Raw genomic sequence first — 144,179 nt, forward strand, 5'->3', positions numbered from 1 at the left:
GTATCCCTATATCTTTCCATTAATGGAGAGCTGGCACAGGGCAATGTGCTAGGAATCCCTGGAGAGGTTGGTTTAGTGATAAACTGTAATTAGTGGTAGAAGGGTAACATGGTGCTGGAGAGAAAAAGCAGTGATGGGTGCTAATAGCTCAGGTTTCCAGGTTAATATGCTTAATACAATTCAGTCACTACATACCCTATAGAAGTGAAATGAAGGTTAGAGATCCCGAGGATGACGAGACATACTGTGAATTGGAGTTTCACAGTATCACTAAGATTTAACATCAGTTCTTTAGGAGATTGTATGCAGTCTACCTATCTAATGTCTATCTATCTATCTATCTATCTATCTAAAAATGCAAACGGGCTGCACCCTCAGAATATTGAAAAAATGAAAAAAGTTTTTTTTACCTATGTGGACGCTTCCGCTCAACATTATAGTCTTTCTCAAGCCAGGCTCTAACGTTGAGCCGAAGCGCCCACATGGGTGAATAAACTTTTTTCATTTTTCAGTTATCAGAGAGTGCTGCCTTTTTGCATTTTTACCTTTTGGGCAATAGTCTAGTCGCTTTAGGCTGGCACCTCAATTGCTTCTTTTTGAACTTTGATTCTGGTGCTGTAATTTTTTACCTTTTTTTTGTCTATCTATCTATCTATCTATCTATCTATCTATCTATCTAATGTCTTATCTAATGCGGAAGCAACATTTCAAGACATCAGCTAGGAAGTCAAAGCTTGGGCGGAAATGGGTCTTCCAAATGGACAATGACCCGAAGCATACTGCCAAACTGGTTACAAAGTGGCTTAAGGATAACAAAGTCAATGTTTTGCAGTGGCCATCACAAAGCCTTGATCCTAATCCTATGAAACTTTATGGGCAAAGCTGAAAAGGCAGGTGCGAGCAAGGCGACCAACAAACATGGCTCAGTTACACCAGTTTTGTCAGGAGGAATGGGCCTTAATTCCGACCAAATATTGTGAGAAGCTTGTGGAAGAATATCCAAAACGTTTGACCCAAGTCATACAGTTTAAGGGCAATGGTACAAAATATTAATGAAATGAATGTAAACTTTTGCCTTTGCAGAAAGTAATAAAAATGCCTTAAAACATTCTCTCTTTCTCTCATTATTCTGGCATTTGGCAAATAATTAGGATGGTAATCCTAATTCACCAAAAACAGGAAAGGTTTATTCTAATTTCATGTCAGATATTGAGAAAAACATGCATATGTGTCTTTTTATATAGTGTATGTAAACTTCTGGTTTCAACTGTATCTACCAATTTAATGTCTATCTATCTAATATATCTATCTATCTAATGTCAATCTATTTATTTATCTATCCATCCATCCATGTATCTATCGTCTATCTTTGTATCTATCTAAAATATTTATTGGAAAACATCTTACCACAAAAGAAAGGAAAATACTTCTAATATGACATTCATGGAACCTTGTGGGTGCTAAATTGCAAACTTACATTCGTTTATTGCATAGAGCATTTTACCTACAAGTAGAGAACATTCAGGATTACAGCTCAAAATACACAATGTCTCTTCATCCAGATGTCCCATCAAGATAACATCTATGTTCAAAATGAAGAGCTGCTAGAATTGATGGTTCTTGCTGTAGAGGACTTGGTTTGTCCAAGTTTACATGGTTGCTCATTCACTATGCTCCAGGGAAGATTTGTTTGGTTTTGCAGCTTCCTCCATGTTATCGTCTTATCATATCTCTGCTCAGTGTTCTGATTCACGTCTTCTTTACCAAAAATAAGTGTCAGAAAATCTGGATTAATGAATGTTAGATTAAAGGGAGTCTGTCAGAAGTTTTGACTATTCTAAACTGCTAACAGCACTAGCTAGGGGATGAGTAGAACAGAATAAAGGTATATTTTGTGGCGCTTTTATCATCAGGAGTAGTGTGAATATGAACTTGTATTTTGCAAGCCCAGGAGGCAGAGTTTACTGTGAAGTGCTCTCTGTACTGAGCTGCTGCACAGCCTCTCCCATCTGCTCTGAGTGACAGCTGTAGCATCCAACCAGGCTGTCACTCAGAGCAGAGGGAAGGAGCTATGAAAAAGCTCAATGCAGAGAGCACTTCATAGTGAAGCTCCACCTCCAGAATAAAAGTTAATATTCACACTACTCCTGTTAACAAAAGATCCTCAAAAATTATATTTGCCTTTTTAACCCCCGCCCCTACCTATATCTGTCAGTAGTTTAGCATCAACACTGCTAAGACTCCCTTTAAAATAAGAACCAATATCAATGGTTTCATTGTGATGTATGATGATATTTGTTTCCTCCCATCTTGGTATCATTTGCTACCAAAGTCCAACAATACATTGAAACTATTATATGCCTATGAAAATATATAAAAAGTACATTTAATAAGTTTGTAAGGTTTAGACTACTCAAACCTACCAAGAAAAGGAAAGTTATCATTTATGTAAATAATCCTTTGGTATGTGATGTAAAAACCCAATGAAACTTATTACAGCAGCTACTCCTCACTTCAAAGTAATTAGCAGCTCCAAAAAGCAATAAGGAAAGTGGTATTGAGATATACTAATTAAATTACATTAATGCAAGAATATAACAAAACAAGCAGTATCCTTGTGAGGTGCCACAAACTCAACCGCGCAATCTCTGGCTTAGCTGATAGTTTAGGTCCTCCTGTAGGAGAGATAATTAGCATATTTCATTTTCCCAGGGCGCATTGCCTGTAAGTAGAGAAGAGCGAATTGAATCCCACGTAGTGGAATTCGATCCGAATTTCAGGATAAATCCGATTCCCCTAGAAGCTGAATTTCCTCATGCTTCGTGTCAGTGAATCGATTTAACCTGAAATAGTGTAAGAAAACAAAATTTGCTTGCGACGGACGGCCAGCCTTCATCTTGCTTGAAGATCTCGGCTGAAATCCCCTGTGGCGCGAGATTACATCATCATGCCGGCCGGCGTGATTATGTCATACGTTACCACGCAAGTCGGCGTGACAACGTAATCTCGCGTCGCACAGAATTTTAGCCGAGATCTTCAAGCAAGATGGCGCCGGCCGGCCTGTTGCGAGCAAATGGAGGTGGTAAGTTTGATTTAATTCTTTTTAATTCTTAATATTACACTCAGATGCCGTGATCATGTATGAACGCAACATCTGAGGGGTACAATGACTGGGGTGGCGCTATCGCAGCTCCCTGTCATTGCACCCACTACCTACAAAAATATGCACTTCGTGACAAAGTAATTAATCAGGAAGCAAATTTTTGTGTGAAATTTGGCGAATCAGCCGAATCGAACGTTTAAGAAATTCGCTCATCTTCACCTATAAGTCTCCACACAGCAACTGCATCTCTTCAATGAGAACTAGCTCCTCCTAGAGCAAGGGAAAGGGGGACTTTATAATATTTATGATAATAGTAATGATAAATAAACAAATACAAATAAATATATATAAATATAATTAATAATTCCTATTGATGCCTATAGATGACAGCATTTTTCTTTTTAACAATGGGGGAGATTTATGAAACTGCCCAAATGAAAGACTATTTTTGCAACCAATCACAGAGCAGCTTTCATTTTTCAAGAGCACTATAAGAAGTGAAAGCTATTGTGTGATTTATTATTATAGGAAACTATAGGGGGGAGGGGATTTATCAAACTGGCTTACAGTAGCTGCCTATAGCAACCAATCAGATTCCACTTTTCAATTTTCAGAGCTCCTTTGGAAACTGATAGGTGGAATCTGATTGGTTGCTATGGGCAACTAAGCCAGTTCTACTTTACACCAGTTTTGATAAATCTCCCCCAAAGAGTGTTATTTTTCTAGACATAATATTATTATTTTCCAGTAATAGTGCCACTCTTGCCCATGGGCTGTGTCTGGTATTACAGCTCAGTTACATTCACTTGAACTGCAATACCAGGGACAGCCAGAAGTGATGCTGTTTCTGGAAAAAGAGACCTTTTTTCCCCCCTAATCCTAGACAACCTCATTAACGATAATTGCAAGACTACATTAGGAGCAAAAGTTGTGTAGAGTTTGGGCACAATATTCCATATGGTTTTATCACATTTTTTTTATTGGTGAATTATGATTTAAATATCTGGAATAGTGTGAAATGGTGTAACGGTGATTATATCCTTTGTTTTATTATCTCCTATAGCAAACCCTATTAATCCAGCAGATGGCGCATGGCCTCCTTATGAAAATGCAGCGTCACATGTGACCTTTGGACCACGACTAATAGTCTTTAAAAAAACAACAGCTCAGCCAAACGCGCGTGTCGCCCTAAAGCAAACACGGGTTCTGTCCTTTAGTCATGGTGAGTTTAACTGTTGTCCGTCTCCTCTAGGTGGAATTAATCTGATAATTTGGAAGAAAAAAAGTTTTGTTTGATATGATCTGAACGATTAACGAATCACAGCGACAATTCGATGAATATCTCTCCCCCTTTTTAGCATTTTTTTTGGTATTATCTCATTGACGAAAGCTACGCTGCAAACTGAGCAACACATTTCCAAAAATGTGCAAAAAAAAAAAGACTATAAAGCGAGGCTAGCATTTCATTTCTCCCAAAGTCCTCTACAAATGTAGCAGAGCTGAGATTGTGTGTTTGCTATAACTCCTCGTGAAAGTGTGATACGTTTCTTGTAAGATATTTTAACTTAGAGCACTAGGAGTCTTCATAGAGGATTTCAACCCAAAGAGGTAAATGACAAACCCAGCCCGGCTACATCTATATTATGACCTCTTGGTTATACTTTAGGAATAAAGACAAATAATGTTCTGGAGGTCAGCTACTTTTATATATTCACCAATTCATGAACACGTTATCCCTGTGACTGGATATAATCTGGATGGGCTGCATTTACAAATCTATCCGCAGCTCGGTAAGATATTCAGTTCTGAAGTGACCAACTGCTCCAATATTTCTGGCCAATGTGTGTAAGAGATTATAGGTGATTGCAGTGGAGATGCAGAATACATTAGTACTCATCCGTCATTCCTGCCCACGCTTAATTTTATTGAAATTATTGGTATCATTTTTATGTTTCTTTGCCCTTTTTGTAAGATATATTTATAAATAGGAAATCAAAGATTAATTTTGGAATACTTTATTTATTTTTATTGATGGCCAATCTGAAATGCATTATGCTTTATAACCACTTCTGGACTGCTCCTTGACTATATACTGTACATCCAGTTGGTCCGTGTTTACCTCTGCAAGGACATTCCTGAACGACCTTGCAAAGATGGCAGCGGGACACTAACTGTGCAGCCGCAGAAGTCGGGAGCCTGTTGTCAGTGAGAGCCGGGCAGAGACAGCCTTCTCCATTGCTGTATACATGGTGCTTGAAGGGGTTGTTCAGGGGGTTTATATTGATGACCTATTCTCAGGACAGGTCATCAATATCAGGTTCCGACTCCCGATATCCCTGCCTATCAGTTGTTGGAGGAGGAGGTGGTTCTCGTGCAAGCGCTTATTCCTCTTCAAGATTACACGGCACGCCATCCAGTTTGCAGGGTGGTGCAGTGTAGTTACATGTGTTGATCCCAATTGTGCAGGGTAATCTTGAAGAGGAAGCAATGCTTGCAACAAGAGCAGTCTTCTCCTTAAGCAGCTGATCGGCGGGGGTGGCAGGAGTTGGATCCCTGTCGATCTGATATTGATGACATATTGAGGATAGGTCATCAATATAAATCCCCTCTACAACCCCTTTAATGAGTGCTGTGTGCACAGATCAGCAATTATGTCATCACAGGGGGCTGGATAACTGCACGAGCTGCCAGGTTTTGGCAGACCCAGATCAGCGCTTTAGTGAGGCTTGAGAAACCTTCGGGGTCTGTATTTCCCTCTGTAACTGGGACTAATATGTCACCACAGGAGAAATCAGCAATAAAAAATGTAATATTAAAATGTCCCCAAAAGTCTTGTATGACCTTATGGAGGAGGAGGGGAGGAAGGGGGACATGTAAGATAAAAAAAATGATCATAATAAAGACAAAACTGAACAAAAAATGAACAATAAATAACATTCTTCACTTTAATTACTGTACTGCTCTTTTTTTCTTATCTATCTATCTATCTATCTATCTATCTATCTATCGTATATCTATCTACCTATGTTTCGCATATCTATCTCCTATCTATCTATTATCTATCAATCATATATCTATTATCTATCTATCAATTATCTATCTATCTATCTATCTATCTATCTCTATCTATCAATTATCTATCTATTATCTATCTATCTATTATCGCTATCTATCGCATATCTAACTATTATCTATCTATCAATTATCTATCTATCTATCTATCTATTTATCTATCCATCTTAAGTCTATCTATTGCATATCTGTCTAGCTTTAGAAAGCTTCCACTGTCAGCTTAGTGATAGTAATGGCACAGAATTCTACACCCTCAGGTGAGTGAGTTTGAATTGTTTTTCTTTTGTCCTGACAGAATCCAGTACTTTACCTTTGGTTTTTACTACTTGCTTCAGACACATTTGCCTACAATCAGGTAAGTTTGGAATTATTGTTTTAATTTTAAAGGGGTTTTCTGGGATTTTACTACTGATGATCTATCCTCAGGACAGGTCATCAGTATCTGATCAGTGGGGGTTTGACACCCTGGACCCCCGCTGATCAGCTGCCCGGCCTTCTCCGTGCTTATTAAGCACAGTACCGTACATTGTATAGCTGCTGTGTTTGGTATCGTGCTGAGCCCCATTCACTTCTATGGTTCTGAGCTGCTCCTAGGCCACATGACCAATGAATGTGTCGTCACTGGCCTAGAAAAAGCTGATAAGATACTGAGGATAGGTCATCAGTAGTAAAATCCTGGAAAACCCCTCTAATGAAACGCTTAATTGATTTTTAGTAGAGACTTTACATGACTGTTCTCAGTGGTCTACACCTGAGGACATGCAGTGGTCGTATGCCATATGCAAGCATATAACCACCGCTGGTTGTAAACAGTGGCAGGAGTACCGGAGCAGCGCTGCAGAGAAAGTGCTGGAGAAACGCGTGAGCATATCATGTTTTTTTATTTTATGCAATTGTAGGGGTTTTCCGAGATTTCTAATTATCTTGGACAACCCAATTAACAGTTTTGCTATTTTCATATCTGCAGTCAGAGCCTCCATTGGCAAATATGTTAGTTTGACTGACACCTTGACAGTCAGTGGACCCTATAGGGTGACATTTGGATCCACTATCAATAGACGATACTGTAAGTCTGCCATACTTTCTGCTATTTTTTAAAATCGAACTTTTGAGAAGCTGCCATTCTCTAAAGCTGGCAGATCTTCCTGGCCATCAGCTACAGTCTGTGTAGATTTTCTCATAGTACATCATCTCCCTGTTTTCCATTTTCACTGGCAGTGTTTCACTTAACGACAGCAATAATTAGTGATTAGCAAAAAGTACCCCTAGTGAATACAGAATCTAAAGGGGCAAGATCTGTACACATTACAGCCACCTTATAGGCTAGAAAAAATGAATACTGTTTCCTGTTTACATGCTGTTACAAAATTATTGTGTGAAGAGTCATAACAGTTACACAGTATGGCACCACCTGGTGTTCAAAGTGTATAGCAGTGTGCACATCCACCTACTGAACTGAGTGCTGGTGGACATGCATGCTCAGTCACTCTTCCCACAGACCAGTCTCTGCACAGAGATCCTCTATGCACCATACAGCAGCTAGTAGAGATAGCTTTCCTCCCTACCAGTCAGGGAATAAGCAGAGTCTCCACAGTAGCATGACAGTATAACTGAGAATATTCCTACTATATTATCAGCTCCTAGAGGGGGAAGGAGACTGATTTAGACCCTGTGACCTACAATAACATGAATTAACAGCAGTAACTAGGGGGTCACATGGAATAACAAAAAATTAAGGATGTGTTATAATACTGTAAACACTCTATATTACCGTAAAACAGTTGTTAATGAGGTTGTCCAAATTGAAATGCTATTCTACTGCTGTGGGGTTTCTAAAATAATAATAAATAATAAAATAACTTACCTCACCTTCACGGGACCCTCCGACACAGCTCTCCTGCTCCCGGTTGCAGCTAGTGATGGATTGTTATGGCTGCAGCAGTGATTTCCTGTATACTGCTGCAGTCAATCACTGGTCTCAGCGGGCTGTATACCACTGAGGACAGTGATTGGCTGAAGCGATATGGGACAACAGTAAACATGCCATATTTTTCAGGGATATTACATGTATTGAATTACAGTATTAGACAAAAAAAAAGCAGGCTAATTAAAATATCTTTGGTGGTCTATAGGATTTACACGGCCTGATATTCGGGCAGATTATCAGGAACAAATGTTTCTGCAAATGCTCGTTCCTGACAATCTGCCTGTCTAAATGTGCACGTCAATCACCTGATGAATGGGCAAAACGCTAGTTCATTGGGTGATCCTCCTGTTCATGCAGGCACCACCAATCATCGTTTCTGGGCAGCAAATTATGTGGTCTAAACAGCGATCTTCTGCCCCAAAACAATGATTTTGTATGGGCACGAGGGTTCGCAGTAGCCATCCCTCATTTTCATACTGTGAAGGAGATCACTGCTTGTAAATGTACCGGTCTATTCAACTGAGTGAGCAGCCAACTTTCTGCTGCTCAGAGGTAGGGCCGTAGGGGAGATGTTAATGTTGTTATCTCTGGTGGTCAAGGATAGTGGCCTGTTCCATGGTAATTTAGATAGAAGAAGAGGTAAATACCTGTTGGCCTAGAGTTAATATTTTATTCTCTAGTGGGTAAAAGTGAGTTTCAATACTTGGTACTTGGTCCATGGTATATTAGGGGGTTAATACATTTTCCCTGTTTGTCTAGTACCACTACTACAGTTTTTTTTTCAGTTCCTCAGCCTCCAACAATGTGCCTCGCAGACTCGGAGGTGTAACCTGAAGTTATTAGGTTCAGTGTAAATTCAGGCTCCAGCTACCATGTATTTTATCTAATTCTGATGTCTTCTTCAGTTTCACATGAGTGTATTCAGTCTGGGAAACACTCTTGACGTGGGAACAGTAACTCCCAGACTGAACATTGCTCCTCTGAAGTGAACTTGCAGCATCATAATGATTTATGATGCTGTGAATTCTCATGTCACCATTGATCTACTGAACTGTAGTCACTGCATTATGTAACTACAGTTCAGTAGACCAGCGGTGAGATGGGGATTTGCAGCGTCATAAATAATTTGAATGCTGCGAGTTCACTTCAGAAGAGTCCACACAGGAGTGTGTTTTCCGGACTGAATACGCTCATGTGAAACTAGACTTATGTGTCTGAGGGGTCTTTGGACCCACGTGGCCTAACATATTGAACATCAAGTATGCCAGAAAACTGGATCACATTTAGGGCTTGTTCACACGACCGTTGCCCCTCCTTGCCTGTGCTGTGGACCGCAACTTGTGGTCCACAACGCACAGGCACAGACCGTGGGGCTGCCCCATGCAGATTGCGACCCCACTCAATTTAATGAGGTCCGCAATCCGTCCGTTCCGCAAAAAGATAGAGCAAGTTCTATCTTTTTGCGGTGTGGAGACTCCGTAGTGCTTCCGTGGGGTTCCGTTCCGTGCATTCGTTCCGCATCTCTGGATTTGCATACCCATTCAAGTGAATGGGTCCGCATCCGTGATGTGGAATGCACACGGCTGGTGCCCCGTGTATTGCGGGCCGGTCGTGTGAACAAGCCCTTAGACCAAGAATCCCACGAAGCTCTCTTGCTGGCATATGTTTCTTTTCTGGCGTACTGAAGTCCTGACAATATGGCATAATCCACTCTTAAGCTAGCCATACACCTTAGTCTTTCCTCGGCCAAAACTGCCGAGAACGGAGGGCTCGGCCAACTCTTCCCATCAGATGACATTGGGGAGACAAGGATTGGGCGAAATTAATATTTTTATTTTATTTATTTTTATTTATTTACTCTTAATAATTCTGGTGGATCATCCACCAGCAAGATTTGCTATTAAGACGGCAGTCTTAATACTGGAGTTTGTGCCTTAAAGAGAAAAGATATTATGATTTCATCTTCCGGCCACCTACTGATTTTAATGTTATCAGTACTTTCAACTCGTGGAAATGCGATACGTATCCATCAACATTTTGCACTAAGCACAATCTTCTTACGTCTGTACACAAACTTCACACGTTACTGAGTGGAGATCAATTATAGACATGGAAGCATTTTCATGCCACAAAATGATTTATTTTGCATGCATATTTTTTTTGAAGAACTTATAATTATTTTTGCATTCATGGGGAGAATTGGAAAGTTGAATTGAACAAAGATTAACTGCCTAAAGGAACTTCAAGGCAAGAAAAATGGAAGAAGGAAAATCAATTTTCCCAGCCAGAGAGATTTATATTGCGTTCTTTGTTATTTGAATCAATAGTTCTGTTCCTGTGAATAGCTGAATAATCACTTTTTTGTATAGTGTTGGTATACATGTGGACTGAGTCACTGAACCTTTGGATGCAGCACTTTTGATCATTAACAGATTTTTGCTGTTATCCTGATTTCTCTACATCTGTGAATTTAAGTTACAGCTTTGAGCAGAGCAATTATTACACACTGTGTGTCCAGCATGCCTAGCTATAATAAATTGATTCTTCAAATACGCATTTCCATTAGAAAAAAAATCACATGAAATGTAACGCACAATAGATCTTATAAAATGAGCATGAAGCCCCTAGTAGGATGTCTTGGAGTAAAATGCGTTTAGTGACGTGATTATATTCACAGGGGATCCCACTGATGTTGGCTTTTATGGATTCTGCTATCCTTACAATGTGACATTGAGCTGACATTTCAAACTTTAAATAGGAAGCAATAAAAAAAGTTTTTATTTAATCTAATATATAAAGTTGAGTGTATATATGTGTGTGTGTATGTATGTTCATTAAAGGAATCCACACCATCGCATTTACAATCACGAAATTTGGCACACAGGTACACCAGGTGCCCGGGGAGGTTTTAGACTGGGTTTCAGCTCTCTAGCATGTACCGTTCCTGAGATATTAAAAAAAAAATGCAAATATGGTATATCACCTGACCTACATTAGCCAATAGAAGCCTGCAAGGTCTTTCTTTTCATATCCCTAATGCCATACACACGGTCACATGCCCCTTATCAGATAATAGAAGCTCGCAGGTCCTTAATCTCCACATACACACAGTTTTACACCAGGTTTCCATAACAACCCAGCCATTTTTCTTCACTGCTGCAGGTCAGCTTTAAAGGGGCAGGGCACTGTGGAAGACACTGTTAAGGGAGTGCTGTGGAGGTCACAGTTCAGGGGGCAGGTAGGGTGGCCATTCAGGCCATTTTCAAAAGACAGACTTAAAAAACCCGCCCCCCGGGTCCCGCAAAGCCACACCCCTGATCTGGTTAGGCCACGTCCCCTCCCACTTCGTAGCTGACGGGGATTGAAAAAAATGAAGGTAAAAATCAACTTCTGTCAGCTGCAGGTGTGGGAGGGACGGTGACTTTCTCCCTGCAGCTCACACTCAGACAGCACAGTGCTGTTGTCTGAGAGTGAGCTGTTCAAAAGGACATCCCTGTATCCGTCCAGGCCCTGCACTGGAAGGAGGACAGGGAGTCTGAAAGCCGGATTGTCCGTCCTAAAACCGGACCTCTGGCTACCCTAGGGTCAGGCTGCTGTGGAGGTCACAGTTAAGGGCACGGTCTGCTATGGAGGTCAGTGTTAAGGGGCAGATTACTGTAGAGGCCACTGTTAAGGGGACAGGGTGTTGTGGAAATCACTGTTAAAGAGATGAGTACTGTGGAGGTCACTAATAAAGGGGTGGCCGCTGTGGAGGTCACTGTTAAGGGGGTGGGATGCTGTGGAGTCACTGTTAAAGGGACGGGCACTGTGGAGGTCTCTGTTACGGGGACAGCGAATGGTGGTGGTCACAGTTAATGGGACTGTCTGCTATAGAGGTAATTAAGGGGTGCTATTAAGGGGCAGGGTTCTGTAGAGGTCACTTTTAAGGGGGTGGGGGTGTTGTGGAAGTCACATTTTAAGGGAACGGAGCTCTGTGGAGGTCACTGTTCAAGGGGCGGGGTACAGTGGAGGTCACTGTTAAGGGAGCAGGGTACTGTGGCAATCACTGTTAAAGGAGCAGTCGCTGTGGAGGTCTTTGTTAATAGGGCCAGGAATGGTGGAGGTCAGTTAAGGGGACTGTAACCTATGGTCAGTGTTAAGGGGCGGGTGTTGTAGAGGTCACTGTTAAGGGGATGGGCCCCTGTGGAGATCACTGTCAAGGGGGTGGGATGCTGTGGAACTTACTGTTAAAGGGGCAGGTGCTGTAAAGGTCAAAGTTAAAGGGGTGGGCTGCTGTGGAGTTCCCATTTTAAGTAGAAGGGGCACTGTGGGGGGGCACTGTTAAACGGTGGGGGCCCTGGATGTCACTGTTATAGTGGATACTGTCAATATCTTTTAACAACACACACATTAAACATTAAATAAAATAGATTTAATATACCCGTGCAAAGCCGGGTCCTTCAGCTAGTTCTACATAGTTTCAAGTTTTGTTTTATTTCATATGGTATGACCCACTCTAAGCTGGCCATACAAGCTGGTCTTTTGTTGGCTAAACCTGCCGAAAGCAGAGGGCTAGGCCAACTCTTCCAGTCTGATGATGTTGGTGGAGGCAAGGATCGGGTGAAATTAATATTTTTGCCCAATCCTTCTGTTCTCCTGAGGGATCAGCCACTGGCAGAAGTGCCTGGCAGCGGTTTTCTCTTCTCTTCCCGTAGAACACACAGATATGTTTGTCAAGCTGGGAGGCAGTCAGGAGAGATAGATGTACATGGGCTCTGTCTGTTATGGCAGCTCGGACTCATATTTTAACCTCAAACAATTGATGATAGATTACAGATTTTCCAGATTATTATACTGATGCTTAATCAAACTAACTTTGAGGGTAGGGCAACACATGAAGACTAGTGGGCGGTTGAGATGAAGCAAAAAACTACAAATTGCAGTGGTTTTCTAATAGATCGTAGAAAAAAAATATTTTTTATTGTTAGTGAGTCTGAGATTTTGTTGGTCGCCTGTCAAACAGCACAGTCATCAATGCGTAATCAACTGACAATTCATTTTTAATGACCTAATAAAAAACTACTGCTCTGCCTGGCAGCCACCATGTTGGTCCTACTCTAGTGCAGGTAACCAAGTATCCAAGTAACCTATGTAATTTGTCAGCGCCTTTACCCACTATTAATACAGCTTGTATTTTTGTCTCTGAGATTGGAAATAAAAATCTTTTTTTTTCCTGCTACACTTGTCTATTGCAGCTCAGCCACATTCACTTGAATAGGGTTGATCTACAATACCAGATACAGCCCATAGACAAGGAGGGAAAATATACAATCTTTTCAAATGTTCACCTGTTTTAGAATCATAGATTATTGGGCAGTTATGGTTTAAAATGATTTTTAGGGCTATTTTGAAATGTGCCAAAACACTAGTATTTCTAGATGATCCATTTCCTAAAGGAGCATTCTCATCTCTCCTGAGTTACAGGGGAGCCTCCATCACTCACCAGAGCTCCGGTCAGTGCAGCAGCTCTTTGAAAGAGCTGATCGGCTGAGTTGTCGGGACTCGGGCCCAGCCAATGTGATAATGATGACTTATCTTGAGGATCGGTGAACATTAACAATTCCTGAATAACCCCTTTATTGCTAGATCCACTTCTGGCTTTGGCTTAAACATCAAAAACTTCCACAAATAGCTGTGTGTGACGCCAGCCTTATGAGTATTGTTTGTGATTCATAATAATAGATATTTCCCATGATAGTAATGATTTTCCCAAATATCACTGCAGACAGATAATGCCAATCCCAGGTTAATTAAATGCTATCACAGTAAGCATTAACTTTTACGAAATCAAATATAAAATAATCAACATAAACCCTCAATAATTTGAATGGATGTATATTTAGATAAAAAATTGTCTATATAACATACATTTTCTTTGCATCTCAATATTTCCTTGGATCATTCATAGCATTTAGAGGCAGATTATGTAAAACTTGTACCAGAAAAAAAGAAGATTGCTGGAGAGAAGTTCATCAGTTTATGAAAAGATGTATGTCCCTTAATAAATTACTATAAGCAGGGGTAGATTAGTGCCAATATTTGAGCCTTTTTCTAGCTTTAGTAGTAGTGACTAGTGTTGATCACAAATATTCTAATCGCAAATTTTTTTTTGTTGCAAATTGCTATTTTTTGGAGCTACTTTATACAAAAAAACTGTTGTAAACTGATTCATAAATGTGAGGCTTAGTATTTTCCACTAACAGCTGAGAACAAGTGTACTCACCGGCGGAGGAGATTTCCATTGATCAGACATACAATAGACATAATTATTATTACCCTTGGATCATAGACCACAATCATTATATCTATAGCCTCCATTTATGCGCCTATTCTTCCTAATGTTGAACTGATAATAATAGGACTGGCTGAATATTCACAATAATACGCCGCTGTGAAATGGAAAGCAGCCCTGTTTGCTCTTTCCGGCTTAGAAAAATTAAGGACATCTCCGTTTTCTTTTATTTACCTGCAACAATCTAGGTCGCCACTTGTAACCATACTTTAATGGTGGCTATTGATGCATTATGTGGTGTTATATGATGATGTACTCTACAACATACGTGTACTGCTGTGGATCTTAAGGGGCATAGATGCACATGACGAGAACATAGTCCTACCACTTTACTAATCACTAGTCAGACCACACATGGAGTGTTGTGTAGTTTTAGGTGCCAGTGCACAAGGAAGACAGCAGAGCTCGAGAAGGTTCAGAGGAGGGCAACTAAAGTAATATATGGAATAGGTGGACTACAGTACCCAGAAAGATTATCAAAATTAGGGTTTTGGCTGTGGGGAGATCTAATAACTATCTATAAATATATCAGGGTTCAGTACAGAGATCTATCCCATCATCTATTTATACCCAATACTTTGACTATGACAAGGGAACATTTGTTACGTCTAGATAAAAGGTTTCTACACCAACATAGAAGGGCGTTCTTTACTGTAAGAGAAGTGAGACTATAGAACTCTCTACCAGAGGAGATGGTGATGGTGAATTCACTAAAAGAGTTCAAGAGGAGCCTGGATGTATCTCTAGGGGTTATAGCTACTAGAGTTTAGGAGAAGGGTTGTTGATCCAGGAAGTTATTCTGATTGCCTGATTGGTGTCAGGAAGGAGATTTGTTTTCCACTAAGATGAAGAAAATTGGCTTCTACCTCATTTTTTTCATTTTCTGGATCAACTTCGACAGCTGAAAGAATGAGGTTTAAATATACATTTTATTTCAGAATATTCCCGGAAGCACTATATATATTTCACTTGGCATAGAAATTATTGTCATTGCTGACCATGAAGACAACCGAAGACTTGACATGAACAACTTTCCTTTGTGATCTATTAACAAATGAGGAATTCAGTGCGTGACCCTAACCCCCAGGCAGCTGCCTGTCCAGCCTGCCCCTTGTCCCAGTTCAGCAGTTACAGATAATTTGGTAATAATCCCCTGTGATAATGGCTTGGTGTGATTACACATGTCTGTGACCATCTATATTAAATTCAGTAGTCACTGGTCACATTCTGGCTTTCAAGTGTTAATCACTTTTGTTCTATTGTGCCCTTTGACCTGGTGAGGCGACCTAGCAACCCAATTAATGGCATAATTATGCAGAATATTGTTGTGTGCGTGTGTTCATTATTAGCATACACAAGGAAGGGAGGATATGCAGCAATTAGAGGGAGAGGAAGGTGTGTGATTTCCATATTGACTGGAGAAGCATCCTATGTATTAAGTGTGTGTCTTGTCAATCAACGATTCCTAGGGAAAACATTTGGCTGTTACACTTTCCTTTGGGACAATGTGTTACTGATAGGGCATCCAATTACATCTGTGCCAAACAAATGCTACACGAACCAATAATTGTTCCTATTAGCGACTATTTAATGCAGTGGTAAAACATTATTCATAATGGCCATAACCGTACCTGATTCTCTATATAGCAGTAAAATATTTTCCATTGACATTTAGTCCCTGGACTATGACAGATTATAATTTAATTATTCTTGTTGAATGAGCAATTTGCTACCAGTTCTGGTCCCATTTATATATAGCAATCGTCGGTGGGCTAGTTAGGATATTTCTGCAGACTGCTATGGCACACAGTGTCTGACTGGGGTACATAGGGCCCACCAGTAAAATTTATTTTGGGGGCCCACCCTATGGATACATTCAAATATAATAAATAATCTAATAAGTTTTTTATATGAACATAGGCAGGTTGAGGGTTCTGTACATTGTATATATGTATGTATGAAGTGCAGTAAGTCTACTGTGTTACAGTATGTGCCACTTGTGCAGGGGGTGGGAGACTAGGGGCCCACTTTTCCCAGGGGCCCACCGGGGAATTCCCCTGTACCCCTGTGGGCCAGTCCGAGCCTTATGGCACATAATAAAAAAACTTCACATGACATCTTACCTAAATTAAAACCTAAAAGCTCTGTCCAACGTCACAGTAATTTGGCTTCATTGTCCCAATGAATATGAAATAAAGGAATGAGCCGCCTTTCAAAATAGTCTTGATTAAAAAGGGGTCTACAGCTTCTATGCAGCCTTAGGCCCAGGTCACACATCAGTTGTTTGATCAGTTATTTCCATCAGTTATTGTGAGGCAAAACCAGTAGTGAAGCCTACTCAGAGATAAGGTATAAAGGAAAGATTTGCTAATTCCCAAAAAGTTGGCACAAGGCCACCATTGTGTAGCATCCCTTCTTCTTTCAGCAGTCTTCGGAAAGTGAGGAGACCAATTGCTGGAGATTTGAGAGTGGAATGTTGACCAAAATTTGTCTGATGTAGGATTCTAGCTGCTTAAGGACTCATTTAGACTACATCAGTCCAGTATAGCATTCTTTATGGTACTGTTCGTCTGGATCTTCATGACGAGAACACCAGAACTACTATCTCACTTAATGTGGCAACATATATTAGTCCAGGAATGCCCAACCTGCAGCCCTCCAGCGGTTGCAAAACTACAACTCCTAGCATGCCTGGAAAGCCTACAGCTATCAGCCTACAGCCGAGCATGATGGGAGTTGTAGTTTTACAACAGTTGGAGGGCCGCAGGTTGAGCATCCCTATATTAGTCTATAGTTGAATAAAAAATGTGGAAAATGGTTAGTAATCACTACGGGTTTGAATTTGGGGCAAAATACAATTTAACAAATGCTATTCTGCCATTCTTTAGGGCCCATGCACATAGTGGTATTATGGTTCCATATAACCACTAAGTTCTATGAAGCTGAAAGGTGGCCTCTATAGTCTTGTATGAGGTCCTACAGTACCTCTGTACACCTTTAATTTCATACAGAGGCAAATGAGGAGATTTCATGTCTCTAATTATACTGTTTATAAATAATCTGTCTATATTTTATTGCTAATGTGGGTTGATAAGACATTCTACTGGCAAAAAAAGTGAAAAACTTCTGACGGCAGAAACGATTTTTTTTTTTTTTAATTAATTCCTCTGACTGTAGTCTCAGTAACCATTACTTTAAAAAAAAAAATTTCATTGGTTTAATAACCACAAGGCAGAGTCTGGACACAATGACGGATTTTGCTCGATTTAATTGTAATAATATTGTGTTACTTCGTGTGTCAAGGATGCAATTTTCTTATCATGGAAATTGTAGGGTAAATCATCTGCTTAAAAAAAAAGTCAGTTAGCCAGTGTACAAATGCTTTCAGACTAACACAAATTAAATGGCAATTTTGTTGGTGTAATGTGAGTTAAATTCACTGCAGGATCATAACTTTATCTTTACTACATATTTAATTCATCACCAGTGACCTTCAGCTGATAGTGTACTATTATGTAAAATTGTATAATGGAAGACATCTATGTTGCTCAGAATAAAGAACACATACAGATACCTTATATTATGTACAGCCAGTATTTCCATTGGAAAAATTGTAATGGAATAAAATACACTGAATAATTCTGAGTAGCTCAATTACTGTGATACAGAACTATAACATTTCTGATCCTTCCTTCCCTACGGGCTCCATGGTGGCCCAGTGGTTAGCATGGTTGCCTTGCAGTGCTGAAGTCCTGGGACTGAAGCCAACTGGGGGCAACATTTTCATTGAATTTGGGACAATCTCTTTACAGCACTGCGGAATATGTTGGCTCTATGTATATAGACATACCTCCCAGTAGTTATGCCCACATTTTCACTGCCTGGCCTTGTCAATCAAAAATGGAGAGAACATTGAAGTTGCAGAGAGAGCAGTGCCCCGTTGCTCCTAGGGGCTCATTTGCATATATGTTAAAACATAATTTTCACCAGAAATTCAGGCACATAAGAACATGGGACCAACACAGATGCCTTCAGCTGTAACAGGTCAGCCAGTCTCATAGGTACAAATCTGCTGACAGATGCCCTTTAAAAATACATTCTAATCTAATTATGAAAGTGCTTTCTAATACACATGTAGAGTTGAAACACATTCTAAGACTTCGTAATGGCAGCATAAGACATCCACATCATTAGCTTTTATTAGGCGCAATTTTTCAGCCCCATAAAATGTAAAGTACAAAGCAGATATCCCCTGAGTGTGACCATAAAAAGGTGAAAGTAAAAATAAAAATGTATAGGCTTGAATTCACTATATATAGATTTTACACTTATTTTTTTATTATAGATCCAAACATTTCAAAGAATGTTTAAACAGTGGGTGCATTGACAGATAATTACTCACAATTTCATAGAGCATATTTTTTCTGTTTTGTATCGTGAAATGAACCGTGTATTTTCTTTCAGGTTGACTAATGGATATTGATTTAGGACAGAGAAAATAAACATGGTGGTGTCAAGGCCATTTTCAAAACACGGATCCTGGCTGAGTGCATGCCACCATTTTTTTTTTTTACTTCTGTAGAAAGGTCCTATCCGTATCTGCAAAATGGGCAAGAGTAGGACATGTTCTATTTTTTTTGTGGGGCAGTGGAAAGGAATCCATTGAAATTAATTTCTATTGGCTGTGGAAATGAGTGAGACTGCATCTGTTCCGCAAAAAATGCAGACGGTCAGATGAGAAGGTTGGGGTGAGAATGACCGAGGTCCCTCATTATAGCAATCAGTGTCAGTTTCATTGGTTGGACTTCTTCCAGTTTAATGTTTATAAATGTTTTTGGTTGGGATAACTCTTTAATTGTATGTATTCATTTTAGTAATTTAGTGGGCCATTTATTAGGCATATTTCTGGAGCAGATTGCGGCACAAAGATCCTTTGCACTGCAATCTGCGACTTCTCCATGCTCATGCCAGGTCTAAAAACTGGGCATGGTATGGGTGGGAAGGAAGGGGACTGGCTGGCAGGCCCGTCTCCTTTAGCATTTTCTATGCCTGGTTTAGGCGTAGAGAATGGCCTAAATGTAAGACAGCAAGGCTGTCTTACTTTTAGAAGCGGCAGTTTAGAAGCTTCCGATCAGACCTCCATGGGATTGTTCTTACAGTGAAATGCCATAGTAAACTGGATGACCAGGGAATATGTTTTTAAAAAAAGGACTCCCTGTCCCTTGAGCACAATGGTAATTGATTGCCTGAATTTGGCTCATCCTGCCATAAATATGCACTTTTATCCAAAACTGATGACATTTTTCAGTGTGGCCCATTACATTTTTGGCAGAAAAGCCATGGGTCATTGTGAGAGGTAGTTCACACTGCCAACTTTTGTCTCATGTGTATGGCCAGCTTCTGTATGTCGCAATATGAGTACAGTTCTCTTTTCAGGAAATCTACTTTTATAAAAACTAGAAAAGAAAAAAGCCTTTCACTCACAGAACTCATCTTAGTATAAAGTTTGCAGAAAATTTAGTCAGTGGTATTTTTGCTTTTTTTCCACTTAGTCTATTTTCAAAACTGTAACTGAGAAGCTACTTAGGCTACTTTCACACTAGCGTTCGACCGGATCCGTTCTGAACGGATCCGATCATATTAATGCAGACGGAGGCTCCGTTCAGTACGGATCCGTCTGCATTAATAACTTAGAAAAAATTCTAAGTGTGAAAGTAGCCTGAGAGGATCCGTTCAGACTTTCAATGTAAAGTCAATGGGGGATGGATCCGCTTGAAGATTGAGCCATATGGTGACATCTTCAAGCGGATCCGTTCCCATTGACTTACATTGTAAGTCTGAACGGATCCGCTCGCCTCTGCACGGCCAGGCGGACAGCTGAACGCTGCAAGCAGCGTTCAGCTGTCCGCCTGTCCGTGCAGAGGCGAGCGGAGCGGAGGCTGAACGCCGCCAGACTGATGCAGTCTGAGTGGATCCGCTCCATTCAGACTGCATCAGGGCTGGACGGAAGTGTTTGGGTCCGCTCGTGAGCTCCTTCAAACGGAGCTCACGAACGGACCTGTGAACGCTAGTGTGAAAGTAGCCTTAGAAGAGTCTGTCTTCTGTCTTTAGCGTTAACTAAGCACTGAAGACGCCTGGTTGTAACAAGTCAGATAGGCAGGGTGATAGGCGGTGATAGTGATAGGCCACATGTCCATAGTCAGGGACTGACTGGCTGGAAGCCTCTGCATGTTACATCCAGGCGTCTTCTGCTGACTGAATATTCAAGACAGTGGGGAAGATTTATCAAACTGGTGTAAAGTAGAACTGGCTTAGGGTACTTTCACACTTGCGTTAAACTTTTCCGGCGCTGAGTTCCGTCCTAGGGGCTCAATACCAGAAAAAACTGATCAGTTTTATCCTAATGCATTGAAATACCCCAAGTGTTTTCCGGAAAAAATGGATTTGGTTTTGCTGTCTGTGCATGCACAGAACTTTAAAAATGTGAAAAAGATAAATACCGGATCCGTTTTTCTGGATGAAAACCGGAGAAATGGATCCGATATTTCAATGCATTTGTGAGACGGATCTGCATCCGTATCCATCTACAAATGGTATCCGTTTGCATACAGATTTCCGGATCCGGCATGCAGTTCCGGCGACGGAACTTCCTGCCGGAATCCAACAACACAAGTATGAAAGTACCCTAAGTTGTCCATAGCAGCCAATCAGATTCCACCTTTCATTTTTTACAGCCAGTTCTACTTTACACCAGTTTGATAAATCTCCCCCAGTCTCCTTAACCACGCTGTTAGAGCTTTGCTAAGAAGACACTTCAAACTCTGTTTTCTAGTAGAAAGAAACATCTTTCCCTAATAAAGTATATTACAGAAATGTTTAACATCTCCGTCCCTACACAATAGGAAAAATAAACCGAATCAACAGTTACACTTTATATATTATGTTTTTACTGCAGGATGCAAAAATCCTCACCCAAGCCGTAACGGTAGCAGCAAGCTTCCAAGCAGTGCCAGGACGTGCCGAATTCTGTTAATCATCCAAAACAAAATGATGGGAGTTATAGATACAGGCAGAATGTTCTGTCTGCACATGGCAGACCCCACATAATTAATTACCGGCGTTGAGGCGTTGAGTCTATGCCAATCTTGTACAAACTATGATGAAGCGCCAAGTGAAAAAAAAGGCAATTTCATGCTTCATTTTGTCATTAATTCTCTCTTGTACTCTTCGAGGCACTAGATGCCTTTGTTTAAGTTTGGGATAATGGAAGATTTAAGTTTTGATTCCTGTCAAATAAGTCACGGGGGTGAAGAAGAGAGACCCCATTTATTGTTTGTTTTTGTGCAGATGACTGCAAGGATAAGTAAGTGAGTGTTACAGGTGAATCCTTTCTTGGCAATAAGGTATAGGGCTTCCATTAGGCCCTATCAAATGCATTAAGCTGGAAGTCAAAGCCCTGCGCTTTCGGCTTGCTGCTTGTCTATGCCAGAAGACAATCAACCCATAAGGGTCATTTTCTGCATGAACTAACCTTTTCCTCTCTTAAGGTTTGAAGCCTTTGTTGGCAATGAGATGCTCAGTGGGAACATTAAATTAACACTTCATATTCGTGGCTGTAAATTTACTGGCGGGCTGAAGGAAAGTCAAGGAAAACAAACACTCCATCATTTCTGCTTCATTTAGCTCGTGAATGGGGACACTCTCACCTGCAGAGAAAGGAGGTCAGGGCAGACAGGGATAATTTTAATCAGACTCTCAGACTGGTCTTTAGTTGTAGTGGATTGAGTTGCATTGTGTGTTGAACGGAAAGGTGAGATCGAGGTGAGAGCAAGCAAATAGATAATAAGTACTCTGTGGAATATTTAAAAGGGCTCATTGCGGTAACCAAGGCAAGGAGTCACACTCTAATCGGTTGCCAAGGAAACCCGACCGTCTTAAAGATTGTTAATTTTAATCACCGGTGGAAGGAAATGTGTTGTCATCTTAATAAGAGTGTCTGATTTGTATAAACTGACGAGAAAAGAGAAGGGAAGTTTCTCTTCTTGGAAGGTAAATAACGATGACAGATGTCTCAGCTTTTCATTAAATGCGTCCTCTCTTCTTCACAGCTGAAGGTTTTGTATCTGAGAGGCGATGAGCAATTAGGCATATTGACTAGTTCACTCTTTTAAAACTATTACAAGGAAAGTTCTATAGACTTTGAAGCTTTCTATTTTAAACTCTGGATAAACTTAAAGTGACGCTCCGGTTCAAGGAAAAAAACAACGCATTTACCTGGCGCTCGCCTTTTCATCTTTTCAGCTGCAGATCCATTGATTCCTGGGCTTCTCTACTGTATCCAAGATGGCCGCACTGCTCCTCAGACTACCTGATGAATACTGTGCATGTGGTAGCCCAAGACACTTCCTGCGGTTCTCCGATTTGCCAGTTCTGCTCACATGAGCAGTCCTGGCCAATCCAAGGGTCGAGCTAAGCAAGCGGGATGTATATTGGACTACTAAATGCAGTTTCAGCTATAACGGATAACATTTTTCAGTGTGGTCCATTACATTTTTGGCAGACAGGAGTCATTGTGAATGATAGTTTGCACTAGTTTTTTTTTAAAGGACAGTTGCCTAAAATCGGCCATTCAGGTCGATCAGATAGTCTAAGAAGCAGGCCGGCCATCTTGGATGACAGGAGTCCAGGAATCAGTGGAACTGCTGCAGAAAAGATGAGAATGCGGTCACCATGCAAGTATTCTCTTCGTTCTCCATTTAATAACAAGATATGTTTATAAATGACTATGTTTGCGCCACAAGCATACTATGAATCTTTAGAGCTATACACACACATAATATATACAAACTAGAATTGTTAATAGTTTATTTTACTAAATTAACAAAATGCACAGTGAATGAAAATCTAGAGAGATATCTAAATCCAATCAATATTTGGTTTGCCTGGACTTTTCCTTCTCAAGAGCATCAGTTCTTCTAGGTACACTTGCACACAGTTCTTGAGGGAGCTTGGCAGTGAGATTGTTCCAAACATCTTGGAGAACTAATCAAAGATCTTCTATGGATGTAGGCTTGCTCAAATCCTTCTATCTGTTTATATAATCCAAGACAGACTTGATGATGTGGAGATCAGGGCTCTGTGGGGACCATATCATCACTTCCTTTACATTTAAGATAGTTCTTAAAGGACATGTGTCTCTGAATTATTTTTGCCATTTAAAACCAGATAGCAACACATATCCCGTTTTCCAATGTTGTATTGTCTGATTGTAATTTTTTTAATTCTGTTTCCTGAACTGTTCTTAACAGCATTTAGAGAGATGCTTTACAGCAAACACATAGGCCATAGACACAATGGTCAGGAGGGGACCTCACTGACTTATATGGGAGAGTTTTTTAGGCATGCTCTTTGACCTCTGTCTGAATTGGAAAATTAAATTTATGGCATCATGGATATGATGAAAAGCATATATTCACCTGTGACCACTATTTTACAGTTTATATACTGCATATACATATAATGTAAATCATGGTTTAACATTTTGAATATAAGATTTTAGTTATCTTGTACTGGACTATAATACAGGCTGGACGGGTGATACATGCTAATACAAGTTACCAAATTTTTAATGTAGATTTATTCTATATGCAATATGTAAAGTTGTATTACTAAGGGGTGTTTGCTGTTCATGGGCCCTATGTTGGTCAGAGCAGAGATCGGCTACAGACAACCACCATGTTATGCTTCTTTTATCCTGTGGTGGCACTGCAGGGAAATTGTACTTTTGCTGACAGTTTCCCCAGTCGGTTGGAGCTAGGTGAGTGGTATCAGCATCCTCGGTATTGCCTATGTTCTTTGACTTATTACTGTATATTATAATATATATTATGTATTTGAAAGTATATATATATATATATGTAGGCATGTATGGTGCAGTTTTATGTTGGAATCCCATCTGTAACACTTCTCTGCTTGCCTCTGTGAATAATAACATAAGCTTATTACAGCTGAATAGCAAACTATTATATTGCCTCAATAAGAAGATAGACTTGTTAAGCTAATCCATTCTTTAAGATGTTCCTGTATTTCTCAGACAAATATCGTGAAACAAGCAAGCTTTAGCAAGCCTAGCTCTAGTTACGTGTTGCGCTTCAATGATGACCTTCTGCACCTTCAACTTTAAGTGTACCTTCCATTACAAAGAAAATGATCACACTTACCCCATAAAAGTACAGTTTTTTAGATATAGGATAGACATACATTTTGGTTGGCCTCTTGAGTGAGCCTACAAATCCCATAGCACTCTAAGGCCGGCTTCCCATCCATCCGTTGCATTCCAGACCTGATCCCATAATTTTCAATGGGATTGTTCCTTGCATTTAGTGCATCAGTTTTGACACCATATTTCTCCTTGCACCAAATTGAAGGGCCCTCACTGTTTATCTTGGCACTGTGGCTCATCCATAAGCATCAGCCCGCATCATGGACCCATTCACTTCAATGGGTCCAGGATCCGGGATATGAGTGCTACAGAGTGCTTCCGTGGTGCTTCTGGCTGTGCCTCCGCAACGCAAAAAAGTAGTGCATGCGCTGTTCAGCTTCTGTGGATGATGCACTGTTATGTATCTGTGGATGACGCACTGTTATGTGTCTGTGGATGATGCACTGTTAAGCATCTGTGGATGACGCACTGTTATGTGTCTGTGGATGACGCACTGTTATGTATCTGTGGATGACGCACTGTTAGGTATCTGTGGATGACGCACTGTTATGTATCTGTGGATGACGCACTGTTATGTATCTGTGGATGACGCACTGTTATGTATCTGTGGATGACGCACTGTTATGTATCTGTGGATGACCCACTGCTAAGTATCTGTGGATGACCCACTGTTATGTATCTGTGGGTGACGCACTGTTATGTATCTGTGGATGACGCACTGTTATGTACCTGTGGATGACGCACTGTTATGTGTCTGTGGATGACGCACTGTTATGTGTCTGTGGATGACGCACTGTTATGTGTCTGTGGATGACGCACTGTTATGTGTCTGTGGATGACGCACTGTTATGTGTCTGTGGATGACGCACTGTTATGTGTCTGTGGATGACCCACTGTTATGTATCTGTGGATGACGCACTGTTATGTATCTGTGGATGACGCACTGTTATGTATCTGTGGGTGACGCACTGTTATGTATCTGTGGGTGACCCACTGTTATGTATCTGTGGGTGACGCACTGTTAGGTATCTGTGGATGACGCACTGTTATGTATCTGTGGATGACGCACTGTTATGTATCTGTGGATGACGCACTGTTATGTATCTGTGGATGACGCACTGTTATGTGTCTGTGGATGACGCACTGTTATGTGTCTGTGGATGACGCACTGTTATGTGTCTGTGGATGACGCACTGTTATGTGTCTGTGGATGACGCACTGTTATGTATCTGTGGATGACGCACTGTTAGGTATCTGTGGATGACGCACTGTTAGGTATCTGTGGATGACGCACTGTTATGTATCTGTGGAAGACCCACTGTTATGTATCTGTGGATGACGCACTGTTATGTATCTGTGGATGACGCACTGTTATGTATCTGTGGATGACGCACTGTTAGGTATCTGTGGATGACGCACTGTTAGGTATCTGTGGGTGACCCACTGTTATGTATCTGTGGAAGACCCACTGTTATGTATCTGTGGATGACGCACTGTTATGTATCTGTGGATGACGCACTGTTAGGTATCTGTGGATGACGCACTGTTAGGTATCTGTGGGTGACCCACTGTTATGTATCTGTGGAAGACCCACTGTTATGTATCTGTGGATGACGCACTGTTATGTATTTGTGGATGACGCACTGTTATGTGTCTGTGGATGACGCACTGTTATGTATCTGTGGATGACGCACTGTTATGTATCTGTGGATGACGCACTGTTATGTGTCTGTGGATGACGCACTGTTATGTGTCTGTGGATGACGCACTGTTATGTGTCTGTGGATGACGCACTGTTATGTGTCTGTGGATGACGCAATGTTATGTATCTGTGGATGACGCACTGTTATGTATCTGTGGATGACGCACTGTTAGGTATCTGTGGATGACGCACTGTTATGTGTCTGTGGATGACGCACTGTTATGTATCTGTGGATGACGCACTGTTATGTGTCTGTGGATGACGCACTGTTATGTGTCTGTGGATGACGCACTGTTATGTGTCTGTGGATGACGCAATGTTATGTATCTGTGGATGACGCAATGTTATGTATCTGTGGATGACGCACTGTTATGTATCTGTGGATGACGCACTGTTATGTATCTGTGGATGACGCACTGTTATGTATCTGTGGATGACGCACTGTTATGTGTCTGTGGATGACGCACTGTTATGTGTCTGTGGATGACGCACTGTTATGTGTCTGTGGATGACGCACTGTTATGTGTCTGTGGATGACGCACTGTTATGTATCTGTGGATGACGCACTGTTATGTATCTGTGGATGACGCACTGTTATGTATCTGTGGATGACGCACTGTTATGTATCTGTGGATGACGCACTGTTATGTATCTGTGAATGACCCACTGTTATGTATCTGTGAATGACCCACTGTTATGTATCTGTGGATGACCCACTGTTATGTATCTGTGGATGACGCACTGTTATGTATCTGTGGATGACGCACTGTTATGTATCTGTGGATGACGCACTGTTATGTATCTGTGGATGACGCACTGTTAGGTATCTGTGGATGACGCACTGTTATGTATCTGTGGATGACGCACTGTTAGGTATCTGTGGATGACGCACTGTTATGTATCTGTGGATGACGCACTGTTATGTATCTGTGGATGACGCACTGTTATGTGTCTGTGGATGACGCACTGTTATGTGTCTGTGGATGACGCACTGTTATGTGTCTGTGGATGACGCAATGTTATGTATCTGTGGATGACGCAATGTTATGTATCTGTGGATGACGCACTGTTATGTATCTGTGGATGACGCACTGTTATGTATCTGTGGATGACGCACTGTTATGTATCTGTGGATGACGCACTGTTATGTGTCTGTGGATGACGCACTGTTATGTGTCTGTGGATGACGCACTGTTATGTGTCTGTGGATGACGCACTGTTATGTGTCTGTGGATGACCCACTGTTATGTATCTGTGGATGACGCACTGTTATGTATCTGTGGATGACGCACTGTTATGTATCTGTGGATGACGCACTGTTATGTATCTGTGGATGACGCACTGTTATGTATCTGTGGATGACGCACTGTTATGTATCTGTGGATGACGCACTGTTATGTATCTGTGGATGACGCACTGTTATGTATCTGTGGATGACGCACTGTTATGTGTCTGTGGATGACGCACTGTTATGTATCTGTGGATGACGCACTGTTAGGTATCTGTGGATGACGCACTGTTAGGTATCTGTGGATGACGCACTGTTATGTATCTGTGGATGACGCACTGTTATGTATCTGTGGATGACGCACTGTTCAGCTTCTGTGGATGATGCACTGTTATGGGGATCTGTGGATGACGCTGTTATGTGAAGGATCTGTGGATGACGCTGTTATGTAAAGGATCTGTGGATGACGCTGTTATGTGAAGGATCTGTGGATGACGCTGTTATGTGGAGGACGCTGTTATGTGGGGGATCTGTGGAGGACACTGTTATGGGGGATCTGTGGATGACGCTGTTATGTGGGGGATCTGTGGATGATGCTGTTATGTGAAGGATCTGTGGAGGACGCTGTTATGTGAAGGATCTGTGGAGGACGCTGTTATGTGAAGGATCTGTGGAGGACGCTGTTATGTGGGGGATCTGTGGAGGATGCTGTTATGTGGGGGATCTGTGGAGGACACTGTTATGGGGGATCTGTAGAGGACACTGTTATGGGGTAGATCTGTGGATGGCACTGTTATGGGGTAGATCTGTGGATGGCACTGTTATAGGCAGGGGATGTGTGTTATGACACACAGGGCCATGAGGGGGGCCAGCATAAGACACACATATAGCATCTTATGCTGGCCCCCCTCATGGCCCTATGTGTCCCCTCATGTGTCCTAAACTGCGCACATAACTGGCTTTGTGTGTAAAGTATTTTACTACTGTCTGAAACAATCTCTCTCCTATTGATAAAATGGCCAGCCTCTGTACTCACTTTCATTATGAATGCACTGCAGCGAGCAGGCCGGTGTTCTGCCACTTTTCTATACCCGGACAAAAGTCTATACCCGGAAGTGATGTAGCTGCATTGGAAGCCGCTCGCTGCAGTGCATTCATAGTGACAGTGAGTACAGAGGCTGGCCATATTATCAATAGGAGAGAGCTTGTTTCAGAGTTTAGACAGTAGTAAAAAAAACTTCACACACAAAGCCAGTTATGTGCCCCTTCATATATAATTTTCGGGTCCGCAAAATCGCATTTATCGATTATTCGTGATTCGATTATTCGCGATTCGATTATTGCGCACCAAAGAGCCGCATAGAAGTGTCTAAAGAGCCGCTTGTGGCTCGCGAGCCGCACTTTGCCGACCACTGGTCTATCCTAAGAATGGGCCATCAATGTTACTGTCCCAAAGAACCTCTTTAACTCTTTACTATCAATCTGGGAGCGAATGAGAAGGTTTCTATATATCTACAGAGAGCCAGCCAACATGGAACGGCACTACAGGCTGCTAGGTGGTGAGGAATCGGTCACTTTCCTATATTATTACATATTATTAGAGAATATATAGTATATTCACATGTAGTACTGATTCTGGAAAGAAACATAATAGATTTGCTTTAGTAAATTGACCTGTATGGGATCTTTTCTCTACCTTTCATTCATATTCAGATAAAATAGCAATATTGCAACAGCTATCCCACACTTTTTTTTTACTCATATATATTGATGTTTGGCAATAGGGGAGCATCAACTCCCTGTCAATGGGGTAGACAGTATAAAAAGGTGGAAACACCAATAGATTCTTTACCTGTACTACACTGCATGTAAACTGCAACTAGTGATTGTGGTTGGTAACTACTAGAATAGTAGAATACTCATAAACAAAGTTAAAACTGAAATAAAAAGGCAAGAATAAGTTAAACACAAGCAGAGGAGCTCCATATAGTATCACAAATGCATCTGAAAATCCAGGTCCGAAAATCCTAAAAAAAACAAATATATACTTAATAATTGACTTAGGTTATATAAGCAAGCATCCCGACAGTCCAGTGAACATAATATATTTAAAAAAAGGAATATGTACAAATATGTAATAGAAAAAATTCTAAAGATGTAAACATGCAATGAGGTTAAGATAGCCAAAAAGGGGAGCTTTAATTAAAAGCACCGGCCTCCCCAAAATGTATTTGCAAAGGCACATTTCGACGTATGGTGCTGGAATAATAATTATAATAATTATAATAATATGAAAAGTCAGTTATAGTTATATAAAATTGCCTCCAATTTTATTTTTATTGGCTCCGAATTCTGCCAAGGCTAAAACTCCATTTCTACTCTACTGTGAGAAGGATGAAAAGTGACAACCACGTGGTATGCATCATGTTTATTAAGGGCTCATGCACATGACTGTAGAGTGGAGATGAGAAAAAAGCTCAGGTTCAATTTTGCTGAATTGGTAAACCGATTTAGTTTGGGTCTAAATCGATTCTGCTTGAATAAAAAGTGCTCCAAAATTTGCTGTGCTCTGAAAATTTGCGGATGACACTTTGAGGTCTCCTAGGACTTATGCTATTTCTTTCTGGTATCCCACTTTTTAATTTATTATTTCTTTAATTTTCTATTTCTCTCTCTTTCTCCAAAATTGCTAATCAAATAACCAAAAATTCGGGTTTGGATGCACCTTATGTAGTTATTCTCTTCGCCACATTCTCTACTATACAGGAGCACCATAAAGCTGTGCATGGGGTGCTTATGACTCCATGATATGGAATTGTGGAAACTTTTGACTTAACGGTCCTTCTACATATTAGCCTGAATGTTCTTAACAATTGCCAGTGAAATCAGTTCGTTGAACCATAGGAAAACAAGCAAATGATCTTTCATGCATCTTTCGTGTTACATTAAAATGATTGGTTCTTGGTAGCACAATTCAATATGTTAATGAGAATGTGCTAGCAACAATAATGAAGGCTTATATGCTGAACAATGTATATACATGTAACTGGAGCTAAAGAGCACTAACTGACTTGCTATATTGTCAACCGGTGCTCATTTTGGGCAGTAAATCTAACTGTGTAGAACCCTAAGGAGATCTAACCAACATTTTGTTTTATACTGTAATGGTACAGTCTAAACACAGATTTTGGGGACACCTTCAAATATATTTTTACTTTGGTTTTCTTGCATGAGGATTGTTGCTACTTTACAAATCTAATAGAGTCCCTTGAATATGCTTTTTTTTTTTCTTGTTTTGACATATACACCAATCAGTCATAACATTAAAATTACCTTCCTAATATTGTGTAGCCATCTTCCTCTCCCCTTGTGCCCCAACAACAGCTCTGACTAGTTGAGCCATGGACCCAAGTGCTCTGAAGCTGTCCTGTGGTGTCTGGGAAAGTTGGAGGCTAAGTCAACACATTGAAAATTTTGTCATCTTCCCAAAACCATTTTTGAACAATTTTTGCAGTGTGGCATGTCAAATTATCCTGCTGTAACGGGCCGCTGGCTTTAGGGTATACTCTTGCCATGAGTAGGTGTACTTGACTTATAACAATACTTAGGTAGGTGATATGTTTCAAAATAATAGCCATGTTAATGCCAGGACCCATGGTGTCTCAGCGGATATATTTTGCAGAGCCTCATAGTCTGTGCTAATTTGCCTTCTTATGATATTTTATCTTGGTGCCATCTCTTCTCCAGGAAAGCAATGCACACACACCCATGATGTCCACGTGATGTAGAAGAAAATGTGATTTATCAGATCTCTTCTATTGCTCCAAAGTCTAGTTCTGATGCATTTTAGGCCATTTCGATAGTGGACAGGCTCAACATAGGGATATTTTCAACATTTTTGGCTACATTAGCGCTGTGTATTTGTTACCATGTGTATCAGAGAGCCTTAAACACCCATGATGACTGATTCACTGGTTGTCCATCCATTAATCACTAATGGTAGGTACTAACCACTGCATACTGGGGACAACACAGAAAACCTACTGTTTTGGAGATGCTCCGACCTAATCATTTAGCCATAGCAAGTTGAGCCTTGCCAAAGTCACTCTGGTCCATACGCTTGCCCATTTTTCCTACTTCCAGAAGATCAGCTTCAAGAACTGATTTCCTAATGTACCTTAAAGCTGCCTTTAGAAGCAGTAAGAAGAAGCCGATTGTCGGAAAGGAAGCGGTCCTTCCTCACAGTCGGCTGCTCATTCAGTGGAGGTGAAGCGCTGCATTTACATGTAGCGATCACCTCCACAGTATGACGAGAGATCACTGCTATCGGTCGTCCCCATACATAATCATTGCTCCTGGACAGCAGATAGCTGTTTAGACCGCATGATCTGCTGCCCGGGAATGATGTGTCCACACCTCTGATCATTTCACCTGATGAAGGAGCGTTTTGCATGATATGCGGCACCTTTAGACAGGCTGATTATCGGTAACAAACATTCATAGGAACATTCGGTCCAGATAATCGGCCCAATATTTGGGCTGTGTAAATCCAACTTAGCCCCTTAACTAGTGCCATTGTAATGAGATAATTATGGTTATTCACTTTACCAGTGGTTTTAACAGACATCAGTGTTTTCAGTGTTATGGCTGAACAGTGTATACTTCAGTGTTCTTTTTAATTTCTAATGTAATTGGTTTTGGGCAGGGTTAGGATTTTTTTTGTATTAGAAATAGTAAAATATATTTTTCTTTGACAAAATAATGGACAGTTAAAAAGTCCAAAGCTTTTTTTTCTTTTGGATCATTTATTTTTTATTTCTTTTCTTTTTTCTTTTTTTCTTTATTATTTTTTAGGTATGTAATTTGCTCACAATTTATTGTATTGTGTATATATATATATATATATATATATATATATATATAGCGTTACCCAAAGTTCTTTGTTATGCTTTCATAGTTTCAAATGTGTTGGGAAAAGTGTATATTCTTGTATTTTCTGTAAATTTTGGTTATTGACTACATTACATTTAAAGGGGTTATTCGAGACCTAAAACTTTAGTTAGATAGCCTTAAGGTGTCCCCCCCCCAAACAACTTTTCATTTTACTAACATTTGGAATTCTGTTCCATTCGTGCTCTGTAAATTGCGGTCATGTGACCCTCCAGCCGGCTTCACTTAGCAACATCCGCTGCAAAGAGTCATCAGGTCCCAAGATGCACAGTGCTGAAGTCAACTGAATGTCATCAGCGCTGCTTCAACACCCCCCTTGCTGGCCATCCCCATCAACCTCCCTTGGATATGCCCACTTTTCCCCGCTCCTCCCCATCAACCTTCATTCTCTTATGTGCTGTATCAGCATGGAGTAGCAAGGTTTACCACAGCCTCCCCTCTTCCTGCCCATAGAGGAGCACACACAGGGCCGGTGCAAAGATTTTTGCCAACACAAGTGAAACTACATAAAAAAAACTCTCCTGCTCCTGGACGCCGCCGCTCCTCACCACCAGCTCTCTCTCTCTCTTCTTCCTGGTTCTCGGCTGTCAGCTGTGAAGGCTACGCACATTGAGGTCACATGGTGCGCAGCCCTTTACAGCAGACAGCCGAGCGGAGGACCAGGAAGCGGTGAGTACAGATCCTTCACTGCTTCCCGGTCCTCCAGTACTAATGAAGCGCTTCCAAAATGGAAGTGCTTCATTAATATTCGCCCCATAAGACCCAGGGGCGAAAAATACGGGGTATTAAAAAAAAAGTTTCATTTTTCTGCCCCCCAGTCTCTGCGCCCTAAGGCAGCAACTTGGTCTGCCTTATTATAGCACCGGCCCTGTGCACACAGGCAGCTGAGAGGAATGGTGAAGTGGAGAGAGGACGCCTCTTCCATATTGCATGTAGTGTATATGGGGATTCTTGCACACAGTGTTGTAGCGGTATTACAGAGACATGGGAATGCTGTGGCGCGCAGAGCCAAATGGGTAGGGAGAGGGGAGGCTGTGGTAAATTTTGCTAATCCCCTCTGATACAGCACATAAGAGAATGAAGGTGGATGGGGAACAGTAGTCATATCCAAGGGAGGTTGACGGGGATGGCCAGCAAGCGGGGCATTGAAGCAGCGCTGATTACGTTCCCTTGACTCCAGCGCTGTGCATCTTGGTACCCAACGACTCTTTGCAGCGGAAGTGAAGCCGGCTGGAGGGTCACGTGACTGCAATTCACAGAGTGCGAATGGAGCAGAATTCAAAATGTAAATAAATTGCAAATGCAAAGTTGTTAGTGGGCGATATTAAGGCTAACTAATGTTTTATGTCTGGGATAACCCCTTTAAGAAACATTTAATATTTTCTGTGAGTTACAAGCAAATACATAATTTTTTAATTCTAATTATTTTAATACATTGTATGACTGTGAGTGACTTATTGTCTGCATAATGTACATTACACTTCTTAACTGACCGATCATCAACGATATGGAGCATTTAGACTATTTAGGAATTACTATTTATAAGATTATACATTATACCCAAATGATGACCACACCATGATTACAAATAATAATTATTATTTAATGTTGCTTTTCTCTATTATGCCTCCTAAACATCTTATTAATCTTAGATAAGAGATCAGTGAATCTGTCTGGGTACCAAACCCTTTAACCAATTGGTCAGTGTATTCCATACAAACGTTCACTCACGATGCCTCAGATCTGCATATGAACAATCCTATTAGGCTAAAATATAGGCAATTGCATATGCAAATCTGTCTCTTCTAAATCTCTATTCATGTTCGGCTTTAAAATTTATCCCTCTAATTTGCTTTACAAAATGTTCTTTAACTACATTGTACTTCTGTGGAGATTGGTGAATTGTTTACATCTGTCAGAAATATAGCTGCCAAAATGTATTTAATCACAAAACTATTTCATGTCAAATATTTTTATATTATTTTATGACTGGGATGAAAATGCAATGCTTAATATTTATTTGGTAAAAAAAAGTCTGAATTTTCTATAGCAAAATACCATTATAACCTTTTGGTTTCTATGTTATATCCTAAGACACTAACATCCAGTTTACCAGTTTATTTTTTTTTACCTTTTGACCTATATCTTACTTGGGATGCATACCCCCCAAAATATAAAAAATTCTAAACAATATCTAAGTATAAACATTGATAAAAAAAAACTTTTGTAAAATGATTAACACTATAATTAAAAGATCATCAATACATTGAATATAGGTTTTTAGCCTTATATAACCTTAGATTTTACTTGACGTAATAGAATGTCTGTAAAAAAAAAAAAAGTTTGTGCCCAGTTGTAATAAATGGATGACCATCATAGTATCAAACAATAATTTGTTTCAGTATTGGAAGTTTTGAAATTTTTCATATTTCAGTTTGTATCCAAAGCTGCCATAAAAGAGCAACTTTTATTTGTAAGTAAATTAGTTTTTTCTATAGTTATTTATTTATTTGTTTCTATATATAAATAAATATATATATTTTATTTATTTATTTATTTTTTTGTCTGTGGGAGAGTTCAGTTGATACTATATTAAAATGAGCCTACCAGGTGGTCCCTGAAAGTAGACACACTGTGTCAAGTAAACTGAAAGGCTGGAGCTCTTTGCAGTTCACTGGCTGCTGTAGAGCCTGGCAAATGTTGCATGCTGTGGGGGTTGCACTGATGTAGCTATTGAGGTCCCAGGGAATTCTGTGTCAGGCTTGGTTTACTACAATCAGAGTAGTGATTAGATTTCTTTTGATCGCAGGGTTAGTGTTCATCCTATCAAGGGACTAGAAGAGATGGGATACATATTAATGTCTTGCAGTGGGCCCACATAATTTCCCAGAGGGTCACAAGGTCAGGTTTGTATTTAGTTAGCTGTAATGATCTCGTTAGGGATCTGAATGGACCACCGTCCAAGCCCTTTCAGGGGTATGAACGTGCCTCCCCTTCCCCCTTCTTTCCCTACCTTGTGTGGGCTTACACAGGACTTGAACTGTGATTAATGGACTTCCAGTGCTTAATAATTTGCAAAACAGTATTAAACAGGGAAAGTTGAGGACAATTGGAACTGGACACAGGAGGGGCAGGAGGTTGTTGTAAACAGAACCAGTACAATCCCACTGCATGGAATTAACTAAGATGGATGCATACAATGGCACAGCTGGCCACTGGCAGGGAGCCAGTTCTGGGATAAAGCCCCATTGCTGTGTCCAGGTGGTCAGACTGAGCTGGGCCTTTTAACTTTGCACGTCTTAAAACAAAAATGGCAAGGGGGAAAAAGACTACACTTGCAGTGGGAAAAAAACACAATGGGAAGCCATTGAGCACAAGAAAGAAAGAGATTACGAAGCAAAGAAAGTGACAAGCTGATAATAGAAAACACGTTCAATAGTAGTAATCCTTGACATACAGGCAGAAATATGAATGCTTTCTTCTAGAATTTAGATGAACTTTCACTTCAATAGTGAAATAAGAGTAGATGTTTAAGTCGGTGCCCACTGAACGAAGGATGACTGAGATAAAAAGAAAAAAAAAGTCTCAAGTTCATGGTATTGACCTGGCCAAGTCGCCCACACAGACGAGCCAACACAAATAAACAAGTAAACAAGAGGCGGGCGAGTGGCCCGGTCTTGTGTGTGCCCCTTGTTAGATGTGTCTGGCTGCCAACATGATTTATGGACGGAGTTGTGCTTTGTTTTAAAGAAATCGACATGTCTTCTCTTTTGAATGAGAGTGCTGTCTAGGAGCAGGAGGGCACATCCCGAGACAGGAAAGCTTCTATACTTACTGCATTCTAGGAAATGGATTCTGAAACACAAGGAAATTAAAGGGAAGGTTCAGAAAAAGTTCAGCCCAGCTACGCTTTTACTAAAATTGTCTATACCGCAACTTCCTAAAATTATTTTACTTGCTGCAGCTTATATAGCACCAAGATATTCTACTACACTGTACAGGGCTCACAATCTAACGCCTCTGTGTCAGGGCCCATTGTATAGGAAGGCAAGGGCCTTGTTTATTGAAACCAAAAGTAAAACTGCCCGTGTTCCTTCGCAACCAATCAGGGTTCAGCTCTCAGTTTTTCAGAGCAGTTTAAGAAATGAATCCTCCGCAGTGATTGGTGCTATGGGCAACATCTTACTTTGATAAATGAGGTCCGATATGTAGTACCCAGAAGAAACCACAGGGAGATAATAGGGGAGATTTATCAAGGCTGATGCAAATGAAAACCCATAGCAACCAATCAGACTCCACTTTTCAGAGCTCCTTTGGAAAATGAAAGGATCAATCTGGTTGCTATGGGCAACAACTTACTTTGATAAATAAGGTCCAATATGTAGTACCCAGAGGAAACCACAGGGAGATAATAGGGGAGGTTTATCAAGACTGGAAAACCGGCTTAGTTGCCCATAGCAACCAATGAGCTTCCACTTACATTTTTCACAGCTCCTTTGGAAAATGAAAAGATAAATCTAATTGGTTGCTGTGGGCAACTAAGCCAGTTTTCCTTTGCACCAGTTTTGATAAATCTCATTGCCTTTACAATTTCAGGTTTTAAATAAGTAATCATAATTTTTAATTTGATTTCGTATGAATATTGGTTCATGACATCTTCTAAATCTATGAGAATCCAGCTTTATCTGAACTGGAAAGAACAGTGGGGGAGATTTATCCAACAGGTGTAAAGCAGAACTGGCTTAGTTGCCTATAGCAACCAATGAGATTGCTCCTTTTGTTTTTCACAGCTCCTTTGTAAAATGAAAGGTAGAATTTGATTGGTTGCTATGGGCAACTAAGCCAGTTCTACTTTACACCAGTTTGATAAATCTCCCCCAGTGTGGCTGCAATCTTGTGGATCATACGGATCAATGCAGTCTCCATCTCAGTCTGTTTATCACTTTTGCACACGAACCAGCATGGGGGGACATTTCAGTCTTCTGAACTCAGTTTCCAATTCTTTGATATCAGGAGCAATATTTCACTATGTATGGACTCCTCCAGAAATGGATAATTGGATGGAGTAGTAGGGTATGACTGTCTGTGATACATGTAATGTTGGTAGATGGGCCCTGCTATGTCTTGTACACCGGCTGCAGGCTTCTCATTATTCTTGCTGAAAAGTTGGAGAAGAGCAATGAAATGTGAAGAATGCAATAAGCTCCTTGGCAGGACTGTGAAAAGCTGCAGAAGTTTTTTATGCAGTGCAGCACTGTGATTTTGTCTTTGGCTTTTACTGACTAGTTAAAGGGACCTTCCAAGTTTCATAAAAAAATGCAGCAGCAACAGTGAGTGGTCCAAAGTAACAAAAGAAGTCGTACTCACCACTTTTCTCCCCTGCCGCTTCCAGAGCTGCGCTCTGGTACTCCTTGTTGGTGTTTGTTTTCCCGGGTTCAGCCGTGATGTCCCATGCACACCATGTCACCGCTGCGGCTGCTCACTGGTTCCTGTATACTGCTGAGGTCAGTGACTGGCTGCACAGGTTAGATGGTGTATATGGGACATCACCACTGCAGCCAGGAAGATAACATCAGTCATTAGACCCCAGAGCAAAACTTAGTGCCCTGCCCCACCCAGTTTCCCAGTATGTGCACAACAATCATTCCAGGAAATGCAAAGCACAGTGCCCCAGATTTCTTAATTTTTTTTTTTTTAAATAAGTATAAGACATTTTAATTTAAAAAAAAGCCTCACTCCACCTCACCCACATTATCTGAATTGTTGGAATAGATTTTTCATAAATAGGGCGCTCATTCTGAACGCCATGTTTCTCAATGTATTCACAACAGATAACTGCCATGAATACAGTGATAAATCTGCATACTTTCTATTGCAAAGTTGGCTGCCTTAAGCCACCACTAGGGGGAGCTAGTGCATAGGAATTTATACAGTTACCACTTATTGAAATGGAAACTGAAATTATCTTTTTGCATTGACCTTACCCAGTGTTTTCTTGTCATGGAAAAGAAGAAAGAGTTCAATGCCATGCCCCCCTTCCTCCCAGGTCCCTTAGCAGTTGCATGGTCTGCCTTCATGGAAGATATGCCACTGCCCTTGTAGGGCTACCTCTGCTGAATGTAATGAAACCTGTCAGGGGCCTACACAGAAATCACTGGGCCCCATAGCAAGAATCTCAATTGAGCCCCCATGCCCCATTCTTAGACCCTCTCAGTATCTATTCCTTGCCAGTATATACAGCAGTGTACTGACATCAGGTATGGGGTAGAATAGATGCAGTGTGTTAAGATGAATAGTATATACAGCAGTGTACTGATATGTGAGGTTTGAGGTATAAATTATTTATATACTATATATCTTAACACACTGCATCTATTATACCCTGTACCTGATGTCAGTACACTGCTGTATATACTATATATATCTTAACACACTGCATTTATTATACCTCATACCTGATGTCCGAACACTGCTTTATTATATATATATATATATATATATATATATATACATACAGTGGATCTAAAAAGTTAAAATGTCAGGTTTCTGTGAGACAAAGATAAATCATTTCAGAACTTTTTCCACCTTTAATGTGGCCTATAAACTGTACAACTCAATTGGAAAACAAACTGAAATCTTTTAGGTAGAGGGTACAAAAAATATAAAAATAAAATAATATGGTTGCATAAGTGTGCACACCCTTAAACTAATACTTTGTGGAAGCACCTTTTGATTTTATTACAGCACTCAGTCTTTTTGGGTATGAGTCTATCAGAATGGCACATTTTGACTTGGCAAGATTTGCCCACTCTTCTTTTCAAAAACACTCCAAATCTGTCAGATTGTGAGGGCATCTCCTGTGCACAGCCCTCTTCAGATCACCCTGCAGAATTTTAATTGGATTCAGGTCTGGGCTCTGGCTTGGCCATTCCAAAACTTGAATCTTCTTCTGGTGAAGCCATTCCTTTGTTGATTTGGATGTATGCTTTGGGTCGTTGTCATGCTGAAAGATGAAGTTCCTCTTCATGTTCAGCTTTCTAGCAGAAGCCTGAAGGTTTTGTGCCAATATTGACTGGTATTTGGAACTGTTCATAATTCCCTCTAGCTTAATTTAACTAAGGCCCCAGTTCCAGCTGAAGAAAAACAGCCTCAAAGCATGATGCTGCCACCACTATGCTTCACTGTGGGTATGGTGTTCTTTTGGTGTTGTGCAGTGTTGGTTTTGGGCCAAACATATCTTTTGGAATTATGGCCAAAAGGTTCAACTTAAGTTTCATCAGACCATAACACCTTTTCCCACACGCTTTTGGGAGACTTGAGATGTGTTTTTGCAAAATGTAGCCTGGCTTGGATGTTTTTCTTCGTAGGAAAAGGCTTTCATCTTGCCACTCTACCCCATAGCCCAGACATATGAAGAATACGGGAGATTTTTGTCACATGTACCACACAGCCAGTACTTGCCAGATATTCCTGCAGCTCCTTTAATGTTGCTGTAGGCCCCTTGGTCGCCTCCCAGACCAGTTTTCTTCGTGTCTTTCATCAATTTTGGAGGGACGTCGCAGTTCTTGGTAATGTCACTGTTGTGCCATATTTTCTCCACTTGATGATGCCTGTCTTCACTGTGTTCCATGGTATATCTAATGCCTTGGAAATTCTTTTGTACCCTTCTCCTGACTGATACCTTTTAACAATGAGATCCCTCTGATGCTTTGGAAGCTCTCTGTGGACCATGGCTTTGGCTGTGGGAAGCGACTAAGAAACTTTCAGGAAAGACCAACTAGAACAGCTGAACTTTATTTGTGGTTAATTAGAGGCACTTTAACAGGGGTGTGTAGACTTTTTATATCCACTGTATATATTTATATATACAGTATATTAGATGCAGTGTGTACAGAAGGTGCAAAAGAAGAGAAAGAAGGTGGACATCTTACCACTCCATTCTAGTCTCAGCGGAGAGCTCATAGTGCAGTTCTCCATGCTGTTGGGGATTGAATGACCTGTGATGATGCACTGTGTAGTTCCTTTACTAGAGGTACAGGACCTGTGATGATGATGTTATCATAGACCCTGGCAGATGCTCCTATCTAATCTGGGAACTAGACCATGCTCTGTGCAGTTCCTTTACTAGATGTACAGGACCTCTGAGGAATTCATCACAGGTCCTTTAGCATTCTCTACCGATGATAGAGATAATATATTGGAGCTGGACAATAATTAGTGAAATTAGGGGTTCACTGCGGGCCCTATTTCCCCCACGGGGCCCATAGCAGCTGCGTGGTCTTTCTATATTGGAGGTATGCAACTGAAAACTTTCACTTAGCAATCCATTACTTCATTCTGAAGGAAAAAATCTTTTCCTCCATATGCAAATGAGCAGTTAGGTGCACCGAAGCTGTGCCCATGCTACTCTGTGCACCCTTGCTCCTGCTGGTTCCCCTGTCAGCCCCTCCCTCTCCTTCTTGATTGACAGGGCCAGAAGTGATCAATATGACCTGTCCAAAGTAGTTTTTCTCCAGGTCAAAGCAATGGGTCACTAAGTGTAAGGTATCATTACATTCAGTTGAGCTCGTCCTACAAGACATTGTGTCTGTTTGAACAATTAATTTCCCAGTGACAGATTCCTGTTAAATAACTTGTGTTGACATGGATTTATTTTATATAGCTAGAATACATGTGTTTTTGTAGTTAAGGTAACGGTACATTTATTAGGCCCGACAGAGAGAGGCTGGGTATTGATTTATTATTTTTACAGATGGATCCCTTTACAATAGAGTCTGTCAGGGGGCCACTATGGTGTCTATTGTTTTAATGGCAAGTATCTGACACAACCAATGGCAGTGTGAATGCCAGTTTAGCAAAAGTGTAAAAATAACTAATGGGTGCCGGCATAAAAGTCCTAATAATATTTAACAGCCACAAGTGGCTTGAAATATTATACCCTAAGCTGTCCATACACCATCTCGTGTGTATAGGGGCCAGGGGTGGATTTAGCATTTCTGGGGCCCCTAGCTAAGTTAAGTCTGGTGACCCTATTGACAAATGAGTAAAAAATAAAAAAATAACAAATGAATAAAACCAGTTCCTGATTGTTTTCCTACTATGAGCGCTGCTGGTTCCAAGTGACATGGGCTCAATTCACATATGCCTTTAAAACATAATCAGAACCGTGCTGCTCCCATTCAAGAAGATAAGTTCAAATCAGTTCAAAGTTCATGGACAGCTTTTTCACAGACGTAATCAATCACTGGTATAGAACAGATGCAGAATCCACTGCAATCGACGGCGGAAGATGGATATTTGATTTTAATTTGATGCTCATATACTTATGACATTTTGTAAGTATAATAAAGTTCTGGATGAATGAAAAAGTGTTCTGGCTAAATACAGGAGACATAGCAGGGATTGCAGTGGATTCCACATCTGTTCTATACCAGTGATTGATTACATCTGTGAAAAAAACCTGATTTGAACTTATCTTCTTCAATGGGAGCAGCGCAGTTCTGATTATGTTTTACTGGTGACCCCATTGCACTGCCAAGCTCTGCCCCGCTGCACCACTTAGCTTTTCTCCATCACCTTGCTATGCTCCACCCCTATTGGCCAGCTAAGCTCCACCCTGTCTGTCTGCTAAGCCCCATTCTCAGCAGTGCAACCTAAGTCACCGAAGGTCCTTTTCCAGCCAGGTCCTGCAAGAAGAAGAAGACGAGACCGTCTGCGCGATCAAGTGGATAAGGTGAGTTAAATTTTATTTTATTTTTTTAACCCCACAATGGACCTTTTACTTAGCATTCTGAATTAAAGAATGCTATTATTTTCCATTATAACCATGTTATAATGGAAAATAATAAAATATACAGAACACTGATCCCAAACCAGAACTTCAGTGAAGAAGTCCGGTTTCGGGTCTGGATACCACAGTCAGTTTTTTATCACGCGCGTGCAAAACGCGTTGCACCCGCGCGATAAAAACTGAACATTGGAACGCAAACTGAACAATTGGTCTTCAATTATCTCATTTTGCTGCTGACTCATTGACTAGAACTGCTATGTCTTTGATAGGTGCCATAAAAAAAATCAATGTGGAAGACTGAAAAGGTTAAACATCTTTGATTATTCACTTTATTGCCATGAAATATACATTTCTCTAATTATTTGCTATCATTGATATAATAAAGTGCTATAGCAGCAAAATATTATGCATTCCTGTATTGAGATCTGATCCTGTCCCCAGTGGGGCTCATAATCTGATTTTCTTTGGGAAACTAACTAGATAATAATGTCAATGTCATTAAAAGCAATTTAGCCAGTAGATTTATGGACTGTGGGAGAACATATAAGCTCAACGCAGAGACTGCTCCTAGTCAGATTGAAACCGTGGACCCTGCAAGACTACACAGCATAGTGTACTGCCCATATTTACATCAAATACCATAACTACCTCAACAACCACAACTACTGTAATTGATGGAATTTTACATTGTTATTTACCAATGTTCACAAGAAGGTGAAGCACAAAACGTAGAACGTGCAGTACAAATTGTAATAGGCGGAGGCGAAGAGCCATACATTGTCCTTTGGTCTAAAGTCTTGGACGAGATACAGACTTGATGTACAGAGTAGGTCGCGGGGTTGCTCTGAGATTAATTGCTTGTCACAGGTTTGATGCCTGAACACTGGAAAGAAAATAGGTTGAAGGCTGCTGCCATTGAGTACTTGATGATATTAGACTTCCCTCTGTCATATCTATATCTTTCTTGAACAGTGTGTGTTTGAGGATAATAGGTAGAGAGATTTGAGTGAAATATACTGGTTAAGTAGAAGAAAAAATGATATCTAATTTTCCAAACAATGTAGCACATCAAAGGGACAGTCTGAGTGACAGGGCACACACTAAAATAACTTTTCCAATAGGTTTCTATAGGATGATTGCATAACTAAGTACAAAAGTTTTTTGACAGATACTTTCATTGCTGAACTTTTTACATCCAAATCCAATTGTTCATTTCTGTCCTACGTGATGCCATCTGGTTCCTCTACAAGAGCAGGGCCATTCAGGGCCAAGAGTATAAACTGGTAGTTTAAATAATCACATTTTCTTCATCCTTTAATTTGTTGAAGATTTTAGTTTCTACTTTTTCAGTGTTTCTTTTTTTTGCAGTTCTAGCTTCTTTAACCCCTGGTGATTATCTTTTATTGGCCAGAACCTCGCGGCCATTCAGTTGAAATGTAATGAATGTAATGCATGGAAGTGCCAGGTCTACCACATGGGAACTGTTCTTACAGAGTTGCTCTATGGCAGGGATAGCCAACCTGTGGCCAACTCCCACCATGCCCTGCTGTAGGCTGATACCTGTAGGCCGTGTGGGCATGCTGGGAGTTGTAATTTTGCACCAGAGCCTCAAGTTGGCCATCCCTGCTCTATGTTCTATCCCTGCTCTATCATAGATGGTCTTCCAGAGATCAGGACTTCCTGCTCTCCCCCTCCATAAGGAGATCTATATTTTGTTTTTAGCAGGCCTTACATATTTTTGTACTAAGTCAACCCATTTCAGAATTTTGCCTCCCAATGCCTACATCTTCTGAAAAAGAAGTAAATTATTATACTATCACCTATAGGAAGCTACTACGTAATGTTCAAGAGCCTAATCAGTATCATGAAGACTTTCATAGGTCACCGATGAAGAAAATATAATCTTAACTCTTTAACCCCCAGAGTCTGTACCACAGGTTTAAGATCCTGGGCCCTCTGTGGAGGTTGGAGTCCAACTTAGGTTTCCCCATCCCATGCAGATGGTATAAAATGCACTGTCTCCCCCTCTCCAATGATAACAAAGAAAAACTGATTGTATCTCAATAAGGAATGTAAAGGAGTGTGAACAAGTGAGGGCCTCCTGTCGCAGATTGGGCGGGAGGGGTGATGACACAGATTAGCACAAGCGAGGGCCTCCTGTCGCAGATTGGGTGGGAGGGGTGATGACACAGATTAGCACAAGCATGGGGCACTAGTTTCTGCTATAAAGTCAGTATAATAGGAACATGTGAAATACTTGATATCTTCCACCGGGCAACTTTGAGGTTTAGGCATTTTGGTTCACAACTGTACAACACTACTATTTTAATACACTATCCTAACTTTACATGTAACTAGTTAATATAAGTCTAAATTATTTGAATGGAAATATGTAGTCAGACAAAGACCTATTGTTTAAATGAAATCTTTATGTTAAATTTTTTTTAGACATTTTAGTAATTTTTAAAAAAATATTTCTATAGGGACTATCTACAGTTAAAAAAAACACTAAAATCCTGCAGTTTTTCAACTGGCCACTAGGCCTAAAATATGTCAAGACTTCCTGTTGTTTGAGAACAGTTATATGGGCAATAGACAGAATAGACTGGGGCTGACCTTAGGCATGCTTTGTGAACTGTGCAGAAGTCAGGAGGGAGTAGATAAGCTGTGATATCATCTATTGTGAATAGTGGGTCCTGTGTTATTTATTCAGAGGTAATATCTGGCATTGTAATCTTACCTGTGATGATAATATGATGGCTACTGAAAAGTTACCAGTACAGAACTGGAAGTCTCAACATAGGTCTAGTGGCCAGTACAAAAAACTGCATGATTGTATTATTTTTATTAATAGAGATAGTGACATGGAAAATTAAAACATTACCATTTTGGACAGCTCCTTTGTAAAATGAAAGGTGGAATCTGATTGGTTAAAAAAAAACGTAATTTAAACAATTTTCATTTTCTGATGACACATTCCCTTATTTTTTATTCTATGATGGATACAGAGATATTTGTAAAAAGAGCACCAGAATGAATGCCTAGTGAGTAAGGCATTTTAGTATGGCGATACACCATAAATACTAATACAATATCCTGCTTTAGCTGGCTACTCTCCTGAAAAGCCATAGGAAAAAAGGTCTGTTCATTCTGCTTGTGCACGTTGTCAGGAGGAACAATTAAGGCTCCCTCATGAGGCTCCATGTATGCCACTAAATGTCACAAAAGGCTATAGACGTTGAGCTTCCAATTAGAACAAATCCCATTAAAAACATATTCAGTGTATCTAATTTAGTTATGGATTGCTAACTGCATGGCTAAGACATGAAGCAGTGAGAGACAGGGCAGGAGATGGAGGGGACAGCAGCAACCTATTTGTTTAAACATTTTGAAACAAATGGCACTTGTACGTGGAATGGTTAAATAGATTGTGAATGAGGGGACGCTTTAGACGCAGTTTATTGTCCTTTGCTAGTTCTAAGAAATGACAAATGCCTACAGTTCATCGGGTTCTCCCTTAGGTAAAATATCAATGTAGACATTTTCATTTAGATGTAAATGAACACGAAAAATAAATAAATAAAGATTGATATATATATATATATATATATATATATATATATATATGTAAAACGCAATAATTACAACTGAGAAATTGGTTCGAAAGACCCAAATTGTCATCCAAGAAAACAGAAAATTAAGATTTAAGAAAAATAACTAAGACAGATAAAAACAAGTCCTTATATATAACAGTCTGGAATAGCTGCTAACTAGCATCTAATACAAATATTTTACCAGTCAAGTGGCTTTGAATGGTTGGATCTGAGTCTGAGGTTGTATTCTGAGGCCATTGTATCCTGAGGGAGCCCAATATATATATATATATATATATATATATATATACTAGCAGAAGGACCTGGCTTTGCACGGGTATATTTAATCTATTTCATTTAATGTTTATGTGTGTCGTTAAAAGATATCGATAGTATCCCCCATAACAGTGACCTCTACCGTACCCTGCCCCCTTAACAGTGAACTCAACAGCCCCTCACACCTTAACACTGACCCACATTTACCCCGTCTCCTTAAAATGGGACCTCCACAGCAGCCTATCCTCTTAACTTTGACCTTCACAGCAGCCCACCCCTTTAAAATTAAGTTTCACAGTATCCCACTCCCTTGACATTGACCTCCTAAGGGGCCTACCCCTTAACAGTGACATATACAGCGGCCTGCCCCCTTTAACAGTGACCTCCACAGTGCCCGCCCCTCTAACAGTGACCTCCACAGTGCCGGCCCCTTTAACAGGGACCTCCACAGCAGATGCCCCTTTAATAGTGGCCCCTGCCCCCTTAACAGTGACCTCCACAGCAGCCTGCCCCCTTAACAGTAACATTCACGGTCAACACCCCTTTAACAGTGATCTCCACAGTGCCCGCCCCTTTAACAGTGACCTTCAGAGCAGCCTGCCCCCTTAACAGTAACATCCACAGTGTCCACCCCTTTAAAGGGCTTCTACCACCAGAAATACGGTTAAGTAGCTGACTAACATTAGCGATGCGCTAATGTCAGCACTACATAACAGTATGTTTCTAACATTTGTCCCTTTTTGTAAAATAAGCACTTTTTAATATGCTAACGAGCCTCTAGGTGCTATGTGGGCGTAAAATCATCACCTAGAGGCTCCGTCTACTCACGCTTTATCCCTCCCAGGTCCCCTGTTCTGCCCGCCCCTCTTGATGTCACTGTTCCCTGCATCACAGACAAAATCCCGCGCCTGCGCCGTTCACTTCTCTATTCGGCACAGGCGCAGTGAGTGAATGATGCGCTCCTGGTGCTGGATTTCTCACTGCGCCTGCGCTGACTATGTCACAGTGAGGAAGCCGGCATCAGGAGAGCGGCCTTCACTCACTGCACCTGCACCGACAGAAATGAACGGCGCAGGCGCGGGATTTAGTCAACGATTTGGTGGACCGTGGCATCAATCAAGAGGAGCGGGGCGGGCAGAACAGGGGACCTGGGCGGGATTAGACGGAGGCTCTAGGTGCTGATTTTACACCCACATAGCACCTAGAGGCTCATTAGCATATTATAAAAGTGCTTTTTTTTTACCAAAATGGCTGCAGGGAGAAAGGTAATAAACATACTGTCATGTAGTGCGCATCGCTAATGTCAGTCAGCTACATAACAGTATTTCTGGTGGTAGAAGCCCTTTCACAGCAGCTGCCCCTTTAATAGTGCCCCTGCCCCCTTAATAGTGACCTCCACAGTGCCCGTCCTTTTAACAGTAACCTCCACAGCGGCCTGCTTCCTTAACAGTAACATCCACAGTGAACCTCCCCTTTAAACAGTGACCTCCACAGCGCCCTGCCCCTTTAAGGCTAGAGCTACACATGTGATAGGATTAGATACACAGCTCAGCAGACAGTATCACACAGGATAGGATTAGATACACAGCTCAGCAGACAGTATCACACAACATAAGATTAGATACACAGCTCAGCAGACAGTATCACACAGGATAGGATTAGATACACAGCTCAGCAGACAGTATCACACATGATAGGATTAGATACACAGCTCAACAGACAGTATCAGATAGGATATGATTAGGTACATAGCTCAGCAGACAGTATCACACAGGATCGGATTAGATAGACAGCTCAGCAGACAGTATCACACAGGATAGGATTAGATACACAGCTCAGCAGACAGTATCACACAACATAAGATTAGATAGACAGCTCAGCAGACAGTATCGCACAGGATAGGATTAGATACAGAGCTCAGCAGACAGTATCACACAGGATAGGATTAGATACACAGCTCAGCAGACAGTATCACACAGGATAGGATTAGATAGACAGCTCAGCAGACAGTATCACACAGGATAGGATTAGATACACAGCTCAGCAGACAGTATCACACATGATAGGATTAGATATACAGCTCAACAGACAGTATCACACATGATAGGATTAGATACACAGCTCAGCAGACAGTATCAGATAGGATATGATTAGGTACATAGCTCAGCAGACAGTATCACACAGGATAGGATTAGATACACAGCTCAGCAGACAGTATCACACAGGATAGGATTAGATACATAGCTCAGCAGACAGTATCACACAGGATAGGATTAGATACATAGCTCAGCAGACAGTATTACACAGGATAGGATTAGATACACAGCTCAGCAGACAGTATTACACAGGATAGGATTAGATACATAGCTCAGCAGACAGTATTACACAGAATAGGATTAGATACACAGCTCAGCAGACAGTATCACACAGTATAGGATTAGATACACAGCTCAGCAGACAGTATCACACAGTATAGGATTAGATACACAGCTCAGCAGACAGTATCACACAGGATCGGATTAGATACACAGCTCAGCAGACAGTATTACACAGGATAGGATTAGATACACAGCTCAGCAGGCAGTATCAGACAGGATATGATTAGATACACAGCTCAGCAGACAGTATCACACAGGATAAGGTTAGATACACAGCTCAGCAGACAGTATCACACAAGATATGATTAGATACACAGCTCAGCAGGCAGTATCACACAGGATAGGATTAGATACACAGCTCAGAAGGCAGTATCACACAGGATAGGAATAGATACACAGCTCAGCAGACAGTATCACACAGGATAGGATTAGATACACAGCTCAGCAGACAGTATCACACATGATAGGATTAGATACACAGCTCAGCAGACAGTATCACACAGGATCGGATTAGATACACAGCTCAGCAGACATTATTACACAGGATAGGATTAGATACACAGCTCAGCAGGCAGTATCAGACAGGATATGATTAGATACACAGCTCAGCAGACAGTATCACACAGGATAAGGTTAGATACACAGCTCAGCAGACAGTATCACACAAGATATGATTAGATACACAGCTCAGCAGGCAGTATCACACAGGATAGGATTAGATACACAGCTCAGAAGGCAGTATCACACAGGATAGGAATAGATACACAGCTCAGCAGACAGTATCACACAGGATAGGATTAGATACACAGCTCAGCAGACAGTATCACACATGATAGGATTAGATACACAGCTCAGCAGACAGTATCACACATGATAGGATTAGATACACAGCTCAGCAGACAGTATCACACAGGATAGGATTAGATACACAGCTCAGCAGACAGTATTACACAGGATAGGATTAGATACACAGCTCAGCAGACAGTATTACACAGGATAGGATTAGATAGACAGCTCAGCAGACAGTATCACACATGATAGGATTAGATACACAGCTCAGCAGACAGTATCACACAGGATAGGATTAGATAGACAGCTCAGCAGACAGTATCACACAGGATAGGATTAGATACACAGCTCAGCAGACAGTATCACACAGGATAGGATTAGATACACAGCTCAGCAGACAGTATCACACAGGATAGGATTAGATAGACAGCTCAGCAGACAGTATCACACAGGATAGGATTAGATACACAGCTCAGCAGACAGTATCACACAGGATAGGATTAGATACACAGCTCAGCAGACAGTATTACAGGATAGGATAGATACAGCTCAGCAGACAGTATTACACAGGATAGGATTAGATACACAGCTCAGCAGACAGTATCACACAGGATAGGATTAGATACACAGCTCAGCAGACAGTACTACACAGGATAGGATTAGATAGACAGCTCAGCAGACAGTATCACACAGGATATGATTAGATACACAGCTCAGCAGACAGTATCACACAGGATAGGATTAGATACACAGCTCAGCAGACAGTATCACACAAGATAAGATTAGATACACAGCTCAGCAGACAGTATTACACAGGATAGGATTAGATACACAGCTCAGCAGACAGTATCACATAGGATATGATTAGGTACATAGCTCAGCAGACAGTATCACACAGGATAGGATTAGATACACAGCTCAGCAGACAGTGGGGTAGGGTGCTGTAGAGGTCACTGTTATGGGGGATACTGTCGATAAGGGGTCCTTATGCTAATATATATATATATATATATATATATATATATATGTCTGTGTCTTGATATTTTCATGTTCCTTTGGTGAAGGCATCACTGCTGCACACACTTAAAGGGGTTCTCTCATGACTAATGTAAGAAAAGAAAATCAGACATCACATAGTACATGACAATCTCTTTGAAAGCTAGAACCAGCCCTGTACCTCACATGAATCCAGAGATCTCCCCATTCATTGCTCTGCTAGATTTACCTCAAGCTGACAGCTCAAGGGGCGTGTCTTCTCTGCTGCAGCTCAGGGGGCGTGTCTCTGCTCTCCCTATCACAGCTCAGGAGGCAGTTAAAGGATGACACTGAGCATGTGTGACCTTCTTAATGAGTCGGTCAAAGAAATAAGAAATGAAGTGGCACTATACAGATACATATTGAATAACTCAGTAACTATAAATGTTTTTTTATTATATGCAATTACAGAAGTTTTCAGATCCAGGTGCTGGTTTGAAAACTGTAGAATATTTTTTGTGGACAAACCCTTTAAAATACTGGAAGGGTGTCAATTCCAGCAAACATGGTTGTGGAAGGTTCTAATAAAGTGATGTTTTTTTTTAATGCAGAGTGCATTACAATGTGTACACTAATGTAAAGGCACCCATACACAATCAATAGCTGTTGGCTAAAAGGTTGTTTGTCTGACAGCTATCTCTTCCAACCCCCTCGCAGGTCTCCTATACACATACATGTTTGGCAGGAGCCGAGCTACACAGTGTTCCTTGAATAAAATAGTGCCATACACTATGCCCCTAAATGTAATAGAGATGTACTGTGTTGCCTAAATATTATTGGGTCACACACTGTTCCCCCTGAAAATAATAGAGCTGAACAATATATACTAAAACTATAATAGTACCACATACTGTGGCCCCTTAATATAATGTAGCTGCACAGTGTCCCTTAAAAATAATAGTGCCACATACCATTCCTCCTGAATATAATAGTTCTACACACCGTGCCTGCTGAATATAATAGTGCCACACACTGTACCCTTGAATATAATAGAACTACACACTGTACCCCTGAATATAATAGTGCCACACACACGGTGGCCTCTGAATACACAATGCCACTTGAAAATAGTGCCCAACATATTGCCTCTGAAAAAATTCAGTGTCACACAGCGCCCTTATAAAATGTGTCACATAGTGCCCCCCCTGAAATGAATTGCAGGAAATAATTATCCATACAGTAGACGGTTACCTAAACATTATTCTAAGGTTTCAACTAGACTTTTGCTTTATTTGCCATGTCCATTTAAGCCACAGATGCACATGGGTACAGCAAAAAAAAATATCAATACGTTTATTTGCACATTAGTTGTTTGCTGTGTTGGTGATATTTTTGTATGTTTTTTAAAGATATAATTGCGAGATGTAAGACTGGATATTAGTGTTTCAGCGTAATCTTGCTTTACTGCCCATTTTGTGTGACTGCATTAACCATCTATTATTCATACAGCGATTGGAAGCCATAGTTCTATTATGTAATCTGCATTATTTATATGGAAAAATTCTACTTTATATGTACATATTCCTATTCAGCATCCCAGGACTGAGGTTACACTGAGATTTATTTTGTGTGAATGCCAAAATGAGTGATATGTATAGCTGTCTCTCCAATATTCATATCTATCTCTTGGTAAATGTTCTCCTCCATATTAAGCATTTGAAGAAATACAGAGTAATGCATTAACAAGCCTGCTGTACAGGACAGTGTTACATAGAACCTATTTGATTTCCATCCTAGCGCCTGAGGATTTAGACAAGGAACTTGATACTGTCTGTGAGGCAGGTGCATGGAAATGAAATCACTATGCATGGGGATAATTATTAAACGTGTTACATTTAGAAATCAGTGTAAAGCCACCAGTAAAAGATTAACGGTCTTTAATGAATCCACAGCATCAATAAAGGATGTGTGTATATTAATGCATATATATTTACCGTGTATGTGTATATATATATTTATATATATGCAGTTGCAAGAAAAAGTATGTGAACCCTTTGAAATGATATGGATTTCTGCACAAATTGGTCGTAAAATGCGATCTGATCTCCATCTAAGTCACAACAATAGACAATCACAGTCTGCTTAAACTAATAACACACAAATAATTAAATGTCACCATGTTTTTATTGAACACACCATGTAAACATTCACAGTGCAGGTGGAAAAAGTATGTGAACCCTTGGATTTAATAACTGGTTGAACCTCCTTTGGCAGCAATAACTTCAACCAAACGTTTCCTGTAGTTGCAGATCAGACATTCACAACGGTCAGGAGTAATTCTTGACCATTCCTCTTTACAGAACTGTTTCAGTTCAGCAATATTCTTGGGATGTCTGGTGTGAATCGCTTTCTTGAGGTCATGCCACAGCATCTCAATCGGGTTGTAGGTCAGGACTCTGACTGGGGCACTCCAGAAGGCGTATTTTCTTCTGTTTAAGCCATTCTGTTGTTGATTTACTTCTATGCTTTGGGTCGTTGTCCTGTTGCAACACCCATCTTCTGTTGAGCTTCAGCTGGTGGACGGATGGCCTTAAGTTCTCCTGCAAAATGTCTTGATAAACTTTGGAATTCATTTTTCCTTCGATGATAGCAATCCGTCCAAGCCCTGATGCAGCGATGCAGCCCCAAACCATGAAGCCCCCATGCCTCTTTTTCTCCACACATAGTGTTGTGTGTTTCTTCCAAACAACTCAACTTTGGTTTCATCTGTCCACAGAATATTTTGCCAGTACTGCTGTGGAACATCCAGGTGCTCTTGTGCAAACTGTAAACGTGCAGCAATGTTTTTTTTTTTTGTCAGCAGTGGTTTCCTCTGTGGTATCTTCCCATGAAATCCATTCTTGTTCAGTGTTTTATGTATCGTAGATTCACTAACAGGGATGTTAGCATATGCCAGAGACTTTTGCAAGTCTTTAGCTGACACTCTAGGATTCTTCTTCACCTCATTGAGCAGTCTGCGCTGTGCTCTTGCAGTCATCTTTACAGGACGGCCACTCCTAGGGAGAGTAGCAGCAGTGCTGAACTTTCTCCATTTATAGCCAATTTGTCTTACCGTGGACTGATGAACAGCAAGGCTTTTGGAGATACTTTTATAATCCTTTTCAGCTTTATGCAAGTCAACAATTCTTAATCGTAGGTCTTCTTAGAGCTCTTTTGTGCGAGGCATCATTCACATCAGGCAATGCTTCTTGTGAAAAGCAAACCCAGAACTGGTGTGTGTTTTCTATAGGGCAGGGCAGCTGTAACCAACACCTCCAATCTCATCTTATTGATTGGACTCCAGTTGGCTGACACCTCACTCCAATTGGCTCTTGGAGATGTCATTAGTCTAGGGGTTCACATACTTTTTCCACCTACACTGTGAATGTTTACATGGTGTGTTCAATAAAAACATGTTAACATTTAACCACTTAACGACCCAGGACGAGAATGCTCATCCTCAATCGCCGGCACTTAGCGCTAGAGGACAAGCGCTCTCGTCCTGCAGTCGTTCCTCCCCCCCGCGTGCGGTCCCCCCGATCAGCAGCAGAGATCCGGCGGTTACTGACAGCCGGATGCCTGCTGCATCCACCAGCATCGGTGATAACGCCGATGCCGGTGGATTAACCCCTCATATGCAATGGTGAGCGCTGACCGCGGCATATGGGAGGTTTGCGTTCCCTCACCTCATACATCGGGTCCCCGCACTGCTGTGGCGGGGACTCGATGGTTGCCATGGCAGTCCCAAGCCATTCCAAGGCTTGGGGCCTGTCACGGAAGCCTAAGAGGCCCAGCCCCCAGGCTGGGTCTCCTAGGCAACTGTTAGCGTCTTACAGTGTAAGACACTAACAGTTTAATACAGTACAATACAGATGTATTGTGCTGTATTGAAACAACGATCAGACCCTGTCCCATAGTGGGACAAAAAAAAGTTTTAAGTAAAAAAAACGCGTCCTTTTCCAAAAATAAAGTAAAAAAAATGGTAAAAAATATAGGGAAAAGACATATAGACATATTAGGTATCGTCGCATCCGTATCGACCAGCTCTATAAACATATCACATGACCTAACCCCTCAGATGAACACCATAAAAAATAAAAAATAAAAACAGTGCTAAATTAACATTTTTTTTGTCACCTTACATCACAAAACAAAACAACAGCAAGTGATCAAAAAGGCGCATGCCCACCAAAATAGTACCAATCTAACCGTCACCTCATCCATCAAAAAATGAGCCCTTACCTGAGACAATCGCCCAAAAAAAACAAAAACTATCGCTCAGAATATGGAGACACTAAAACATCATTTTTTTGTTTTAAAAAAGCTGTGAATGTGTAAAACTTACATAAATTAAAAAAAAGTATACATATTAGGTATCGCCGCATCCGTATCGACTGGCTCTATAAAAATATCACATGACATAACCTCTCAGGTGAACACCGTAAAAAATACAAATTAAAAACTGTGCTAAATAAACCATTTTTTGTCACCTTACATAACAAAAAGTGTAATAGCAAGCAATCAAAAAGTCATATGCACCCTAAAATAGTGCCAATCAAACCATCATCTCATCCCACAGAAAATGAGACTCTACCTAAGATAATCGCCCAAAAACTAAAAAAACTATGGCTCTCAGAATGTGGAGACACTAAAACATTATATTTTTTTGTTTCAACAATGATATTATTGTGTAAAACTTACAAAAATAAAAAAAGTATACATATTAGATATCGCCGCGTCCATATCGACCGACTCTATAAAAATATCACATGAACACCGTAAAAAAAAAAATAATAATTGCTGTGCTAAATAAACCATTTTTGGTCACCTTACATCACAAAAAGTGTAATAGCAAGCGATCAAAAAGTCATATGCACCCCAAAATAGTACCAATCAAACCGTCATCTCATCACGCAAAAATCATACCCTACCCAAGATAATCACCCAAAAACTGAAAAAACTATGGCTCTTAGACTATGGAAACACTAAAACATGATTTTTTTTTGTTTAAAAAATGAAATGTAGTTTGCTAAAATCCGGTCACTTTTTTGGAGTTTGTACTCTAGGGGTGCATTAGGGGTCTTCAAATGGGACATGGTGTAAAAAAAACAGTCTAGCAAAATCTGACTTCCAAAAACTGTATGGCATTCCTTTCCTTCTGCGCCCTGCCGTGTGCCCGTACAGCAGTTTATGACCACATATGGGGTGTTTCTGTAAACTACAGAATCAGGGCCATAAATAATGAGTTTTGTTTGGCTGTTAACCCTTGCTTTGTAACTGGAAAAAAAATAATAAAATGGAAAATCTGCCAAAAAAGTGAAATTTTGAAATTGCATCTCTATTTTCCATTAATTCTTGTGGAACACCTAAAGGGTTAACGACATTTGTCAAATCAGTTTTGAATACCTTGAGGGGTGTAGTTTCTTAGATGGGGTCACTTTTTGGGAGTTTCTACTCTAGGGGTGCATCAGGGGGCTTCAAATGGGACATGATGTAAAAAAAACCAGTCTAGCAAAATCTGCCTTCCAAAAACTGTATGGCATTCCTTTCCTTCTGCGCCCTGCCGTGTGCCCATACAGCAGTTTATGACCACATATGGGGTGTTTCTGTAAACGACAGAATCAGGGCCATAAATATTGAGTTTTGTTTGTCTGTTAACCCTTGCTTTGTAACTGGAAAAAAATATTAAAATAAAAAATCTGCCAAAAAAGTGAAATTTTGAAATTGTATCTCTATGTTCCATTAATTCTTGTGGAACACCTAAAGGGTTACCAACGTTTGTAAAATCAGTTTTGAATACCTTGAGGGGTGTAGTTTCTAGAATGGGGTCGTTTTGGGTGGTTTCTATCATGTAAGCTTCACAAAGTGACTTTAGGCCTGAACTGGTCCTTAAAAAGTAGGTTTTTGAAAATTTCAGAGAAATTTCAAGATTGACTTCCAAACTTCTAAGCCTTGTAACGTCCTCCAATAAAATGTCATTCTCAAAATGATCCTAACATGAAGAAGACATATTGGAAATGCAAAGAAATAACTATTTTTTGTAGGTATTATTATGTATTATAGAAGTAGAGAAATTGAAACTTGGAAATTTGCTAATTTTTCAAAATTTTTGGCAAATTCTTTTTTTATAAATAAAAATGATTTTTTTTTACTCCATTTTACCAGTGTCATGACTGTGACATCACTGTGCATGTTATTCCTGTACTATGACATCACTATGCATGTTATTGCTGTACTGTGACATCACTATGCATGTTATTCCTGTACTGTGACATCACTATGCATGTTATTCCTGTACTGTGACATCACTATGCATGTTATTCCTGTACTGTGACCTCAATGTGCATGTTATCCCTGTACTGTGACATTAATGTGCATATTATCGCACTATTTGACATAACTGTGCTCATTTTCTCAGTATTGTGACATCACTGTGTGCATTTTCCCTACACTGTGACAGCACTGTGAACATTGACATGGTAATGTGACCTCACTGTGTATGTTATGCCTGTACTATGACATTAATGTGCATATTATAACACCATTTGACATTACTGTGCTCATGTTATCAATATTGTGACATCACTGTGCATTTTTACCTGCACTGTGACACCACTGTGAACATTGCTTACTGTAGAGTGACCTTACTGTGTGTATGTTCTCCTTGTACTGTGACATCAATGTGCACATTATCCCACTATTACTGTATTCATTGTCCCAAAATTGGGTCATGACTGTGTGCATTTTCTCTACACTTTAACAACACTGTGTGCATTAGGGAGGCTAAAATACTCATTAACTGTTCCATATTCTGACCAAACTGCTGAAGGTGGTCATAGTGGAATAGGGCCCTAGAATGAATGGACTGGTCAGTCTGATCAAGAAGGATGGCTTTGTAATCGGTCCTAATCCTGGACTGAGGACAATCTGCAAAAGAGGAGGAGAGGTTCCATTTAGATTAGGGTTCCCTTATAGTGTGCCCTGTTAAAGCTGAAACACAGTTGTATTCCATCGCTTCACCTTATGATCCTCTGGCACTTTGGGAACTCCATTTAGTGGACGTTCTGGTTCTCACGAGTTCAGCATTGACAGATCCCTAGTCCCAACCTTTTCCATTTCTACAATTCTGGAGGATTTTTTTCAGCTCTTTCCAACCACTGATGAACAAACACCATGGGAATAAAACAGCTTTACTTCTACCACGGATTGTAACATCATCATGCAGTCTGGTTATTTTAATAGATTTCAGACAGTGTCTTCATCATGAAATCCCACATTTAATAGACCATTATGAAAGTCGTCTTCAAAGACTATTAATGCTTCCTTAAGGAATCAGCTTTTCCTATCAAGTTTTAATTTTAAGGAGCAAGGTTAGCAACTGAAGAGAAAAATGGGATTCTTCAGGCGAGGAAAGTAGCAACATCCAGAGAAATTAAGTTGGTAAAATGTAAAGTCTCAGTAGGGAACAGATGAGTCAACACTTATTCCCCATCTCCCAGGGGGGCACCTCATCGGCAGAGTTGGTAGCATAGCCCGGCATTAACACTACAGTTGTAAAACTTAATGCTAAAAGCTTATCTTATCTGCATAGCTTTTTTCAAACTGTTCATATAGATTTATTTTGATTCTTATCGCATATCTAATTATATCCTAAACAGCTCGTGCCCCTGGTTGCCATTTCTTATAAGATATTACAGTTATCTGGCAGATGCAGCCTGCTCAGCCTCGGAAATCTTTTTTTTTTAAATAATTTTGCTTGTGTTTTTATCTGGTGAAATGGATTTTTAGTGTTGTACAGCTGGATTAGTATACTGCTGTTTCTAAGGTCAGCTTGTTTCCAGATGTTAAACGTGGATATTAGTAATAGCTTATAGCTGGCAATGTATGAAAGGCACATACAAATTATTACTTTTCATGTGCGTATTTTTTTTACGTTTAATATTAGTTATTAAAAATAGTATTATCTCCTTGAAAAAGGTTGTCCAGGATTTTAATATTGATGACCTATCCTTAGGAGAAGTCGTCAATATCAGATTAGTGGGGATCTGACTCCTGCCACCTTCACCGGTCAGCTGTTTGAAGGCACAGTGCTATACAATCTGTAATGGCTGTTCCTGGTACTACACAAAACTTTATCCCATTCATTTTAATAGGAGGGTGCTGCAGTACCATGGACAGCCAATGCAAAATGTATGGCACTGTTCCTGATAATTAATGAAGAGTCTGCTGAGCTCATCAGAGTGCCGTGACCACTTCAGGTGCAGAGAGTTGGACTCTAATAAGATAGGTGATTACCATTAAATCCCAGAAAACTTTTTCAACAAGGTATAATATTACATATTTTACATTGCCACCAAGCTTAACACCTTCTACCTCGGCCCAGTTTTTGCCCCTCTGCCCAGGCTATTTTTTGCAAATCTGACATGTGTCACTTTATGTGGTAATAGCTTTGGAACACTTTTATTTATCCAAGCCATTCCGAGATTGTTTTCTTGTGACACATTGTACTTCATGATAATCATAAAATTGAGTCAATATATTTCACATTTATTTATGAAAAAATCCCCAATTTACAAAAAAAATTTAAAAATTTAGCAATTTTCAAAAATTATATTTCTCTGCTTTTAAAACAGAAAGTGATACCTCATAAAATATTTATTACTTAATGTAACGGATTTCCTGGCACCCCGACTGGGTACCTCCGTTGATAGATGCTCCTAGTGCTTACCAAGGACTCCAAGCACTCCACTTGACACCGTAAGCGCTGCAGACCCCATGAACCGCCGAAGCTTGGTTGAGGTCTCACCGTCTCCTACCCACTCTGGACCTACGACAAGGCTCCAAGCTCTAGTGGGTGAACCTCTCCTAAATCCAGAGAGCAGGAACAGCTCTTACAAGAGCTAATAGTATAGCCCGGGGAGTATAGCAACTCTTCAGCGTATAGCGATCCCCAGTGTCGATCAGTTACCCAAACACCAGCCTCAACATGATTAAGGGTAAAACAGGAACTCTTTATTGAACACACAAGCATTGACTCATACACATTTTCCAACAAGGTTACCACCCACAGGGTTTTGTAAAAACAACCAATAAACATGTACAATACACTCAGACACTCCTACACAAAATCCTACCTTCTGCCTGTGATACAATTACCCCACACAATGGGTTGATGCAATTGTATCACAGGCAGGAGAATACACAGTGACTTCTGTCCTGGAGACAACCGATGAGTAAGTCAATTATCTCTCAGGACAAAGGGAAATTGCCAATACACACGTGGGGACAATAGAACAGACATCACTACTCAAATATACAATGCCCCACCCTTTACAGTACACATAGACATTTAACATATCCCAAAATGGCACGAATTAGACCAGGGGTCGTAAAAGTCGTTTGTGAACAAAGGAAGCCTGGCTGATGAGAGGGCCCATAATTCTGGGACAAGAGGCTGGTAGCCAGGCTTCTCCACCACCCAGTGGCGAGGTTGGTTTAGTCACACTTAACATTCCCCATATGTCTACTTTTATGTTTGCATCATTTTGTAAATGCCATTTAATTTTTTTAGAATGTTAGAAGGCTTAGAATTTTAGAAGCAATTCTTAAAATTTTTAAGAAAATTTCAAAAAGCCACATTTTAAGGACCAGTTCAGGTCTGAAGTCTCTTTGTGGGGCTTACATAGTGGAAACCCCTCATAAATGACCCCAGTGTAGAAACTACACCCCTAAAGTTACACAAAACTGATGTTACAAACTTTGTTGACCCTTTAGGTGTTCCACAAGAATTTAAGGAAAATGGAGATGACATTTCAAAATGTCACTTTTTGGCAGATTTTTCATTTTAATAAAAAAATTTCTTTAACACATCGAGGGTTAACAGTCAAACAAAACTCAATATTTATCACCCTGATTCTGCGGTACATGGCAGGGCGCAAAAGAAAAGGAGCGCCATATGACTATTGGAAGGCAGATTTTGCTGGACTGGTTTTTAGATGCCATGTCCCATTTGAAGCCCCCCTGATGCACCCTTACAGTAGAAAGTGACCCCATTTTTGAAACTAGGGGATACGTGCCAGTTTTATTGGTACTATTTTGGGGTACATATGATTTTTAATTGCTCTATATTACGTTTTTTTTGTGAGGCAAGGTAACAAAAAAATTGCTGTTTTGGCATCGTTTTTATTTTTTACAACATTCATCTGACAGGGTAGATCATGTGCTATTTTTATAAATCAGGTTGTTACGGATGCAATGATATAAAATATGTCTACTTTCTTTGTTTGTTTCAGTTTTACGTAATAAAGCTTTTTTTTTTTTTATTATGTTTTTGTGTCTCCATTTTCTGAACGTCATATTTTTTTTTCTGACGATCGTCTTGTGCAGGGGCTCGTTTTTTGCAGGAAGAGTTGACGTTTTTATTGCTACCATTTTTCGGTACATATGATTTTTTGATCATTCATTATTACACTTTATGGGGCAAGGTGACCAAAAAATTGGTTGTTTTGGCACAGTTTTTATTTATATTTACAGCATTCCCCTGAGGGGTTAGGTCATCTGCCATTTTATAGAGCAGGTTGTTACTGAGGGGTTAGGTCATGTGATATTTTTAATTAACTAAAATAGAGATTGGTATGCGTACTAAATAAAAAATAGATAACTGCCTGAAAAGAACGTTAAAATAGATAATTTATTATATGATAATTAAAATAGTCGCTACCCGCCAACAGAACAAAACAGGCTAGGTGTGCTGGGCTAGTGGACTGTGTGTATATATAATCAGCCACTATTCCCATACACACCACTAGGTAAAGTGAACTGTATGTGGTGCCAGGAGATACACCGTTTCCTCCCCAGTTGCACCACAATACCTCAAATACACTGTATCACTTAGTGTGTATCTGTTTATTATAAGGTCATGTAGTGCTTGTTACAAAAAATGCTGGTAAGGCATGATTGGTATAATATGCAATTATAACCACCAATCAAGCCTACATATTACCAAGCCCTTCTCATCTCATATTGTACTAAATCCCTGCCTAATGTTGCATCCACTCGACATGTTTCTCAGCTGCCCTATTTGTGCAGCCTATCATCAGGAGCAGAGTACATGCCATCCAGCTACACACCGCCTTGGTATTTGGCATTTTGCTGACGCGGTTTTACCTAATGTGTGTTTTTTCCTTTTCTTTTTCTCTATTTTTTATTATAAAATCAGGGGAAAGGGGCATATTTTTTCTTTTTTACTAGAAACTAAATTTTTTTACTTTTTGCTTTTTTTTTTTAAACTTTATTTCTGTTCCACTCTGGTACTTCTGCAATGCCTTACAATACATCTGTATTGTAATGCATTGCCTGTTAGTGTATTATACTGAGTAATACACTAACAGGTTGCCTAGGAGACCCAGCCTGGGGCTGGATCTCCTCGGCCCACGTAGAAGGCAGGACCCGATGCGGTGCCTTGTCACCCATCGGGTCCCCGCCACAGCAGCGCGGGGACCCAATGGGCTCCCTTACCCGCCGTATGCACCTTCTATGCCGCGGTCAGCACTGACCGTGGCATAGAAGGGGTTAATCACCGTGCCCCTGCAGTGATCGGGCCCGCACAGCTCCGGTGCCCGCCTGATCAGCATGAGTTAATAGTACGTCAAAATGCGGCAAGTCACTTGCTGCCATGATGTACTATTACGTCATATATCGGGAAGGGGTTAATCACCATGACTTTTGGATGTGTCCTTTTATTACACTGTATCCTACAATAAAGTTTCCTATGTGGACAATGATTTGGAAGGTGCTTGTCATTCTGACATAAGTGTTTATCAGACTTGTTGATTGTTATCCCACTGCTCTGTGCCTGCACTGCTGGTCCTACCTGCGGGCATGGGCGTTGGGCTCCCTCTTTCCTTCCTGCTGCCGTGCGCCATGCAGACAAGTGCGGGCAGCAGGTAGCTTAACTGTTGTATCTGTGCTCCGTGCCAGAGTTTACTTCCTGTTGGAGACCTGTACTGTTTGTTAAGGCGTGCACGGGCGTGTATCTCCTCCCTTGTGGGACAGCATGTACACGCCCTCTATCTCCCCAGCCTATGGCTGGGTTGCAGGAAGTATTTAAAGACGCTTCCTGCCCCAGGAAGGTACCTGAGCAATCTTGCTCACTGGCTTGTCTAGTTCCTAGTGTGAAGGTGTTTTTGGAGTTTTCGCTTTTCTGTGTACCAGATCCTGCTTTTTGGTTTAACAAATTTTGCTTGTTTGCCGCTTGTCTCTAACCTTGGACTTCTTTTATGGATTTTGCCTAATCGCTGTCGGTCCTGGCTCCAGACTTTCTGACCACATCCTTCCCCTCGGTGCTTGCACTGGTATCTCTGACCCCCTGGTCAGCTGCCACTGACTCAGGGACTGCTCTGGAGTTGCACCTGGTAACTACCCTAATGGCCCAAGCTTATCCTCACCATCAGAGGCTCTAGTGAAGACCAGGTAGTTACTTAGTTATGCCCCTCCAGGGTATAGCCAGTCAGTGGTGCAGTGGGTCAACACCCGCTTGGATAACATTGATTTTCAAGCCAATTATCGAGAAGAAGGGTTCATAGGAAAGCTGGTTCCAGATACCAGTAATTGGCCCATATAATTGTACTTTCACCTGTTTGTCAGCTGATGCCCATTTTTCATCAGGATGCAAGATGAACAACTATCACAATCACGTCTCCCTATGTCATCAGGGATGTGCTGACGATAATCTTTGGAATGGTATAGGGGGTAGAACAATATCGATAATGATATCGATGTCATAGCAATCATTCCCCCCATTTACTTCGCATTGACCTGTAATAGGCCAATGCAGACAAGCTCTGATCAACATGTTTATCAGCGATCAACGCTCATCCTGCCTGAATATCGGGCAGGGTAACAGTGTCCTAGAAAACTCTGGGATATTGGGTACCTGCTGTTTAGGTAGCAATTCCTTCTTCTATCACTTGCAGTCAGATGAATAGATACACATCAACAGGCATGACTCTAGCCTTGCACATATTTAATTGCTTAGTACAGTATAGTCATACTATTTTAGTATTTGGTGGTTTTCTGTGGGGAATGTTAATTCCAGAGGCTGCTAATGGTCTCCAGATCAGAGGCTGCTATGAAACAACCTATGTTTGCTGAATGGCAGTGGTCGGTAATTCAATCTGCTACTGCTATATTGAAAAGGTTGTCTCACTACAAAAACTTATCTGCAAAGGAAGCCATAGGGTGATTTGCTGACTGCCAAAATAATGTAAAAATCAATCGAATCAACTGAACTAACTAGGGAAAGTAGTGGCCAGTCACAGATTTCAGCAGCTGCTACCGGGGACATGTTGTGTTACTTGCCAGCCATTCAAATAAACAGGTGACCGTATAATATATGTCAGCATTCACCCAAAGCTAAAAACATCCTTAGATCCACATAATAAAAGAGAACATCCTAGGAAATTTTGCTTACATGTTTCAAATCAAAATGGTTCTTAAGACCCCCTTACATGGGTCAACAATGATCAGGGCAATTACTGGGAAGGAGCGTTCATAGGAATGCACCTTCCCGATAACTGCCCTTGCCTAGAACTGCCGCAGATTGCCCAATGAATGATCAAACACTCTCATGTTCCTTTTGCTGCACACACTTAAAGGGGTTATGCTATGACTAATGTAAAAATGAAAATCAGACATCTTATAGTACATGCCAATCCCTTTCTAACAAAGCTAGAACCAGCCCTGTACCTCCCATGCATCCACAGATCTCCCAATTCATTGCTCTGCTAGATTTACATCAAGCTGACAGCTCAAGGGGAGTGTCTTTTCTGATGCAGCTCAGGGGGCGTGTCCATGCTCTCCCTATCACAGCTCAGGGGGCAGTTGAAGGATGAAACTGAGCATGTGCGACCATCTCAGTGAGCCGAAAAAAAAAGAAAAAAACAAACAGCAGGTGGCGCTCTACAGATACATTTTATCTGTGCAAAATTTTTTATTACATGCAATTACAAATGCATTCAGATGCAGGTGCTGGTTTGAAAACTGTATAATATTTATCATGGGACAACCCCATTAAATAATCGTTTCTGTCTAAACAATGATCTGCTGTCCAGAAACAATGAATATGTATGGGAATGAACGATCTCTTGAGGAATCACTCATCCCCATACAGCGGAGGTGACTGCTGTATGTAAATGCAGCTTTCACCTCCTGTAATGAGCAGGCAATAATTGTTATGAACTGGTGGCTCACTATTAGTTCAGAGAAAATTCGATTAGCTGCAAAGTAATTTCTTTGTGCTTTGTGGTAGTGAATAGATTTTCCCTGAATGGCGGTAAAAAACAAAAAAATCATACTTACCTCATCTATTTTCTCGCGCCGGCCCAGCCACCGCCATCTTGTTTGAAGATCTTGCATGGAATCCCGTGCACGGTGACGTATAATGATATTTCGTGCCACATCTTCAATCAAGATGGCTGTGACTGGCCCATTGCGAGCAAATGGATGAGGTAAGTATGATAAAAAAAAAATTATTTTTGTTTTACAATATGTTATTACTGTCAGATGCCGCAATCAGCTATGAACGTGGCATCTGAGGGGTACAATGACGGGGGCAGTTCAATCGCAGCTCCCTATCATTTTATCCACTACTTACAAAGAAATGTGCTTCATGGCGAAGTGGTTTGCCCCAAAGCGAAATTTTTGTTAAAATTCGGCGAAGCAGCCAAATCTAATTTTTGAATACTTCGCTCATCTCTATTCACGATAATTGCCTTCTTTGTTGGTGAAGGTGCATAGATTGTTGTGATAAAAAAACAGTCTAATAACGACAGCCGCAATGGCGATCAACTGATTCTGCTGGGGATAGAGTAGCCTGGCCTTACATTACCCTGCCACGGCCACTAGAGGAGAAATCATGGCATTACATGGTGGCCCCTCTACCATGTAATACATGGATAATTGAAGTTGGCTGAAGTGAGGGCAACTGTATGTTAGCGGTTCTACGTTCTAGAAGATGGATGAGGGTAATATATCCCATTTAAATTATTCCTATTTAAAGTATTCCATAATATGTCTGTGCAGACTCAACAAAAGTTAACCAGCATTTAAAATATTCAGTTATATTATCCCATATGTAATATTTTTATGTAAAGGAGAAGTAAAATGTGTGCTAAGAAATCTAATTAGCTGCTGCGGCATGCCCATGTCAAACCTATCTTCTGTGAAATACAGAAACAATTATCCGTTTTTTCTTTTTTTCTCTCTCTCAGGATGGACCGAGCTCTCTTTCAGTTTACGCCCTGCGGTTGGGACCGGGAGAAGAAATAGTCACATCATTGTTTAAATTCGTGCAGGAGAAGAATCTAAGAGCGCCGTTTGTTATTACTTGTGTGGGCAGCGTCACCAAAGCAACACTTAGACTGGCAAATGCGGAGGCGCAGAATACCAATGAGGTACCTGACAGGTCCAATGATGTACTGGCTCAGTTTAAGTCATGCATAGATATAGCAAGATGGCCGTGGAGTGTTTCAAGAGAAGTGTACTGTTCCTAATTATGTAATTATAAGGCTTAGGTGCCAAACTACAAGCTGTTGCCGAAATCTGTTCCTTCTGTGTTTCTCAAGAAATGCAGAGAACGAGATGCATTTCCCCTGAAGGTATCCTGTCATCTTTAATTTGATATAATCTTTAATTTAACACATTGGCAATGCTGAAATAGTAAAATATGTAGGATATTTCTTATGTCACAGAGGAGATACCTCTCCTAGCACAGTCTCAATTACCAGGCATACATTGCCTTCTAAGCTCTTAGAATAACAATAATATGGCGCTGGAAGATAAGAACGCTACCTTCATGATGTTTAGTTCCTTAATGTTATATGGGGTGTCATTCAAAGGATATGCAAGAATAAGCATTAAGCAACCCACAGATTTATGGTTATGGCATAATTTATGTGTATTCCATTCATGGGCACCATGTTAGATTCCTTAAAGAGGACCTTTCACCACTCCTGACATGCCTGTTTTAATAAAAATGTTTTCCCCCCAGAAAGGCGAGTGAAGTACGAAAAATGCAAAAACAAAAAAAAAACTGTTTTAATAGACTCATGCGTTCCCTATGTAGAAACAATTCTGGAGCATCTACTCTTATGGCTCTATGTTGTGCCTTTACTTTATTATTTCTGCTAGAAGTTATGAATAATTGCTAGCAGTCTGCAGTAAGGGTACAGAGGGGAGGTAATCAGTTGGGGTGTGTCCCTGCACAGACTCCCTCTATCCAATCAGTGCTGCCATGTTCAGACTGTGCAGGGAAACGCCCCTAACTTGTTACCTCCCCTCTGTACCCTTACTGCAGACTGCTAGCAATTCATTCATAACTTCTAGTAGAAATAATAAAGGAATGGCACAACATACAGACATAAGTATAGATGCTCCAGAATTGTTATTACACGGGGAACGCATGAGGCTATTAAAACAGGCATGTCAGGAGCGGTGAAAGGTCCTCTTTAAAGCAGTTGTGCTACCATTAACCCTTTCAGCTACAGAGGTTTTTTTGTTTTTACATTTTCGTATTTGACTCCCTGCCTTTCTGGGGTGATAACGTTTTTATTTTTCGGTTTACATAGCCATATGAGGGTTTGTTTTTTTGCGGGACAAGTTGCACTTTCTAATTCCACCATTTAATATTGCATATCATGTAGTGGGGAGTTCCCAATGGAGTTCTCTATACGGTAAAACTGTCCAGCTACTTTTATTCTCCCGTTCAGTACAATTATGGCAATACCATATGTGTATAGTATTTCTTGCATTTTAATGCTGACATTGCTATATTCTGACTCCTATAACTTTTTTCTAGTTATGTGTATGGAGCTGTGGGAGGGCTCATTTTTTGCAGGGCACTCTGTACTTTTCCTTGATACCATTCTGGGGTGTGTAAGACTTTTTGATCACTTTTTATTTAATTTTTGTGTTAGGTGAAGCGACCCAAATATTGCTATTTTGCCATTTTGAGTTTTTTATTTTTTTATTTTCCGTTTCGCCGTTTGCTGTATGTGAATTTTTTTAAAAATATAGTACAGGTATTTTCACATGCAGTGATACCCATGATATGTATGTTTTTTGTTTACTTTTTTTTATTTACATTTGGGGGAAAGGGGGTGATTTTAATTTAAATTTTTTTTTTCAATTATTTTTAAAAACATTTTTTTAACTCTATTTTGGAGTTCCCATAGGGTACAATAACAAGCAATCATTATACACTCCAATGCATTATTTACAATGTATTGCTATGGAGTCCTGCGACAGGACTAATTGCAGACTTTAGTCGTGGGTGTCTGCTGCATGCAAGCAGGCACCAGTTGGGACCAGCGCTGTACAAGTATGCTGCTGGTGGGGAAGGAGTTAAATGTTATTTTAATATTATTAATCATTATTCACCTTCTGTTACAAAAATGCTCATGTTGTGAGCTATTCTCTTTACTTCATTAAAATGGCCCCCGTGGTGTTTAATCTGTATAGTATTGTGCATGTCCACCTACTGAACTGGATGAGCATGGTCGCACGTGCTCAGTTCGATGGTTACCACTGGCTGTATGTACTCCATCTAGTTATAAGGAGAGAGCTGTAGACAACTGTAGTAGAAATGACACATCCTCTGAGCTGTGAAAGGGAGAGAACTGCAGCAGATAGGACACACCACTTCAGCTGTGATAGGGAGAGAGATGTAGTGGAAAGGACACTCCCCCTAAACTGCCAGTCTGAAGAAAATCTAGAAGAGCAGAAGAGCAAAAATAAATAACAAATCAGCTTTACTGACCTCCACCAATCCCCCACCACTGCTGTTCCAGCACTGCTCTGCACTTCCAGGCACGGGTCAACACACTGGAAATGGTAGGAAAGGCCTGCTCTACCAATCATTGTCTTTATTGGGGACCTACTTCAGCCACAGATTGGATGAGCAGAACATTCCCAGTGTTGCCTGCATGTCAAGCCAGGACAGGAAATGGGCACTGAAGCGTTGGAATGGGGGATCAGTAGAGGGGAGTAATGCTCTTTGTTATATTTATATGTTCTGGACTGTTTTTTCTTTCATTCTCCTTAGAAAACACCTTCAAGGATCTTTATGAAGTAAAGATTTTTGGAGATGTCACATCAACCATATACTGGAAATAAATAATTTTCTTCCATATTCTTATATCATTGCATCCATGTATTCCTTAGCGCTTTAAATTGCAAAGTAATTTGACTGACACCATAGGCTAGTTTCACACTTGTGGCAGGGATCTCCGTCAGGCTCTTCCTGTGCAGAACAGCCTGCCGGAGTTCTCCAGATCAATGCTGAATACTGCCACCTTCCCGCCAGACCCCATTGACAATAATGGGTTCCAGCAGAGATCTGGCTGCTACCCAGCAAATATGCTAAGAATCGGACGGACAGAAACTGCTGCAATCAGCGTTTTATGTCCGACCGATTGCCGGTATTGTCTGCTGGACCTGCCAGCCAGTACTCCCAACCACAGGTGTGAAAGAAGCCTTAGGATATTTCACAAATGTTTTGTCTGTGTGCATTACTTTTGTCTTTCAGATAATACATTTAAAAGAGAGACTTGAAATAGTTTCTTTAGTGGGAACATTGAATGAAGATGCACACCTCCACATCTCTCTTTCTGACAAGGATGGGAAGACCATCGGTGGCCATGCTATGGGAGATCTGGAAGTCTTCACTACTGCAGAAATAGTGATTGGAGAGCTCAGTGATCTTCAATTCACTCGGGAGATGGATGAACGCACAGGCTTCCCAGAGCTCGTCATTAGGCCTCGTTCGGAAAATACTACCTCTGCCTAGCTTCTAAATTACGTGCCATTTTTTGTACAAAACAAGAGAATGAGATAAATTTGCCTTGGAACATGTCTTTACGTTGCTCTTTACATTATTGTATTGATCGCAGCCATTTGATCACGCACAACATAATCAGTCATGTATGAAATACACACAGAAGAATCAGCTCGGTAAATTCTTTAAATGTCTGCTCATTAATTTCTGCTGTTTATCAGCATGAGTTGCATTTAATGTTCAGGGATTTTTCTTCTCTCGTCAGCTAAGGCTGATAGGTTCTACAGGGATTTTACGAGACTGATTGGCCCAGAGAGGGTATAGGACAGTGACAATAGCTCAGAGGGCTAATGAATGTCCTGTTTGCTCATCTTTACACGGTTCCTATAACACTAATTGGGAGGGACAGCTCAAGCAAGCACAGAAGAACGGTTATGCGCTATGCGTGACATGGATGTAGAGTAGCAGATAGGTGCCTGGTTCTGCGCTATGCTGTTTACTCTCACATATACTTCCTAAATTCATTGAATTTGCTTTAGAATTGATCTTAGAGGTCATACAAAGATAGCATTTTGCGTCCTTACTAAATAATAAAATAATTACAACCAAAGGTATATTTTTATTTTTCATTCTGTGTCATTGATTTTCATAGGATGGGGTAGATGCATACATTTATTGCATCGGTCTTTATAACTTTTCCAAACCCTTAAAATTGCTTCATACATTGACAGTATACTTACCTTTCAAATCTGGTGCCATCCCCAAGTGGAATCGTACTCCCTGCTACCATCACTGTGTGGTGAAATGTTATCCATCACAGCTACAAGTCACATGCGACCATATCGCCCAGTTGCTGCCATGATATGACAACCTTAGAGTCATAGTCAGATGTGAGGTGGGGCTGTTTTTGACATCAGGACCAGGCATAAGTGGCCACCCATAGTAAGTGACGCACAACCTGAAGACCAGGGGTATGGGAATAACACCAAATTTAAAAGGTAACTATACTACTTTGCAAAATGTTGTGTGTGAATGATGCACAATTAATTGCTTAGAAAACATTTTATCAATTGAGGGTATAGCTGTGTCCTAAATTTAGGTGTTTTGCCATTAGAAGCTCTTGAGATAAGGCATCCTACAGAATAACCTTGCTTACTTCAAGAAAACCCCTTCTTTTTTACTATATTAGAATAATAATAGTAAGGCCTCATGCACACGACCGTTGTGTGCATCCGTGGCCGTTGTGCCGTTTTCTGTTTTTTTTCACGGACCCATTGACTTTCAATGGGTCCGTGGAAAAAGCGGAAAATGCACCGTTTGGCAGCCGCATCCGTGATCCGTGTTTCCTGGCCGTGAAAAAAATATGACCTGTCCTATTTTTTTCACGGCCAACGGTTCACGGACCCATTCAAGTCAATGGGTCCGTGAAAAATCACGGATGCACACAAGATTGTCATCCGTGTCCGTGATCCGTGTCCGTGATCCGTGTCCGTTTTTTCCTATCATTTCAATGGCAAACTTGATTTAGATTTTTTTTTCATTTTTCATGTCCGTGGATCCTCCAAAAAACAAGAAAGACCCACGGACGAAAAAACGGTCACGGATAACGGACCTACGGACCCCGTTTTTGCAGACCTTAAAAAAAACGGTCGTGTGCATGAGGCCTAAATATAATAGTTTTTTTGCCTTGGAGTAGGGGACAGCCCGGCAATTAGATGATTTAAAAACTGCTTACTCCAAAGGATACATAGCAATATCTACGGCCAACATTATACATACATGGATGTGCCAACTCTACCTGAGCGAAAGTCCCTGTATGCAGTGCCTCTCCATCCTGGCTAATAAAAGGGGGTCCATGGGATGAATACCCCCTGAGCATATGGGAAGAGGTTGTTTATTTGTAACTCTTGCTATTTTAATTATAGTGAAAAGAAAAAAAGTAATAAAACAAACTTTACATAAGCAAATCCTGAAGTGCTTTAAAGCAGTGGTCCCCAACCTTTTTTGCACCAAGGACCGGTTTCATGTAAGACAATTTTCCCAGGGACCGAGGGGGGGGGGGGGTTATAAGGGGGATCTAATCGGCACTGACTGATTCACTCGCATAACAAAACACAAGGTGCATATTAAAATATATAACACTATGAGGTGGCTGGGGCCAAGGTGACATTATACTGTATGGGGCCAAAAAGTGACATTATATTGCATGGGGCCACAAAGACATTATACTGTACGAGGCGGCTGGGAACAAGGTGACATTATACTGCATTGGGTGGGACAAATGGTGACATTATACTGCATGGGGCAACAATCCCCCCCCCCCTATACAATATATATTCAGTGTCTGCATGGCATAAATAGCTGAGGGCTTGCTGGGCTTTGTAGTGCACTTAAGGCCATAGGTTGCTTCTTTAACTAACTTATTGTATTATGCAAATACGAAGCATCACCTACCTCAGGCACTAACATTGACAACCCCATGACAGCAGCTAGGGCCCACACAGCACACAGGGTCATGCACTGCAGGTAGTCACCAGCCCAAGTAATGTATAGCAAGCCACACTAACCTGAAAACGCTACACTTCCGACTGTGCTAAGCCCCGCCCCCAATCCATTTATAGCCAATCAGCATTTGTCTTACCACTAACCAATCAGCGGGCCTGTTATAGCTGCTCTCACATCAGGTGTACATGAAAGAAGCACTGGGATTGGCTGGGAGCAGCTGCCTGAGGGATTGTCATACTGGTATGGAGATTTCCAGCTCCTGCATTTCTCCTTGTCTGTATTGCCGCGGCCCGGCAAACAATCATCCAGAGCCCAATCCTGGGCTACATCCATCTTGTGAGACCAAGACAGGCCACCTGCTGACTCAAGGATCAGATTGCATGATCCCATAAAGGTCTGTGGGGATTAGAGTAGGAAGGGGCAGTGAGCAGACAGACACAGGCATGATTCAGCAGCTTATAGTAAGTGTTATATTTTACCCCTGTGCTTTATTCACATCTAAGCTGCTCAGTTCTTCTCTAAAATTGCCCTATGTGGTGCTTCTGAGTGATTTTGAGTAATTAAGAGTTAGGAAGCAGAATTGGCTGTCTCCATGTGACATCATTTCTGTAGTCTACACCCACCAACCCGCTAAACATGGCAGATACGAGTCATTTAATGGTCAGCTACATTGCTATCAGTTATGTATACACATATGACATCTCCGTCAGAAAAGTTATCTGAAATAGGTAGGTATGGTTGAATGCCTTCCTGACGCAGCGATTTTCCATTTTTGTTTTTCACTCCCAGCCTTCCCGGAGTCAGTACTTTTTTTCATTTTTCCAGTCACATAGCCATATAACGCCTTGTTTTTTTTGGGCATTTGTGGACAAGGTTATGATCGTTATTTTCTAATTGTTTATTTTTTATTATGGGTAAAGGGGAAGCCCCAGGAGTGCATCACTCCCAGGGAAAACCGCTGATAGACCATGGTTTAAATGTCTGCAATTGGTGTTATTGCTGATCGCAGACATTAGCCCCGGTGTCTACTGTGTGAAACTGGTGGCTATGGTGCTCCAGAGCGGGCGTCATCTTTAACCACCTCCCGACCGCTGTACGCACATATGCGTCCGGGAGGTGGTTGCTTTACTCCTCCTGGACGCATATACGCGTCATCTCGCGAGACGCGAGATTTCCTGTGAACGCGCGCGCACAGGCGCGCGCGCTCACAGGAACGGAAGGTAAGCGAGTGGATCTCCAGCCTGCCAGCGGCGATCGTTCGCTGGCAGGCTGGAGATCTGAATTTTTTAACCCCTAACAGGTATATTAGACGCTGTTTTCATAACAGCGTCTAATATACCTCCTACCTGGTCCTCTGGTGGTCCCTTTTGTTAGGATCGACCACCAGAGGACTCAGGTAGGTCAGTACAGTCCCACCAAACACCACACTACACTACACCCCCCCCCCCCGTCACTTATTAACCCCTTATAAACCCCTGATCACCCCATATAAACTCCCTGATCACCCCCCTGTCATTGATCACCGCCCTGTCATTGATCACCCCCCTGTCAGGCTCCGTTCAGACGTCCGTATGATTTTTACGGATCCACGGATACATGGATCGGATCCGCAAAAAGCATACGGACGTCTGAATGGAGCCTTACAGGGGGGTGATCAATGACAGGCGGGTGATCACCCATATACACTCCCTGATCACCCCCTGTCATTGATCACCCCCCTGTCATTGATCACCCCCCCTGTAAGGCTCCATTCAGACGTCCGCATGATTTTTACGGATCCGATCCATGTATCCATGGATCCGTAAAAATCATGCGGACGTCTGAATGGAGCCTTACAGGGGGGGTGATCAGTGACAGGGGGGTGATCACCCTGATCACCCCTGTCATTGATAACCCCCCTGTAAGGCTCCATTCAGACGTCCGCATGCGTTCTGTGGATCCGATCCATGTATCCATGGATCCGTAAAAAATCATGCGGATGTCTGAATGGAGCCTTACAGGGGGGGTGATCAGTGACATGGGGGTGATCACCCTGATTACCCTGATCACCCCCTGTCATTGAAAACCCCCCTGTAAGGCTCCATTCAGACGTCCGCATGCGTTCTGTGGATCCGATCCATGTATCCGTAAAAAATCATGCGGATGTCTGAATGGAGCCTTACAGGGGGGGTGATCAGTGACATGGGGGTGATCACCCTGATTACCCTGATCACCCCCTGTCATTGATAACCCCCCTGTAAGGCTCCATTCAGACGTCCGCATGCGTTCTGTGGATCCGATCCATGGATCCGTAAAAAATCATGCGGATGTCTGAATGGAGCCTTACAGGGGGGGTGATCAGTGACAGGGGGGTGATCACCCTGATTACCCTGATCACCCCCTGTCATTGATAACCCCCCTGTAAGGCTCCATTCAGACGTCCGCATGCGTTCTGTGGATCCGATCCATGTATCCATGGATCCGTAAAAAATCATGCGGATGTCTGAATGGAGCCTTACAGGGGGGGTGATCAGTGACAGGGGGGTGATCACCCTGATTACCCTGATCACCCCCTGTCATTGATAACCCCCCTGTAAGGCTCCATTCAGACGTCCGCATGCGTTCTGTGGATCCGATCCATGTATCCATGGATCCGTAAAAAATCATGCGGATGTCTGAATGGAGCCTTACAGGGGGGGTGATCAGTGACAGGGGGGTGATCACCCTGATTACCCTGATCACCCCCTGTCATTGATAACCCCCCTGTAAGGCTCCATTCAGACGTCCGCATGCGTTCTGTGGATCCGATCCATAGATCCGTAAAAAATCATGCGGATGTCTGAATGGAGCCTTACCAGGGGGGTGATCAATGACAGGGGGGTGATCAATGACAGGGGGGTGATCCGGGAGTCTATATGGGTGATCACCCCCCCCCTGTCATTGATCACCCCCCCCCCCCCCTGTAAGGCTCCATTCAGACATTTTTTTTGGCACAAGTTAGCGGAAATTTTTTGTTTGTTTTTGTTTTTGTTTTTTCTTACAAAGTCTCATATTCCACTAACTTGTGTCAAAAAATAAAATCTCACATGGACGCACCATACCCCTCACGGAATCCAAATGCGTAAACATTTTTAGACATTTATATTCCAGACTTCTTCTCACGCTTTAGGGCCCCTAAAAAGCCAGGGCAGTATAAATACCCCACATGTGACCCCATTTCGGAAAGAAGACACCCCAAGGTATTCCGTGAGGGGCATATTGAGTCCATGAAAGATTGAAATTTTTGTCCTAAGTTAGCGGAAAGTGAGACTTTGTGAGAAAAAAACAAAAAAAAATCAATATCCGCTAACTTATGCAAAAAAAATAAAATTCTAGGAACTCGCCATGCCCCTCATTGAATACCTTGGGGTGTCTTCTTTCCAAAGTGGGGTCACATGTGGGGTATTTATACTGCCCTGGCTTTTTAGGGGCCCGAAAGTGTGAGAAGAAGTCTGGGATCCAAATGTCTAAAAATGCCCTCCTAAAAGGAATTTGGGCACCTTTGCGCATCTAGGCTGCAAAAAAGTGTCACACATGTGGTATCGCCGTACTCAGGAGAAGTTGGGGAATGTGTTTTGGGGTGTCATTTTACATATACCCATGCTGGGTGAGAAAAATATCTTGGTCAAATGCCAACTTTGTATAAAAAAATGGGAAAAGTTGTCTTTTGCCAAGATATTTCTCTCACCCAGCATGGGTATATGTAAAATGACCCCCCAAAACACATTGCCCAACTTCTCCTGAGTACGGCGATACCAGATGTGTGACACTTTTTTGCAGCCAAGGTGGGCAAAGGGGCACCTTTCGGATTTCGCAGGCCATTTTTTACACATTTTGATTGCAAGGTACTTCTTACACATTTGGGCCCCTAAATTGCCAGGGCAGTATAACTACGCCACAAGTGACCCCATTTTGGAAAGAAGACACCCCCAAGGTATTCCGTGGGGGGCATGGCGAGTTCCTAGAATTTTTTTTTTTTTGTCACAATTTAGCGGAAAATTATGATTTTTCTTTTTTTTCTCTTTTTTCCTTACAAAGTCTCATATTCCACTAACTTGCGACAAAAAATAAAAAATTCTAGGAACTCGCCATGCCCCTCACGGAATACCTTGGGGTGTCTTCTTTCCAAAATGGGGTCACTTGTGGGGTAGTTATACTGCCCTGGCAATTTAGGGGCCCATATGTGTGAGAAGTACTTTGCAATCAAAATGTGTAAAAAATGCCCTGCAAAATCCGAAAGGTGCACTTTGGAATATGTGCCCCTTTGCCCACCTTGGCAGCAAAAAAGTGTGACACATCTGGTATCGCCGTACTCAGGAGAAGTTGGGCAATGTGTTTTGGGGTGTCATTTTACATATACCCATGCTGGGTGAGAAAAATATCTTGGTCAAATGCCAACTTTGTATAAAAAAATGGGAAAAGTTGTCTTTTGCCAAGATATTTCTCTCACCCAGCATGGGTATATGTAAAATGACACCCCAAATCACATTCCCCAACTTCTCCTGAGTACGGCGATACCAGATGTGTGACACTTTTTTGATGCCAAGGTGGGCAAAGGGGCACATATTCCAAAGTGCACCTTTCGGATTTCACCGGTCATTTTTTACACATTTTGATTGCAAAGTTCTTCTCACACATATGGGCCCCTAAATTGCCAGGGCAGTATAACTACCCCACAAGTGACCCCATTTTGGAAAGAAGACACCCCAAGGTATTCCGTGAGGGGCATGGCGAGTTCCTAGAATTTTTTATTTTTTGTCGCAAGTTAGTGGAATATGAGACTTTGTAAGGAAAAAAGAGAAAAAAAAAAAAATCATCATTTTCCGCTAACTTGTGACAAAAAATAAAAAATTCTAGGAACTCGCCGTGCCCCTCACGGAATACCTTGGGGTGTCTTCTTTCCAAAATTGGGTCACTTGTGGCGTAGTTATACTGCCCTGGCAATTTAGGGGCCCAAATGTGTGAGAAGTACCTTGCAATCAAAATGTGTAAAAAATGGCCTGCAAAATCTGAAAGGTGCACTTTGGAATATGTGCCCCTTTGCCCACCTTGGCAGCAAAAAAGTGTCACACATCTGGTATCGCCGTACTCAGGAGAAGTTGGGGAATGTGTTTTGGGGTGTCATTTTACATATAACCATGCTGGGTGAGAGAAATATCTTGGCAAAAGACAACTTTTCCCATTTTTTTATACAAAGTTGGCATTTGACCAAGATATTTTTCTCACCCAGCATGGGTATATGTAAAATGACACCCCAAAACACATTCCCCAACTTCTCCTGAGTACGGTGATACCAGATGTGTGACACTTTTTTGCTGCCAAGGTGGGCAAAGGGGCGCATATTCCAAAGTGCACCTTTCGGACTTCACAGGCCATTTTTTACACATTTTGATTGCAAAGTTCTTCTCACACATTTGGGCCCCTAAATTGCCAGGGCAGTATAACTACGCCACAAGTGACCCCATTTTGGAAAGAAGACACCCCAAGGTATTCTGTGAGGGGCATGGTGAGTTCCTAGAATTTTTTATTTTTTGTCGCAAGTTAGTGGAATATGAGACTTTGTAAGAAAAAAAATAAAATAAAAAATCATCATCATTTTCCGCTAACTTGTGACAAAAAATAAAAAGTTCTATGAACTCACTATGCCCATCAGCGAATACCTTAGGGTGTCTACTTTCCGAAATGGGGTCATTTGTGGGGTTTTTCTACTGTTTGGGCATTGTAGAACCTCAGGAAACATGACAGGTGCTCAGAAAGTCAGAGCTGTTTCAAAAAGCGGAAATTCACATTTTTGTACCATAGTTTGTAAATGCTATAACTTTTACCCAAACCATTTTTTTTTTTTGCCCAAACATTTTTTTTTTATCAAAGACATGTAGAACAATAAATTTGGCGAAAAATTTATATATGGATGTCGTTTTTTTTGCAAAATTTTACAGCTGAAAGTGAAAAATGTCATTTTTTGGCAAAAAAATCGTTACATTTTGATTAATAACAAAAAAAGTAAAAATGTCAGCAGCAATGAAATACCACCAAATGAAAGCTCTATTAGTGAGAAGAAAAGGAGGTAAAATTCATTTGGGTGGTAAGTTGCATGACCGAGCGATAAACGGTGAAAGGAGTGTAGTGCCGAAGTGTAAAAAGTGGCCTGGTCATGAAGGGGGTTTCACCTAGCGGGGCTGAAGTGGTTAAAGACTCGACATCCACCGTACATGTATGTGAAAAGTTTAGATGCCCATATATATTCAGTAGCTGTTGGTTGATTACCTATATGCTGACAGATATCTCTCCTGACTTTGCCCTAGAGACAAGTGTATATCTTTTTTTAAAGGGGAGAGAGGAGAAAGCAGCTGCCAGAAACCTCTAGCGGTTGCTTATCTTTCAGTAGAATGAAAGGATTGAGTGTTGAAATTTAAGGCTCCATTCACACGTCCGTGATGTGTTTTGCAACACACCAGCCTGGCACCCCCATAGAAATGCCTATTCTTGTCCTGCGGACAAGAATAGGACATGTTCTATCTTTTGCGGAGCTGCGGACCCGAAGATCGGGGCCGCGCTCCGCAATTGCGGATGCAGACAGCACACTGTGTGCTGTCCGCATCCATTCCGTCCCCATAGAGAATGAATGGGTCCGCACCCGTTCCGCAAAATTGCGGAACGGATGCGGAACCATTTTGCGGACGTGTGAATGGAGTCTAACACTCCTGAATTCTTCTCTCCCCCACCTTCATCTGTTGGGGGTGAGTTGAAAGGTTTCCATACATTAGATTATCGCCTGGCCCCACCAAGGACGACGAGTTCAGCTGATAATACTCTAATTTATATGGGAGCCTTTAACCAGTCAGTCCCTTCTTAATGGTTATTTCAGCCCTGTATCCTGTATAGGACAGGATTTTGACTCGAATTAAATATTTGGTATTTATCGAACACCGAAAATGTAAAAAATGTAAATCTATTTTATGAATGAAAATGTGCTTCCGAATATAAAGAGAATTCTAAGAGCCACTGAACAATATCGATTTCTGAACAATCTCCAGTGTTTTATCCATCGAAATAAAAGTGACACAACATCATAAAGTAGCTTCTTATTACTGTAGTGCACAGTTGTGGAGAATGCATTCCTCTCTGGCTGCTATGGAACTGAATGTCAAGAATCTCATTTTAGTGACAAACGATCATAGTTAATATATCTGGAAAAAAAAAGAGGCGCAAGTTCACAGAGTTCATTCCTGTGTACGGCAATGCAGTTTTATGTTAATCCATAGAAGGTAAGGAAAGTGGCACAAAAGCCAATTGGTTGGGAAGCCATAAAATTAGGATGGTAAAGTCTCGTGGACAGTAACTCCCTGTGGCTGAATTAATTAAAGGCTCTTCTTGTTTCCTCCTTGCTTTTCCTATAAAAAAAACGTTGCATGTATTTTAGTACACCATGACATAGCGAGAATGTCGTCACTGACACTAGTATAATACTGTATTGTATCATTGGACTTTGACTTAGAGTCCATTAAAAATATCCATAGAGGATTTGGGTAAATGTTATAATGGAGCTAACCTCCAGACATGTTAACAAAGGAAGACTTAAATACGGAGATGACTTTTACATGATCATATTTTCAGTCTGTAAAAAGAGCCATACCTATATAGCAGAGGTAGGCAACCTTATAAAGGGAGAGATCAAGTTACTTAAAAGGACCGGTCACGTCTGTTTTAGTGACTACTTGCATTCCCCACGTAATAATAACAATTCTGGAGCAACTATTGTTATAACTTGCCAACAGTTTGCAATGAACGTTCAGATAGGTGTTACCAGTTGGGGGGGGGGTGTCCCTGCGCAGCACTGTTCGGATAGATTCAGACTGTGCAGTAAAACCTGCACCATCTGGTAACACACATCAGGACCTTCACTGCAAATTGCTAGCAATTCATAACTTCTAATAATAAACTGATGGCACAACTTAGAGTCATAAGAATAGATGCTCAGTGGTGACTCTAGATACAATATATGGGGGGTGGGTACATAAGATACCACAGTCAAAAATGGGGGGGGGGCACTAATAATTTTCACCAATTAATCATACTACTGGAAAAAAAACTAAATAAGTATATATAAATAAGATTACAAAATACGAAAGTATTGTGGTATGCAGGGATACCTGATTTTTCCTGATGTTAAATCCCCAAGCCGCATTCTTTTCTGCCTATGCAGGTCCTGCTAGGCTGAAATACACAGGCAGCCAATGGCAGTGCTGCCCTCTCCCTCCCAGCCAATAGCAGCTGAGGTGGGCGGGGGAAGATTCACTTGGCTGCCGACTGCCGAGGAGCCCGTAGTGAAGTGGGTGGGCAGCATGGGCAGTACTTTCAGTTTGGCAAAACTGACAGATCGCCGCTGTACTAGCGGTGGCGGCCAGCGTTTTAAAGGGAAATCAGCAGGTAGTGGCGTAGCATGGGTTGCCAGCACCCGGGGCAAGCCAAGTATTGCGCCCCCCACCTGTGGCCACTCCCCTTTTACAGATAATGTAGTAGATGTCACTTGCACACCTATGTAACACCACAGATAATGTAGTAGATGGGTGTGAGGCCACAGAATTCAGAACACACACAGTTTTATGAAGACCCGCTGCAGTGCCCCATGTAGTTACAATGGCACTCTATTAGTGCCACTAGATAAAAAGACCTAACCTCCCCCTGTAGTGCCCATATGTATAATGCCCTCTGTATTATTTTAATATATAATGGCCCCTTTGTATTATTCTAATAATTATGGCCCCCTCTGTATTATTATTGTAATAATGGCCCCCATCCTTTTCATATATGATTGCCTCCTTTGTATAATGTCCCCCACCCCCATAGTACCCCCAGTCCATGGCCCCCATCCTTTCCATATATGATTGCCTCCTTTTATAATAATCTACAGTATAATCCCTGAACCATGCTATACAATATACATTTGAATCCCTGCACCATGCCATACAATATACATTATAATCCCTGCACCATGCTATACAATATACAGGGTGGGCCATTTATATGGATACACCTTAATAAAATGGGAATGGTTGGTGATATTAACTTCCTGTTTGTGGCACATTAGTATATGTGAGGGGGGAAACTTTTCAAGATGGGTGGTGACCATGGTGGCCATTTTGAAGTCGGCCATTTTGAATCCAACTTTTGTTTTTTCAATAGGAAGAGGGTCATGTGACACATCAAACTTATTGGGAATTTCACAAGAAAAACAATGGTGTGCTTGGTTTTAACGTAACTTTATTCTTTCATGAGTTATTTACAAGTTTCTGACCACTTATAAAATGTGTTCAATGTGCTGCCCATTGTGTTGGATTGTCAATGCAACCCTCTTCTCCCACTCTTCACACACTGATAGCAACACCGCAGGAGAAATGCTAGCACAGGCTTCCAGTATCCGTAGTATCAGGTGCTGCACATCTCGTATCTTCACAGCATATAACTCATGAAAGAATTGTTTATAAGAACTGTGCAAAAAAAAAACATTTTTGGGTCACCTTGCCCCCAAAAAGTGTAATATTGAATTATCAAAAAATCATATGTACTCAAAAATAGTACCAATAAATACATCAACTCTTCCACCCAAAAAAACAAGCCCCTACACAAGACAATCATCAACAAAAATAGAAAAAATGCTTTTAAGAAAATGGAGCATTTTAAAAATGCTTTATTATGTAAAACTGAAAAAAAAAATATTTGGTATTGTCACGTCCATAACAAGCTGCTCTTTAAAAATAGCACATTATCTAACCTATGAGGTGTGAGGTGAACATCATAAAAAAAAAAAAAAATTAAAAACTGTGCCAGAACAGCCATTTTTTGTTACCCTGCCTCACAAAAAGTGGTAAAAAATCATAAGTATTCCAAAATAGTACCAATAAAACTGTCATGTTATCCTAAAAGTTTCTAAAATGTGGTTACTTTTTTGGGAGTTTCTGCTGGTGCAAATGCGACATGGCGACTTAAAATTATCCCATTGAAATCTGCTCTCCATATGTTGCTTCTTCCCTTATGCTCCTTGCCGTGTGCCCATACAGGAGTTTACCGCCACATATAAGGTGTTTCTTTAAACTGCATAATCAGGGTAATAAATATTGAGTTTTGTTTGGCTGTTAACCCTTGATGTGTGTAATTGGATTAAAATGGAAAATCAGCCAAAATAAAATGAAATTTTCCTTTAATTCTTGTGGAACACCTAAAGTGTTAAACAAGTTTGTAAAAATCTGTTTTGAATAACTTGAGGGGTGTAGTTGCTAAAATGTGGTTATTTATAGGTGGTTTCTACTATGTAAGCCACACAAAGTGACTTTATAATTGAACTGGTCCTTAATAAAGTGGGTTTTGGAAATTTAAAGAAATGTAAGAATTGCTCGTAAAATTCTAAGGCTTCTAACGGCCTAAAAATAAATTGATGTTTACAAATTTTCTGAAAATGAATGATATTTTTTTAAATAAATAAAGGTGAATTATGTTGACTGAGTGAATAAGTTAAAAACTGGTAAAGAGGGAAGAAGGACTTGGACCATGAGGGCTCCCAATCTATGAGGAAAGCTGGAAGGACACAGTAGGTGACAGTAGAAGCTACTCAAATAGTATTGTAGTGGTAAGTTATTGTAGGTTGTAGGCTTTCCTGAAGAGGTGGATCAAGGTAAAGCTGGCCATAATGACTGATTATGGTGATTTTTCACTGTAAGTAACTGTTTTTACTTGATATGAAAGAATGTGCTAGACAGTAACCTCAAGACAGTCCTAATCTGTTGGACTTTTTTGGTCATTATCAGATACAACTGTTGGTATTACATCTAAAGTTGTGTGCTAAACAATAGTTTTGCACCCTATCAATAGAAGTCCAGATCATCAGTCTGTTGATTTACTTTATGGCACTGTCATCTGGAACAACAACCATGAAATTAATAACCATAAATTCATTATGAAAGCTGAAATCTCTAGTGTATGGCCATATGGTAGGCCTAAAGCATTATAATAGCACGTACGTCTAAACTGCAATGGCTCTAGCTAAGTTTTTTTTAGTTTTTTTTTGTTCAGAGCAAACATGAAGATGTAGACAAAGATGTATATGATCAGCAGTAGAGGTGCATTACATGTCACTGGATAATTTATGTGCTTATATGTATTTGATATTTTTAGTGCTGGTTTACAACCATTTTATACTTGACTTCTAGAGGAACATACTTTGCTTTTAAAGTATAAATGCTATCTCAGGTAATTGTTCAGAGCAAGCTGGCCATTATATTATGTGTAAGCTAGTGGGTAAAGGCTAGCTGGTACCATGTTTACAAAAAGAAAACATGGAAAAACAGGAAAACGGGTCCCTGCTCATTAACTCGCTGGTGCACAACGTCAGAAGCAGCAGCAGTAATAAAGGACATTGCACAGCAGAACTAAGCAGTTTAAATATGAATCCTGCAGTGAAATAAGACAGTAAATCACTTACAAATTAGCAACAGTCTCTCTGTGTCAGTCTCTCTGTCTCTGCTTGTCTCAAGCAGCCCATTCCTTCCCCTCCTGTCCTCATAGATTGAGGATATGTCATCAATATTATAAAACCTTATAACCCCTTTATATCTAAGCAATAGGTTCAGGGGCTGGAAGGAAATAGGCCCAGAATACAGAAATGGGTATAAAACTGAGACTTGCAGTTAATATAGGATCCTTCTTTTTCCATACGTCCAATAGGAACAGAATAGAGCACATTGCTATGATTTCTTTTACATTGATCGAGTAGTTGTACACAAAATTTAGCAGTATTCTCTTTCATGATTGCTCGAAAGAGTAAAGGTGCACATACACCTTGAGTAGCTGTTTTCTTAATGTTCATTTGGGCGAAAACAATCTCTTTCGATTTCCCAATACACAGTTACACTTGGTTTGGCGACTCACATTTGTGAGTTCACTGGGGAGAGAGTGCAGAGCTGAATCATGCACTTCTGGTAGTGACTTATCTCCAAGAAGAACAAAAGGATCGGATATTAAAATTAAAACACCCGATCCTTTTATCCCCTGACGTCATCTGTTGGGGGAAAGTTGAGAGCTTCCCCCATTAGACTGCAAAATGCAACCCAGAAATATTGGTAACCTTTAATAACCTGATAGAGTGTCTGGAGGTGGGATTGGTATCACTCTTTTATGTTAATAGAAAACTTGTTCTTGAGTGGAATTTTACAGTGATCCACAGATGTCTTATCAAAGACAGACCACAGCATATTGAAGCCCAGATTTTTGCCAGGGCAGCCTTCTCTGGCCGGATGCTTCACCTGTAGCAGACATTGGAGGGAAAGTGTAACATTATGTGGTGGCAATTCAGATGAATGGCTGTAATGTCATGCATGTCCATCTTAAGTCAATCAGAAAGGGAGCCTCTGTTAGAGCCTCATACAACCTCTTTAAAGGGAATGTGTCACCAGGAAATTCACTGCACGATGCCTTGTAGGGCTAGCTCAGCTGAATGCATTGGTACCTTTCACATTGGGATCAGTTGTATCATTCTGGACAAAAAAGACTTTCAATCAATATGCAAGCAAGACATTTAGTGCACTGAGGGCAGGCCGAAGCCACTCTGGGCACCCTTACACCGTCTGCATCCTCTGCCAGCCCCTCCCTGTCTGATTGACAGGACCAAATTCCTGCATAGTCCTCTAGCCTGACCCTGCCAATCAAAAGAGAGGGAGGGGCTGGAAGAGGAAGCAGGAGGAGCACGGGTGCACAGAGTGGCTTGAGCCCATCCTTTACTTAATTGCTTATTTGCATATGGATTAAAAGTCTTTTTTTTTTCCTCCAGAATGAAGCCACTGATCACTAATTGAAAGGTATTATTACATTCAGCGGATCTAGCGCTACAAGGCATTGAACCTAGTTTATGAATTAATTTCCTGGTGACAAATTCCCTTGAAATTGCTTTACAAATTTTGTTTTGTTTTATCATGTATTACTTTGTAATTACATGTTTTATTCAGAAATTCAGAACTCTGCTGTTACCAGAGTGCATTTGGGGATTTCAGAAGACAGCTACATACTAGGGTAACAACAAGTCAGACAGCAGCGTGGAGATGTAGTTTTCCAAAGAAAACCAGCACATTTTCAGTATTAAAAGCAAATGCCAGAGATCAATATAAATAGAAAACACCACATGAAATAAAGTGCAAAAAAGTAAAGCAAATTATTTCCAAGGCTACATAACTTTATTTTTTTTCACATTTCATTGTGCAAAGTTGTTCAGGGGTGGAGTAACACTTTAGTTCTGTTCCGTCCTTACTCAATAATATAGAAATGTGGCTATGCTAAGCTAGAATTTTTCTCCCCTATGCAAAAAATAAGAAACTGATATGTATGTCTTCTTAGCTCTTGGGTAGAATGACTTGTTGTACCCTGAATGCATTTAGGAACCAGTGCCGTACAGGGCAAAACAATGGCCCCTTCACTTTTGCATGAATGCCTTCTGTTATGTTACACACGTCCGGTAGTCATCTATTTTGTCCTTCTGACATCTGCGAGGCTTGATTGCTTATAATGCTTTCAGGGCACTCGGCTAGAATGAAAATGCTGTAAACCTTGTTGGTTATTACTAAACAAACAGGCTGCATTGTTTTAGCAGGACAGTGCCGTCAACCTGTGGCAACGCAGAGGAGGGGTACAGTGCCCTGTATGTCATGCTCATCTACAACCAAGGACATCAGTAATGGCTGATTACTTTGTATCGCTTCTTCTTACTCATTAGTATATCATCAGTTGTTTCTTTACTGTTCTGTAAACACAAATCACAAATGCAAAAAATCCTATAAGAATGTCCCTCCATCTTTTTACATTCCAGCTCCTCTCCATCTCTAAAATAATACAATTCTTTTTAGTGTTTGCTTAAGTGTCCACTTAACATGATGAATTAATTTCGGATTTATTATCCCACACCAGCCAAGAGAATTGTTTAGTATGCATGTCCATGTAACATGCAGTTTTTAATTTTGCAACATAATTTAGAGCCCGTTAATAGACATTATAAATAGCCACTTGTATGGCTGTGCTTTATCTGTATTTAAAAATAAGGATACAGAACTGAACCAATTAACATTATTACAACCTGGATAAAATGTTATTATTTTGTAAAGTATTTTGCTGTTAATTGTTACCTTAAAATCACAAACAAGAATGTTTATCAATCCAAATCTGGAGATTGTTGCAAGAATAACCTGAGGAAATGTTTTTGAAACAGATAAAGAGTAACATCCAAATAGATACAGATAAAAGTTCTACCACATTCACAGAACCTTAGATATTGAAAGGGAACCTGTCACCTTAGAAACGCCTTGTAATCTATGAGCAAAGGGTTATAGAGCAGGAGGAGCTGAGCACATAGATTCAGTATAATGTGTATCTAATCACTTAAATCCCTCCTTATTCTATACTTAGGAGTCCAGTGGGAGGTCCTATCAGTGATCTTCTTTGTATAAGTGTGCCTCCTGATATAGCTGTCAACCACTGATTAGGACCAGCCACTGGACTCCTAAGTATAGAAAGAGCAGAGATTTCTATGTAACTAAATAGAAGTTTTGCGGAATCTTTTCACACAAAACTATATATCAATCTGCTCAGTTCCTCCTGCTCCATAACATGCTGACTGCAGATCAGATGCCACCTTTAAATTGTCAGAGTCCCTGCAAAGAGAAAATCTGCTTTTATTATGTATTCTGAGCAGAGTGAAAAGTAAGGATGGATCTTGGCCCTTTAGAGTTTAGAGCTTTTAATCATTTGTCCTTTATATAATGGCAGCTTTGGTCCTTGAGAGATGAATTTGGGCACTCAGCCAGTCTATCCAGCACAACATTAGGAAAAACTGGAGGTGGTTATCTATTAAAACATGACATTTATTAAATTCTGAGTTAAGAGAGTACAATCAAAAAAGATAGTGCTAGGCATGTGCACACCACCAACCGTAAAACAAAAATCACCAACAAAAAACAGATAATATTACCATGGGTGCCCAGAGTTAACAGCACCAACCGCACTGCAAAGTTACAAAACTTCCCAATCAGGTATGAATTCCACAATATGTAAGGAACGATCTTACCGTGTGGTTGGTGCTGTTAACTCTGGGCACCCACGGTAATATTGTCCGTTTTTTGTTGGTGATTATTGTTGAACGGTTGGTGGTGTGTACATACCTAGCACTATATTTTTTGATTGTACTCTCTTAACTTAGTATTTAATAAACATTATGTTTTATTAGATAACTACCTCCAGTCTTTCCAATTTGAATTAGTTGTGATGGTTGGGGAGATATTCTCATAATTTTTTTCCATTGAGGGCAATTTTTGTTTATTTCCAGCACAACATTACCACTATATTAACGTTTTCTTGAAAATTAAACATAAAGAGCTTCTCATGTCAGGTCGTGCACAGTGCAGACTTGACCTCCACCCATATCACTGCTCCTACCTATTTGGACAATCCGACCTAAACAACGCCCCACTACTGAGTGATGGTCCCTGGCCTGACTAAGTGCGCAGGATCTACTTAGAGGAGACAAAAGGGAAGTCAGACAAGCTGAGTCAAAATCAGAGAATACCGCCAGAACCAAGGAAGAAATAAATGCAGAGTAATATACCGAGCAGGGACAAACCAGGAGGTAACGTCAGAACCAGAATCAGCAGTAAGAGGTGAAGTCACCAGCAAGCAGAAGGTCCAGGAAACCACAAGAAACACAAGCAAGGTGTGTGAGGGTAAAGACCAAATCACAGGCAACTGTGGCCAGCAGTTGCTTGTTTAAATACACACAGGAAGCATATGACGCCAGTGCTGAAACTGATTGGCCTGGCATCCTTGCTCCCTGATAGGCCAACCAGCTCCACTGTCAGCAGAGCCGGTTGCTACAGCAATAGAGAGACATTGGTGGCCCGGTAAGTGTGGTTGGACATGCTGCAAGAGCACGAACAGATAAGTACGACAGAGCTTTTGTATGGTACATGGAGAAGGTGAAGGACAATAATATGTTTTTTTAGCCTGTTTTACCATTGCAGTGCTCATTTACTAAGATCTTATTTACTTTACGTAACAATTGCATATTTTCTGCATAGCTCTGTGCACTTTATTTTACTCGTAGGTCACTTTTGATACACTTATCCTCTGCAATTCAGATCTGTTTGCTGAAGTTCAGTAGTTCTAGAATACTATGAAACCAGACTCATGGAGACATTCTGAATAGCAAAATATGAAAGTAGACTAAATGCAGTGGCCAGCAGGACAAGGTAAGGGAGGACAGAGTCAGAGGACCCCCATTGTAGAAGTACATGTGGGTCGCAGAAGTAGGATTTAGATCTATCAGACATTCTTTCACATATGCCATAAATGTCTGAGATTTGAGTTCACCTTTAGAGGGGTTACCTGGACTTTTAGAAAAATATGGCAAAACACTCCTTCCCTATAAAAGCACTGATTGTTGGCTTCTGTATAGAGGCCTTAAACGTAGCCAGTATGATAAAATAGTAACTAATACCTGTTCAATATCCACCACTCAAGTGCCAACACTATAGTGGTCACTGCCGATCCTACAGCAATGACATCATGGAACATCATTCACAGTCAATCACTTCTGTGGCCAGTTATTGGCTGTAGTGGTCCCATGAATGATTAATGACCACCAAAGCAGCATTGCTGGAGCGGTGTGGGGTATTTAATGGGTGAATATTAGGTATTTATGTATTGGATCCTCTAAGGCTATATTCACACAGTGGTTTCTATCCTGGTTGTTCACTTTGGATGCTTTTTCTTCATTAAATAGAGCTAAACCATGAGTGGACACCCTTTTCATCTGTCCAGACATCACACCAAGAAAGGACATATCCATTCTTGGCGCAGTCGTGACTTTAGACTACTGGTCACATGAACCACAGCGCTGCCTCCTATTTTAAACAATGTGAGGCAGACACCATGGGGAGTCCGTTCCAAAATTATAGCTGCCTCCTTGCAATTTTTGGGAAATCCCATAAAACCTGTTTAATAAAACATCTAGCCAGTGCTGGTTTGTCATTACATTTCGTGCCCCCAGGTCTTTTCTACTGACATAGGCAGATCTCCACATTTGTATAGAGATCAATGAAGTCACCATTTCCCTCTTAGGAAAAGGACCACCTCATATAATATTCATAGGAAGTGTGAAATACACCCTCATGAATTAGTACCATGAGAAACTCCATAGTTTTTTTGTAGAGTCTCCCTTTAATCAGTTCCATTAAACACCCATAAGCTTCCTCACTCCCATTAAAGATTTACATTATCACACAGAACACTACTACATTTTCGCACATTTTTATAGAACTCCATATTTTGCATTCCAGCGCTTCATAAGATGTCTACTTTTATGTTGTCTAACCAATACATGTAAAAGATGACAAAGTCTTTATGTCCTGCTTTTTACCTTAATTAAACAATTGATTTTTGAAAGAGTGCAGAATTAGTAAGTAACCACGAAGAAGGAACACAAGTGTTTATTCCTACTTCAAGAAAATGGAAATTTTCTGTGTTCCTCCATTTTTTAGAGGCATTTTGAATACAATTTTTACCATTTACATTTAAACAGTGTGACGTCCTCCGGCAGAACAAAGGAGATACGTATACATGTAATATATCAGCCTCATCAGCAGATTACAATTTGCATTCTGAAATTGGCTGATAGAATGGAGCTGCATTTTCCACCATCAGTCCATTTTTTTTTCCATTTAGATGGTTTCTTTACTAAAATGCTAGAGGTCAACCCTTTGTCCCTAAATCAGTTCCTATAAAAAAAATACATTTTCCTGTACTTGTGTGGCTTCTTATAACATCTTCCGAGTAAGGAAAAAAATAAATTGCAGGAATGGCTTGCATTAATTATGTCTTTGTTAAATATGGATATCTACTCACAGTTAGTTAAATAGTTTGAAATAAAATTAGCAGCGAGAAACTCTGAGGCCAGCTTTGGGTTTCTTATCTAGAATTTTTTTTCCTTTCAGTAAAAGAATGCTCCTCTGTGAGTATGCATTATCTAATATATTCAGCCCTCACTCGCTGCTTCTTTTCCCAGATGAAGATGGGCCTAATTGAGGTGGCGCTTTCATGTTTGTAGAGCTCTTGAGCATCTTTATACAAACGCATCTAGAGCCTTCTCATTTGTCTGGAGTATGTTTTAGATGTCTAAATATTATTTACTTTAAACTCAAAATCAAAAGTTAATGTAATTATTTTATATGAAACATGAGGCAGTAGGGGTGTGTGTTTACTCTTTATACTTGGTTTATGCATTTATTGGTTGTTGTTCACTATACTGTTTGGATCAAATCTTTTACCTTTATGTTTTAAGTAGACATTTCTTTTTGTTAATGCACTTACTTAAATGATAGAGGATCAGAAATGTGCATTAGCAATAGGTAAACTATTTGTTATTTATGACAAACATATATCTAAAGAGCACCTGTCAGTAGGATCAACCCTATTAAACCAGGCATGCTGCCTTGGTTAAGTTATTTCTGCTGATAAAACTAATATCTGTCTTCGGGAAATTGGTCGTGGCATTCCCAAGAGAAAACACCTCTATTTTGAATGTAAATAAGGCCTTCAGTGTACTGAAGGGTGGATCTAAGTCCCTGTCTCCTGGCACCCTAACTAGAACAAACCTATACATAACCATTTGGGATATATAGTGAATAAGGAAATAAGTACTTCAACAATAAATCACAACCTTTAACTCTTTTAACTTTAACTTTAAACCGACCCTTGCAGTGATCGACTGGGTCACTGCAATAATAGAAAAAACTGAAAAATAATCTTAATTTATACAGCGTCAAGATATTCCAAAGTACTGTGCAATTTATAGGGTACATGTATGGACAAAGTCAATCAATAATGCAAACAAAAGGAGTGAAGATCTTACTAGCAAGACCTTACAATCCTTAATATATTGCTATATTATTATTATTTATTTATTTATTTTTTTAGTTATTTACACTATGTTGATTGAAATATTCTTGTTATTTTGGTGCCCAAGGCTGGTGAAATGCCAGCCCTTCCCAAAAGATGACACAATTTGTGAGAACACTTGCACACATTACAATCTTGATTTTATCAGGCGGGTGCAGCTATACTGTATATTGATTGCTATGAAAATGAAAGTGCCACCAAATACTCTGTTGATAGTAGCATTTTGGTAGTTTAAAATAACTTTTCTGAGGTTTAATCACTAGATATTAATAAGGCTGGGTTCACATCGCTGTTTTGTTTTCCGTTGTTCTGATCAGTCAGAAGAACAGAAAGCAAAAATAAAAACACAGATCTTGTATTTTATTTATCACTTTATTTATAAATTTTCTATTTTTACTATACTTTTACATCCCTAAAGAGTACCATTCAGTGTGCACTTAAAATTGTGATTTCCGTACACCGCTGACAGCTCAGCGGTGTGCAAAGTACGGAGTACTCATTTTATGAATGGGCAGCAGCAGTGCAGGGAGTACAGACAGGTGCACACATTGCTGCTCCTGCCCGTGGCCCCCTGGAGGATTACTAACTCCTGGCATAGCACATGGATACCCTGTACCCATGTACTATGCCAGGATTAGCTGAGCGGAGCATCTCAGCTCTTCTAGTTTAGTGGAGCTTGCAGAAGCAGGAGCCCACTCTGCTCAGCTTATCCTGGCATAGAACATGGGTACAGAGTATCCATGTGCTATGCCAGGAGTTAGTAATCCTCCAGGGGGCCATGGGCAGGAGCGGCTATGTGCGCTCCTGCCCGTACTCCCTGCGCTGCTGCTGCCCATTCATAAAATGTGTACTCCATACTCCGTACACCTCTGAGCTGTCAGCGGTGTACGGAAATTTAAGTTTTAAGCGCACACTGAATGGTGCGCTTTAGGGATGTTAAAGTATAGTAAAAATAGAAAATGAATAAATAAAGTATATTAGATTTTTTTTTTAGGGGATTAGGAACAACATATTAAAAATTATTTTAAAAGTTGAGCTACTCTTTAAGCATCTGTTATGCTCAGTTATGCACATTTTGCATACGTTTTAGCCATTTCCACCTGAGATTACTTATTTTAGATGGAAAAACATACTTTGTGTGGGACTTTTTTTCCATCTAAAATAACGGATTTCATATTGGAATCACTAAAACGTATGCAAAATGTGCATAACTGAGCATAAAGGATGCTTAAAATACATGATCTGATTTTTGCTTTTGTTTTCTGTTAATCTGGCTGATCAGAAGAATAGGAAATGAAATGGTCACGTGAACCAAGCCTAATGTTGAGCAGAATGATAATTCAGTCTCTCCATAAAACATGCTGGCCCATAGCAACTGGAAATGATGCTGGACAGTCATACAGACCAGGTCAACAATCTGTGGTCACACTTGATACAGGAATGGTGGATAGTGGTGGTTATTTAAAATAAATCCTGAAACAGTCACACTTTGCATAGTTGTTAGGTAGAGACTAATGATAATGAAGTTTTGAAAAATTTGATTTAATTGATTCGCCGACCTTTAACAAGAAATTCTATTTGTTACAAATAAATTTTTCATGAATCTCTATAAATCAGGTATAGCTGTAAGTCACAATGGCTGTGGGAATGTATGGAGCAGACGCCGCAATGATGGGGAATGGCAATTAGGGTGAATAGGTCCTAGCCCCCTAAGGGGTATAAAAGTTGTCACTGTGAAGGTAAAAAAAATTATCACCCCTCTTCCCAATTTGACATATAAAAATACAGTATATAAGCAAAAAAAAAAACATATTAGGTATTGCCTCATACGAAATTGTCTGAACTAATAAAATATTAATAAAAATTTCATGTGAGCTGATCGCCATAATGGAAATAAAATTAAAAACACACAATTCAAATTTTTTTGTCAATTTCCCCCCCCAAAAAAATTGACTAACAGTGATATAAAAGTCGTACATACCACAAAATGGTACCAATAAAATCTAAATTTAGTCTTGCAAAAAATAAGCCCTCTGTAGACCGAAATATAAAAAAAAGTTATGGCTGTCAGAAAATGGTGATGGAAAGAAATATTTAGATTTTTTTTAAAGATTTTTTTTAAAGTAGATCAAACAAATATTCAATTTTTTTTTATCTCCATATTCATATTGAGCCACAGAATAAGGACGTTATGACATTTTCAGAGCCTAATGAACACCGTGATGTCAAAACCCCAAAAACCTTGGTGGAATTGTAGTTTTTCTCAATTTAACCCCCAAAAAATAAAAAAATCTTCCAATTTTCAAATAACAGACATGGCAAATTGAATGGTGCTCTTAAATAGTACAACGTATCTCCCCAAAAATAAGCCCTCATATAGCTATATGAATGGAAAATAAAAGTTTTGGCTATTGGAACTTTGTGAGGAAAACATGCAAAACCAAAAATAGGCCCTGTACTATATGCTCTGAAAACAATGAAGAACTTTCAAAAACGGGCTGAGAAAAAATATTAAAATGTACACATTAAAATTGTATCTGTATCGTTTTAAATTTTACACTTGAAATATGGAAATCAATGTTAAAAAATAATTTCTGTTCAATAGTTTTCCATTTGGCAGAACAGCACGTTCTGCCAAATGGAAAACTATTGAACAGAAATTATTTTTTAACATTGATTTCCATATTTCAAGTGTAAAATTTAAAATGATACAGATAATGTATATACTATGGACAGGATGGTATTTCAACCTGCTTTGTCCCTGCAGTCTCCTTATAGAGACCCTATGCTCTCCCTACAGTGTCTAAAAACTCTCCCTATGATCTTCCTACACTGTCCCTGCACTCTCCCTATCCAATATTCTACAATTAAAAGCTTTCTGCAACACTCTCCCTAGCGCATAAGTGCTTGTCACATCTCTCCCTAAGCTCAGAGATTAGTCTTTTTATAGCCTGTGACAACACAGAGGATCTGCTGATTGGCTAGCTAAACAACATTATGGGTCATATTGCATTACCAGAGTTTTTACTTTCACTTTGTAACATGTGCATAAGCCATTTTAGAAAAAAATTCAATTTGTTACCACGCAGTGCGAGGAAATTCGGCTTTGTGCTGAATCGAATTTTTCCAAAACTTCAGGTCAAATTCCGCTTTGAATATTACGATTCGCTTAACACTAGTAGAAACATTATTCCACTATATAGGGCACCTTGATACCAGAAACAACCTTATAATTTGATATGAAGGTGGTATAGTGGAAGCCAGCTTTGAGGAGGTCAGAGAAGGTATTACCCTATACTTCCCTTAGGTCTCCCTGCCTAACTATGGAGCACTCCCCCCGAAAGGGGCGACCCCACTCAATCGATGCCTCACCTTAATATTACCCTGGATGCCCCTACAAGCCACATCAAATTATCTAAAAGTAGTCCCGACACGTTTCCCCAACAGGTAGCGAAGGTACCTCAGGGGACAAGTAATGGTCTGATAGTGATATCCCAGATGCTGGTCACCTAAATTATTGTTTGTCTTTCCCATATGCCCATGTTTATGTAAATTAGTTTACATGATAAAACAGTATAGAAAGGTTATTGAATATAAATGTTAGGACAATTAGGAAACTGAAAATTTTTATGCAGCCCTCCTAAGCAGTGAGAGAAGAGTTAGCTGGCATCCCAAAAACAAATTTACAATTTTTGTCACCCTAATGATAATGATCTAGGTGCACAGGTCCCCGAAGCCATCCAACAAAAGTCTAAAAGCTTTGAGGCTCACTGGCTTTCAAGTGTATGTGGATAGAGAGCTGGTCTTGAATGTCTCATAGTGCACAAGACTGCCATTGTAAGGTATGCTGACTGTACATATTTCATGGATAGGTTGTTGGCATATAGCCTTTGTGCAACCAGCCAGTAGCTCAGGGGCAACATGTGAGGTGCACGGTGGACCGATGGGGGGCCAAATTATAACACACAGTTCATCAGTTTACTCACGGTTAGCAGAAAGCCTCCCTGGGCTGGCAGCACAGTGTTGAGGTGGACAGCACAAAATCCTCCGGGGCACGCTCTGTGGTAGTAAGCATCAGACAAGATGGTGGTTGAGGTGCCCTTGATGTTAGGGGTGCTTAGGGTGCTTGTTGCGGCTGAGTCCCTTGATGTTTTTTGTCGTGGCGCCAGTACCGTTAATGGTGGTACAACCATTAGTAGTAATAATGAGGTAGACAGTGGTAAGATGCAACTCACAACTTTAACTTTTGGTGACTTTGGTTGCAGCAGTACAAAAATACAGTCTCTTGATGTTTTTAGAGTTGGTCTGCAAATCCACAGTTTCTAGGCTTTTTAGGTTTTAGTTTTGGAGGTTAGGTGTACCTTGTTCCTATTGATGTGCTGGATCCTATTCCTTGTCCTTTCCCTACAAGCTGAACATTTGGACAGGAAAACTCAACTGCCTCTCAGAAGTATAGTGTGACTGCCAGAAGCTATAAATCCTCCACCATGCAAAGGTGTCTGTGGCCCTCAATAATGGCTCTTATAACCGATGATTCCTTAGGAAGCTTGTTTCTATTCCAAAGAGGCAAACTCTTCTCCTACTGGTCAGGGATGCAAGTCTATAGTCCGGCCACAGAAGGACAACGCTCTTCTGCGCCTCACATCCTAGTATCACCTCCTAGCGAAGTTGGCTCCACTCACTAATCCGTGTCATGGAGTCTTCACTCTACATTCTCTCCCACTAATCTGATCTGATCTCCTCAGATCTGCTCTCGTCTCTAACTACATTTTTCCAACTGCCTCCCTAGGCCTGACCTAGGTATATATATAAGAGCTAAGTTATATCCCCATCTAGTGGTGGCATGTATAAATTACACCTAATCTGCCTGTAACAGGGATTTTACAGATACATTAGTACAAAGTACCACAATACAACATAATGCAATTGACAAGATAAAAAGTACTTTTAACCACCTCCGGACCGCCTAACGCACGGATGCGTCCGGAAGGTGGTTGATTTACTCCTCCTGGACGCATCCATGCGTCATCTCGCGAGACGCGAGATTTCGGTCACAGCCGGCCCACGCATGCGCATCGCGGGCCGGCAAAAGTTCAAGGACCATTTCGTCAGCAACCTGCCAGCCAATGATCGCGGAAGTGAAAAACTGATCACGGTCAGATCTATAATTGTATTAGTGTCACTTTAGTTCGCCCTCCACCCAAAACGCAGTGTTTGCCCGATCAGGCCTGATCGGTCGCCCACACGTGTGTTCACCCACGCCCGCCCCACCGCAGTGACAAAAAAAAATTTTTTTTTTGATCCCTGCACATTCACTTTACACGCGCTGCGGCGATAAAAAAAATCAGTTTTGATATTTTTTATCAACCGCAGCGGCCTCCGGTACTTCGCTAGCCTCCCATTTGTAAGACAGGCTTGCTTTTTTTCTTGGATAGTCTCAGAGAATACCCCTAAATTTAGTTGCCCAAATGTCAAACAGGGGGTATTCTTCTGAAGAGGCCTACAGGCTTCTGACCCAGTCGAATGAGGAATGGGAACCCTCATCTGATGAATCTAGCGGGTCAGAATACGAACCTGTAGAAAGCAGTGGCTCTCTGACCCAAAGTTTGGACGAGGAGGCTGAGGTCCCTGATAGCACCAGGCGTACCCGGCCCCGTGTCGCTAGACCGCAGGTTGCGCAGGATCCGCTTCAAGAGCAGCAGAGTGGGGCTGGTGCTGTCGGATTACGTGGTGAGGCATACACCAGCAGCGCAGCCCTTCCTGGACCTAGTACCAGCACTGCCGTAGAACATGGTGAAGTAGCGAGCACCAGAAGGGCAGTTGAAGCTGGTACGGTGGCACGTGCAGTAGTGACCCCGTCGCAGCCACCGCAAAGACGTTCCAGTAGAGCCCCTAGAATCCCTGAGGTGCTGGCAAACCCTGATTGGCAGTCCTCAACTTCAGCCGCACCTGTAGTTCCCCCTTTCACCGCCCAGTCTGGAGTTCGGGTTGAGACAGCTCAGATCGGTTCGGCCCTGGGATTTTTTGAGCTGTTCTTGACTGCGGAGCTTTTAGACTTAGTTGTGGCAGAAACAAATCGGTATGCCACACAATTTATAACCGCTAACCCGGGAAGCTTTTATGCCCAGCCTTTCCGGTGGAAACCAGTCCAAGTTTCCGAAATTGAAAATTTGTTGGGCCTTCTCCTCAACATGGGTCTAACTAAAAAGCATGAATTGCGGTCATATTGGTCCACGAACCCAATTCATCACATGCCCATGTTCTCTGCTGCTATGTCCAGGACACGATTTGAGACCATCCTGCGTTTCCTGCACTTTAGCAACAACACCGCCTCCCGTCCCAGAGGCCACCCTGCTTTTGACCGGCTCCACAAATTTCGGCCCCTCATAGACCATTTCAACCTGAAATTTGCAGATTTGTATACCCCAGAGCAAAACATCTGCGTAGACGAGTCCCTGATACATTTTACCGGGCGCCTTGGCTTCAAACAATACATCCCAAGCAAGCGCGCCCGGTATGGGGTCAAATTGTATAAGCTCTGTGAAAGGGCCACAGGCTATACCCACAAATTTCGTGTCTATGAGGGAAAAGATCAGACCCTGGAGCCGGTCGGTTGCCCTGACTACCTGGGGAGCAGTGGGAAGATAGTCTGGGACTTGGTGTCACCCTTATTCGGCAAGGGGTACCATCTTTATGTGGACAATTTCTACACAAGTGTGGCCCTCTTTAGGCATTTGTTTCTAGAACGGATTGGCGCCTGTGGTACCGCGCGAACTAGTTGCGTGGGCTTCCCCCAACAGCTCGTTAGCACCCGTCTTGCAAGGGGTCAGAGTGCCGCACTGTGTAACGAAGAACTGCTCGCGGTGAAATGGAGAGACAAGCGTGACGTTTACATGCTCTCCTCCATTCACGCAGACACGACAATCCAAATTGAGCGAGCAACCCGTGTCATTGAAAAGCCCCTCTCAGTCCACGACTATAACCTTCACATGGGAGGGGTGGACTTCAATGACCAGATGTTGTCTCCGTATTTAGTTTCCCGCAGAACCAGACGCTGGTATAAGAAGGTGTCTGTATATTTGATTCAATTGGCTCTGTATAATAGTTTTGTTCTCTACAGTAAGGCTGGGAGAACACGATCCTTCCTCAAATTTCAGGAAGAGATCATCGAGAGCCTCCTGTACCCAGGAGGTTCCGTGGCCCCATCCACCAGTGTAGTTAGCCGTCTACACGAGCGACATTTCCCCAATGTCGTTGCTGGTACCTCAACCCAACCGTCACCCCGAAAAAGATGTCGTGTCTGTAGCAGGAGTGGAATAAGGCGTGACACCCGCTATTTCTGTCCTGACTGTCCTGACCACCCTGCCCTATGCTTAGGGGAGTGTTTCCGGAAGTACCACACACAGGTACACCTAGCATAGGGATCATCTCACCAGGACAGGCACACAGGGCTATTAGGGCCCATTCACTCACAGCTGCTGCAAACGTCTCCTTTCACCTGGGACAAAGTGCATAACGCACTTCGCCACATCTTTGGGCGATTTGCGCTTTGCACATTGACCCATGGGGAAGGAGAGGTTTGTTCTATAAAGGTAAAAAAAAACAAAAAAAAAAACACCAGTAAGCAAAAAGTTTATATGTTCTGTTCCAAAGTTAATAAAATTATTGCGTTGCGGCCTGTGTTTTTTTTTTTTTTTTACCTTCCAGGTGGACCAACCGATCGACTAGCTGCAGCACTGATGTGCATTCTGACAGAAGCATTGCGCTGCTGTCAGATTACACGCAAGTCGGTGTATGCGGCGCTGCAAGACAAGATTTCTACTCTGCAGTAACAGATACGTTTGCCAAGGCATACGAGCTGAGGAGGAGGCGGCGTTCCTATGCTTTGGCAAACACTTTGTATATAAAAAAAATTATAATTCCCGGCAATGATTTATTCATCCACATCGATTGATGTGAATGGAGAAATCTGGTTTGCCAGGGCATACGAGCTAAGTGGGTTTGGATGTTGGGCGGAGCTCCTATGTCCTGGCAGACGCCTTTCCCCTCCTTTTTTTTTTTTGGCAGAGATTTTTTTCATCCACATTGATCGATGCGAATGAAGAAATCTGTGCCGTTCATTTTTTTCTTTCAGCCCAGAGGCTGAACGGAAAAAAAAATCTCATTACCTGTATGCTCAATAAAAGGAGAATAGCAGAAACTCCTAATGCTGGCCATACATGTAATGATTGCGGAGACCCTCAAATGCCAGGGCAGTACAAACACCACACAACTGACCCCATTTTGGAAAGAAGACACCCCAAGGTATTCGCTGAGTAGCATATTGAGTCCATGAAAGATTTAAATTTTTGTCCCAAGTTAGCGGAAAGTGAGACTTTGTGAGAAAAAATAAAATAAAAATCAATTTCCGCTAACTTATGGCAAAAAAAGAAAATTCTATGAACTCGCCAGGCCCCTCATTGAATACCTTGGGGTGTTTTCTTTCAAAAGTGGGGTCACATGTGGGGTATTTATACTGCCCTGGCTTTTTAGGGGCCTTAACACGTGAGAAGAAGTCTGGGATCCAAATGTCTAAAAATGCCCCCCTAAAAGGAATTTGGGCACCTTTGCGCATCTAGGCTGCAAAAAAGTGTCACACATGTGGTATCGCCGTACTCAGGAGAAGCTGGGGAATGTGTTTTGGGGTGTCATTTTACATATACCCATGCTGGGTGAGATAAATATCTTGGTCAAATGCCAACTTTGTATAAAAAAATTGGAAAAGTTGTCTTTTGCCAAGATATTTCTCTCACCCAGCATGGTTAAATGTAAAATGGCACCCCAAAACACATTCCCCAACTTCTCCTGAGTACGTCGATACCAGATGTGTGACACTTTTTTGCAGCCTAGGTGGGCAAAGGGACCCACATTCCAAAGTGCACCTTTCGGATTTCACCGGTCATTTTTTACAGATTTTGATTGCAAAGTACTTCTCACACATTTGGGCCCCTAAATTGCCAGGGCAGTATAACTACGCCACAAGTGACCCCATTTTGGAAAGAAGACACCCCAAGGTATTCCGTGAGGGGCATGGCGAGTTCCTAGAATTTTTAATTTTTTGTCGCAAGTTAGTGGAATATGAGACTTTGTAAGGAAAAAAGAAAAAAAAAAAACATAATTTTCCGCTAACTTGTGACAAAAAATAAAAAATTCTAGGAACTCGCCGTGCCCCTCACGGAATACCTTGGGGTGTCTTCTTTCTAAAATGGGGTCACTTGTGGCATAGTTATACTGCCCTGGCAATTTAGGGGCCCAAATGTGTGAGAAGTACTTTGCAATCAAAATGTGTAAAAAATGGCCTGCAAAATCCGAAAGGTGCACTTTGGAATATGTGCCTCTTTGCTCACCTTGGCTGCAAAAAAGTGTCACACATCTGGTATCGCCGTACTCAGGAGAAGTTGGGGAATGTGTTTTGGGGTGTCATTTTACATATAACCATACTGGGTGAGAGAAATATCTTGGCAAAAGACAACTTTTCCAATTTTTTTATACAAAGTTGGCATTTGACCAAGATATTTATCTCACCCAGCATGGGTATATGTAAAATGACACCCCAAAACACATTCCCCAACTTCTCCTGAGTACGGCGATACCAGATGTGTGACACTTTTTTGCAGCCAAGGTGGGCAAAGGGGCACATATTCCAAAGTGCACCTTTCGGATTTTGCAGGCCATTTTTTACACATTTTGATTGCAAAGTACTTCTCACACATTTGGGCCCCTAAATTGCCAGGGCAGTATAACTACGCCACAAGTGACCCCATTTTGGAAAGAAGACACCCCAAGGTATTCCGTGAGAGGCATGGCGAGTTCCTAGAATTTTATATTTTTTGTCGCAAGTTAGTGGAATATGAGACTTTGTAAGAAAAAAAAGAAAAAAAAGCATCATTTTCCGCTAACTTGTGACAAAAAATAAAAACTATGCCCATCAGCGAATACCTTAGGGTGTATACTTTCCGAAATGGGGTCATTTGTGGGGTTTTTCTACTGTTTGGGCATTGTAGAACCTCAGGAAACATGACAGGTGCTCAGAAAGTCAGACCTGCTTCAAAAAGCGGAAATTCACATTTTTGTACCATAGATTGTAAACGCTATAACTTTTACCCAAACCATTTTTTTTTTGCCCAAACATTTTTTTTTATCAAAGACATGTAGAACAATAAATTTAGCAAAAAATTTATATATGGATGTCGTTTTTTTTGCAAGATTTTACAGCTGAAAGTGAAAAATTTCATTTTTTTGCAAAAAAATCGTTACATTTTGATTAATAACAAAAAAAGTAAAAATGTCAGCAGCAATATAATACCACCAAATGAAAGCTCTATTAGTGAGAATAAAAGGAGGTAAAATTCATTTGGGTGGTAAGTTGCATGACCGAGCGATAAACGGTGAAAGTAGTGTAGTGCAGAAGTGTAAAAAGTGGCCTGGTCATTAAGGAGGTTTTAGCTAGCGGGGTTGAAGTAATTAAGCAGTGCCCACACACACGTAGTGGGACACTGCATTTGTGTGATTGTTTGTTATAGGTAATGAAATTGCGCGTGTAATATGTGCATATTACATTGCTGATTTTTGCAATCACTAATTTTCCGCAAAAATTCGCAAATTTGAATATTGTCTATGCCGCTCATCGCTTATAAGGAGTCCGTCTGCTCCTGGTCTGACGGAAAATTCAAAGGGTGCTACTAGAGCATGTTAGCTGACACCATATTTTTTTTAATAAAGAGCAGTTTAAAAAAATATTTTAGCTCACAATGAGTGCAATGCGATAATTAAAAATTGCCCCCAAAGGTGTACATAGCCTTTAAGGCATGAGGTCACAGACAACTTGCTCACAAACAGGAAGTAGAAATGGAAAGTAAGTAGGAAGAGCTTTGTTTGGATCTTTTAAGTGGGTTGCAGTTGGGCCTACAGAGGTCCCTGTTGTATGCCATCGCTTTTTGATCGATGGGGGTTCAACTGTCCCACAATCATGGAATGAATTCTTAGAATGAAAGGGTCCCAGTGCTAAACAGCACAGTTCCTGTAACAAATGACTGGAGTTCCTCTTCTGGACTGCTAGTGGTCCTAGAGATGGAACCCCAAGCATTCATAGTGCTAGAACATCTCCTATCAGTATATACAGTAGTTCCTTGGTGACCCCCATGAGAATTATTTATTTTCCAATAAAATATATTTAATAAAATCAATAAATGACAAATAAATATATTTCCCCTAAGTAATCCATTTCTGTTGTTAAGAATATATTCAGCTTTTTTAATTTTTTATTTCATCGTATGACGCTGAGGGACAACTTACCACTAGCTTTCAACTTCAAATGGAAGAATAGATGTTTTATCAATTTGCTAGAAGAGGGAAACTAAAAGACTTGTATTTACTGGTGAAAAAAATGTAAGCAATGAAAATAATCTACCAGAAAATATGTTATATTTGACAAATCTAAATTTAAATGGTCTTTTTACACTCATTTCACAGAAATAAATGGGGTAGTAGAGAAATTTAATCATTTGGCCATTAATTTTTAATTTCACAAAAACAACAACATTTTGTAATATTTTCACTCTGACAACTCAAAAATGAAGGAGCCGTTTAAGCTATATATGCAATCAGAAGAAGGTTATTTCGTTCTTAAAAAGTTATTTGTGCTCAATTTACTGACTAAATAATATATTCCACACCCAAGTGCCTACAAATAACTGATTTTAATGAGCACTTACCGTGTTAAAATGAATTGTTGGTTGATTCAGGATATGAGAAGTAAATTGCTAATGTGACTTGAAGGTAACTAGTTTTTGCTCCTTATTCTGAATGTCCCTAAATGACCTCTATTGTCTTGAAAGAATATTCACTACTTTAGCTTCAAACTTTTTACCGATAATAAAAGTAATTTTTTTAATTTTAATTTCGTTTTTGTTGTTTCTGTTACATATGGCCACATTTTAAATCCCAGCCATCACTGCTGGTAACCTTATTGGTGACCAGGTGGGACAGTAAAAAGCAGAATACATTGCCTTAGGAAGACACAATATGGCAGCACATGAAATGCCTTTGGGTCTTCAATATTAGTGATGAGCAGAGGCAATATTTGAATACGCAATATTTTGCGAATATTTTGTAGAATATTCGTCGTATATTTGGAAATTCGAGAATTCGCTATTATTTTCTTGATTGCGAAAATTGGCAATGTACTGTAATATTCGTGCAATGCGCACACAATACAGGAGTGGGTCACTTTTGCTACATTTTCCAAGCTGCTAGAAGTTTCCTGAGACTGGAGATAATGGTTGGCATGGCAGAACATTAAAAAAGCCTTTATATGCAGATAGAGTGCTTCAATATATTCGCGATTGCGCTAATCGGCACTAATGATGCAAATATTTTGGCGCAATACGTGAAACTTCACATTTTAGCAGGTCTGACTACATATTACTGACTGGTGTACTATGTATTGTTGTGACATCACAGCACTATGTCTGTAGCATGTATGCAGGGCCGGCGCCACCCATAAGCAAGGTAGGCCACTGCGTAGAGCGCACTCTTGCTGGTGGTGCCGCTCTGGCTGCAATTGAAGTCACAGCGCTCTCCGCTCTGACTCTCCTGCGCTACTCTACACCGGCCCCGCCGCTCACAGGAGTATACATTTATAAACTGTAACCCATATCCTGCAGTAACATTAACTTTAAATCAGCGTTCATCTCTTTACTACATTACACTAGGCTCCGGCAGTGCTGGCGGCGCTCACTCACTGACGTCACGCGTCTGCTCCTCCCACTAGGTGGCACAGGTGCCTGATGTCAGTGAGTGAGCGCTGCCGCCCACACTGCCTGTTACTGGAGCTGAGTATAAGGTAGTAAAGAGATGAACGCTGATTTAAAGTTAAAGTTACTGCAGGATACGGATTACAGTGTATAAATGTATACTCCTGTGAGCAGCGGGGAGGGGGATCTGTGGATGGCACTATTATGGGGAGAGGGATCTGTGGATGACACTGTTATAGGGAGGGGGATCTGTGGATGACACTGTCATGGGGTGGATCTGTGGATGACACATATAGCATAAGATGCTATATACGGTATGTGTCATCCACAGATCCACCCCCATAAGTGTCATCCCTAGATCCCCCTCCATAACAGTGTCATCCACAGATCCCCCACAATAGTGTCATCCTCAGATCCCCCATAACAATGCCATTCACAGATCCCCCATAACAGTTCCATCCACAGATACCCCATAACAGTTACTGGAGCAGACCTGCTGATAAATACACCTAGGCCACCACCAGTCAAGGCAAAAACTTACAGTTGTCAATAAGTGTACGGTGTCATGTAATGTTTTGAGGCCAAAATGGCACAGATGACCACCAGGAATATCTAGAATATCTCAAATTAGCTGGTCAAGTAAAATGCTGCAAGCAACAACCATTAAATAGGTGGCCGACAAAAAAGGGGCGGGTTAAATGGCGTGGTCAATGGGTGGAGTCAAGGTGGAGGCAAAATTAGCTTTCGCCTAGGGTGGTAAAAATCCTTGCACCAGTCCTGCATGTATGTATGGACAGCAGAACCTATCACACTACCTAGCACCCTGCACTGTAACAGCTACAGTATATCAGGATATAACCTACACTGACTATCTCCCACTAACTATCTGTATTATATATATATATAAGCTATCTAACTATCTATCTAATGTAATGAATGGAAAGCACAGAGCACAGCAATGACACTGCTCTCTCTCTCTCAGAACTTTAAAAAAAATGTAGAAAATGGCTGCTGGGGAGGTTCTTATATAGTAATTGGTAGGCAACTTTTCTATTGATTGCTATGGATGTTGCTAAGCTCAGACAAAGATATTGTAGCCTTCTCATTGCCCACAAGCAAGAAGCAGGGAGGGATCATGGGTTCAGATGAAAAAAAATCTAGAATATTCAAAAATACGAATACATATCACTATATTCTAAATAGTCACGAATTATCGAAGTGCCAATATTTGCGATTAACTTTCGCGATTCGAATATTCGCGCCCAACACTACTCATTATGACTTTGTGTATGTGACAATATGATGTAATACTTTAAGTTATGAAGATCAGTAGGTAGAACAGCTGAAATCCATTGCTTAGTTGTCCTTTTCTAATTTTATGGTCCACTTTTTTCAGAATTAAATAATACTTTCCATTTTTATATCATAAAAAATTCTGAAAATTTGCCATAGTGAAGTGACGTTCATAAACAGTTCTGACATAACCACTAATCTCCAAAAGCCAACCATACATACTAAGTGTATGGAGGAGTTAAATACCTCTGTTTTGTAATGTAATGTGTCTGCATTACATCTGAGTGTATTCAGTTTTCACTGATCTGATAGACTTTAATGGGTAGTTTGGCTCAGTAAAATCGGGCAGGAATAGGATATGTTCTAAAAATATTGCAAAAGATAAACCGATATGTTAAATTAACTGGTGTACATTATGTCATTGAAATGCATTGGTTCTATTACTATCTAAGTGACATCAGTTTGTGTGCAAGGGAACTTTGAGGGGTTAGTGGCTTTCCTGTATGCAAGGCACCTCACTCAGCCAGCCAAAATCCTACTCCATACCGAGGAGGGGCAATCATCCTGAAACAACTGTCGATATTTGGCTTGGCTATTTTCCCTGGTCTTGTCCTAAGGCTTGTAAAAAATTGGGACTTTGACTCATAAAGAGCCACTTCCAAAAGGTGTTGCTAGAATGAAATAAGATGTGAACAAAGCTTTAGGTGCAAGCTTGTGTTCATACACATCAGCTACAGTATGATGCAGTTTTGTCAGGTTTATGTGCCTCTAAATATCTATTCTGAAGGGGTTACAAATAAAAATCATATTGGCTAGAAAATCAAATATTGACTAGAAAAGAATCTTTAAAAACAGCATCAAATGCTGCACTGTGTGACATTAGCCTTAGGGGTTTTCCACAGTTTTATAAATCAAAATAAATAACTGGAACTAAATAAAATAGAGGAATAAAGCTTTCCACAACTCACTTTAGGGTCCTTTTCAGGTTTTGACTAAAAATAAGTATAAAACTACAATCAAAAAACTTTTTCTGAGAAATAGATTTTCACTTTAAAGGGAATTTGTCATCAGAAAATGACTAGCTGTTTAAATCACTTTTTTATGTTTAACATATTTATTTTATAATTTTTGATTATGTTATTTTTTGTATTTAAACTATTTTTAATAATTGGCGCAACTTCTTGGTTTGTACAGATTACTTTACTGCAGTTACAGTCACTTATTCTTATCCTGCCTGTAATGATATCACCTCTGTGAATAGATGAAACAGGATCCACCATTCACAATAGGTGATTGTCAGAGCTTATCTATTCTTTCCTTGTACAATGACCTCTGCACAGGGCACAGAGTCCATTGTGTCTATGGCCCATGGGGCTACAAGTAAGGCTACTTTCACACTCGCGTTTTGGATGGATCCATCATGGATCTGCAAAAATGAATCCGTTACAATATTACAACCGCATGCATCCGTCATGAACGGATCAGTTTGTATTATCTGTAACATAGCCAAGATAGATCCGTCATGAACTCCATTGAAACTCAACGTGAGACGGATCCGTTTTCTATTGCACCAGATTGTGTCAGAGAGAACGGATACGTCCCCATTGACTTACATTGTGTGCCAGGACGGATCCGTTTGGCTCAGTTTTCGTCAAGCGGACAGCAAAACGATGCAGGCAGCCAAAACGCGAGTGGGAAAGTAGCCTAAAGCAATTTTTTTATGCTTTGTAAATCCTGTTAAGAACAGCTCAGGCAAGATGGCCGCCCCCATAATAATGTTCAGAAAATAAAATTAAAAAAAGTCTACAATCAGAAAATAAAAACAGATTAGAAAAAAGGAGATGTGCTACTATCTGATTTTAACTGGCAGGTAACATCTTTAATGACACATTTCCTTTAAAGCTCCAGAGGTTACACATAAAGTGAACCTCCAGAAGGAAAGAAAGCATCCTAAGGAGGATCCTAAATAAACTTTAAGATTTCTGAGTGCACATAGAAATAGCTTGCTCGCTAGTCCTGTGATTACTGCAGCATGGGCTCTAAGTAAAAGAGTGAATACGAGTGTTCTAACGAGAGAGAGAGAGAGAGAGAGAGAGAGAGGGAAGGAGAGTGAAGGAGTGGCAAGCATAATTGTGATCTAGCGTCCTCTCTGGAAACAGGATACCCATCTGTCAAAATAGCATCGCAACAATGATAAAAACTCCAGTGCCACAAAGGTACCTTATAAAGAATAAAGATCTAAGAGCACTGTGAATTTTTTATTTTTCACTGCAGATACATTTTGAAGGGGTTGGAACATTTTCTTTTTTCAAACTAGCTCCAACTACTTAATTGGGACAATATATTGGAATTCTCTTTACCTACTTGCTCCCGATCAGAACATCTTAGGAGACTGCAAGTGTTGTCATGACCCACAATGATTTATAATGTGGAGTACTGAACTTAGTGGATCATAGCTCTGCTCCCTGCGGGCTACCCAATTATTGCTGTATATAACTGAAAGAATTAGAACATTATACTTACAATAAAAGTACAATTTGCAGGAATGGACTACAGAGATAAAAAGAGGCCAGCTTCAAGCCTCCCCCAACACCTTACCCCAGATGCCTAGGCCTTAAAAAGATTTTTAAACCTATGTATATAGTGTATTGTGATATTATTTGGGTGGCATGTGTTGATATTACATAGTCACTGCATATGTTTTTGGGAACTCATATTTAAGTGCTGTGGTGGTATAATGTTAAGAGTATTTTTAAGTACTGATTGGTTCTGTCCCTTTAATTCTGTACCCTTTTATTATTACCATTCTGTGTAATGATGTGCCTTGTAATCTAGTACCCATCCCCCATTGTGCTGATAAGACCACATTCCTGAGTGATCTCAATGACATGCGTGCTGCACACTGGCGGAGGGGCTAAAGGATTTTAAATCTGTGACACATATACATTCAGAAGACTCTACCAAGAACTTAATTCTAGGTAGGATGCATCGCCATATCTCTTGTACACCCTGGGGTGTTGGTCATGTGTTATAATGTGGTAGACAACCATGTGTTATAGCATGATCGACAGTGTCTCCACCCCATTTAGGCTAGTGATATATTTACTTTTTATTATTCACTATGTGATTTGTTTGTGTTATCTTATATTTAACACTTAGTAAATATATTTATTAACTTAGCCTACGTAAGCTTATTTATTCTCAATTTTTTTAATCACTTTACATTACAGGTGGTATTATTTGGCCACTTTATGGTGGTATCATTTGAGCACTGTATAGTTGTATTATTTGAACACTGTTATTTGTGCACTGGGTAGAGGTATTTGAGGGACAATTATTGTTATGGTGTTAATATTTGTAATACAGTATTTCCATTATATCTATCCAGCAATATTTTAATATTTACCTGTAGACCATATTTCTATACGGATAATTATCTGGCCCTGTGTGCAAGGTATAATCGTTTTTCTAGCATAGAAATATGAATACACATACTAGGCAGTCTTAGCTAATAAATTGTGCAATGCCCTATATGTAGCTGGTGGCAGATACTCCTGTGACTATGAGATTATGAAATATTTGTGAGCGCATTGAAGGTGGTGGAATCTTCAGCCCCGGGGTAAGTAGTCACCAATTTCTCTACCACAACAGGGCAGGAGGTGGCCAGAGTTTTCTGAAAGCTTGGAGAACACCTTTAAATATACAGAACACATAATCTGAGTATTGGATGTTTCCAAATAAAGTAAAGCAGCACTAAATAACAAGATTCAATGAAATTGAGGTATACTAGACATACTGTATGCTATATAGTGGCATGCAAAAGTTTGCCCAGCCCTGGTCAAGATTACTGTCACTGTGAATAGTTAAGCAAGTTGATGATGAAATAATTCCAAAAAGAAATAAAGTTAAAGATGAACATACTTTTCAACGTTTTAAGCAATATTAGTGTCTTATTTTTGTACTATTTTAGAGTGAAAAAAGAAAATGAGTACCTTGCAAAAGTATGGGAACCCAGGGAGACTTGAGCACTTAGATAAGTTTGACTGAGGTCTCAAACCTTAAATAGCCTGTTAGGGTTAGGGCTTGTTCACAATCATAGGAAAGGCCAGGTGATATAAATTTCAAAGCTCTTTAAATATCCAGACTACTCTAACCTTGTCCTAAAAACAGCAGCCATGGGTTCTTCTAAGCAGCTGCCTAACATTCTGAAAATGAAAATGGTTGAGGTCCACAAAGCAGGAGAAAGCTATAAGAACATAGCAAAGTATTTCAGCTTGCCATTTCCTCAGACTGAAATGTAGAAAGAGGAGGTCTGAAAGACCAAGAATAATTTCAGAGGCAGCTGCTTATAGGATTGCCAGAAAGGTAAATCATAACTCCCCCTTGACTGCAAAACACCTTCAGGAAGATTTAGCAGACTCTGGAGTAGTGGTACATTGTTCTACTACACAAATATAGCCTTCATTAAAGTTTGCAAAAGAAAATCTAAACAAGGCTGATGCATTTTGGAAACAAGTCCTATGGACATATGAGTTTAAAATAAAATGCTTTGGCCACAATGAGGAAAGGTATGTTTGGACAAAAAAGGGCACAGAATTTCATGAAAAGAAAACCTCTCCAACCATTAAGCATGGGGTTGGATCAATCATTTCCCAAGTAGAGGGAATAATAGATTTAATAAAATTCCATCAAATTCTGGAAGCAAATATAACACTAACTGTAAATAAAAAAGCTAAAGTTGAATAGAGGATGGCTTCTACAAATGGATAATGATCAGACCTCAAAATCCACAATAGACTACCTTAAAGGGCGTAAGCTGAAGGTTTAACCATAGCCCTCCCAGTCCCCTGAACTGAACATCATTGAAAATCTATGGACAGACCTCAAAAGAGCAGTGCATGCAAGATGGCCCAGGAATCTCATAGAACTGGAAGACATTTGCAAGAAAGAATGGATGAAAATCCTTCAAACAAGAATTGAATGTCACGGACGTACCGAGACATACAGATGTCCCCTCTACAGTGATTGGCAGGAGATCTTTGAGACTGGCAACACATCAATAGGCGTCTGTGTTGTTTCTGGTACTGGCCACACCCTTAGCCTTCAGGTGTTGTTATTGTGGTCATTTAACTTTCCCTATTTATAGTTGTCTCTTCCACAATGCTGTGCGGTTTATAGCCTCAGTTGGACCTGTGGATAACTGGTGTTGGGATCTCGGATGAGTTCCTGGTGCTGCAATAGCTTCTTGGAAGTTAAGTGTTACCTTTCCCTTTATATTTTGGCTTTTCTGTGTGTTGCATTTCTTTGTGGTTTTGTATTAGGCCTTAGGGAGACTTCCGTTCATCCTTCCTTTTTGGAGGAACAGGATGTCTCATTCCTCTCATTAGTACCAGGGTCCTTTAGGGTTAGATAGGATTTTAGGTATTCCTGTGTATGAACTCACCTACCTCTGGGGTCTGTTCATACTGGTAGTCAGTCAGGGCTTTGATTAGGGTTTTCACTAGGAGGTGTCCATCTTCCTTCCCTAGTTTTTAGGCCTTATTTCCTTTTCCCTTTCCCTCCTATGTTTGGTGTGGAGGTTTCCCTCCCACACTAGAGCGTGACATCAAAAGACCCTCGGTACAAAAAGTGTTTACAAACTGTGCTACTTGCCAAAGGGGGTGCTACTAGGTACAAACCATACAGGGTGCCCAAAGTTTTGATTTGGACCCTTTTCCTTTTTTGCTATTTTCAAAATCTAAAAGCTGGAAAAAATAAATAAAATGTTTTTGCTTAAAATACAAAAGGCATGTGTCATATTTAACTTTATGCTTTTTGGAGATCGTTTCATCTTCAACTTGCTTAACTGTTCACAGTAATAGTAATTTTGACCAGGGGTGCCCAAACCTTTGCTATTTACTTATTGGTTCTGCGGGCCCTTACAAAGGGTCTGGCCACATGTTTAGGTTTTGTAATGTAGTTTTGGAAACCAAAACTAGGACTGAATTAAGAAAAGAGGAGACATCATGTCTGTCCTTCATACTTGTCTCTAATTATGATCCACTTCTGATTTTGGCTTACAAAACTGCATCAGGAAACCTGATCATGTGGCCTTACCCTAATGGGACAATTGGGGTGGCAAAGAATAAATAAGAGGGATATGTACTCTGTGAATATGGTTGGTGCTTGGAGACCTAACTGCAATAGTGACTATATTAGTGGATGACAGCATGTCTAGTGCTTAGACTAGGTTCATATTATACTGGGGCACTATGTTTGGTGGGATTGAGCACATGCTGTTGAACATACAACTCAGATGCATACCTATACAGTTGCATATATCTTCCATTTGGATTTCTAATCAAGGACAGTTTCCAAGAGTGCAAAATATTCCTAATGTTATTCTCTGCCTTGTATTTGTGACCCTACAATGTAAACTCTATTTGTTCCTCAAGACTACAGCTGAATGTATTAATAGTAAAAAGTGCAGAAGAAAACCTATAAAATATTGACGCCATCTAGGTACACTTATAGATGGAAGAAAGCCGGTGGCATTTAGCAAAGAGGTCCCTGTTTAGACTCAATGAGGCATCAAATCTGTAAAGATCCATTTATCGTAAAGTTATTTTAATGCAAACATTTGTTCATTTCGATGAAGTGTTTTCATCACTAAGCTAATTTTGCACACAAAGTGATGGGCTGGCCTGGATGGGAGGCACTCACAGACAAGACACTGAATTTTACACTGGCTCATCTTGCTGTCAGATACGTCTTCATTCGGTTCTGCTTTTTTTGTTATTTTTTTTTGTCATTTGCTGATGGCAAACATTGTATAAATGTGATGGCAATCAGGTCTGCCTTGATAAAATGCCTTATCTTATTACTTTTCACATCAAAGTTAATCAGTACTGTGAATTGTAATTGCGGCAGAAGACAATGGAATAGATCACTGGAACCCCCTTTTCGGCATGGCATCTTGAAACATCAGCATGCTGTTGTGAGTAGATAGGGTCTGAATTAGAGCATGATGTGAAAGGCATAATAAGCAAGCTGCTTAGAAATAATGAGCTTACCCAATAAGAAAAGAATAACCAATCAATGTGAGATGGGCAAATATAATTTAGGAATAATTACTTGATTGGTTGTCTATAGTAAACTGATTTGACCACACATGAGGATTAAGTATTAAGATGTCAGGGGAAGGGGGAAAACAGAGAAATCTGGCAAGTGCAAGGATGGTATTTTATTTACTGCAGTCTATGCTGCTGCAGAACATTGATCATGAGGACGTCACTATGGATTTGATTTGTTTTCTTGATTGACAAAAATTACTGCAATCTATTTCTAATGTACAGGTTGTGCTTAAAAACACGAATATACCGTATGTATAATCATGACAAAAATACTAACTACCAAAAAAAAATCAAAAAAAAAATCAGGAAACTTCTTCAATGTTTTTAGAGGAGGACCTTGTAGATATTTAGTATCTGCAGCTATCTATCTAATAATTCCAGTGTTTAACTTTATTAATGCAATTTAGTACAACATTAGAAGCAATTTTATAATATATTATCTGTGTGTCTATCTATCTATTTATGCATCTATCAATCATCTATGTGTGTATACATGTACTGTATGTATCTATTTACCTATCATCTGTCATCTATCTATCTATGATTCCAGCGTATAACATAATTTGTAGAATTTAGTAAAATTTTAGAAACATGTTATGCTCTAAAGTAACCAATTTTGTAAACATTCTTTCAAATCTTAAAACTACATCCCAGCGTAAAATTGTAAGATATTTATGTGCCTTTTTACCTGCTTGTTTCAATTAAGTCAATAAGGAAAAAAATAACATAAAAATGCCAAATCCTAGGCATGTGTTGCTGGCACACAGAGCTTACAATCTATACAATACTACCTACAGTGTACTGGTGTCTATGGAGTGAAATTGCTTTTCTGTCATTGCACATATTGCAGGAGAAGGCGTAAATGATGAGGAGAATAATAAAGCTTAGTGTCACGGTTATTGAGACATTAACAGTGTTTGCTTTCTACAATGCACACATGCTTTTCAGACTCTTTCACCAGAAGCTATACACATTTAATCAGGCACCTTCCTATTCTCCCTATCTCTACTACAGTAAAGGTTCAGCCAGAAGGTAAATTTGCTTTGATCTACATTATACCTAATTGAGTCACCAGCAATGTCTCTATCCCAACATCAAGAAATGTGAAAATGTTAGATTATTTCACTGGGGATTAAACCTAATTTTCGCGTGTTCTGCATTAACCTATTAGGCTGACTGATCTGCATTGCTAATGTGGCTCAGGCAGCTGTCACTGCCAAAAGAAGACATGATCGTGCAATCCTTGAATGAATGATTTCTGCACTGATTAGTTTTAGTGAAGTTAGCTGAGCCACGGTGATAAGGAAGGAAAATTCCCAAGTTGCCAATAGCTTTGAAAATTATCAGACTGTAGGCAAAAAAATGTACTGGCGGCTCGTGGCTGTCTGTGCGGACTACAGTGATAATATTTATGGCCGCTGTTGACTCCTTTACTAGTTTATTTAGTGTATTGCATTACTTTAGGAGAAGTTGACCTGATTTTAATTACTTTCACCTTTTGTTGTCATGGCAATGACAATGTATTTCGCTACTTTGTACTACAGTGTCATCTGGAGATGGGTCAGCAGTTAAAATAAATGAAGCAATAAATATACTGTGAATAAAATATACAGCATTTTCTACTATATATATATATATATATATATATATACTCATACTTTATATATATCGCAGCATCATTTTCCACAGCAATGCATATAGTACTAAACACATGGAATAAACCAGATGAATACAAATACGGTATGCAGTAGATATATTAGGAGAGACCCCTCCACATATTAGTTTTTTTGTTGTTTGTTTTTGTGTCTTTTTTTCACTGTTCACCTATTCCTGGATGTCTTGTTTGTAATGTGTAATTTGTTGGCTGATATTCTAAAATGGCCTTTTTTTCCAACTAGCGATTTCATTTCTGATAAATTCTGCAAACAATATAACGGCTGTAAATACTGCCCATATAATAGCGCTCAATGGTGCCTAGCTGCCGTGCCGTATTCCCGCGCTACTGCTCATCGATGGTCTTTGTCTGCATTGTGAGAAGCCATTGCTGTAATCTCAAGCCTGTACTTGCTGCTTTCTATCTCTGTGATGTAAATAGGGATGCGAGGCAAGTAACAAAGGCACATCCCCTTGAGATGTGAACATTTTCGGAATGAGTTTAGAATCCTAGCTGTAGAGCTAGCAACCAATTTAATCCGATTAGTACAAGCCAACAATGGATGTTGCTAACCCATTGTGGACAGAAGTCCTTATTTTATTTGTTTCTATTAGTCAAGAACTGGAGTTATCGGGGAAACGAGGACTCGGCTCCATCAGATTTCTTGTGCACTCCACAAAACAAATTTAGAAAATAAATCTAGTGTGTCAATATTTATCCGTGGCCTTAATTGTATATAAGAAGAGCTTGTTAAGTGTGCAAAGTTTACAGCATTAGGTTTGTCGAAGAGCTCTTGATTCTTCCTATTGTGTCGTTATAGTGCCATAGCTCGGAACATGATAATGGTTAAGAAGGACTGGAGCAGGGAATATACAAAAGAGGCAATGGAAAGGAGAAAAAGAAGAGCAAAACAAACTGTAGCATTAAACACCCATTGGGGGCGAAGCTTGATCGGTGAAAGTATTAACTAGACGTGCACATATCCTTCACTATCATAGCAGTGGGATGTTCCTGCTAGAAGACGAGCATGTGGGACTTCGAATGTTTAAAAAACCCACAGTTATTCTGCTTAGCATGTTCTTGTTGAATTTCAAGTGGCGTGTATAATCGCAAACAATGCTTTACTTAGCTCCGAGTACAATGCATTGTTCTCTTCACTTCCTGTACTCCCCATAAATCTCTTTGAAACCACACAGTTGCTGGTTCCCTCACATTACAATGAATCCACACACAGCCCTATAAATCTTACTCAATGGAAAACATTACTAAATGGCCCTATTGTGGTTGCAGTGTTCTGAAACGCGTTCGCCTCTTAGAAAATGTTAATGAGGAAACCACACTTAGTAAAAAGCACAGTGTAATTAATAAATCCACTAATTCTGGTGACGCCATGCTAGTCAAGCATTAAGTCATTCCATGGGATCGCTTTAGATCATTTAACTCTTCGTTGGTGCATTGAGGCAAAAATACGTTTAATAAATGTTGTATGGTCTAATAGGAGCTTAGTGAAATTCCCTAAGATGAATATGCTAAACCTTCTTGTGCTTAGTGTTGCATTTTTTCTTTTGGATTTTATTTCACTTTTAGGGTTTCATGTTCATGAGCATTCTCCCAATCTTTCATTGGTATGGAGGTCATGTACAATGATTGTAAATACGTGCCTTTACTTGGAGAAATCTGACACCACAATTGGGAAAAAGTGAGTGAATCCCCTAACTTTGGTCAGGCAGTCTGTAAGAAAGAACATGACTAAATAAAGACTTTATATTACTGAAAAAATTTATTTCACAAAAATTTTGAACATATTTTCCACTATCTTCAGTTCCAGCCTTAGAGTTGTGCAATGTATGCAGTTGGTACATCACTTGCCAATACATAAGGGGAGCTACTGGTCCCGATGAGTTTGCACTCCTGATCACACACTAGATCCTATAAAACCTACAGGTGTGCTATAAGGAGGGGTGCTGAGGTGCAGTCACATCCAAGCCCTGCCTCTTGAGGGCTACTCTGCTGCATAAAAATATATTAATGTTATCAGTGTCATTTGTTAATGCCGGGGACCATTACAGATTTTGCATTGGGGCCAAAAATCTTTAAGATGCAGATGTCATGTCAATTGTAGGTATGTGTACTGTCTGTCATTGAATTATGTCTGCACTATATAATGCACCATTAGGGTCAGGGATGTGAATAGGAGGGTCTGTACATGTAAACATTAGGTCCACTCTGATATCCAAAAATCATAGTATTCCTTCTAAGCAGGAACAAAAAGAGTAGCAATGGTTAAGGTGAAAACCAGTGTGGTTGGAATAAAGTGCAAGTTTTAATAAAAATAGAGATAGCCTTGCAGTTTGCCCGGCGGTCGTTTCATGGCGAACTTTGCGAACATATGGCGATGTCCGCCGGTGCCATATTCTTTTGCATTGCGCTGAACTTTGACCCATGACACATCTATCAGGTGGGACAGGACAGCCAATTGAGACGTTTCAGCATATGGACACCCCCCCCCCCCCACCCTATCACAGAACCCGATCTGGCAGCCATTTTACATTCTGTGTTTTGCCAGTGTAGGGAGAGGTTGCTTTGTGGAGCAGGCTGTTAGAAACAGTAAACGCTAGCTAATAGGGCCACAAAAGTTCTTATAGGTGTGCTATCGATAGAAGTGATATACTGAGGGGTGTTATATACCTATAATATACTTTCTAACATATAAAGTATATAGTGCATTTGTATTGTGCAGCAGTTGTGTGTGGTTCTGATGCGATACCGCAGCTATATAGAGGGACAAGCGCTATTGGAACAACTAATTGCAATGGGTGTGATGTACCCCAAAAAAACAAAACGGATTGAGGGGATTGCTGCGATATACCTGCTTCCACAAAATGCTGATTAAGGGGATTGATATACCTGCTTCCACCAAATATTGATTGAGGCCTGCGATATACTTGCTTCCACAAAGTACTGATTGAGCGCTGCAATATACCTGCTTCCAAAAATTACTGAATAAGGGGTTTGATATAGCTACTTTCCACAAATACTGCTCTTCTCTAGGGACATAGGCACAATGTCATTTTGAAAATGACAGGCAGTGAAAGAGGCAGGCCGTTCGTCAAGGGTGGTAGGGGTCGGGCAGTTGCACCAGGCCGGAGCCTAAGTGGGAAGTTGGAGAAGGCACGAGCAATTACTTCAAAGGACGCACCAGAGTTGGTTAAGTGGCTCATTCAGCCTTCCACTTCTGCACCCTCTCATCCCCTGTATCTGCACCCTCTTCACTCTCTGCTGTGTGCACCCGAAAAGACACCACCAGCATAGCCCCTCCACTCGAGTTAGTGTAGTTATTTTTCCATCCATTCCCAGACCGTACCGATGTGCAGCCATTCTTGACATCGGATGAGGAAGAGGAGGTGGAACGGCCGCCACCCAGCAGTCTGACGACATTACCCAGATCAGCCCAAGGAGGGAGGTCCCTGCTGTTGCTGCCTACTCCAAGATCTCAAATGTCAGTGGTGGTGAAGGTGACGATGATGACGTCACGTGGGTGCCCACAAGAGAGGAAGAGGAGGGGAGTTCAGAGAGAGGGACGGAGCAACAGAGAGGAAGGAGAAGGAGGAGAAGCAGGCAGAGCTCGCAGGGCACAGGAGGCAAAAAGCAGACTACAAATGTATCTGGAGCGAGTCATCAACCATGCACGGTCACTTCTGGAGCTCCCAGGATGCCGGCACATGGTTTGGCAGTGTGGGCTTTTTTTTTATGTTTCACCTGCTGACAATAGTGTTGCCATCTACATCCTGTGCTGTCAACGCATAAGTCATGGTAAGCCCAACATTCACCTAGGGATGACCAACTTAAGAAGGCACTTGGCCTCCCATGTCCCATCACTGAGCCCAGTGGGAGCAACGCTGTCAGAACCCACAAAGCCACACTCGAAGTCCTGCCTCTTCTCCTTCTCCTCCCATTTGTCCACTCCACCTTCCACAGTGCTGTCATCGCGTTCATATCGCAGAAGGCAGGCTTTGTGGCCCAAATGTTCGAGCATAAAAAGTTGATGATGCCGGATAAGCCTCTTGCCCAATGGCTGACCGCTGGCTTGTCGGAATTGCTAGCTCGCCAACTACTGCCATATAAACTGGTGGACTCGGAGGCCTTTAAAAAATTTGTGGCCATTGGCACACCGCAATGGACGGTCCCCGGAAGGATATATTTCTCCCAGAAGGGCATCTCCCCAAAAAATATCCCAAGCTCTTAACATCTCACAGAGTAATGTTCAATCCATCGTCCAAAAATGGAAAGAGTATGGTACAACTGCAAACCTACCAAGACATGGCTGTCCACCTAAACTGACAGCCCAGGCAAGGAAAGCACTAATAAGAGAAGCAGCCAAGAGGCTTATGGTCACTCTGAAGTTGCTGCAGAGATCCACAAATCGTGTACTCCACAAAGCCTTTGTGGAAAAGTGGCAAGAAGAAAGCAAGCCATAATAAGTCCCAATTGCAGTTTGCCACAAGTCATGTAGGGGACATAGCAAACATTTGGAGCAAGGTGCTCTGGTCAGATGAGACCAAATTAGAACTTTTTGGCCTAAAGGCAAAAGGCTATGTGTGGTGGAAAACTAACACTGCACATCACCCTGAACATACCATCCCCACCGTAAATCATAGTGGTGGTGGCACCCTCATGCTGTAGGGATTAGTGTTGAGCACGAATATTCGAATAGCAAATTTTTATCGCGAATATCACAAATAATTAGAATATAGTGCTATATATTCGTTATATCGAATATTCAGCATTTATTTCCATCTGAACACATGATTCCAGGAAGCAATATCAAGTTTACAACAAAAATGCACCAATCAGTAATCTGTAGTCAGACCTGCTAAAATGTGAAGTTCTCCAGTCTCAGGAAACTTATACCAGCTTAAATAATGTAGCCAAAGTGACCCACGCATGTATTTCTCATTACGAATACGCATTACGCAATTTTTACATTGCAGATTTTTCGCATTCAATAAAATAATCTCGAATTCTCGTAATTCGCAAATATTTGATGAATATTCTACAAAATATTTGTGAAATATAGCGCCTGCCGCTCATCACTAGTAGGGATGCTTTTCTTCAGCAGGGACAGGGAGCTAAAATCAGGGCAATCCTGGAGTAAAACCTGCTAGAGGCCGCAAAAGACTTGAGACTATGGCGGAGGTTTACCTTCCAGACGGAAAACGACCCTAAACAGACAGACAGAGCTACAATGGAAAGGTTTAGATCAAAGCATATTCATGTGTTAGAATGGCCCAGTCAAAGCTCAGACCTAAATCCCACAGAGAACCTGTAGCAAGACTTGAAAATTGCTGTTCACGGACACTCTCCATCCAATCTGACCGAGCTTGAACTATTTTGCAAAGGAGAATGGGTAAAACTTTCAGCCTCTAGATGTGCAAAGCTGGTAGAGACATACCCCAAAAGGCTTGCAGATGTAAATGCAGCGAAAGGTGGTCCTACAAAGTATTGACTAAGTGGGGCTGAATACAAATGCACGCCACAATTTCCAGACTTTTATTTATTAAAAATTTGGAACCCCATGCATCATTTTCTTTTAATTTCACACATACTTGCTATTTTGTGTTGGTATATCACATAAAATCCCAATAAAATACATTAAAGTTTGTGGGTGTAACCTGAATAAATGTGGAAAAGTTTAAGGGGTATGAATACTTTTTCAAGGCACTGTATATTTTATTACTTGTGTGCCACAAGCTTGAGGAACATCCCAGGGCCTCTGGGCAACTTAATCCGCCCTTAGGCCTCTTTCACACTACCTTTTTTTTTCTCAGTTTTGCGGGCCGTTTTTTGCGTTCCGTATACAGAACCATTAATTTCAATGGTTCCGCAAAAAAAACGGAATGTACTCCGTATGCATTCCGTTTCCTGTATTTCCGTTCCGTTGAAAGATAGAACATGTCCTAATATTGCCCGCAAATCACGTTCTGTGGCTCCATTCTAGTCAATGGGTCCGCAAAAAAAACGGAACACATACGGAAATGCATCCGTATGTCTTCCGTATCCGTTCCGTTTTTGCGGAACCATCTATTGAAAATGTTATGCCCAGCCCAATTTTTTAAATATAATTAATGCATACTGTATATGCCATACGTAAAAACGGAACGTAAAAACGGAATGGAAACGGAAACAAAAAAATGGAACAACGGATCCATGAAAAACGGACCGCAAAACACTGAAATAGCCATACGGTAGTGTGAAAGAGGCCTTAATCTGTAAATTGCGTGTTTCTTATGTAATGATATGTGTTGAATGTTATAAGTTTAGATACCCTTGCAGAATTTATGATTTCTTAACCATTGTTATGGATGATAACACAAAAACTTTTCTTTCACTCATGGTTAGTGGTTAGTGGTTTACATACCCCAGTTCTTAATACCGTGTATTGCCCCTTTAACATCAATGACAGCTTGAAGTCTTTTGTGGTAGTTGTGGATGACGCTCTTTATCATTCATATTCTCTGAACAATGGTTAAGAAATCATAAATTCTGCAAGGGTATGTAAACTTATGAGCACAACTGTATATACCCAATATAGCCATGTTTGAAAGGCACACGTGGGATTAACACAGTAATTTCTCAAAAAAAGACAAAGGAAGAAAAATGTAATAAAAAACTTAGTCTAGACTTTGCATTTTGCAATGTCATTAAAGGGAACCTGTCACCCAAAAATCGCCTATTAAGCTGTTTACAGTACCTTATAGTGCTGTATAGTCGTTTCCTGATGCACTTTTTGTTAGTTTTGCAGCATGTATGCTCAGTCAGAAATCGATGTTATATTCAGCTGCTGCCCCGTGCTTCAAGTCAGGCTTGAAGTCACGGGGGCAGCGGCCTCGGCGTCTTACATGGCCCTCTCCCCGCCCCCTGCCTCTGTGACTGACAGCCGAAATCCGATTCCGGGACCGCGCTCAACGGCCGCATGCGCAGTAAAGGGCGGCAGGAGCGCGGTCCCGGCTGCCGCGCGTACTACGCGCCGTCTTACTTTCGCCGCACTGCGCATGCGCCCGACATCCTGTATCAAACGCGCCCGCGCCCAGAAGAACTGATGCTGTTTTGAAGTGATAGAGAGGTCATAACAAATATTGATCAGGTTTAGATTTCTCGCTTATTCATTCACTTTGCATTTTGTTAATCGATAAAAATAAACTATTAACACTTCAATTTTTTTTAAAGCATTCTTACTCCAGCAATTTTTCTACAGTGCTTACGACTTGTGCACAGTAATGTACAGCATTAAAGGGAACCTGTTAGCGGCAAAAGCCATTCCAAACCGCCAGCAGTACCTTCAAGTAGCCGACAGCGAGTTTCTAATGATGATTTTCTTACTGCATTCTGATGAGGCAGAAGTATGAAAAATGTTCTTTTATCCTCCGTCCGTGCTATTTTCCAGTCAGGCTTGAAGTGAAGGGGGCAGCGGCCTCCTTGCGTCAAGTTAAGGTAACCGCACCCCCTTTCCTGCCCCTTCTCCTGTGACTGACAGCTGGCTGTTCGGCAAAGCCAGCCGTCTGTCGGGCATAAGTGCCGTCAGTCACAGAGAAGTCGAGGATCGTCCAGTGTCTTGACGGACAGCCAATTGGATCCTCCGGCTCAGTGCTGATGGAATTTTTTTGCGTCTTCCACTTGACTTTTTTGTTCCATAACCCTTTAGGATCATTTAAGAAATTCCAAATGACTGTCTTACTGCGTCCCACCTCAGCAGCGATGGCGCGCTGTGAGATACCCTGCTTATGCAATTCAACAACCCGACCACGTTTAAAAAGGGAGAGTTTTTTTGGCCTTTGCCATCACAACGTGTGACTACCTGACAGAAAATGACAATGAATCCACATCTTTGCACAGATTTGGCCTTTTAAAGGCATGTGGTCCTAAAATTTGGATCAGCTGAAAAACAGCCTGTTTCAGTTTAATCATTATCTTCAATTAATTGAATGCTCAAAAAATGTTTTGTCTCACTCATTTCTTCTTGTTGCATGTTGAAGCTCTACTTGGAACCTTGTTAAGATCCAACAATGTAAAATATGATTTTTTGCCATTTTTCAAGTGGTCTTAAACTTTTGATCAGGACTGTACAAATGGCTTAGAAAGTAATATCTTGTTTCATTTCAAGTAAACCGGCTGGTGAGATTCCCCCACCTGGAATAACCTGGTCCGGATACCAATATATCTTATTAACTAATAATATGTATTAATTATTAATATATCACTGTAAAATATAGTGCATCGGGGCCTGTGCTACACAGAAGAATATATTTAAAGTGTAACTGTCATTCTTTTTTTTATTTTTGCAATGTATCGGGGCAGTGAAACGGACCATTTTTGTAATATACTTTAATTACTGAAATCTTACATTTCTACTAGAAAAATAGCTGTAAAGTGGCCCATTTTCAGCCTTAGGAACACTCTTCTGTCTTCTGTTTACATAACACAGTCAGTGTTGAGAAATTCTCCACTGTTATGTAAACCCCTGGATCTCACAGGCAAGCAGACTGCAAGCGTATTACAGTGGTAATACACTTACAGGCAATGCATTACAATACAGAAGTATTGTAATGCATTGTAAAGGGGATCAGACACCCAAAAGTTGAAGTTCCAGAGTAGGACTAAAAAAAGTTTTAAAAGAAAAGTTAAAAAAAGTTTAAAAAAAATATATAAAAAAACTAAACAAAAGCGTCATTTTCCCAAAATAAAGTAAAATAATGTGTATAAGATAGGGAAAAAAGTAAAGTAGACATATTAGGTATCGCCGCGTCCGTGTCGACTGGCTCTAAAAAAATATCACATGACCTAACCCCTCAGATGAACACCGTCAAAAAACTAAAATAAAAACTGTGCTAAAAAAACATTTTTTGTCACCTTACATCACTAAAAGTGCAACACCAAGCGATCAAAAAGGCGTATGCACCCCAAAATAGTACCAATCTAACTGTCATCCGAGGGGTTAGTTCATCCCGCAAAAAATTTGCCCATACCTAAGACAATCACCCAAAAAATAAAAAAATAATGGCTCTCAGACTATGATTTTTTTTTGTTTCAAAAAAGCTTTAATTGTGTTAAATGTAAAATTTTTAAAAGTTGACATATTAGGTATTGCCACATCCGTAACAACCTGCTCTATAAAAATATCACATGAACTAACCCCTCGGGTGAACATGGTAAAAAATAAATAAATAAAATAAGCAATTTTTTGTCACTTTACATCACAAAAAGTATAATATCAAGCGATCAAAAAGTCATATGCACCCCAAAATTGTACCAATCAAGCTGTCATCTCATCCCACAAAAATGGGCCCCTACATAAGACAGTCGCCTAAAAAATAAAAAAAATATGGCTCTCAGAATATGTAGACCCTGAAACATGATTTTTTTTAAATAACAAAAGCTGTTATTGTGTAAAATATAAATAAATAAAAAAAGTATACATATTCGGTATCACCGCATCCATAAGAACCTGCTGTATAAAAATACCACATAAAAAAATTAAAATTTAAAAGGTGTAAAAAAAACTATTTTTTGGCCACCTTACATCACAAAAAGTGCAATAGCAAGCGATCAAAAAGTCATATGCACCCTAAAATAGTACCAATCAAACCATCATCTCATCCGGCAAAAAAAAAGCCCCCACATAAGTCAGTCGCCCAAAAATACAAATTAACTATGGCTTCCAGGATACACTAAAAAATAAAAAAAAATTCAAATATGCTTTATTATGTTAAACTGAAAGAAAAACAACAAAAAAAAGTCATATTTGGTATTGTCGTGTCCGTAACAACCTGCTCTATAAAAATACATGATCTAACCTGTCAGATAAACATTGTAAATAAAAAATAAAAACGGTGCCAAAACAGCTATTTTTTGTTACCTTGCCTCACAAAAAGTGTAATATAGAGCAACCAAAAATCATATGCACCCTAAAATAGTACCAACAAAACTTCTACCTTATCCCGTAGTTTACAAAATAGGGTCTTTTTTGGAGTTTCTAATCTAGGGGTGCATCAGGGGGTCTTCAAATGTGACACGGCAGCTTAAAATTATCCCAGTGAAATCTGCTTTCCAAAAACCAAATGGTGTTCCTTTCCTTCTGCGCAATGCCTTTTGCCTGTACAGCAGTTTATGGCCGCATATGGGGTGTTTCTGTAAACTACAGAATCAGGGTAATAAATATTGAGTTGTGATTGGCTGTTAACCCTTGCTTTGTTATTGGAAAAAATGTATTAAAATGGAAAGTCTGCTAAAAAAGTGTAATTCTGAAATTTCATCTCCATTTTTCATTAATTCTTGTGGAACACCTAAAGGGTTAACAAAGTTTGTAAAATCAGTTTTGAATACCTTGAGGGGTGTATTTTCTAAAATGGGGTTACTTTTTTGGAGTTTCTACTCTAGGGGTGCATCAGAGGGTCTTCAAATGTATCATGGCAGCTTAAAATTATCCCAGTGAAATCTGCTTTCCAAAAACCTTATGGCGTTCCTTTCCTTCTGCGCAATGCTGTCTGCCTGTACAGCCGTTTGCAACCACATATGGGGTGTTTCTGTATACTACAGAATCAGGGCAATAAATATTGAGTTTTGTTTGGCTGTTAACCCTTGATTTGTTAGTGGGAAAAAATTTATTAAAATGGAAAATCTGTCAAAAAAGTTAAATTCTGAAATTTCATCTCCATTTTCCATTAATTCTTGTGGAACACCTAAAAGGTAAACAAAGTTTGTAAAATCAGTATTGAATACCTTGAAGGGTGTAGTTTCTAAAATGGGGTCATTTCCGGGTGGTTTCTATTATGTAAGCCTCACAAAGTGACTTCAGACCTGAACTGGTCCTTAAAAAGTGGGTTTTGGAAATGTTTTTAAAAATGTCATTCTCAAAATGATCCAAACATGAAGTAGACATATGGGGAATGTAAAGTAGTAACTATTTAGTTATTACTATTGAGACACAGTGAGAGGTTTGGTCTGGGAAAACAGGTATTTTCCTCCCAGCATGTGCTGCTGGGCTGATTTACAGCCAGGTGAGGTCAAATACCGGACCAGATTTTAAATGCAGCACCTGGCTGTCCTTAAATAGGTAGCTGGGCTCAGAAGCCATGTCTCTGTGTTGGGATCTGGGAGCCTTGTGTCTGGATGAAGGCTTACTACCTGTTTGCCATGAAAACAGGTTGGTGCTGCTATTAGCAAGGACTCTTTGAGACAGAATTGCCGCATGGTGTGAATTGCCACCAACACCGCAAGGTGACTTTTTGTTTGAATATGACTGCTTGCTTTGTCACTTGCCTAAAGTGTGAATAAAACACTGAACTGTTTGATCCAAAGAACTTGTTGTTGCCTCTATACTGTGTCCGCTAATCCTCTCTACCAGAGCGAGTCCCCACACTATCTATTATAAAAGTAGAAAAATTGAAATTTGGAAATTTGCTAATTTTTCCAAATTTTTCCAAATTTTTTATAATTTTTTTTTTCATAAATAAAAATGAAATTTTTTGAGTCAATTTTACCACTATCATGAAGTACAATATGTGACGAGAAAACAGTCTCAGAATAGCCTGAATAAGTCTAAGCGTTTTAAAGTTTCTACCACATAAAGTGACACATGTCAGATTTGCAAAAAATGACCTGGTCCTTAAAGGGGTATTCCCATCTTGCTATTTCATCCTCACCTGTAGCCAGCTCTGCTGTTCACTTCCTGGTTTCCTGCTTCTAAGGCTGGGTGAGCTTAGGCAGTTTGAGCGAAGGCCGGGCAGACCTCTTTATGACATCACACTGACAACTCCAGGGCCAGGCAGCGCTCACATCTGTCTGCCAGCCCTGTGCTCTGGTGAAATCTCACGCCAATCAGTATTCGGCGCAGGCATGGTGAGGAAGCTGGCATCCTGCGAGCGTCTTTCCCTGCGAATGCTGAACGGCACGAGATTTCACCAGAGCACAGGGCTGGCAGACAGATGCAAGCGCTGCCTGGCCCTGTCTATTAGGACTTGGAGGGAGGCGACAAAGGTGGGAGAACGGAGCCTCTAGGAGCAGGAACAACGTCCCCCCTGCTCCTAGAGGCTAATTAGCATATTATAAAAGTTAGATTTCTGGCATAACGCGGGGGCATAGATAAAAATAGGAATAGGCTAATTAGGTTTAGCTGACATTAGCACATCGCTCATATCAGCTAGCTTAATAGGGTTAATTCTGGTGACAGAAACCCTTTAAAACAAGTGGTTCGATATCTTACCAGTACCCACATCTCAAGCGCCTTTGTAGGATCGCTATCACGATCCTGCTGGTGTCTCCACTGTAAGAACCTCAGCAGATTCACCCAATATGATCCTCTCTTAGTCAGACCAGTTAGCCAAAGATTCCTGGTGATGGTCGCAACTGTAGCAGTGTCTCCTAACAGGGGCGTACTTAGAAATCATTGCGCCCATAGCAAAAATCTGAATTGGGCCCCTATGCCCTGTTCCTAGCCCCTTCCACTACCCACATCTGGTCCCTCCTACTACCCACACATGGCTCCTCCCACTACATACATTAGCTGCTCCCTGGCCACGATCCCATTTCACCCAGAAACAAATAAACAAAATGTACCATAAATGACCTAATCAAACAGGGATTAAAAATAAAATACATGTAGCAGCATAGAATGCCAGCTATTAGCAGAGCAAGTGCAGGGCAGCAGCTCACGTGAGGCATTGCCCTTCTGCCTGTGCTCATGTATTCCGGGCTTTAGCAGGTACATTTTAAAAGTTAGGTACACTTTAAGTTTACAGTGCTGGCAGTCACCCTTATAAACTATTCCTGTTGTTTGCTCTGCTGCTATGTGTGCCCCTATAGCTCACCCCCCCCCTTATAAAATGTACCAGTGCCACCATAGCCCCCCTTTAAGAATAGTACCAGTGCCACCATAGTAACCCTTATGAACTACACTTGTGCCACCATAGGCCCCCTTATTAACTGCACCAGTGCCACCATAGCCCCCTTCTGAATCGTACCATTGCCATCGTAAACCGTCTTATGAACCGTACCAATGCCACCATTGCCAGAACCATACCAGTGCCACCATAGCCCCACTTTTAAACTGTACCAGTGCCACTATAGCACACTTATGAATCAATTACGCCATAGCCCCCCCTTTGTACACTGTCCCAGTGCCATCATAGCCCCCCTTATGAACAATACCAGTGCCACCATAGCTCTCCTTAAGAACAGTGCCACTTCCACCATAGCCCCCCTTATGAACAATGCCAGTGCCACCATAGCCCTCCTTTAGAACAGTACCAGTGCCACCATAGCCCCCCTTATGAACAATGCCTGTGCCCCCATAGCACTCCTTAAGAACAGTACCAGTGCCACCAGAGCTTCCCTTATGAACAATACCAGTGCCACCATAGCCCTCCTTAAGAACAGGACCGCTGCCACCATAGACCCCCATAAGAACAGTACCAGTGTCACCATAGCCCCCCTTATAAACAATGCGAGTGCCACCATAGCCCTCTTATTTATACCTTGCACTGTCTGCTCTGCTGTGCCCGCTGCTGCTTATAGTGTGGATAAGCAGTGCTCCTGGGCCCAACTCATGAACTTTTTATTTGAAAGAAACAGCAGTGCACAGGGCTGCTGACTTACTTGCTGGTCACAGAGAGGCAGTCAGGGCCAATCTTCACACACACTGCAGATGACTGACCTTTGTCTGAAGCCTGGAGGATGAAGCTGATCACAGCAGTCAGGTCAATTCACAGCAGGGCTAGCCAACTGCAGTCCTGTGCCAGCACACATTGCCTTGCTAGGTGCACTTTGGGGGGTAGCCACTCAGCAGAGCACCTACATTGCTAAATGCTGATTGGTAAATCAGCCAGTGCTGGACACACTATGTTATGGGTGACGACAGTGACTGTGGGCGGGATGTGAACTGTGTAAGAGGGAGGGGAGCCAGCCTGGGTCTTGCCCCCCTTTCAGAGCCAAGCACAGGGGCTGCAGAAAGCCAGTAAGCAGGGCCCAAACCTCACACATGGACTCAGGTTAGAAGCAGCTATATTTATCTAGCATAATTAGGGGCGGAGCCTCCCATACATGACCGGGCCCCTTTCCCCATGGGCCCCATAGCAGCCGCATGTTCTGCCTCTATTAGCGGTACGCCACTGTCTCCTGGTTATTCAGGATCCACATGGCTCTCCTCTGCAAGTGTAATACAGTGGCTTGTGATCAGATTGAGTGCCCGTGTGTGGCTGATAGATGGTTTCACCTTGTCTGGTATGGGATCTTTGCATAGATGAAGGAGTGCATTAGTGGTCCAAGGTGGTGGTCAAAAACATATAAAGTCTGCCAGATGCATTTTGGAGTATAGTTTACTCCTTCTTCAGTGGCTACCTGTTATTCCATGTGGGGGAATGCCTACTATTCATCTTCTAGATATGTACAGTATGTTGTGTCTCTGTATGAATAAATTAACAACTGGATGTTACCATTCCTTTTTTCACATGACAGTGCCCAATCCATGCTCACAGTGTCAGACTGTGTAAGGACAAGTCCCATTGACAAGAGGAATGGTAACGACAATTGTAAATTCATTCATACCTTACGAGGAGGAATAACAGAGTAATGACAACACAGATTTGTAGGAAAGATACATTAGAATATTATTTTAAAAGGGTAACTGTCATGTTTTCATCCCAATTTTTTTTTTGCATATGTTACTGCTGCAGCAGCATTATGCATGCAGCAATCTTTAGTTTCTTCACATACAACTGTTTTCCTTGAGTTTTTCCCTTAATTACGGCTGTTTAAACATTTACAATATGAGGACCTTCTCAATATGGCTCCTCTGCCAGTTCTCTGAGGCCAAAACTGCTTTCCCTAACTTCCCATATACACTTGCTGCAGCCAGCAGCTCCCTGCCAGCCAATCAGATTGGATTACTGAGAGACACGCCTCCTCACTCTGAAGCCTAATGCAGGCATGCAGTGTGAAGGACCGCCCCTCTGTCTTCTGTTTATACTAAAAGGAAGACAGACGAGCCCTAGCAACGGTCTTTTAAGGGAGCAGTGGAAAGGGACAGAGGACATTAATGAAAGCTGTTATTATAAGGTAATTACAGATCTTTTGACAATCATTGACAGACTAACTCAGGTATAGATGCCTAGCTCTAATAAACTAGACAGTTACCCTTTAAGCGAAGAGAGTTGACAGATCCCTGGTGTACTTGGAATAATAAACTGATCACAACACTTTAAAAACATATATACAGTATATATTATAGAGGACACTGCTGAAACTAAATAATTTACAGATTTATTTATTATTTCTAATATGTTATGAAACATTCATTAAAACATCTCTGCAGTTATATTGCACAGTGGTGATGCAATAAGTTTATTAAAACATGTATATATACTATGATAATGAACGCTGTAATAGTAGATTAACTTTTAACTTCTACTATAGTTAAGTGAGGGAAAAAAAGAGAAATATTACCGTCACTTAATATATGAAGACGTCTTGAAACATCATCAGAAAAATGGCATTTGACTCAGCGGGGGCCCTGGATGGCTGTAAACCTCTGATAAATGGTAACCTATGTCTTATCTGCCAATTAACTAACATAACAAAGTACTGCATAAATATTGTAATTTTGACATCTTGTTCCAGTGTGTCATCAATCTAATAAAATGTAAATTGTGTAGGGAGTTGCTGTGTGGTCCCCATGATAGACAATGGACAAGATACAGTATCATTCATATAGACATGGATGAGGCGGTAATGTTCCTAAAGCTTTAACCTTTATGTATGCAAATTGTGCGCACATTATAGTCAAGAAAGTCATGAAGAAGCCTACTATTCAGTGCAGCTCGTCTTGTACGGTTTGTGTATGTGACCCATGATCTTTATGTCTTGTAATATTAAGCACTAACAATTGACCTGAAACAAATGAAGGTTAGTGTCTTCTATGTAGAGAGTGACATTCCTGGTCTCCCTGATGTGACACTTATGCCATCACTTCAAGATGTGCAGTTTTACATGATTTTTTATGCAGGTATAAAAAATAATAAAAATAATATACTCCTCAACATTGAAATTGCAACACCGAGAAGGATCAGACTTAAAGGGATTGTCTCACCTCAGCAAGTGGCATTTAGTATGTTAATACAAGCCGCTTACTAACATATTGTGAGTGTCCATATTGCTTCCTTTGCTGGCTTTGTTCATTTTTCCATCATATTATACACTGCTCATTTTTTTGGTTACAACCACCCTGGAATCCAACATCAGTGGTTGTGCTTGCACACTATGGGAAAGAGCACAAGCCTATGTGTGCTACCACGGTGCCGACCACCAGAGAGGCTGGCGCTGTATTCTCTTCTGACTCAATAAATCCAGAGCTCCAAACCTCCTTTGGCATTAACACCAGCACAAAGCCTGTGCACTAGGAGCTTCATAACATGGGTTTCCATGGCCGAGTAGCTGCCTGCAAGCTTTACATTAAAAAGCATAATATCAAGCATCGGATCGAATGGTGTAAAGCACGCCTCCACTGGACTCTGGAGCAGTGGAAACCTGTTCTGTGGAGTGATGAATCGTGTGTCTCTATTTGGCAGTCTGATGGTTGACTCTTGTTTTGGCGAATGCCATTAGAACATTACCTACCTGACTGCATTGTAGAAAGAGAAAAACAAAAGAATATATAGTGGCAATTCTGGAGGAGCTGCTCAGCCCCTGACACTGTGACGTGTCTTCTATTGGGGGAGCAGCCCGACCGCATGTGGACCGCAGTAATCGACTAACCCCAGCAAATTATGCATACAATGGAGGATATCGGCGTGGTCCACATGCACCACAAGAGCAAACTACACAGAATGTAGCAATTAATCATATAAAACACGGAGAGAGAATGCACCAAACAGATATAACACTGACTATGCTGGCAAGACATAAATGCAGGTATTAAAAGCTGAGACTTTTGCCAATATATTCCAGTCATGGAGATATCGGAGCCCATCATGCACCACGTCACGGCTCTCAGCATGGCAATGGGTCCTAACCGCTGCTCTAACTATGGTGTGAACACGGTCTGGCGGTGATATAATTCAACTCGCAGCCAAGCTTCCCACAAATGCCCAGCATGTATACTGCGGTAGTACTATGTGAATGAAGCCAGGCCGCGAGCCACACCCACACCAGACCATGTGATGGAGGTTACCAGGTGCAAAAGAGTGTTAGAGTGCCAAGTAAAGGCAAACGCACTCAAATCTAACAAAGCAGAAAGAGAAAAACAAAAAAATATAGTGGCAATTCTGGAGGAGCTGCTAAACCCCTGACACTGTGGCGTGTCTTTTATTGGGGGAGCAGCCCGACCGCATGTGGACCGCAGTAATCGACTAACCCCAGCAAATTATGCATACAATGGAGGATGTCGGCGCGGTCCACATGCACCACAAGAGCAAACTACACAGAATGTAGCAATTAATCATATAAAACACGGAGAGAGAATGCACCAAACAGATATAACACTGACTATGCTGGCAAGACATAAATGCAGGTATTAAAAGCTGAGACTTTTGCCAATATATTCCAGTCATGGAGATATCGGAGCCCATCATGTTCACACCATAGTTAGAGCAGCGGTTAGGACCCCTTGCCATGCTGAGAACCGTGACATGGTGCATGATGGGCTCCGATATCTCCATGACTGGAATATATTGGCAAAAGTCTCAGCTTTTAATACCTGCATTTATGTCTTGCCAGCATAGTCAGTGTTATATCTGTTTGGTGCATTCTCTCTCCGTGTTTTATATGATTAATTGCTACATTCTGTGTAGTTTGCTCTTGTGGTGCATGTGGACCGCGCCGACATCCTCCATTGTATGCATAATTTGCTGGGGTTAGTCGATTACTGCGGTCCACATGCGGTCGGGCTGCTCCCCCAATAGAAGACACGCCACAGTGTCAGGGGCTGAGCAGCTCATCCAGAATTGCCACTATATTTTTTTGTTTTTCTCTTTCTGCTTTGTTAGATTTGAGTGCGTTTGCGTTTACTTGGCATTCTAACACTCTTTTGCACCTGCTGACTGCATTGTGCCAACTATAAAGTTTGATGGAGGAGGGAAAATGTATGGAGTTGTTCTTCAAGGGTTGGCGCATACCTCTTAATTTCAGTGAAGGGAAATCTCATTTTGGACAATAGTATTGCTCCACATTTTTGGGAACAGTTTGAGAAAGTCATAACTCTGCCCCAGTGCACAAAGAAGGTCCATAAAGGCATGGTTTGGTGAGTTTGGTGTGGAAGAATTTGACTGGCCCATACAGAGCTCTGACCTCAACCCCATCGAACACATTTGGGATGAAATAGAATGGAAATAGAAGGCCAGATCCTCTCCTCCAACATCAGTGTCTGACCTCACAAAGGTTCTTTTTGATGAATGGGCACAAATTCTCAGAGACAGAGCAGATTCTTGTACAACTTCTCAGAGTGTAAGCTGTTTCAGCTTAAACTTTATGCAGATATTATCATTCTTCAGATTGAAATCCAGATGCTGCAAAGCAACAGTGCTAACCATTGAACTAGTGTACTGCCCATACAATGATGGCTCTATCATAGGGAAGTTTTCTGACTTCATGCACTATACAGTATAGCCAATGGCTGTTATACCAGCGATGACTGTCAAATTGTCACGGTTGCCAGGACACCAGACCACATGCAAATGCAGGTAAAATAAAGTTGTTTATTTAAAGGAACATAAATAAACATTCATCAGGGACAGCGAGTTTAGGAAAAAGCCGGTCAAGTCCAATGCAGGTAGTCGTCCAAGCCTGAAACAAGTCCAAAGCGGGTAGTCGTCCAAGCCAGGGTCAGGTCCAAAGTGGGTAGTCGTCCAAGGTGGGGTCAGATCCAAAGCCGATGTGGGGTCTGCCGATGTGGGGTCGAGAGCCAGAGGAAACGTCAGCCAGGCCGGATCATACACAGGAACACACAAGGATCTCAGACTGCCAGAGATGCACCTTGGAGCACAAACACAAGGGCAATGAACCTGAAGCCTGAGCAGACTGATATAGTCAGTTGTTGCCACATCATCACTGTGCGACGCCCAGGCAGCAGGCAAGTGATGATGCACACAGAGGTTATAAGAGACTGCAGTCTGCCCATGTCCAAAATGGCTGCCACCATGAGGACAAGGTAAGACCTTGACACAAATAGGGTTGGCTGGCCTAAATGATGGACCCAAAAATCTTTCAGTGAGCTCAGGCTCTGATACAATTAAAGGACCAAAGTCACTGGCGTCTGTGGTATAATTTTTTTATGGGTTTTCTGGAATGAATTAGGTTTTAAGATTTTTATTTTATTTTTTACATTTTGGCCTCTCTTGACCCATTTTCACCATGTAAACCAATGACTCTGGTTTGTTTCCATTCTGTATGTAGCACTTTCTGATGCTGTGTCCAACCAAACCCCTGATACCCTTCTTCTTTCTTTGCAAAATCTCCGAAGATAGGAGCAAAAAAAATTAAAGAGATACATTACAAAATTACAGCTACCTTCCTAAATGATTACTTTAAAGGGAACCTGTCACCGGGATTTTGTGTATAGAGCTGAGGACATAGGTTGCTAGATGGCCGCTAGCACATCCGCAATACCCAGTCCTCATAGCTCTGTGTGCTTTTATTGTGTAAAAAAACGATTTGATACATATGCAAATTAACCTGAGATGAGTCTTGTCCCTGAGATGAATCCTGTATGTGAGATGAGTCAGGGACAGGACTTATCTCAGGTTAATTTGCATATGTATCAAATCGGGTTTTTTACACAATAAAAGCACACAGAGCTATGGGGACTGGGTATTGCGGATGTGCTAGTGGCCATCTAGCAACCCATGTCCTAAGCTCTATACACAAAATCCTGATGACAGGTTCCCTTTAAAGGATGTTAATGCAAACAGGAAAACCCCTTAAAGGGTTGATTTAAAAATAACATATCTGACTTTTCTAATGAAATAACCTATGTGTAGTGATGAGCGGCAGGGGTCATATTCGAATTCGCGATATTTCGCGAATATTTTTTTTTAAATTCGAAAATTCCCGATTTTTTTCTTTAAAAAAATCGGCAAGGTAATCATTGTGTAATATGCGAATTTTCGTAATTCGGATTTTCGGATTCAAATGTTTATTGCGAATTTTTCGACTTGCAACTATTAGACAAAGAAGATTATAGCACTATATTAGCTAAATTGCTCTATATTCGTTTTTTTCGAATATTCGCTATATTGCTATATATTCTTGTTTTAGAATATTACAAATATTCGAAAAAAACGAAGTTATAGCAATATAGCGAATATTCGAAAAAAAAACGAATATAGAGCAATTTAGCTAATATAGTGCTATAATCTTCTTTCTCTAAAAGTTGAAAAATTCGCAATAAAAATTCGAATCAGAAAATTCGAATTACGAAAATTCGCATATAACACAATCATTACCTTGCCGATTTTTTCAAGAAAAAAAATCGTGCATTTTCGAATATGACCCCTGCCGCTCATCACTACTCCTAAAGTCAAGTATATTGCAGCTTTCTTATTGGCCCACAAACTAGAAGCAGGAAGGGATCATGTGTACTGATTAAAAAAATAAAATAAAAAATATCGGGGAAAAAATAAGGAAAAAAAGGAAATAACGAATATTCGAAATTACGAATATATATAACTATATTCGAAATATTCGCGAATTTTACCTATATTCGCAATAAAAATTCGAAATTCGAATATTCGTGATCAACACTACCTATGTGTACAATGAAAATACTAAAGTTTACAGTGCAATTACAAGTGGACATAAACATAGATGGAAGGCCAAACTTCAGAATAATTTTTTCTCTCACCTATGTGAGAGTTGTCTACCCTGGAACAAAATGCAATTTTATTACCTTTTTCAAATATTGCTAACATACTGTTTGGTCATGGTCACAGGCTATGTTCATTCACACAACATCTGTTGTGCTTGTTCGGAATAGTCTCTTGATCTTTGGCCAATGTATGGGCTGGACATATGCAACCATCTACCGAACAGCTGCATACGTTAACTGTTATTGTAAAAAAAAAAAGGTTCAGTGCAGTATGCACTTCTTGCAGGATGCCTATGTGTTGCAAAATAAACATAAAGGGGTTGTCCAGGTTCCTACATTGATGACCTACTCTCAGGATAGGTCATCAATGTCCCACTGGCGGAGATCTGACACCCTGCACCACCGCCGATCAAATGTTTAGAGAGAACGCTGAGCCCTGTATACAAGTAGTATGTAATGTGATGGAAAAACGAATAACACCAGCAAAGTAGGCAATATAAACAATCAGAATACATCAGTAAGTGCCTTGTATTAACTTTATGTACATGATAAATGCCAATTGCTAAAGCGAGACAACCCTTTCAAGGGCTCATACACATGAGTGAATTACACAAGCTGGTGATGTCCATGTTTTAAAAGGACAGTACCCACAGTGAAAAATGACCCATTAAAATTAATTGGTTTATGCGCCTGAGCATTTTCTCTCATGCCAGATCACTCTGCATAAAAAGCAGTAGAATACTTTAAGGCCTGGTTCACACAGTCAGGGTTTTGGTTACTGATCTCCATCAGTGATTGTGAACCAAAACCAGGAGATAAGGTATAACTGAAAGATTTCCTCCTGCTCTGTGTTTTTGCCCTGTCCCTGGGGGGCACACACTGACCAAACACTGACATGAACTAGGCCTAACTTTTCTGTTGATCGTTCAGAAAGAAACCATAAAAATGAATGGGTCTGCGTGAAAAAAGCGACCAAACACAGGGCATGCCCTGCATCTTTCACTCAAAACATGCCCATTCAAGGCAATGAGTAAGTGGAAAAAATTTAATTACACTGAAGGACGTTCTAAAAGAAATTAGAATGAATAACCGCGTGGCCAATTAGCCAGCAGCTGCCTTTCATTTAATAATGAATACCACACTGTATAGTCCTTCTTCATTGTTAATGGCCATCCGGTACCTATAATGCACCATTAAACAGAGGCTGTATCCACTTCTCCAACCCCAGCGCTCTCCTACCCTACAGGTAGAGCCCTTCTTCTGCCATCTGCTTTTCCTCTTTTCCACATCAGGAACATCCAGCTCCTCCTCTCTCTGCATCTTACTGACTTTTCTAGGGCATGAAGACTTTGAAGGATGATTTGGAATAAGTAAAGCCAGCAAATGATGGGGATGGTCATCATTAAGACCTGGCCCCTCTAAGGGGTGCAGACTGAATGGTATTGGTTGGCATTCGCTGGCAGTGGAATAGGCTTTTTAGAGGCTTTCTGCAGACTAGCTGGCTGCATGGCATTATGGGTGATCTTGCGTTCCCAGGCTTCTTACTTTCACTTTGTAACAGGCGCAGCCACCATTTTAGGAAAACCAGATTGGTTACAATGAAGCTCAAGCAATTTCGGATTCGTTGCAAATAATTTTTTTCCTAAACTTTAGACCAAATTCACTCAATGCTATTTCCTAGGACACAGTTATTCTCCAGGCTTTTTTTTCAGAAGCATGAAAACTTATGACAGCTGCCTCAAAAAAATGCAAGAACTAAACAGAATCATAGAAAACCCTGAAGAAAAACTTAGGGAAAAATATCAGTATTTCACTGACAGAACTCACGTGATTTAACCCCATAAAGACCAGGTTAATGTTTTTGCATTTTCGTTTTTTCTTTCCGCCTTTCTAGAGCCATTGCTTTTTAAATTTTCCATTCATTTAAATAGCCACGTGAGGGTTAATTTGTTCTGGGACAAGCTATCTTTTTTAATTGCACCATTTAATTTACCATTTAAATTGGAAAACAGGGAAAAAATGATGTGTGAGACATACAGTAATTAGAAAAAAACACAATTATGTCATAGCTTTTTGGGTTTCCTTTTTATAGTGTTCACTGTGCACTGTACATGAACATGACATGACAACCTTATTCTGCAGGTCTGTACGAATACAGTGATACCAAACTTATATAGTTTTTCTTATTTTTTACTACTCAAATATTCTGACACCCATAACTTTTAACTATTTTTTTTTTTTCTACAGAGTTAAGGCTTACCGTATTTTTCGCCCTATAAGACGCACCGGCCCATAACACGCACCTAGGTTTTTGGGGAGGAAAATAAGAAAAAAAAATGTTTTTACCAAAAGGTGTGCTTTTGGTGGGTTTGGAACTAATGGTGGTCTTTGGATGGCACTATTACTGGGGATCTGTGGATGGCACTATTATGGGGGATCTGTGAAGGACACTGTTATGGGAGGATCTGGGGATGGCACTGTTATGGTGGGATCTGTGGATGACGCACTGTTATGGGGAGATCTGTGGATGACGCACTGTTATGGGGGATCTGTGGATGACGCACTGTTATGGGGGGATCTGTGGATGACCTACTGTTATGGGGGCATCTGTGATGGACACTGTTAAGGGGGGATCTGTGACTGACACTGTTACAGGGGGGATCTGTGGCTGACACTGTTACAGGGGGGATCTGTGGCTGACACTGTTACAGGGGGGATCTGTGGCTGACACTGTTACAGGGGGGATCTGTGGCTGACACTGTTACAGGGGGGATCTGTGGCTGACACTGTTACAGGGGGGATCTGTGGCTGACACTGTTACAGGGGGGATCTGTGGCTGACACTGTTACAGGGGGATCTGTGGCTGACACTGTTACAGGGGGATCTGTGGCTGACACTGTTACAGGGGGGATCTGTGGCTGACACTGTTACAGGGGCGATCTGTGGCTGAAACTGTTACGGGGGGGAACTGTGGCTGACACTGTTACAGGGGGATCTGTGGCTGACACTGTTACAGGGGGGGTCTGTGGATGGCACTGTTATGGGGGATCTGTGGGTGGCACTGTTATGGGGGATCTGTGGGTGGCACTGTTATATATGTGCCATCCACAGACCCCCCACCCCATAACAGTGCCATCCACAGACCCCACAGCCCATAACAGTGCCATCCACAGACCCCCAGCCCTTAAAAGTGCCTTCCACAGATGTTCCCCATAAAACTGTCATCCACAGATTCCCCCCTCCAGTGCTGCAGTATACAAATATAAAATGTCTCATTCAATTAAAAGTGATTAAACATGCCCCCTCACATTACCGTACATCCTAACAGCTTCTGTACAACGCAGGCAGGCAGGCCGGGCGGCCGGCGCGTCACTCACTGATGTCACGTGCCTGCGCCGCCTGCTTCATTCATAATGTAGTAGGCGCAGGCACGTGACATCAGGGAGTTACGCTGCCGCCCGGCCTGCCTGGCTGCATTCTACAGAAGCGGTTAGGGTGTACGGTAATATTAAAAGTGGGGGGGGGGGCATGTTTAATCACTTTTAATTGAATGAGACATTTTATATTTGTATAGTGCAGCACTGGAGCGGCAAGGGGCCGGAGTACAGTGACTGCACCGCCCCGCAGCAATTGCCGGCCCCCAGCTCCTCCTCCCAGTCCCTCCCCGCTCGCTCATACATCGCAGCCTCCGATCTAAAAAATTTCAACATTCGCCCCATAAGACGCAGGGGCATTTTCCCCCCATTTTAGGGGGGGAAAAAGTGCGTCATATGGGCCGAAAAATACGGTATTTATTTTGCAGAGTGAGCTGTAGTTTTTATTAGTATCAATTTGAGGTACATGCAAACTTTTGATCACTTTTTATTACATTTTTTGAGGGGCAAGGTGACAAAAAGATTATGCCTTGTTATTTTTTTTTCCATTATGGATTTTACCGCACAGGAATTTTTATATTTTAATATTTCAGACATTTTAGGATGTTTAGGATAATTTGGGATGTCTAGATCATTAGATTTAAAATTGAAAATGTAAATATGTTTTGTTCTTTTTTTATTATTTTAAAACTTTTTTTTCCTTATGGGACTTGAGTATATGATCCTCTGTTTATACCATAGACTGCAGTACAATATTACTCATGTGCTTTAGCCCTAAATGGTATGCCAACACCGATAAGCCAGACATATGTCAGAAGGACACACTTTGGCATACACTGGGTCCATTGAAGTCTAGGTATATGTGTAGTCTCAACATCAGAAGCATTTCCTGGCACATACACCGTAATTATAGTGCAAATGCAGTGTGTATATGGCCAAATGCACCAAATGATATTTTGAAATTCAATATAAAGTTTGGAAAATTAAATTTCCTACCAAAAGTCACATATTTTCAGTTTTTATTATTGTATTGTACTCATTTTGTGCTAAATATTTTTTAAAATTGGTCTTTATACCATTTTAGCCACTTTCTCTGTACAGCCTTGAGATTCTCTAGTAGCAGGCTCTGTATTCTTACTTTGTTCCATCAAGCAGCTCAGTTGACTGCTCCTTATCTCTGATCTCTGACCCCGTAAATACTCATAAGACAAATAAGAATAACACAGATAAGAATGTGTCTTAAATAAGTGTTTATGACCTTTTAGTAATTTAGAGATAAAGTTTATTAGATGACCGGTACAAAGTGGAAGTGAAAGTACGATTCACACAATTAGACAAAACCCTTTGTGACAAAAGAACAATATTTTACATAAAGACCAAAATGAGTAAAATGCAATTATAGAAACAAAATTACCCCCAAAGGTGTACATATGCCTTTAAATATGTAAGTAGTGGTGATGGTTGTGGATTGTCTTGTTTTGTTCTCTGATGGTGTTTTTATTACCCCTAATAGGAGAAATAGAGTGGTCAATAGGATCCATTAGAATCCGTTCATTGACTCATTCATCCATTATACTGCATATGTTGGTATGGATCATTTAAAGCATATTTCCCGCAAAAAAAAAGAAATATTCTCTGACTGGTTAGAAAGGTACATGATATAAAATGTGGTGAATGTAATCTTCTCGCCAGTGGCTGTATTTGTGAGCTATCCCCTCCCTTCTGCACCTCAGCTGTGTCATGTGACCAGCACTCTGCCTGTCCAAATAACACAGCATCTTATGTGTGGACAGGTAGTCAGTTTCTCGATGTATTCCTGTAACCTCCATGTCAGTCTCATAGGAATGAATAGAGAAGTAACTTACTTCCTGTCCTGTGTCAGTTGGCACAGCTGAGCATCAGAAGGAAGGGGATAATTCACAAATACAGTCACTGATGAGAAGATTACATTTACTACAGATTACATCATGTATCTTTCTAACAGGTCAGAGAATATTATTTTTTTTTGCGGGAGTGCTACCTTAAACACAAAGCCCCTGATGCCATTGTGAGTCTTAAATCTAATCAAACCTACTGAGTACCAATTTTTCCTTATGAAATGAGAAGTAGTAAAGCACATGTAACACATGCCAGAAGCAGCAGGGACCAAGCAGATCAGGAATAATCCCAAAGCCTTCATCAGCCTGGAGTCTCCTTAATGTCTAGTAATGTTATGTTCCTTACAGTCTGACGCTGGTAGCACTGGTAATTTGATTATACATTTCTAGTAGGAATAATAAAGGAATCACACAACATAGAACAATATGAATAGATGCTCAGAATTGTTAGTACATGGGGAATGCAAGCAGTTAGTAAAACAGATATTTCAAGAGAGAGAAAAATTCCTCTTTGTGGACCCATTTATTTTCAATGGGGCGCAAAAGATGCAGACAGCACACTTCCGTTCCGCGGCCAGCAACAAAAATAGAACATGTCCTATTCTCGTCCGTGGTCACGGACAAGAAAAAGCATTTCTATCATAGTGCAGGCCATGTGCGGTCCGCAAAATGCGGATCCCACATGGCCAGTGTCCGTGTTCTGCAGATCCGTCTTAAATGGAACCTTGAGAGGGAAATGAGGCAAAGGGTGCTTTCAAATGTGCAATTTTTATGCATTTTTTTAATTCAATTTGTTAAAACTAGGAGCAACTTTAAAAAAAGAGAAATATAATATTTTTCATCTTTTACTTTCCCTGCCTTTATGATCCACTCCTGACATTCACTTCAAAACCTTCATGGACATCAATAAATTCCTTTCCAGAATTTAAAGGGGTTTTCCAGGATTTATCCGACATCTGGGACCCCCACCGATCAGCTGTTTGAGAAGGCAATGTGCTTGGTGAGCATGGAGAAGGCCGCAACGCTCATAGGAGCACCAGTGCCTTCTCAAATAGCTCATCAGCGGGGGTCCTAGTGATGACCTATCCAGAGGATACGAAAAGAAAACATAAACGAACCAGCATGTATAAATATGAGCACGCAGGTGCACGCTACCTTGGCTGAAATACAGTGTAATATATAGAACTACAAGTAACAGAACACTGCTTATAAATTGCACATTGTATCTTATAGCTGGGTAGCTGGGTCCTACTTTGCCCATATTGTAGGGTGTTAGCCCAGGAGAGGCATGTGTTAGAGTAGGCCATGTCTTATGGAAGCCACCTTGTCGATTGGTAGATTGGCTCGACATATTTTTGATCAATAATATGTGCAAAGAGCTTCAATTTTTTCTAACAGTAAGTATAGCAACCAAGCAGTTTATTTTATATTGGTTGTTTGCTTATATCTTTGTGCAATTGATAAGCAGTGTGCTGTTACTTGTAATTCTATGTACTATCCAGCGGATAGGTCATCAGTAGTGTTGAGCAAAGTGAAGCATTCGAAGTGGAATTTGTTCCTAAGTTTAGGAAACCTTCAATTCGCAACAAATCTGAATTTCCTCATACTTCGTGTTAACTAATCAGTTTTTCTTAAAATGGTTGCTGCACGTGTTACAAAGTAAAAGTAAGCAGCTCATAACACCAGATCACCCCTAATGCCGTGTAGCCAACCAATCTGCGGATAGCCAGCCCCTGTTATGTCACTGCCCTATAATACCCTAATCTAGCTAGGTCTCCGCCATTGTCCTGTGAGCTGAGCATAGGGATAGATGTGGCAAGTGCTCATGCGCTAGGGACAGTGTTGCTGAAAATGATTAATAGAAGAATATTGGATAGGAAGAGTGCAGGGAGAGTGAAGGGGAAGTGCAGGGAGACTGCAGGGAGACTACAGGGAGACTGCCGGGAGACTTATTCTGCATCAGTTTTATTTATTTATTCCTACATTTACTTATTCCTACATAAGTCGTAAACTGAGATATTTAAATAAATACCAATAAGACAGGAAGCTTTTATTATTCCACTGCCAGCATGCCAACCAATACCATCCAGTCTGCACCCCTTATCTTTTGCTGGCTTTACTTCTTCCAAATCATCCTTCAACATCTCCATTTCCTAGAAAAATCTGCAAGATGCAGAGAGAGAAGAAGCTGGATGTTCCTGATGACATATTCTCATCGATATTAGATGATGTGGAAAAGGAGGAAAAGCAGATGGCAGAAGAAGGGCTCCCACCTGTAGGGCAGGAAAGCGCTGGGTTGGAGAAGTGGGTATGCCAGAGCTGATTATTATTCTGTGTTTACAACCTGCAGGAGATTGCAGGGCAGAACAGCAATAATATGCATATTGTCCCTCCACCTAATCAGCCAAAACCCTTACCAGTAACAGCCCCTGTTTAAAGGTGCCACACAGCTATTAACAATGAAGACTGATTATAAATTGTGGTCTTCATTAATACATGAAAGGCTGTGCGGTTCTTCACCACAGCGTGGCCGCTACCCGTCCACAGCACGGCCGTTCTGTGTGGCTGTACCCTAAGGCATAGTGGCCCGGGTATACCTGATTTATAGTGATTTGTGACAAATTATTTTGGAAATTTCTTGGCGAACTTCGGCGAAGTTGATTAATCAAATTTTTCAAAACTTCGCTCATCTCTAGTCATCAGTATTAAAACCTTGGAAAATCCTTTTAACCTAGATGCCCTGGCCTACAGAATCAGCAGTAAAAGGGGTGACTTTGCACAGGAAACTATCCCTATGTAGCCCTGTCCTGATACTATACAAGGTGAAGGGAGAATAAATGTGTCTCTGCAGAGCTATGTACATGGAGCCTGTATGGCAGCACAAGGAGGTTATACGGGTTCTTCCTTTTTGGAGCAAATAATATATTTTCCAGTTTCCTTTATCTTCTATTCCCTCTTTATTGCTCTTGAGTTTAGGAAAATACAATAGCTTTTTATATGACTGACTATAGCAGGGGTCAGCAACCTCTGTCAGTCCAGATATGTTGAAACTACAACTCCCAGAATGCTCCATTCACTGCTCTGGAAGTTCAGAGAACAGCCAAGCAAGTGTGCATGATTGGAGTTGTAGTTTCACCACAGCTTAAAGTTGCTGATCCCCGGACTACAGTATGGATCACTGCTGATTTAGACTTTTTGGGTCATGGTCTGTGGCGGACAAGCCCCTGTCCCAGGGGGTGCAACGTCAATGAGTCGAGTTGAGGTAATTGCCTCAGGCAGCAACATGTAGGGGTAAGAGGGGGGCAATGAATGCTTCCATTGTGGAAACGCTCATCACTACATATTCAACTGCATCGCTGTACTCGGAACAGCCATATAGTTGAATGCTGTGACGGGACATTAAAGTGATGTCTCCCTAGCCCATCGTTTCCTCTAATAGGCTTTAGTCCTACTGTAGTTGCTGTAGCCTATCAGAGGCTGTCATCATTATCGTGCTGCCTGTCCCGGGAACATTTTTTTACTGGTACACATCAGAGCGTATTTTTGTACTGCCACACATTATAAGGTGTTATTTTTTGGAGACAATTGATAAGGGGCTCACACACAGTGACTGGGCCCCACAGCAAATTTTTGTATGGGCCCCCCAAGAAAACTACTGATCGTTACACAAAAACAAGCCCTCACATAGACCGAAATATAGAAAAGTAATTTTTTAAAGTAATTAAACCAAATAAAAACTATACAACTATACAAGTTTTGTATCGTATTGAGCCGCAGAATAAAGACGTCATTTTTAGTGAACGCTGTGATGTCAAAACCTCAAAAACGTTGGCAGAATTGTGTGTTTTTTATTTTTTTTAACCCACAAAGAATATTTTTTTCCTGCTTTCTGATACAAGACATGGTAAATTAAGTGGCGACATTTAAAAAATGCATCTTGTCCCACACAAAAAAAGCCCTCATATGACTATGTGAATGGAAAAAAAAAGGTTATGGCTAATGAAAAAATGAAAATGGGCCCGGTCTTTAAGGTATCAAACTACAGTGTTTTATATTGCTTGCTCTTTTTTAGAGCATCAGGGTTTTTGCACATTTTACATACACAACTATGCTACATGCGCACATACACACACAGCTTTGGGTGGCACATTATATATCACTGTGTTGCACATTTTACATACACAGCTCTACTACACACACAGCTCTGAGTGGCACATTATATATCACTGTGTTACACATTTTACATACACAGCCCTGCTACACACACCGCTCTGAGTGGCACATTATATATCACTGTGTTAAACATTTTGCATACACAGCTCTGCTACACACACAGCTCTGGGTGCCACATTATATATCACTGTGTTGCACATTTTACATACACAGCTATGCTACACACACAGCTCTGAGTGGCACATTATATATGACTGTGTTGCACATTTTACATACACAGCTGTACTGTGCACATTATACATTCCTCTGTCGCATACAGCTCTGCTACATACACCCC

General features: G+C 40.8%; 1 protein-coding gene across 1 annotated transcript; it reads left to right on the plus strand.

Annotated features, from left to right (window-relative positions):
* The first annotated feature begins 4,255 nt into the window (after positions 1 to 4,255).
* Positions 4,256 to 69,284, plus strand: LOC122935871 (bifunctional protein GlmU-like). Its single transcript, XM_044291780.1, has 4 exons — positions 4,256 to 4,325; positions 6,471 to 6,530; positions 65,645 to 65,827; positions 68,959 to 69,284. Exons 1-4 carry the CDS (start codon positions 4,323 to 4,325, stop codon positions 69,217 to 69,219), a joined length of 507 nt encoding a protein of 168 aa, XP_044147715.1. The 5' UTR covers positions 4,256 to 4,322; the 3' UTR covers positions 69,220 to 69,284.
* The last annotated feature ends 74,895 nt before the right edge of the window (positions 69,285 to 144,179 follow it).

Source organism: Bufo gargarizans, chromosome 4 (assembly GCF_014858855.1).
Source record: "Bufo gargarizans isolate SCDJY-AF-19 chromosome 4, ASM1485885v1, whole genome shotgun sequence".
NCBI classification, from domain to species: domain Eukaryota; kingdom Metazoa; phylum Chordata; class Amphibia; order Anura; family Bufonidae; genus Bufo; species Bufo gargarizans.

Coding starts and splice junctions, on each gene's coding strand:
- LOC122935871 (XM_044291780.1), top strand. Junction 6,531..65,644: donor ACACATTTGCCTACAATCAG/GTAAGTTTGGAA, acceptor TCTCTCTCTCAG/GATGGACCGAGCTCTCTTTC. Junction 65,828..68,958: donor AGGCGCAGAATACCAATGAG/GTACCTGACAGG, acceptor TTTGTCTTTCAG/ATAATACATTTAAAAGAGAG.